Source organism: Lepidothrix coronata, unplaced genomic scaffold, assembly GCF_001604755.1.
Source record: "Lepidothrix coronata isolate B3197 unplaced genomic scaffold, Lepidothrix_coronata-1.0 Scaffold79, whole genome shotgun sequence".
NCBI lineage: Eukaryota > Metazoa > Chordata > Aves > Passeriformes > Pipridae > Lepidothrix > Lepidothrix coronata.
Genome location: NW_016690259.1, coordinates 3,400,068 through 3,544,246, shown reverse-complemented (window position 1 = coordinate 3,544,246; position 144,179 = coordinate 3,400,068). Strand labels below are relative to the sequence as shown.

General features: G+C 38.6%; 1 protein-coding gene and 2 long non-coding RNA genes across 3 annotated transcripts in view; 1 reads left to right on the top strand and 2 right to left on the bottom strand.

Moving 5' to 3' along the window:
- The window catches only part of AFF1 (AF4/FMR2 family member 1), a 75,230-nt gene extending 67,917 nt beyond the window's left edge, over positions 1 to 7,313 (top strand). The window contains exons 18-21 of the mRNA XM_017820160.1: positions 66 to 159; positions 262 to 305; positions 1,110 to 1,354; positions 3,842 to 7,313. Of these exons, the coding sequence (XP_017675649.1) occupies positions 66 to 159; positions 262 to 305; positions 1,110 to 1,354; positions 3,842 to 3,963 (505 nt within the window). The 3' untranslated portion in view covers positions 3,964 to 7,313. The remainder of the gene's footprint in view (positions 1 to 65; positions 160 to 261; positions 306 to 1,109; positions 1,355 to 3,841) is intronic.
- A 6,345-nt stretch (positions 7,314 to 13,658) lies between these two features.
- Positions 13,659 to 19,646, bottom strand: LOC108499836. The gene is made up of 3 exons (XR_001875660.1): positions 19,490 to 19,646; positions 14,185 to 14,294; positions 13,659 to 13,822 (listed from the first exon to the last, which is right to left on the bottom strand). It is a non-coding gene; the product is annotated as an uncharacterized LOC108499836 (long non-coding RNA).
- A 30,253-nt stretch (positions 19,647 to 49,899) lies between these two features.
- On the bottom strand, positions 49,900 to 90,156 carry LOC108499879. The gene is made up of 4 exons (XR_001875681.1): positions 90,029 to 90,156; positions 89,851 to 89,929; positions 63,395 to 63,514; positions 49,900 to 50,002 (listed from the first exon to the last, which is right to left on the bottom strand). It is a non-coding gene; the product is annotated as an uncharacterized LOC108499879 (long non-coding RNA).
- Between the last annotated feature and the right edge of the window lie 54,023 nt (positions 90,157 to 144,179).

The following is a 144,179-nucleotide window of genomic DNA, read 5'->3' as shown; positions in this document are numbered from 1 at the left end:
CTGTCTCACAAGGCTGATGACTGCTGAGCACAAGCAGTGACACTTGGGTGTGTTTCTGTTCACAGCATGCGCTGCCAGTCCATTCTGCACATGGCAATGTTTGGTTACAAAAAAGACACTGCAATGAGATATTCCAGACTCCTGAACGACCACTTCAAGGTAGGGCACAGGTATTACTAAGCTGCCAGATGGATGGCTGTGGTAGTTCCTGATGTCAGCTGAACAGCCCCAAACTAACAAGACTTTTATTCCTTGCTGCAGAGTAATTTCAGAGTAATACAAGCACCTTCTCCGGGTTTTGCAAGGTAAGATTTAAAAACTTATGTGGTGTCATGTGTCTGTGTTTTAATGATAATGAGTAAGAAAAAACTTTTCTGTGTCCTGTGGTAATTGCATTTGGCAGAAAGCTACCAGGCTCCACATCTGTCCCCTCTATGCTCTGTGGCTGAGAGAGGGATGTTTGGACTTAAATAGTGGTGCTGATTCCAGTTACGTTTTTTGGCCACCTTGTGCAGTACAGTTCATAGGAAAGTAAATGTCCTCTTGAGAGCAGTGGTGGAAGCCCTGTCATACCAGTGACTAAAATTAGATTGGTTGAAGTGGTGGGGTGAAGTGATGTGATGAAGCCAGTCTGTGTCTGGAAGGCGAGAGGTTGACCACATTTAGCTTCCCTAGGCCTATAAATAAGTGTGTGTAGGCTGACCTGGCTGCTTTGAGTAGGTGTCAGAAAGCTCCAGCCTCCATGGACGGGGAGCTTCAGCATGCCTGAAATGGAAAGCATTAGTTAAAAAGGCTTGGATAATCTGGTGAAGACTTTCAAAAGCAGGTGTAGATTTTGGAAGGTGGATGAGTGGCCCTTTCTAATGGCTGGTCCCACATTTTCTTTTGTTGCGAGGAGTCCTTGGAGTCACAAATCACTTCCAAAAACTTGGCCTTGCACTCAAAGGACAGTTACTTGTGCTATAGCTGAACGCATCTCACTTTTCAACAGTCCACTCCATACTGCAGGCCTGGATGATACTGGATAGCTCCTGGCATGAGACAACCTTGTGGAAAGACTTTTAGCTCTGAAGTTGAATGTTCATGATGGTGTTTCTTTTCTGCTGCAGAAGCACAGGCTTGCCTTCTCCTCTTTCTCCAATACCCTCTCCTGCTGGTTCTGCGAGTTCTCAGCTGGGATCAAATGATAGCAACAGCACTGGCCACAACGGCATTGGCAGCGGCGTTGGCTCTACAGTCACTGTCTCCTCTCATATCTCAAGTGTCACCTCTTCCTATGTCAACATCACTTCCTATATTCTCCATGCATATGAAATTTGGGAAAAGGCTGATACACTGGCCAGAAAGAATAAGGGTAAGGTTTTTTTCCCTCTGTCTTTCCTGTCTCATGTGTTGTGGTTATGTGTACTTGCTTAAATCCTATCACTCAGTGCAGCAAGCATTAAATATGTTGAGTTAGACAGCCGCAGCATATTGGCAGGTTATTGGCAGAGATACTTGATGGTGATATATTGGTGAGTGTTCCAATTAAAAGGTTGTTTTGGCATCCTCAAATGTCCAAGAGCTAAGGGATGAGGGTATCAAGTGCAGGAAACCAGCCAATTTGCTTCATGGTAACAGAAGAAACATAACAAAAAGTTGCCCTTCGGGCACTGAGCTTTTCTGAGTTGGTTCACTTTGTTTAAAAACATCTTTTTGGCCTATAGCCTTGTGTTTTAGTTTTTGTCAAACTTCCAGGTCGTTTTCTCTTGAAAATGGTTAAGCTGGCTTCTCTGCCTAGCAGAGAAGCTGAGCAGCACTTAAATTTGAGTCCTTGCTGGGCACGTGCCCAGTATTTGCCAGTAGCAATTCCTAGAATTGCTGCTACTTTTTTTGTCTTACGGGATTTTTTTGTTAAAAATGTTGTATTGTCCTGTGGTGCAAGCCACAGGATGGGTGCAATTCAGCCTGTAACCTGCCATCCCATGTGGCCTTTGCAGTGTCATTTTTCATAAAACACAAAGTTTTGTGAGCCACTGTGGGCGAAGAGATGCATTGCCATGACCTGTTGGGAGACTTGCAAAAGAAAATAAGCAGTGCCTAGCTGAATTGTTGTAAGGCTGTAAAAACCCCCCAAAACACTAATGAGGCAGTTGCTGAAATTCAAAAGGCACTGCAAGTCACCTTTAAATAAAGTAACCAGTTGTTGGCTGTCCTCTGAGCAAATCTATGCTCACAGCAGCAGTTCATGTGTAGTATGTTGGATTCTGTCATCAAAAGGCTGATAAAAGACTGTCACACAGAAGCAGCAGGGGATGCTGCTAGTAAGCCAGAGCAGTGAGTCACAGAGGAAAATGTGTGGGAGGGCAGCCTGAGCACAATGTTGCATTAATCAAGATTAAATTCAAAAGCTGCTCTGTGTGGCCAGTTCCAATGTAGGGGAATGATGACTGGAGTAGTGAATACGCTCAAGGGAGTGGATCTGTGCAGGAGACCAGTAAATACTGATGTGGGCTTGGTGGTTGTTGTCACTGTTCAGGAGGCATTTGAGAAGTGGAACTTGTTGATATTCAGTGTAGTGTAGAGACATGAAGAGGTACAGAGAGTAAGAACATAAAACAAAAAAAAAGGCCACATCCTTGCTTCTTTTGTGCAATTCTTAGGGCATAAGAAGAGGAAGAAAGAGCAGTGACCTTCTGCTACCAAGATCTTTTAAACAGGGAAATCCTAAGTTAGTGAAAAACAGTTAGTTGTAACTGATGTCCGAGTCACTTGTGCAGAGCTGAAGTGCTTTCTGGTGGGTCCACAACCAGGACCCAGCTCCTTGCTGTAATTCAGAGCAGTGCTATGAATCATGAGGCTGTAACTGGTTGTTTAGTAAACAAATTTTTTTAAAACACGGATTTAGTAAACAGAAGCTTCTGTTCTCTGCTTCTGAATTGGCAAGTATTAAAATGAAAGTGTTGTGCACTCTGCTTCTGAAGAGTTGCTTGCACAGCCAAGCAGCCTCAATCTTTGTGTGTCAAAAAGCAGAGCTGGGAATGACTGGTTTCTGAAAAGGCAACACAATTGAGGCTGGAGAGACTGAGGGACTGGGGTAAGCCATGTCACTGGAAGGCTGGTCATACAGGAGTGTCTTGGAAGAGTGACTGTAAAAGAATAGGTGTGAGAATTTTCCCTAACTTGTGGTCACCTGCACAGATGATCGCCAGCACAGAGCAGGGCTTGCAGCTGGCCAGCACCTCATGGCAGGCTCAGATGTGCTGCAAGAACCTCCTCCTGCCTGTGCTAGAGGAGGAGCATGATGCCTGAAGTCAGTGACGGGATAGGAGGACTGTGGGATCTGCCTGGCATGCTCAGCTATAAGCAGTCCAAATCAGATGTATAGCCTGGCAAGCTACACAAATTGTTAAATCTGTTCAGTGGAGAAATCATGGTGTCTCCAAAGTTTGAGGATGAATGCAGAAAAGGGACCAGTCTGATGGCAGCTGGGTGTCACTCAGAAAGACACTCAAATTTGGCCTGTTTAAAATTTGGGGAAAGCCCGAAGCAGGGACTGTGGTGTGAACACCCAAACTTTTGTCCACCTACCATAGAGTCTCGATGTCCTTCAAAGATAGCACATGAGGAGGTGGGTCAGTGTGTTTATGTGTGTGCAAGTGTGTTTTCCTCTTGTGTGCCCTTGTTACACTTCTCAGCCCTCTTTAACAGTGCTGAGTTGTCTGCATTAACACTGTTTAACTGGACTGGCCAACTGACCGTGTGCTGCTGCTGTTGCTCCTCACTGCTCTCCTCTCCTGTCAGATGTGCCTGTTGTATGAAACCAACCAAATGTTTTCTTTCTCCCTTCCTTTTTTTCCAGAGTTTTTTGCTGAACTCAGCAGAGCGACCTGTGCTCTGGCATTGACCAGTAGTCTGACTGACCTGGTACACTACATCAGACAGGGATTACAGTGGCTGAGACTGGAAGCAAATATGCCTTAACTGGTTCTCCAGGTGGTTAAATACCTTGAAGTTTTTTGCACTTTTGAAGCCTCAGAAACAGCCTCAGTTTAATTTTTTTTTTATTATTATTCAATACAAGCACCCGCAAGGGAAATATTTTAAATAAAGTTGGAAGTTATCTGGTTACACTGGAAAACCTTTGAACTGTGTTATTTTAGGGTAGCACTTTGCTGCCTTGAAAAAGAAGAGATGGAGGATGGCACCTTCCTTTAAAATGATGAAGTGCAATGAATTGTCTGAATGGCCCAATGTATTGATGGTCTTTAAACATTTCTATTACAAATAACCAGCAGGACAAGAGTTGCACATGATGCTGACAAGAAGGAAATCTGCCTCCCGAGGTGGTTATGCAACATCCCACAGCCTACAGCAGTTGTGTGCCCAGAAAACGTGCCAGAGAAGTTGTTTTTGCAAGCACGGATGCAATCTTTGGTGTCTTTGTTCCCCAGAGAGCAAGTAGCAACCTCATCAGCACCAGACAGCATTATGTTACAGTAAAAACAGCAGAAGGATCAGCTTTTCCTGCTTTCCAGCCTCACCCTCTTGCTTTTGTCAGCCAGCTGATGGAACTGGGAAACCCACTGCCTTCAGTGCTGCAAGTTTACTTTTTAAGTCATCGCTTCTTTGGTCCTCTTTGTCGTGCTCTCATGCACATCCATGCCCGTGGCACTCGAACTGTGTTACTACAGGTCTTGCTCAGTTTCAACCTTGTAAGCCAAACATAGCTGGGGTGGCAAAATGACATGGTGTGGTTGGAACAGCTCTGCCTCTCTTCTGAGGAGTGTCACAATGAGGATTCATTGTTGGGTTGCTTTTTGTCATTTTGGGGGGTAGGGGTGCAAAGCTGCACTGGGTCAGTGTGATTGCTTGGACATTGTTCTGAGTCTGAGAGCTTCCATGGGGAGGAATCGCCTCTGATTAACGAGGGACTAAGAGGCTGAATGTGGAACATAAGACAAATTTTGCATGTGGATATTTACCTGCAACCATTGGGGGTCTCGATGAATATCTAAGAGCCGGATTTGGTACCAAAGCGAGTCTCCTTTGTGTGGGACAGAACTCACATGATCTTTCTCAGCCACGCTGTACGATGGGCCCAGTGACTTAGAAACCTGTCAAAGGAACACGAAAGGGAATAATTAGTGTTTGCAAGCATTTTTTCCTTGTCACGGTATCAGTGAAGGCAACATCCATGGCATTTGCGTGTTTAGTCAGGTGACACCCTTCTCTATCCAAAGATTTCTTGTTTTGTGACAGCAGCATCCTGCCATCCTCATATATGAGTGTGCCTTAGCCCTCTGGTGCCCTTTCACATCCCTCACCCTATCTCTGACAGACCTGTGAGAGTGGTGAAGAGAAAGATAGTATCTTAAAATAATTGTGTTTACAAGAAAAAATTCTCCTTTTCCACATAATTTCACGATGGACAAACATTTCTGCACACGTGCAGCAGTATGCCCTTTGTAAAATACCTGCTCATGTGTTTGAGGCTCATCAAAATGGGCAGTAAATAAATATCAGCAAAAGGTCTGCATTTCTAAAAGTAGTTTCTGTAGAAATGGCCCATGCCACAGTGAAGCCTGGAGTCATCCCAGCTCTGGGAGCGGGTGGCTGCAGCTCTGCCCTGGTCTCGAGCACAAGAGAGCTCTCTGGCAGCACAGGACTGCTGGGATCATGGCTGGGTCTTCCCACACCCTGAAGGGACTGTCCTTTCATGTTCACTTTGTTAAAAGCCTTAGTACATTTCAGGGATGAGCTGTCCTAACAAATTGAAGGAAGGTCCGTGTCCCTCCTCCCCATTTTATCTATCGAACTTCGTTTGCACTCCTCCTCCCTGGAGCAGCAACTGCTTGGAGTGAGCCAGGGACAGAGAGAGGCTCAGCATTAACCATTTTGTTCTCAGGAAGCATGGGGATGGGCAGACAGCCTGAAGGCTAATGTGCACTTTGGAGCTCGATCCTAGACTAGTGGATCGATGCCGCCTTCTGACTTTGTCTTTAGACAAAGCTATTTCTAGGATCACCAGCTGAGGAGGAGGAAAGAAGAAAGAAAGCTTTATTGAACCTGAAAACCACTGTGGGAGCCTGCAAGAACTGTAGCAGAGTGTTAAGGGTAAGCATAAGGTGTAGCAGGGACACGGGTCTTCTGGTACTTTCATTTTGTGTGTACCCATGTCTCTCCCTGCTGTCAGGTCAAGTTCCCATTGGAGAGCCACTGGCTCACAACTTTCCCCCAGCCAGGAGAACCACCTGCCAGGACCCACTAGACAGGCGTGTGGCTGCCCCTGTCCTGCATCCAGCTCAGCGTGTGGTGCTCCAGGTCCTGTCCTCGCCTGTCCTGAGCTGCCCAGATAGGGATTATCTGTTGCCCTGCTCTTTGCAAAGCTCATGCGAGGGTGTCGGGCGAACAAAGCCAGTAAGAAGATGCCCAGAGAAGGTAGATGAATTCCTGATAATTGCTTCTTTCCAGCTGGGAAAAGACAGCACATGCTGTGCTGCTCTGCAGAAGCGGTGGTACAAGGGCTACTCCCATTCCTAGGGCAAACTCCCCTGGGCTTTGCAGGAAATGAGGTCATGGGCAGTTCATGTCACGGGTTTGTGGGGGGGCTACTCGGGGGCTCTTACTTCAAAAGCAATCTGTGGAAGCATCAGTACCAAGCTCCATAGCAGGGAGCTATGTTTTGTTTCAGGACACAGAGAAGACTGTTTAAATAATAGGTAATTTTTAGAAAGCCATCATATTTCAACCTTGAGCCAGGTCAGAGGCCTGCAAAGGGTTAGGAAAGATAATCATCATTTTCATCTGGGCCTATTCAGGCCTTTACAGAAAACAAACAAAAGCCAAACAAGAATAAATAAAAACACAAACCAAAACATAAGAGTGGAGGAAATAGCATTTGCCATTAAGAAGCAAACCATTAATCCAAGGAAAACCAGAGGTGATGGTTGAGTTGCAGAAGGAAAGGAGGCAGCTATGGTGGCAAAGAAGCATCATTTCCATGCAATATTTATTTAAAGGAAATAATAATACATGTGTTGGAATTGTCAAATGTTCTATTTTTAAGATGCCATTTATTTAATAGTTGAAAACCCCACTTACATGGAGATAGAGATCTCTTGAAAGTCAAAGTCTGACTGCAATGTCCTTGTTTTTGGTTTTGTCCTCTCCCCTCCCTCTTGGTTCCCATGATAAATCTGTACATCTTATTTTGGGGATGTGTGTCCCACTTGTATATAACCTTTTTCTGCCCTGTGTGTGATGGAGTTTCCAAGATGGTTGATGGTTGATTCATTCATATGGGGAAATAAACAATAAATGAATGTTTGTTATGAGGTGTTGCAAGACTCCTTGTGTTCTTCTTAGCTTCTTGTAGAGAAATTTGTCTCTGAATGGCCTTAGTGTTTCCTTTCTGAATGAGGTTTAGGTATGAATCTCTATTTCCAGTGCTGCCCTGTTTATTGCCCCTTGCCCTTTCCTTAATGACCAAAAATGAGTGCTCAGAGTAGCAGGAGGGTCACAACTCAGGACATCTGCCTCCTATCCTCCCAAAACTGATTCAGGGATGACTTTGCTGGGATGAGCTGCTGACAGCCAGCAGAGCGTGGCTCTGAGCACTCCCTGACAGGAAGATCCCATAAGTTAGTTTCAGACAATCAAACAAGTTAAATAAGAAAACCAGGGGACAAGGCACAAAAGTGGTCCCTGAAGCATCCTGCTCTGTGTTTGCCACAGAGGTGTTGGAGGGCTTGGTGCTGGGAGAAGGGTCGGCTCAGGTCTTATTCATGGATTAGTTCCTGAAGTGCCGTGAGGAGGATTTCCCTCAAGGAACCCCACAGGATTTCATGCCCTGTGGTGCACTGTATCTCGTTGGGTGTACAAGGGGGGTCTCTTTGCCATGGCCTTACACTTCTTGTTTGAGGCTTTTTCCACTTTTTTTTTGTGTTGGGCAATGTAACTGTTCCCTGGAAGAATAATTTTTTCATCTCTCTGCACTATTGGGATATAATTTGTGTGTGTAATTCAGGTCCATTCTGCGACAGGCATTGGACCCAAGGTGTCTATGGATGTGGGTTTCTAATGTACAGTGTAAATTGTAGAGGATACTGAAACCAGTTTTAATACCCACTAGATTTTTTGTTGTTACATATGCTGTGTCTAGAAACACACTCTTTTATTAAGGTCAGTGAAGGTTTTCACTTTATGCTTAAAATCCTCATAGCACAACTGGATTGAAGTAAGAGTAAAAAGAAAATGTATCTAGTTAGTAAAATAAATGAAGCGTGAAATGTCCCTAGATGAGCATTGGGTGGGATTTTTAGCTATAGACTAGATAGGAGGAGCTTGGTGGTGCTTTTGCTCAGGCGAGGTGGGTCTGCAACTCAGTTCACTGCCTTCAATTAGTTTCAAATGGCCTGAAACCAGGTCGGCCCCAGACTGGTTGCAAGATGGGTGGAGGGTAGGAAAAGAGCATGGGAAGAGAGCTCATGGTTGTGGCCATCCTTATGTGGATTAAATGTCTGTGCATTCTGTTCTGCTTTGAGTGGGGTGCAAGGGGTGTTTGGACACGAGCTGTCCTGTCTGCTGGCTGGAGACAGCTACTTTTCCTGGGTCACTCACATCCTCTGTCTCAGCATTTCCTTCCGCCTCACACCCCAAAAGGTGTGTTTCCCGCACTCCTTGCTCGTGGCAAAGGCAAGGAGGGTTAGTTTTGGGGGTGGGATGGAGATGAGGAGAGGTGGGAGGGATGCAGAGGAAGGATGTGCAATGTGCCAACAGGGAGGTCATCCAAAAGCCAGGCAGGGAGAGGGGGAGTGGGGCTTTAGCAAGTGTCGACAGCCCTGCTTGGCTTTCTGCCCAGGGCAGCGGGCCCCTCCCCCCAGGCTAGCACAGCCAAAAATAGTTTGGGGTTGTTTTCCAATAATATTTTGTTGTTTGTTTATTTAGTGAGCCTTTAGTGACCAAACCTGATTTTGAAGTGTGTTTAATTTATTTTGAGATTTGTTATTGATTGTAGATGAGCTTGCATTCTCTCTTTGGCTTGGCTTGGCTTGGCTTACCCTTTCCAAAGACAAATGTCATTTTTGGCAAAACGGCTGAATTGAAGTTGATTGCAGTTTCTCAGCCCTGTGCTGCTCTCCAAACACTAAAATAGCCCCTTGGCAGCCTGTGCTTTCTTTTAATTGCACTTTCTGTAACCTCTGTCACTACTCTAAAACAGTACCATCATCAGCATTTCTGAATGTGTTTCTGTAAACTTTGTGTTCCTGAAACAAGGACTTGTGCATGTTATGCTCACTGCTGCCTTGTGATGTGTTTTGTCAAGGTACAGGGTTCCTGGAGTTCCCGCTGGGTTTTTCTCTGCTCCTGCTCAGTATTGCTGAGGTTTTCTTTGGGTCCAGCATTTCATATCACAGCATTAAGGCCATGTTGTGCACTGCCCAAAGGCGTTTGCAAAACTTCTAGGTTGTTTAGTGAAGTCTTAATTCTACTGCTGGCCACTCGCATTTGAACAAATGCTTGTAAATGGAAAAACTAGTTCAGGGGTTTTTTTCAGATTCCAAATAATAAAATGTATCTGTTTTTCACTTGTTTCGTGTGGATTTTTCCCCCAGATACTTTGCTGTACCTTTCACTTGGAAACTATAGGTATGGTAAATTCAAGTCTTTATTCAATTTAATTTGAAAAACTCAGAAAACTTTAAATTAAACTGTTGATTTAATGATTATAAAGGAGCCATTACTTAGACTATACAGTGCCTTGGTAGTATTTGCAATCTGTTGGACTGGAGAGAGGTTGTGGGCAAAAAGTAGTTGTACTCCAGATTAGTACGTGAAATACAGTGTGTGATGATCAGAACTGGAGGTGCATTATAGGGGTACACATCTTGAAGTCATTGCACAAAATCTTTGTTAACCCTCACAGCTGGGAGAAATGAGCCTTTTACTTTGAATGCATTCAGTGCTAATTGGAATAATAAGCTAAGTGCAGGTAGTAGGTTAGAGTAAATAGTCTGGCTCAGTTAAAAGGTGAATAGAAATCTGCAGATCACGGGCACAGTGTTTATTTTAGGACATTAAACATGCTTCTTGACACCCGGTGGGTTTTCTATCATGATTGCTAAACGAGGCAAACAGTTCGTTGTATTCATGTAGCTAGTGGAGGAGAAGAATCGCTCCAAACAGAGGCTTTACTTCCCCCTGCTGTTACTTTGTGTAAGGGCAAGACTTGCCCTGGAAAAAAGAAAATCCTGCACTGCAATTTAGTAGCTAGAACTGACGTGGTGCAGTGCAGATGTTTTGCTGGTGCATCAGCTGCATGTTGTTTCTCTTCAGTGATTCCTTGGGACTGTGTGAACAGGAAAGGCCACAAGTGCACAATGACTGATGATAACTGGAAAATGGCAGACTTGTTTGCAAGAACACTGGTAAAGAAATAAATGTGGATTTTTTTCTTTAATTCTCCTTGTAACTCCAGCATTAAGTATGAGAACACGGGACACAGAAGATTATCTCATTTAAAACAAAAATGTACATTTAAAGTTGAGGGAGTAGAAAATTTTGTAATAAAGCTAAAAGAGTGTGAAGTGAAATTAAACCTCTGATTTATTTCCAGTGACTGTAGATGTTCAGGCTGGGAAACTGAGTTAAGTGAAAAGAGGCTGGGCAATAACTACTGTGTCTCTGATCAGGGCTACCCTAAAGAGGAATTTCGTAGGGGATTTCTTCTTTTCACAGAAAAATTTCTGACTTAGAGTTGCAGTGTAGCAATCAAATGTGGAAAAAGATTGTGCAGCTGGCAATCTCAGAGCAACTGAGCTGCAGGAATTGGCTCTCACGAAAAAATCATCTGGTAATTATTTGGAATTCTTGGAATTGGTGATGTGTACCTTATCAGTGATGTCTTGATTTTAATTTTTTTTATATTAATTGTGACTATTTGACTGAGATGACTTAATACCACATTCACCATCTGATGAGATTACTCAGTGTGCAGAAGCCTTTTCTCACATGAAGTCTTTCAAGAATCAGCTGTACTTGAAGGAAACATGAAGAATCTGTGAATCATAGAGATTAGTTGGGCTGCTGTTGTTTTGCTGGCTACAGAATTCCAGTGCCATTTTGCTTTTCTTATCCCATTAACCAGCAAGTCACATGTGAAATTCTTGTTGCGGAGGCCCTGGTCCAGGAGTTTGCCTGTCTAGAGTGGTAAAAGGCCTCCTTGCATTTCCATCAGTACATGGGCCCCATAAAACATGACAGAAGTCACATAATTTGATCTCTTCCGCTTGTTTTCCTTGAATGCCTCTGATCCCACAGCCTTTGGGCAAAGCAGCTGCATGTCTGGCACTGGTAGCTGAGGGTTCCCTCGGTGGCTGTGTCAGCTACTGGGCAGGGGCTGAGGGGCTCAGTGGCACAGGTCTGTGCTGTGCCCCCGCCCTGGGGACATGCTGTGTCCTGATGTCGGGAAGTGCCAGTTCCCCCTCTCCAGCAGGGTCTGTGAGCTGGGGCAGCCGCTGCCATATGGCTCTTGCCCTCTGATCCCCCCGTGACACCTGGTCACCCGCTAAAAGCAGAGCCTGTCCTTTGGTAAGGCTGTGAGGTGCAGGGCAGCTGAAATCACATTGGGGCTGTCATTGTGTGAGGCATTCCTTGTCTGGAAGGCCTGTTTGTGCAAGGTCTGAAAACGGGGGTAATGGGCAGGCACTGATGTCTGCTGTCCCTTCCATCACTGTAGATCGACAGGAACAGCTTTAAATACCGATTCTTACCACTGCTTCTGCAAGCTGAGAACTGTTTTCTCTTAAAGAAATCATCCCACGTGGTAAATTGCAGGTAAGGCTGGAGCTGCTGTGAGAGGCCAGGCTGGAGAGAGCTGTGTCTATGCAGGGGAGCAAAGCAAGAGCTGCTGGGACTGGGAGCTCAGCCTGGATGGTGTTACTCAAGTGAGGGACACCACTGTTCTCACCAGGGCGTGGGTATTAGTTTTACAGCTGAGCTGTTGCAGCCACTGACTCCAGAGGAAGATGGTAAAGCCTGTGTGGAAAAACCCAAATTGCAGAACTGAAGCCAAAGCTACTTTTTTTTTTTTTTTCAGTTTTAATAATCCAAAGCTGCCTGTGACTGTACATTGATATATCCTTTCAAATAATTTATTGTATGCAAAGACATCAAGTTTTTCCCATGGTAATGTCATTTCTGTATTAGTAATAGCAGCGTTGAAGGGAAGGGAAACTCTTGAGATGTGTACCTAAGGTTTAGCTTTCCAAGCAGCTTCCATGTGCCATTAGAGCAGCTGTTTGCCTCTGGCTTGATGGAGAAAGGCAAAAAGAAGAGGAATCAATGTATTCAGCTAAGGGATATAGAAATCAGTTTGGCTAAACACAGAACTGTAAAAAAACTTATAAAAATTCTGATTGGGACCATTTGGGTGCCTGCTTTCATCTCCATCGTGTCCTTTGGCCACATAAGACAGTAGCTTTAAAAAATGAGAAACAGTGAGTATGAAGAGTTCAGCTTCATTACCAACATCTATCCATGCCCTTCCTTTTAGGAGAAATGTGAAGGAGAAATGAATGACTGGCAGCAATAGAAAACTGCCAGCTGCTAGTAGCCTATCGACAGGGAAAACCAGTGAAACAACTGACTCCTGCCCCTCATTATGATAGTTTTTGCAATTTCTGGGATGGAGAGTAAGAGCTTTCCAGACTAAGGCTCTAATTCTTTTTTTCTGTTCGTGAATACCAGTTGCAGTATCGATTTTGAGTGATAAGCTAGGTACACATGCATCTCATCTGGCTTTTCATTATTAATAAAATTTAAGCTATGGTACTGAACTATATGTTTTACTTGCTTCCAGACAGTTTGATGAGAAATAAAAAATAACAGTAAATTTCAATACATTTTCTGGTAGATTGGTGGAAAAATCTGCTTTAGGCAGGTACTCATCCAGCTGCAGCTGTTTGGAATCCTGAAGAGCTCAGCAGAGATGCTGGCTTAGGCAGCTGCTAGTCCTTGGAAAAACCTGCCCTGTCACATGGCGGCTCCTGCTGCCTTGCAGTTCCAGACACATGATTACTAAATATATTTTGTTGTTCTGAGACAGTTATAATATTAATGTATAATATTAGAGCAAGAGATTCCCTTGTTCTGCAATGGTATTTCACAGATGAGGTGTAGTTTAAAGGATCTGGTTTTCCATTAAATCATCCTGCTGTGCACTTGACACAGCTTTATTGGTGTTTTGATGCAGGGTTGATGGAAATTGGTGCATGCAGATGTGGGCGAGGAGGAACAGAGAGATTTGACCTGGTGTAGACACTTGTTGATAACACTGGTGTACAGTGTTAGTCACCCTTTCTTTCTTTCCTTCCTAAAGCTTGTGCAACGAGGACAGAAACTTGCTGCGTATTTGCACGAGAGAGAGACAGAGCGAGCAGTTTCTAGAGAAGAAAGACCAGTTCTCAAAGACTCCCCTCTTAGCAGAACCCTATGAGGTAATAGTAGGGGTTGGAAGGAGAGGAGGAAGAAGGGTTGGGGGAAAAGAGGAGAGCTGTGGTTTCTGCATGGGGTGTAGCAGACTTGAGCATGGTACATGCAAACACAGCAGCAAAAGTCATGGGCCAACCTACAGTCAAACCAAATAATTTCAGGACCTAGTGACATGATGACAGGAAAAGGAAAGTCGGGACAGCTCAGCCGTTACCTTGACCAGCACTGTTCAGCCTTCCTCTCAGACTTTTCCCCCATCTTTGACATCAAAAGCCAGTGCAGTGCAGCAGAAACCAACTGCCTATGGATGGCCAAGATCAGGTGCCTTTTGAATTCCTGGAGCTCAACACTGAGATATAAAGAACAAGTCACATGAAAAAAATGCAGTATTGAACATTTCAACAGCACTTCACAATGTGATCATTATTTGTTTTAACGGCTTAGCAACTATGGAAATTGTCATCTGTGGTCTCTTTAGGCAGACAAACCATTACAGGCCAGGTCCAGCAAATGTCAGCTATTGCAGATCAAGAACCAGTGTGGTAGGGCAAAGGGTCAATTGTTCTTCTATTTAGATTCTACTGGGCTTAACAGGGAGAGGAAGGTAACAATCTTATTAATGGGTCAGGCTAGAGTATGGAGGTTCCTCAGTTCTGCATTGTCCCTTCTTAATATATCACAAAACTCTAAAGACGAATGAGATGTTCTCACCTGGAGATGCCAAGAAGCCTTTGCCACGTTCTCAGCCATATTGCACTGGGAGAGACAAACCCTGAAGTAGTGATACCAAGCTGTTTTCTTCCATATCAGCTCACCTGTTCCTACAAAGGTAAAAATCTTACTAAAAGCTAGAGGATTTTTTAAAAAAAATATTTTCTATTGGCTTTGAGTTCAAGTTGGTTTGTATAAGGAATTACTTCTAGGCCCTGACTGAACCAAAGGGTTCCTGTCCTTCAAAAAGGAGTTACATAAATCAAGATGCTGCCTACTCCCATGCTGATTTTCCTTCTTTTCTTCTTGATTCTGCAAAACATATGTTCTCCAGTTTATCTAAAGGAGAGTTATTGCATTTTCTTTTAGTTGTACAAGTCTGCAAGGCAGTGCTCTACATCTTCCCCTGACCACCATGAAAGAAGAAAGATTTCTGGCACCCCATTAGGAACACCCAGAATGATGATGTTCCCAGTGGTTCCTGCAGCAGTATACATGGCAGGGTTTCATTTGTTACTTTTCTGGCATACACTCGCTCTGTGTTGGCTGGCTCAGCAGTATTTAGCAATTGTTCCTTGCTTACATGGAAATATTTCTTGGATTAGAATTCAGTGTCTCTGTGCAGCTGATTTGTTGAACTATGTGGTAAAAGAAATGTTATTTTGCCCTTAATCATTGTTAACAGAAACATAACTATGACCAAACTATCTTGGATGTACATACAATATTCAATATAATGTATAACAAAAGGCATTGTATTAAAAATTTCTATTGAGTGTCAATGGTTTTAGCTACAACCTATAAAATTACACTTAATGAATCCCATAATGTTTCACTTATGAGCGTTTCTCTCTATAACAAATACTGAACTGGGAACTGCAAAAGTAGTACTGCACTGATTCTTATAATAAAAGAGTTCATTGCAATCATTTTACAATAATCCTACATAACTTGCAGTTTCCAAGTTTGTGATCCTTTGATGCTTATTTGGCTGGAAAAAGAAAGCCTTGACTCCAGATAATGAGGGAAAGGAAGGTTGTTCTGGACCATTTGAAGTCTGAGAATATTTGATTCTTTCATTGTTTCCAACTAGACTCGAAAAGGATCAAAAAGATTTTTGCAGGACTAGCTTAGTGTAAAGGCTTATTTCTGACTTGTAGCACAAGCAGTGACCATAAAGAAGGTATTATCTTTAAGAAGTAATTACACACAGTGATTAAAGCAAACTACAGATCGCTTCATACAACAGGGAGAGAGAGTGGAGAGCTTTTTCAATATGGAAACAACTATCATATGTATAAAGCAGAAAGACTGAGTTCACCTAGAAACTAAGATTTGTGTTTACTGAAAACTTCAATTTCTTCTTAATCTTTTTCACTTGTTCTGGAAATCAGCAGGCACCTAGATTGCCATTAATGACTGCACCTGATTTCCTTCACGAAGCCATACCTAATTATCCAAATGGAGCACTAAGACACAACAGACTAAAATAGATTAAGAAAAGTTTGCAGCTTAGTTCTGCATTTGAATTTATCTCCACTGGAATGAAATTTTCCTCCTCTTAGGATCTGAAGCAAGTGCTTTAGTATATAGAAATGGAGAAGAACTCCACTAAAGAATCTTCTAACAATCCTTACTACATTTTATTATTTTCAAAGGCAGGGTTAGCACAAAGCAGCAGGATGCACAGGGAGCTAAGCCCAGAACATCAATAACTGTTGAAAGTAGGGCATTTGGATCTCATAGGAAAGAACATGAGACAGTGGTAGACTAGGAATGCATGGTGAGTCCTGTTTATGATGGATTCGTGTCTGTTCAGATGAACTAAAACCAAGATTGGAACAAATACAAAGATGAGGCACCTGATGCATACTGCTTCAAAGGAATTCAGACCTATTTTGAGACTCATTTAGTGAAAGAAGCTTCTATTTCCTGATCAGACCCCAGGATCAGGGGTATGTTATACCTGTGTCAGTGGCCTTGGAAAGAGAAACAAGATGTCAGCAGACTTGGGATTACTCCAAGACCAAGAGAACCTGTCCCTTCTGACCCAGGGAAGGGAACAGGGCTTGTGGTGAGCTAAGGGTAAAGTAAACTTTGTAAGGAAATTAACTTGTGGGATTCTGTTGTAAACACAGTTTTCTTTTGGTAGGGAGATTCATCTTCATTCAGAATGTGATCTCTTTGAATCACAATTAAAAGTGGGCTTTCCAATGATGAAAACATTAAACTTATGGGATCATGATGAGAGAAATCAGAGATCCAGTCCAAGACTAGGACCAGAGTCTATGTGAAGAGAACAGAAAGGATTTTCAAAGGAGCATGAGCAACCACCTGAAATGCAGTTTTATATATGAAGAACAGAGAACACCTCTTTCATACTGGGGGAACAGAGAACCTCCATCTAAACCAGTGAATAATCTACCAGTGCACTCTGCTGCTTTGGCTCTTACATCTCCTAGGCATTATGCCTACACATACTATTTTCTGGTCAAGCACTCAGCTAAAAAAAGAGGAAAGGTGGACATCAGCACTGTCATTTTTACTTTTGTTTTAGAAGAAGGTCTCCATGCACATATTCTGTGGGGAACCTCATCCTACATGAAACTACTGAGCATACACTCAAGTATATCTACTAGGCTGGGACAGATAAAAAGTTTTAAAGTATCAGTCCTAGGTGGCAGATAATTCTTGCCCACCCCCTGCAGCCCCATCCACACAATGTGGAGTGCTGCCTAGAAAATCTTCACTATAGTTTTTTCACTGCTCACTTGATAGGTCTCAAAACACTGTGACTTGGCAAAGGGTAGAAAAATCGCAATCATGCAAATTGTTTCTAAAAAAAAAACAAAACAAAAGACTAATTTATGACAGATTCCAGTTGAATCTATTTACAGAGAACTCTGTTGCTGAGGGAAATTGATCTTGGCACTGACACCTTAACAAAACGCAGTGAAAATGAACCATCAACATCAAGGTTATGAGAGTAGTACTGGCTGCTAGGTAGGTATGTAGATGTGTGTATTACTATATCACAACTACTCACAAAATGTTTGTAGGAAGAATTAGTATTGCTATTGAGAATACTCTTCTAACCTCTTCACGTAAATAATAAAAACTCCTTGCTTTTTGCAACTATTTCTTCTTGCTAATTACTCTGTTAATACATGTTGACTTTAGGATATTTTAAAACCTGAAGAAGGCAGACTTGAACTTCTTATTAAGAACAAATATTCTGCTTTTTAAGGTGCTTTAAGGTATAAGATGACTATGGATTTCAGAGTTTATGCACGTATTGGTCTACTGCTACTCTGCTACATACAGAGGACAGGCACAATGAGATGAGTTTATCCATCTCTCTGGCCTGGGCTTATTATTTAGTAAGACTATAAAAGGGGAGATAGAGAAAGTGCTTAGCCCTACAGCAGTCAGCAGATTTTGTTTGATCTCTGAACCATTTTGAGTGGTTACTAAAATCCACCAACATTCTTCATGCATTAATTCCTCCTATGTTGCAGAGCTGCTTGTGATACAGTATTGCACCCCAAACTTACCCTTGGTTGTTGTGGTTTTTCCTTGTTTCCTGTTCTGTAACCATGGGCTGTAGAAGAGAACTATCTGACTCTTTCCTACGTGAGATGTTTTTGTTTTCACGTGCCCAGGTACAAATCATAATCCTGCAAAAGCTACACTAGAACTTTACCTGGAAATATCACTTTCTGTTGGAAATATCACCCTCTGTTTGTCAGTAGAGACATGTAAGAGAGCTTCTGACATCTAAATACAACAAGTTTCAGAGGAGACATTCACCTGCCTCTAATTTGAAGACTGAGAAGTACAAATCATGTGTGATATGTCTAGGGAGGAGGAAGTCAACCACTGATAAAGCCACAGAACAAGATGTTTACTCCAATCTTGTTTTTCTTTGGTTTCTGGTTTATTTTTTTAGTAGGAGAGTTACAAAAGTAGTTACAATAATGTTTGTTAAATAAGGCATCGTGCTGCTTAGCTGCACAGTTTTCTCTAATGAAGACATTTATTTTCTTGAATTTTTATTTCCTCTTCTCCTAAACACTGGCATTCCCATTTAAACATAAGCTTACATACAAAGACACTTATCTTAATAAATATATACATATTTATATTATATATTTGTACCATTCTAGCTTACATATAAGGCTAAAATTTTTTAAATGTTGTTACTAAGCCAGAAGTTACTTGCTTTGGGAACATAATGATACAAGGCATTAAGACTGTTAAGTGTGATCATGATACATGTTACAATTTGATTTCAGAAGGAAATATGAGAAGGGGGAACACTGAGCTGATAAAGTTCTCTTATTAATATTAGTCTTTCATTTCAGCTGTTTCGCAGACATTTGATGTTTAGCAAAACAACATATTTGAACTGGGACAAATAATGGCTTTCCCTTTTACCCAGGATTGTATTATTACAATCTGTCTAGTTCCTCGTATGTGGTGAAATGCTCCTCCAAATAATGTGCATATGGAAGCTGTTTATGCCCTACATGAACTGTGTTAAAAATATGTTGAACTGCATGACTGAAACTATGAGATATGCCATATTTCACAAAAATCCTTCAGGTACTGCCATGAATAAAGACACAACCCCCACCAAGTTTCTCCTGAAGAGGAAAAAAAAGTCTTATATATGAGGTCTAAGCATGTGAGGTGTATGTCTGTATACTTAACTTTCCAAAAGACACTCAACCTTTCCAAAAGCAGGTTGCACGAAGCCTCCTGAACTAACAAAAGCTGACAGTAATTCTGGCAGCCAACACTGCCCCCGTGTGTGAGTTGTTTTAATTTCATTCTACAATGGCTTCTTTCTTCGGGGTTAATAAATGCATTTCATGTGCATTGCTGAATATGTCGACCCATGCCTCAATTTATTTTAAGTTCTATAGACCGACTGGATTTGCTTTCTGCGATTATACTTCTATATATTTTGTCTGTGTGCAAATTTGATAGTACTTACAGAGATGTCTATCAAAAAACTGGCAGAACATACTCATTTAAGCACATATCTGTCTCTTCAGTGAATGTCAAGGGCTTGTGCAGGAGAATACCATGTAAGGACCTAACCCAAACCTCACTGACATCAACAAGAGTCTCTTCTGTGAACTTTGTGAGACAAAGGACTTCATACTTTCATATGCTGAGCACTCAAACTACAATCTAACACAAATACATCCAGAAAGTGTCAAAACTCTACAGCAGCAGTGCTGCCAAAATTAAGTGTCTTCAGAAAGCAGCATTATGGGTCTGTGAGGATCTGCCCTACCTGCTACTCCAAACTGTCTTGCCACACCAGCATGCCTGTGCAGACAGGTCATGGATCACCACACAACCAAGCCAGCCAGCGTTATCCCAACCAGGCAAGCAAACTATACCGAGGTGAGAACAGACTCAAACATTTTGCAAGAAGCTTGGCAGACCTTGAAAAGACAATAAAGAGAATCAACGTTATTACACTACTATCCCAGCAGATTTCTGATAGTATTAAAAAAAAAAAAAAAGGATAAAGGATAAAACTCTTTCAAATAAAAAAAAATCCCTTCCAGCATCTTCAAAGCATTGGCAGCTGTTAATCTCTAACTGTACAATTCATCTCAGATTCAATACACTGCTTGTATACATGGAAACTCTTCACTCTAATTTAGAAATAACTGGAGGTGGTATAGGCATAGCTATGTTAATTTATTATTGAATTATCTTTTTTTCTATCATTCATCTGAATTTCAATCCAAAATTGAATTAAAAGGTAGCTTAAATGCTAACTCTAATTTAGTATGCTCAAGTCCTCTCAATCAATAAGTCACAGAAAGGTTAATTTAACCTCTCTGTATTTATATTAACATATTGAACAACTACTGGAGTACGCCTTTCATAAGGAAAAGAAGGGGAGGGGGAGGGTGTGTCTGTCTGTGTTCCACAGAGAATAATTTCCAGTCCAAAATGTATACAGCTTTTGGTCAAAACTGTCCCCCTCAGGGACTGATTTTTGCAGAGTTTGTGCAAATACTTCACTACATTTCTGTGTGAATGCTGTGTCACAGGGGACATTATTTTAATATAAAGAAGTACCTACTTTCCCAAATTAGGATGCTTTCCAGAATTATTCAAAGAAACGATAATATCAAGGTGCTGTAATTGTTTATCAAAAGGTACCACAGAGAAGGTGGCTGGAAAGCCCATTACAGTCAAGAGGAAAAGTAAGTAAGCTGAGTTTGCACCTTCAGTTGTCCTGAGAACAAAGAATGATCCCATTGGTTCCAACCACTACAAAATAGCTGTTTTGTGATGCTGGTGTTTATGATGCTGTACTTGCCCCCAAGGCTGTGGAGCAGCCATGATCTCAAACACCCTCCTTTTCTACATTAAGTGGTGCAAACCCGTCAGTTCTGGTGCGCACACTGTTACGCTGAACTCCGTGGTTTGGTTTGTATTTCATCTGATCTTTGAGTAAATAAATTCTGATGGAAGTGCAGCTCGGCTTGGCTTCTCCTCAACCCCCTGCTGGCACCAGCAGTTGTTCCTGGTCTTTCTGTTGCAGCAATAGGAGAGGTTTTGTGCCAGGCAACTGCAACTGCTAGTGTCAAGGGTCAGCTCCACAGCCTCTTGTCTTTGTCACCAGCTCTCACAGCTGGCTGGCATCAATTTATTCTATTCTTTCAGTTTACAATCAGCTTGAGACTTTCTGCCACACAAATTTTGCTTCCCCCTATGACCTGAGTAACCTTTACTTGAAATATCCTATACTGTTAAATCCTGGGGTAGTTTGGCTGTGCCCATGGGTGTTGATTTGGTTTCAGTGTCCTTTCACCAACCTTGTGTATGTGCACACAGCTGTCAGATGCCATCAGGTGGCAGAACACGTTTCACATTTCCTATTTTGCACAAACAGGGCCCCAGTAGTGAACCCTGGGGTACCCCACTAATGACTGGTCTCCAGCTGGACTCTGTGCTGCTGATCACAACCCTCTGGGGCCAGTGGCTCAGCTGGTTTTCAATCTCCCTCAGTGTGCCCTTAGTCTGTACTTCATCAGCTCATCCATGAGGATGTTCCAGGAGACAGTGTCGATAGCTTTGCTAAAGTCAAGGTAGATGCTCTCATTTCCTCCACCAAGCCAGACTTTATATTGGAGAAGGCTAACATGTTGGTGGAGGATGTTCTCTTCATAAATCCTACCAGTCCTCAGGATTTACCATGACCACTCAGAGATTACTGAGAACTGTCCCCTAGTCACTCTTCACACACTATTAGGAGCATCTCTGTTCTGGATTTATTAGCTCTGGGCTCCTCATTCCTCATTTTTAAGAAGGCTATAATAGCAGTGTAGAAGGCAATCCTCATTTTTAATTTTTCACAAATAGACCTTTTCATTGGAGCACCAATGGAATAAATTCTAATTTACAGATTACTAGTCCTGAGGTGCTAATGACAAGCCACTAAAGAGCATAAGACAATCACACTCCATCTAGTAGAGGCAAAAGCTGAATGTCTACTTCAACAATGACCATGACTCAGAAACATTTTGCCATTGTCTTCCATGCTCCCTAAGAAAAAGACCTGAAGGAAAAAATGCTGGTTTTGTTCTTGACCATTCTCCAGAGGCATTTTTTGACTTGAAATCTGAGACCAGTTCTCTGATCAGTATCTTCCAACATGATCTCATTGCTCCAGGTCATTCCAGTGGATAGCTAGAAACTTCTGGAAAAATAAAAATCCAAATACACTCAGCAGTGATGATAAAAGTACCTCACAGGACAATGTTATAAGAATTCTAGTGAAACTGGGGTTATACTATTGTATGGTTTTGTATCTCTTACATAAATGAGTTCCCCCTAGTAAAAAAAAAAAAATAAAAATTAATTCATAAGACTTCTGTCCCTCTGTTCTTCCCCAGGAAATTCTAAATCTCCATGATAAATCACTTGGCCCTTCAGTTCTTTTTAAATAAAAATGCTAAAGTCCTATTACGCTTTTCTAGGCCTCAAGCTACATAGAAAAAAGCCTGGGAGAGCAACAAGCCTGCAGTGAGCCTCTGGGGAGGCAGTTTAAGGCCAAAGTAGGAAAACATTGTACTACAGATCCAGTCAGAGAGCCCTGAAGTAGGCTGTTCTTCTCTTTGAAATATTTTTTCTTTCCTCCCACTCCCACTTTAGTCTATCTTTGCATAATCTCTTTTATTTTGTTCAAAATCTCTTTTATTTTGTTCAAGTGAAGCAGCAGCAAGAAATTCCCCCCTCTCTCTCTCTTTTTTTTTTTTTTTAATTGAGAAGAACTGCTGGTACTCAGCCTCTGGTGGGAAAAAGCACAGGCCGAGGCAGAGTCCTGGCTCACTTCTCCCACATTATTCACTCTGATGCAGTTAGAAGCCAATGCACACTAATTGCTGTGATCTCCCCATTTGGCTTTTAACTTAAATAGCCATCTGTAGGAGAATCTCAGCTGCTTTCAGCAGCCAGAAGCACTTGAAAACAGCAGCCCCTAACATTGTTTAATTTTTACTTTGAGGTCATGAAAGAGACCACTAACTGTTTCAATGAAACTCCATAGGATGGGCTTTGGCTGGATGATTTGTTTCTGCTTTAGGATTTAATTTGAACAATATGGACTTTTCCCCATTAGCATAAAATAAATCAGCACTTTGCACTAGTTTCCCACGCATCACTTTCCACAAGCTGCCAGCATTAGGATCACATGGACAGATGACAAGCACTCAAAATACTTACATTTATTACAGCCCACTGGTCACATCAGCTCCTGGTTTTGATCATTCTTTAAGTTGTATATCACTGTTACTTGCTTCCCACAGTCACCAGGTTTAATATGCACACATGCCTTGTAATTCAGCCACACAGCACATTTAGACAGTCATAAATTCAAATCAGGTAGCAAGAGTCTGAATAGTAGAAGATATTTTTCCTCAGTAATTGAAATACACCATAGCTATACTTCCAGGATTTCAAGGAGATCAAGTATCAGAATTCATATTTTCCTTCTCCAGCTTTCCACATTCATGTTAGCACATAAAATTCTATTTTATATTGAAATCATTTTGTTCCACTACCTTTCAGGTAGTTGTAGAGAGCAATAAGGGCTTTCCTGAGCCTCCTTTTCTCCAGGCTAAACAATTCCAGCTCCCTTAGCTGCCCCTCATCAGACTTGTGCTCCAGACCCTTCACCAACTCTACTGCCCTTCTCTGGACACACTCCACCACCTCAATGTCTCTCTTGTAGAGAGGGGCCCAAAACTGAACACAGGATTCCAGGTGCAGCCTTGCCAGTGTCAAATGCAGGATACATGAGTATATGTCCAGGTTGTCTCAAACAACTCTCACTTTCTCCCCTGACCTGGGTGCATCAGGTACAATCCTTCTGGCAGTCACCCTTCCCACAGTCTGCTTCAAATACACAAGCCCCCTGGATTCTGCCATCCAGTCTCACATCAAAGGAGCCAACATAGAAAGGGAGTCTATGCTGAAGCAGCAGGATGGGATCCAGTAGCATCCCTGCAGTCAGTCCCACACTTACTGCTTCATACATTTCCTCCCATGCAAAACAAAGCTAAGTAAGGTGCACTTGGGTTTTAGTTGTGTAACCATAAGTTCTACACACCAAGAAACCACTTAAAAATAACTTCATTTTCTAGATTTTTTTGTGAAGCAGGTATGTTCTAAACTATTGATGAGTGAAGACATAAGGTACAAAGGTTTGGGGAGGTTTACAATTAAAAAAAAAAAGTTAAAGTTAAAACTAAACAGAAACTGAACTGGGACACAGGCAGGAAAAGCATGTGATTCCTGGCTCTGGGTCCAACAGACAGGGTTGGTGATCTTCTGGGTGTGTCTGTTGTGGAGAGTTTCTACAAACAGTTTTGCAAACTACAGCAGAGGTCCCAAATATTTACAAAACATTCAGCTTTCTGCACCAAATGAAAATATGTATCCTATCCATGGTCAGGGGCTTTACCTAGACATTTCTATGATCATCTTTTCAGATCCAGTTATCTCCAGTCCAAATTAATCTGTAAATGCTTCTTGTCCAGACCAGCATGTATATTGTAAACTCATGTAAACTCCTGTGCCAGTTTTAGTTATGAAAGATTGGACTTGCTGAAGAAAGAAATTGAATATGTATCTAAGTACCACAATAAAACAAACTACAGATGCTTCTCTGAAAACCATGTCAGATTAGAGATGCACATTTTTTTCTAAACATTTCATGTTTAGATTGGCAGCTCTAAGCCAAATTACTCTGCCTAACCCCAAAACAACACTTATAAAGAAGCACCAAAATTTCATGCAGAAAAGCTTTCTGAAAATGAGGGAATTATTTTCTTAAGACTCTACATGGATAGACTAAACATTACTAGATTTTTTTAAATATACAAAAGTCAGATGTTGTCCACCTGCTAATCACTGATGTCAGATAGAAAACAAACCCAAATTGCTCCACACTCATATATGAATTTTTGTGTGTGTATAAAAACTTCATTTTGTACAACTGTTAGAGGACTTTAGATTGAACCAAATATTGAAAAAAAGAAGTGGCTTCACATTTTGTATTAACAAGTTATTGTTTTCCCCGTCTTGCTGGACAATTCCAGCACAGCTGCAACCAGCCTCCTTGGATGCAGTTTTCCTTTTTGCATTCACCTCAGATTCTAGTGCTGCAACAGCTCAAAGATGGGGTTTGTTAAACCTTGGTAGGAGTTCAATGAGCATGTGCATTTGCTTGTATTTGCAGAGTAGGTTACAGCTGGATCTAGAAAAAGGGTAATTTTGTTGTTTTGTAGGAGGAAATGAGAAAGACCAGTGCCATAGACAAGGATTTCATTAAAATGAAGAAATTCCAGTTCTCCAAAGGGAAAAAATAAAATTAAGCTTTGCTTGAAGATCTTTCATGAAACGATTTGTGTGGTCTTTATCATTTCAGACTGTTCATGCGTGATAGCTGCAGATTTGCATGATTTTATGAACTTGCCTTGGAATTGGAGTTCTTCTTTAGCCTGTTTAAGCCCTAAATTCCATTCCAACCAAGACAATTTTTGATCAAAAAGCTGTTGCACCAGCATGTAATCTTCCAATGAAATCTATCAAAACTGTAACAATAGGCCTAAAATGAGACACTAAAACTTGACAAGCAAAATAATTAGCTGCAATGATAGATCATTGTCTTATCCTCACTGCATCTTCTAAAGCAGTCAGCCTCTAGAGCATGTATAGAGCATGTTTTTGCATGTCTGCAAATGCTTTCATTATCCTAAAGTACTACCAAAAAGTCTCACAGTAGTGTTAAAATGTTGAGAGCAGCAAAAGAAAGACAGACATTTTTCACATCAGAAAGTGAAACAACCTGAATTAGTAAAATTAAATTAAAAATTTGTTAGGATGGAACAAACCCAACTTATTTACCTATTATTTTCCGTAATTTTAAAACTTCTTTTTGTGTAGTTGGTTTATGACACTTTTCACCCTCTTTTTACAGACCACAAGTGAAAAAGTTCAGTTAAAGATGAAACCTTCTGTAACATTTACAAAGCATCTGTTTCATGCAAAAGATGAAATGTTTTGTTGTCTTTCAAAATTTCCTACTGTGACTGAATCTATGTGCCAAAATAGATCCCTGTTTTATAGAGGTATTCTTTATGCTTACTGATAAGGCTATGAAGCAGTACAGGAGAGCAGGAGCCACTGTCTCACAACATGTATAGCTGGGTTATTTTTGAGGGCAACATTCTTATACATAAAGCCTGATGATTGGAAAAATTACTATGAACAAAGAAATAATGTTTTGACCAAACATCTACTCAGGTTCTTCTGAATTCTTCCTCTTAGCAGCATGTCACCTTGATGTAATTCTCACCACTGTCGTCACACATCCCATAAATAATATAAAATTAGATTTCCCTGGAATTTCTAGCTGTCCATTAGTTTCACTTTGGTTTTCTGAAGTGACATGCTCATCTTCCTAACTATGATCTGAAGAGACTATGGTGCTTCAGTTGCTGACGAAAATGCACATGTGCCATAATCATAGCATTCAAGAACATTTTTCTTTGGGTATTTCTATTATGGAATTTCCAACAGGGGAAAACCAAGTTTCTATTAAAAGATAATTTTTCATTTTTAGAGAACTGTATCAGTCATTTCAAGCACCATGCCTATTGGAATTGTTTAGGACACTGCTTCCAAAAATTTGAGCCTGTTCTAGATTTCAATTTTTTTCATTGGAAGGGATTTTTTCTAGGTTAACAGAGAAATGAGTGATGAAGCAGAAACTGACTCCTGATGAAAAAAGAAAAAAACCATCACAAAAACCCCCCAACAATAAAAAAAACCCCTCTCCCATCAAAACCTCAAATACTGAAGAGAAGAAATGAAATTACTAACCTTTCACTTAGGAATATAGTGTGCATAATTAACTTGCATTGCATTTAGTTATTGAAAACCCACAGATGTGTCCACACAACCAGACAGCAAGTCTGTTGTGTAGGACTCAACATAAGAGGACTTCTATAATTAGGAAAAAAAAAATGAAAAAAAATAATTGAAACCTGTGCCTAACAACAATGCAAAGCTTCTGTAAAAAGTAGGTAAAAACCACTACTTTTTTTTTTTTAAGGAGGATGCATACATCATCAATATTTGGACCAAAATACTCTGAGTTCAGGATTACTTCAAACTGCAGTTTTCCCCATTATAAGGACAGTCCTTGGTTACAGTACTCAAGTCACACATAAGCCCTTATTCTGAGACATGCCGATCCTTTCTAACATTTTGACACTTCAAATCAATACTTATTTGGTTTATATTCATCTTTAGTTTTCCAAGGTTATACATTGAGTTACTTGATTTCACTCTCTAAATCTCAGCATTTCCTTTCCACTTCCTCCTATCTGATGTCTTCAGCCTTCCAAGGTGCCACCCTGGTTGTCTTCCCTCACTTCAGAGATCTCTGTTTCTCAGACTTCATCGTTGTTGGTTGCTTATTATCTTGGCTGCTTTCAGCCTTCAGATCTCAATTCCTCATCTGTTTTTTCAGCTATTGGTCTTTTTATACTTTTTTTTGATATTTTAGCTTTTATAATCATCTGGAATTCTTAGATGTATTACTTCCATTTATGTAAACTATTTCTCACCCTGATCTCTGTCCTTGTATCATTCCTGTCCCCCAGGCATCTGACATTGTCACTAAAGCCTTATATTCTTGCTTAATCTCTCCATTTCATTTATTCTTCACAAGTTCCCAGCTCTTGCTCCAAATTGAAAACACAGCTTTTTGCTGTAGTATTTCAGAACTGCACTTTTGATTTCTTACATCTTAGCAAAGGGGGCATCTGTATCTGTATTATTTATATGCAGAAGGCATTTTGGTCATGCACGTTGTGTGACTACATAAAAATTGCATTGTTCTATGTCTCCACACCACCTCTGAGGGTTCCAGGATTCTGTGTGGTGGAAAAGCACAAGGGAATTTTAGAAGATTGTATTTTCCCCTAACATCTCATTCTGAGTTGAAGTGAGTGCACACAGCAGTGACACTTTTAGCTCCAAGTCCTAATGAATTTTTTTTTTTTGTGGTAAAAGCCAACCTAACCCTAGTATTCAAAGGCCTGCTGCTATATCCACTTTCTTTGGTTAAAACTTGGCCCAACCACATCTACCTCTAACCTGACATTCAGCTTCAGACTCGTGGTTTCTTTGATTTTGGCATAATCTGCAAAATACTTAGTGCCAGCCTCCACTAGTCTGGAGTTGTCATTAAAACATACCTAATATATCTCACAGACAGGAAATTGAAGATTCTGTGAAAAGCAGATATGTTCTCATGGGGAGAGATCCTGCCATCAGACTGCTCTGTAGTGCCTCAGTCATACAGCACATGATCTCACACCCATGTTCACTGCATCCCTCAGAGGGGCAGAGGAAGGCCTGTTGCCCCATTTCTTGCTTAAGAAAACCGGCAGGAGAAAGTTCCTAATGTTTTTCTCACACTTGTATCAATGGGCAGAGAATGAAGTGCCTTAGTAGGAGAAGATATAAAGTGTATTCCTTGGTGATTACAGATGAAATCTCTGATGTGATTTTTTTTTTCCTAATTGGTTGGATTTTTTCCAGAACAGAGGATGTCTGAAAGCAAGCTCTTAAAAAATTTCAGTCACAATGAATCACAGAAGCTGACTCAGCTTCCTAAACAAAGCATTACAAATATGTTTTAAATAGAAATTTAAAGAGTTTAACAAAATCTAAAAATAGGCAGCTTCCCCTTCCTCCCCACTTTACATCTTGCCTGACTGTATAACAAATGCAAATCCTGAAGGGAATATATTTTTAATCTTGTTTGAAAATCTTAAATATGCTATGCCCTAATTCCAGTTGTGTATGGTCCCTGCTTCCATCTTAGTTCCTAAATTAAAGCTAGACATCAGGATATCAGATCAGATGGATATCAGTAAAAGGTTTTTCACTCAGAGGGTGGTTGGCACTGGAACAGGCTCTCCAGGGAAGTGGTCACAGCACCAAGACTGTGTGGGTTCAAGAAGCATTTGGACAACACTCTCAGGCACATGGTGTGACTCCTGAGTATCCTGTGCAGGGCCAGGAGTTGGACTCAATGGTCCTGATGGGTTCCTTCCAACTTAGGATATTCTGTGACTGCATGAATCGATAACCTCTTCTGTCTAGTACTGAATTCATGCACTTCAAAGAAGTTGATACTTCCTTTTTTGCTCTTAAAGAATTTTTTGCAATGTCACTATTTTAATGAGAATCTTTCTGATGATTACAGACTATTTTTCTATCATCAGGGCCTATCATTGGTCTTGGAATTCAATATGCAGTTATGAAAGCAAATCCAGCCTTCTGAGTCACTAGAATATCTCAAGGTGTTAAGATTCAAAATGCAGTGGTGATGAACTCATTCTTCTTCTGATTGCAGTAGGATTACAATTTGGGATGCCATGTTAATTGTCCTCACAATAATCCCATTTTAAAATGTACTTATTTAATGCCAGGATTATACATCTTGATCAAAATGTATTCTGGGGTTACAATAGGGTGCCTGTAAGAGGGCACAGGCAGACTGCCTAGGTGTAATGAGGCTGGAGGATGAATAACAATGTCCCTATTCATATACCCAGACCCTGAGCCATCTGCTGCTGAAACTGCAAATCTGTACTGAAGAATGGTAGATTATTTTCCTCTTCTATTATTCAGACAGCACTTCTCATTTGATGTAACTTGCAGGCACTAGGTCGGTGCTTATTTGTTCTCTGTTAAGAGCCTGAGACCAACTTTTCACTGTCAGAAGGCAATTTGCAAAGTCAGAATAACATGCAACTGTGAAATTATAGTCCTTAAAAGACTACTCCTAACTGGATGAAACTGTAAAAGCAATTCCTATATTAACAGAAATGAGATCTGCATCTAGAGTTTTAGTTATAAAGAAGTTGTATGGGATCTGCATCTAGAGTTTTAGTTATAAAGAAGTTGTATGGGAGAAGAGAATAGCAGCAAAATATTGCATTTGATACCTCTGCATATTTTTGGTCTCTGCTAACAGCAGCAATTATTCTATGTTCTGTAGAGAAGAGAGGGAGCTGGAATTAGCTTTGTTTCATAGAGTTGACTTTGCTGCCTTTAGTAATGAAAAACCAAAATGTTTGCACAACCTCAGTCTCCCTTCCAACATCAACCATTCCATGATTCCATGTGCGTGTGTTTGTGTTCAAAACTTCCTGATCCTAACAGTGCATTGTGACTGTAACCTCGTGGGGAATCTTTTACTGAATAAGCAGCAAGTTCCATTGCCCCAAACTGCTCTGCAACAGCAACAAGAGAAAACACCAAAGCATTCCTCAGACATGTACATGCCTTGCCAGGACACACACTTTTGTAGGCACTCACCGTCTTCCCTGATGATCCTTCTCAGAACCCAGGATTTTCCAGACTTTGGTTACAACACAGCCTCTACTGCTCATATACTCTTTATACTGCTCATATACTCTATACACCTTTGTTGGTGTCATCTGCATCCATGGGTCCTGAGGGAAGTGGTGGAGGAAATGGCTAAGCCACTATCCATCCAGACGTTGTGGCAGTCCAAGGAAGTTCTCACTGACTGGAAAAAGGGAAGCAACTCCCATTATCAAAAAGAGAAAAAAGGAAGACTTGAGGGAATCCAGGCCAGTCAGTCTTATCCTGGTGCCCCGCTCAACAAGATCATGGAGTAGATCCTTCTGGAAACTATACTAAGGCACACGGGAAACAGATGATTTGTGACAACCAACATGGCTTCTCCTAGGGACACATCACGCCTGACAAATTTGGTGGCCTTCTGTGATGGGGCTACAGAGATGGTGCATAGGGAAGAGTGACTGACATCATTTACCCGGACTTGTGCCAAGTATTTGACACCATCCCACCCAACATCCTTGTCTCTAAACAGGAGAGACATGGATTTGATGAATGGACTGCTCAGTGGATAAAGAATTGGCTGGATGGTCGCACTCAAAGAGTAGCAGTCAGTGGCTCAGTGTCCAGCTGCAGGTTGGTGACAAGTGGTGTTCCTCAGGGGTCAGTAAAGCTGTTTAACAGCTGTTTAACAGCTTTATCAGCCAACACGGACAGTGGGATCGAGCGCACCCCCTGAAAGTTCACTGACAACACAAAGCTGTGTGGTGAGGTCAACATGCTGGAAGGAAGGGTTGCTGTCCAGAGGGACCCTGACAGGCTTGAGAGGTGGGTCTGTGCAAACCTCATGAAGCTCAGCAAGGCCAAGTGCAAGCACAAATAAAGGCTGGATTGAAAATGGATGAAGAGCAGGCCTAAGGAGAAGGACTAGGGCTGTTGGTGGATGAAAAGCTCAAAATGACCCAGCAATTTCCACTTGCACCTCAGAAAGCCAACTCTGTCCTAGGCTGCATCCAAAGCAGCGTGGCCAGCAGGGTGAGGGAGGCGATTTTGCACCTCTGTTCCTTTCTTGTGAGGCCCCTCGTGGAGTACTGTGTGCAGCTCCAGGGCCTCCAACATAGGAAGGACATGGACATGTTGGAGCAAGTGCAGAGGAGGCCACAAAGAGGAACAGAGGGCTGCAGCACTTCTGTGGAGGCAGACTGAGAGAGTTGGGGTTGTTCAGCCTGGAGAAGAAAAGGCTCCAGGGAGACCTTATAGCACCTTTCAGTACCTAAAGGGGGGCCTGCCAGAGAACTGGAGAGAATTACATGTCCCTGTGCAGTGATGGGACAAGGAGGAATGCCTTTAAATTGAAAGAGGCTTTAGATTAGATATTAGGAAGAAATTCTTTACTGTAAGAGTGGTGAGGCACTGGCACAGGTTGTCCAGAGAAGTTGCGGATGCCCCCTCCCTGGAAGTGTTCAAGGCCAGGTTGGATGGGACTGTGAGTAACCTGGTCTAGCGAAAGGTGTCCCTGCCCATGGGAATTCTGCTTCTTGTTCCAAACACCCTTTTTATACAAAAAAACCCCAAACCCCAAAAAATAAAGGTAAAAAAAATTACGTCCGGCAAGAAGTGAAAACCAGGGTGTTCCTGGGTTATCTGAGGCAAGGGAGGGGCACAAGGGAACATATCTCTGCAGGGGCACCTCACCCAAGCCCTATCACTGGCACACATTAGAATACACCCCTTCCCACTCTTGTACGCAGGCTGGAGTCCCTAAAATCAGACAGCACAGATGTCTCATTCTGGCATGTCTCTCTACTGTACTTGAGTGCACGTAGGAGGGAACAGAAAGCCACAGTCAACTATTTGAATACTATTAAAACATGATTATAAAGTGAGGTCTGACAGCAAAACATAATGCTTTGAAATCAACTGGTTGGAAATTCTCTGACAATGGACCCACGTCTTTCTATCAAAAGTGCTATCAACAAAAAGCATCCAGTTTGTCTCCAACACCACTGCTTCCAGCCATCCAGCCTGTTTGAAGCTCACTAGCAGGAATGTTTGTGAGACAGAAAAGTATTTCATATGTTTGTCTGTGTGTCTACTGAATGCTTTGCTTCTTGTCAAGGACTGCTGAAGAACAGAAACAGTCCTGCCAGTTCCTGACGATTCACTGCAAGGTGCTTGCACATTCTTGTTTGAGGTGGTGTGAAATGGCCTGGCAGTGGTGATTGCACCTACTGCCTGTCTAAATAAAGACACATACTGTTAATAACACTCCTGGGCCCTTCAGTCCTTTCTCACCCTGTAGTGCATTTACCATTTACAATACTATTTCTGGTTTCTTTTATAGGTTAAACCTCTAGAGACAGGAAAACATGCTGGCTGCTGCTGGGTTTGTTTCTAGCATATACAAGCAGAAGAGGAATGGAAAACAAGTTGATACAAATAAAATTTTAAAGGCCTGAAGGATGACTTTGCATAAGAAAGGTTTGAAGGGTTAAAAATGCCTGAGTTTTTGCTGCCAGGCTTTTGATTTTGATCATATTGAAAATGGTTTTTTTTCCTGTTTCTCTCCATTAACATTGGTTAATGCAACTTGGGAGTGAACCCTTCAATTTATATCCATCTTCATGGTAAGCAAGAGTAAGTAATTCAGTTTGACCAAGATGGCTAATGTGTATAAATCCAGGGATGACACATAACTACTATGACTGACTATACAGAATAATGCCAATGTTCTTTAGCCAAACACACACGAACTGAAGACACATGCTTTTTGCTTTTAACTTGTGTTCCACACCATTAGTGCAGACACCAGCTTTAAATAATTTTGTAGAAACTGTAAAAATTGCAATTATTACCCCAGAAAGTACAGTAAGCTTTTGATTTTTTGCCTCCAGTTATTAAAAGCAGATGTTTTTTCACGTTTTTTAACTGCTAAAATCTAAATCAATAAGTAACACTGCTACTTTGGAGGACAAAGTTGTTCTAGTGGTCTATAACATCACAAATGACAGGGGAAAGGATAAGAGTAACTGGTCCACTGGTTTTGTATATAGTAAAAAGATAAGAGGACAATGAATAACCCTATTAGACAGCAGATTTTAAAACAGAGAGAAGAAAAGAGATATTGAGCTACAGAGCTCATATGTTCAGAGTATTGTACAGGTCAAGTCTGCACTGCTACCGTACATACACAACCATCTAGCTGTGGTATTTGTTAGCAAGTGGAAATTCAGAGCTTGAAGGGATCTGCAGAGACTATTCAGTGCAACCTTCTTCACTTTGTGGAGGTAATAAGGGTATTTTGGATAATCTGTTTTCAAAAGTAATCTCCACTGAGCAAGGTTCCGACACCACTTTGGGTAGTTTGCTTTTCTCTTCTTGTACTCAGAAAAATTTATTTCTATCTAATCTAAAACTTCTTTCCTTCAAATTGAGGCAATTCTTTCTCATCTCTCCTACAGTGGAAAAAATGTGTGAATAAAACTAACTAAAAATGTGCTTACCTTTCAAATGAATATAAGGGCCATCAAACGACAGGTAGCATGTACTGCTGCTCTGACTTCCACATCCACAGCTTCTGCAGATCAGGGCTTTCCTGATTTCCACACACTTCTCCCTTTCCATTTGTGTTTTTTCCCCCTCATTTTCAAATCAGAGCCACAGGACATGGTTCTTTCAAGTTTTCTGTTGCCTTATTGTATGAACATGCTTCTTCAATACCATTTCCCCTCTGCTTCCCAGAAAGCTGCTACTGCCATCTCCCCCATCGGTCTGTAATGCCTGGGAGCCACTCTCCTGCTCAGCACACACGGAACTACAGTGCAACAAGCTACACAAACCACTTTGTGAGCACATGTGTCAGCCCACATGTTCCACAGGCTTCACTGACACAGATAATTGCAAGCTCACAGGTGGTTTAACTGCTAAGCAGTCAGCATCCACTCTTCTGGGACTGGCCACCCAAGGCAGAGGAAGTTTTCGATGACTTCAGCAATCACAAACATCTTAAACAGCCCAATAACAAAACACGAACACCAAATAACAAATATTAAATATTATTTCTACGACACGAATTCTGTAAAAAGTTCCAAAAAAAATACAAACACCCTAAAAGCCTTTTTCGAAAGCACACAGTGATTTACATGGAGGCTTGCAAACATCAATTTAAAAGTACTGTAAACAGAGTTTATATGAATTATTGCTCACAAATGTTTGTTAATTTTGCTTCCTCTGCATTCAACTAACACTGTTTGTTGCTCAGGGCACTTAGTCTAGTACTTAAAAAAAGCATGTAAGCATTCACTGAATTTCTATTGAATGCAAGGAAAACAGAAGATGCACATTAAACAAAACCCCAAAAGCAAAACCAAAAAAACACCATATAGGAAGCAGATATAGCACAACTCTCCCACCCTAAATAATAACGCTGCACATAAAATTCATACAATTGCCTCATTCTTAAACTCAGAATAAACAAACAAATGAAAAAGGTATCATTATTTATGGAGCAGATGGAAAATATTCCTTTGCATTTTGTTTCACGGAAGTTATCTGAAAATCTCTTTTGGGCTTTCATAAAGTGCAGACCCTGACAAGAAATTGCCTTTATTTGTAGAGAATGTCAATTGGTACCTGAAATTGAAAGCTGACACAGCATTCTTTACTGTTACTGGGAAAAATAATAATGCTTTGAGAAGACTTACATACGAACTGAATGTGCAATTTCTTGCAAATTTACAGCTCTCAGGACAGCTTCATTGCTGTAGAACTTACACACTGCAAATATATTTATCTTCACAGATATATATGAGGTAGGGACATACCACTGGTTTTGTCCTACAGATCAGGAGCTCAGTCTCAGAAATAAAGGTCACTTGCCCAAGCTCACAGAGGAATATTTTGTTAAAGCCATCTCAGACAATCCCCTTACCTCTCTGGTCCTCTTGCCTGTACCACATTACTGTAGGGCAGCTCTTTACCTGTGTCTCCTGGCCCCTGCTCAGTCAGAGCCCCACAGCACCTGACACCAGTTAGTAACTGCTACTCATTTAGGGGAAGAAGTAGTGGAATAATGACAGTATCATCCAATAAAATTCAGGTTTCCAGCCTTAAATGACTCTTGATTATTATTAAACCTGTTTTGAAGTCAAGGGTAGCACAATGAGTAAATGTAATCTTTTGATTAATCGCTGATCATGAGAGAGTGGGTGTATCAAGTATTATTAAAAGCTCATTTTAAATTACATAACTAACAAGATCTCCACTACTAAAAAAAATAAACAATGCCTAGGAGACTCCCAGGCAGTGGAATAGTGCTGTTTATGCTGGTAAGCTAGTTGTGGCCCAAGCCAGATTTTGGAAACTAGAGCCATCCAGGAGCCATTTCCAATAGGTAGTTCACATGTACACAAATATAAATAGTGGCTATTCCAGCTAGTCTCAACTGTAGTGGTGTTCCTGTGTAGGTTTAATTTATTAGAACAGACATAGTCTAAGTGTGGCATTTTCTCTAATTAGGATCTTCATAATTTCAAGAATATAACTTTTTTGAAGATACAGCTTTTCTGAGAGTGCTGTTAAAATAGCTACAATAGGGAGGATTTTTCTTTCTTATTTTCTCCTGAAAAGAACGTAAAAAAAGTAAAACATGAAAAATATTAAATAAGAGAAAAAGAGATAAAACATGACAAACATGAAATAAAATGGAAAAGCACCTCACTACAATATATAACAGATAAATATACAGCAAAGGCCATAAATACCAGTTATTGAGTTTGACCTTTCTCTTGTTACACTACGGGCAATGCATGCCACTTCTTAATAGCTTTGACTGAGATTCTTTGGGTAACAGGATTTTCTTGTTAACTCAGATTCCAAATTACTGGGGAATGATTTGAAATGCTCACTGAAAAGGGGAAAATGACTGGCTCAAAGTGTCATGGTATACAGCTCTGCCATCCAGGTGCACAGTCCGAAGGGTCATCCAAGCTCTCCTGCTGTCAGTGTAATGCTCTTTCAAAAGGCCACTCGGGATGGTTCTCATTCATTGAAATATTTTTTAAAGACACTCCAGGCTCAGTGTAGAGGACAGAATTAATTTCAGCCGAACTTTCCTGTGCAAGAAATACAAATATATTATTACCACTGCAGTATGAACTTTTGCAACACAAATACAAAACCAATGATGTCAATATTAGTTCTCCTGATATTTTTTCTTGTATTAAGTTGTGTCATTAATAGATTATTTTTGGGTATCTGAATCTATAGTGTTTTTGCATTTATTCTTATTATAAGTTACCTAATATTTTATTTTTTTAGTAATATTATCTTATCACAGATAAGACTGTCTGTGATAAGTTATTATAGCATAAATGATGATACATAATTATAGCATCTAAAGTAACTCAGACATAAAGCTCACTTGAACACTTCAATCGCTGTCATTGATGAAGGATCCTTTATGACTGTCACTGCAATAGTGAGAATAAAACTGCAAACCAGAAAGCATCCCTACAAAAATGTGAGCAGGTCCTACCCAGGAAGGGAGGTCAGCTGAGGTAAATTAAAACTTGATTATGAGCTGGTAAAAAAAGAAAAACCCAGTGGAAAAGCAAATACAGTGCAAAGAAACCCCAGAAATCTGAGTGAAAAGTGGGAAGCTGAAGTTTCATGTTCTAAAATACATACAGATAAAGATGCACACAGTAACAAATAACCAAAGAAAAGGCTTGGACTTACCTTTGATTTTTTCCGTGCATACCAGAAAACAGTAATTATAATAATAAAAAGGAGCACAAGGGAAATGCTGACTCCTGCCACTAGAAGAGCAAAAAGAAAGGCAATCATGACTCTAAACCATTAGGAAAAGGAAAAAATTAATATCTACATTTGTGGTGGATAATTATGCAGCATAGACAAAGGAAAATAGGTCTTCATTTTTCCTACAAACAAAAATCTCATTCAAGTCTGCATTTGTATAGAAATAAGCCAAGTATGTCACAGATCATTATAGCAAATTTTTTTTAGCAATTCAAATGTGTATTATATTAATCTCCAGTGAGCAACAGTTACTGCTGATCACAACAATAATATCGGTGTTACAGATTTTATTAAAATTAAAAGCTCCAAATACTAACTACAGTAATAAGAATGTAAATTACTATGGTTTAGTCTAGGAGAGCAATATTCTTACTACTTGAATCACCAGAGAAATACCGACTTGCAATTAAGGAGTGTCTTAAATACTATGCTATGAAAACAGAGTTTTTCAGGCCAATGTAGGCAACTCCCTGCATAGCTTTTGTATTCTATAACCAACTGCAGTAAAAGAAGTTAAAAATTCAAAACTCAGCTAAAGAAAAAACATATTTAAGCAGCAGTACTTATATTGAAGTTGTCAACTTACCTACCACACTTGACAGGTGTCTTGCTGCTGAAAGGAAAATAATAAAAATTAGAAACTTGACAAAACTGTACAGCTATATGTAATGAAGCTAAAGCTGGTTTTCCTACCATTTTTTTTTCCTTGGTGATTACATGGCACTGAATTTACAGTCAGGTATTAGAAGGAAACTAACCAAGTATTTCTGTCAAAATCATAGATGAAAGCTATGAACTACTCTGTACCTAAATTCACCATACTTGCACGCTCTGTTGACCCTCCTTTGTACCTGCCTTGTCTGTTTGGCAGATATGGCTTTGTGCAGCAGAGTGCTCTCATATATTTAGAGAGTTGGGCATTTACATGTATTTATAACTAGCAAAACTAAATCCATGCCAGAACAGCAGCTTTCCCCAGATCCTGCCACGCTGAATGAGGAAGGAGGAAGTAAGCAGGTAAGACTGTTGCTCCCAAGTTTCCTCCTTCTTTTTGCCTTTCTTCTGCGTTCACCACTGAGCCTTGAGTTGTACCTTGGTATAAGAAGCAGAGAGAATACAAGAGGAAGAAACAGGGAAGGCAGGTGAAATCCCTGATGCTTCAGCTATTATACTGCCCTAGCAGCTGCTTTGTCGACCACCACCACACAGAGCCACGCAAATATTGGAATTAAGAAAGCCACGGTGTTCTGAGCCTGTACCTAGAAAGTTTCATGCAGCTCACAGATGTGATGATAAGAGCAAAGGAAGGGCTTAAGAAAGCAGTCACTTCATAAAGCCTCCAGAAAGATCAGCACAAGCAGGGTATCACTTGAGACACACACGGCGGTAGGTGCTGGTGATCCTGCACAGAGAGGCGTCACAGAAAGAATCAGGACACTTTGCAGGTCTAGGGGACATTTTTCTGCTGCTATCTTCCTCGTTAGTTGTCCTCTTTCAGCCCAGAATACCAAGCTATCATGAGAAGCACCTGACATTTTATACTAAATGATGTATTTTCTGCCTCTCAATAGACAATTATTTAGGCTGTGTTATTTGAGATGGCTTGAAATATTCTTTTTGCTTCAGTCCCCACCTCTGCAGGTGGAAACCTGTTTAAATCAATCACAGTGTTATATTGCTTCTAAATTGGTTTGTGCTCGCAATTCTTTCAAGGAGAGTCAGTGCGTGGAAAACACAACAGTGGGAAAAATGAAACAATGTATTCACAAGACTGGGGTGCGCACACTGAGGGAAGACCTGACCCAGGGTTTAGATAAAGCAACAAATTAAAAAACAGACCTGGAGGAGAATCCTGGTAATCGTGGTCAGGTTTTGTTTCCCATTCATAATCGTGTTTGGAAGCTTCATCATGATCTTCTAAAGGAGGTGATAAACCTTTTGTGGGCACCATCTCCGACGTTGTGAGTTCATCCTCACCGTTACAAAGATATCCTAAAATTAAAAAGAAAAAAAAAATTACTGCTGGAGTAGTATGCCATACCATGTATTTTTAAGGTTGTTTGATAATTTCACTTATAAGATTCAAATGCTCATAATTTGGACAATCTTGCTTGCTGTTTTACATTTGGAATGTTTCTCTCCATCCCTTTTCTATGTGAACATTTCAGTTGAAATTGTTAGGATTTCTCAGAAAAAGTTTTGAAAAAAAATACCCCATGGTCATTTACTCAGACTTTTAAAAAAAAATCATAGTTATTCTTCTCAGATATTGTTTTCTTGCTCTGGAGTAAGAAAACGAAATCCATAATGGAACAGTAGCAGAGCCTACTACATAATGGAGATGATGCCACTCATTAGCTTGCTTTAATTAACAAATGAAAACATGCTTTCTTTCACATTACTTCTCAACTTCAACTGCAAATAAATGAAAAAGATTTGGGGAGGATGAAAGATATTTTCCTGGAACTTTTTGCTAATGACAGGAAGAGAGGTAAACTATACCCTTTGTTAAGTTATTGGAGCATTAAGCAGATGCTTTCTTACATTCTCAGTTGTAACTCAAAAAAACAAAACCAAAACTCTTCTATGGAGGCAGGTTTAGCCAGGGAAGTTCTAAGAGATTCCACACAGGCTCTAAAACATCACAGGGGGACAAAGCTGTGCTCCGTGAGCTTCTTGGACACACAACTTAAAAAAAAAATTAGCATCATCAAACATCTTAATTCTGATCTTCCCTAAGATTTCTTTACCTACATTTCTTTACCTACAAAGTTTTTTTCTAGAATTATGCCATCATCTCCAGATATAACATCCATAGTTTCTCTGCAAGAGAGCAAACAGACACACCCATGAAGCTGCAATAAAAATGTCCTTATGGGCAGATGCTGCCTCTCTCAGAGAACACACTGTACTTTTTAGCAGTACATTTAAGTTACTCTGGGGTTAGGAGAAAAACTTGCATTGTCACTTTAAAGTTTTCATAGGACTCCGCCAAGCCGAGCACAGCTCAACAGAGGGGGGCTGATGATACACGTATCTCCAAGAACTCCTCTGAGGAGGGATGGCATAAATTCTCAGCCAGGCTTGTGCTCCTGAGAGCACATGTACATTCATGATAAGACGGTCCATCAACCTCCTCCACCTCTTTGCATTTTCTTAAATTCTCCCTCTGTTGCTGCCTTTAGAGGGACAGAGATGTAAAGAAGAAACTGCCTTATCTCTTCACACCAACCTATGAAACTGATACGATTAGTCACAAATTCTAACTGACAAATATAAACCCCTTTCATTGTTGTCTAATATTAGACTCAAATTTTGTAAGTGGTCTCTGGTATATAACATTCAGTCACAAATTCTGAGTATTAAACATAAACATTTCCATTAGATAGAACTGATACAAGGGACTGGGGTCCCGCCAGTCCTAATCATCATCATGCAAATGGTGCAGTTGGGAAGTTCATGAAACTTGCAGGGGGAGATACCATCCCTTCTCACTCCTGCTCTGTAAATTTACAAAGTCTTTGTGGGACAACTAGGAAAACCCCTGCTTATTGTTAAATGGCCTGAAATAATTCAATTTTTTTTGTTTTCTTTGCAGCACCACTGAGACACTGCCACTGTAGCCATAACCAGCAGTGCAGACAAAAAAACCCGGATGAACTGTATTTGTTATTTCTTTAGTTCTACTGCTGACTGTTAGAATATTGACCATTAGAGATAGAAAGATTTATTTTTGTCATTCATTAATGAATGACTAATGTTGCAAGGAGTCTTACTTTTTACTGACCTTTTGTTGTCTTTCTGTACCTGCAGGGGATTTCTTTAAAATACAACCTAATTATTCTCAAAGTTTTGTTATTAGGAGTGCTACAGATGTTTGTATGGCAAAAAAATTGTGTGCTTTTCAAGAATTAATTTACTAATTAAGATTAAATTACTGATAGAGATGTAACTAAAGTAATCATTCATGTGGTATAATATAATAATGCATGGATAAAACACCGTGCATAGGTCAAGTCATATGAATTAACATTCAGAATATACTTAGGAATATCTTCAAAAAGTAATTAGCAGTATTGAAGAGAAAGTATTAGCTGGGAAAAATATTAAGAAATGTTCACTCACCTGTAAACATCAGAATGAAAACAGATATTGTCTTACACATCTTCATTTTTTCTTTTCGTGTCTGGAAAAGGTCAAAACCAACAGAAAACAACCCTGAAATATCTCCAGGTCACGGTCCCTACAGCAGTGAAGCTGTGGCTGTTACCCCCAAAGGCAACAGACCTCAAAAGCCTGCCCCTGCTGCACTTATCATTTGCTGGGCTGCTTATTGGCTGAATCAGACTGTTCCCTAAAGGGCTGAGATGCCAAATGGGCTCTGTAACTCCAGGAGTTTTGGATCTACTGAACAGGATTTACTACCAAGTGAAGTGTGCAGGGAGCACAAAAATTGCAAAACCAACAGGTAAATGACAAGTTCTATTCATATGTAAAACAAGTTCTGAACTGCACATTTAATAAAATACTCTAGTTGTGATGAGGATGTTCTTGTATGTCACACCTACAGAGGGACTGTGTAGATCTCAAAGCTCTTTTTAAGCACTGAAAATATATCCAGATGGAAAAGCCTGGACACATGGAAATGAAATGCCTGTTGATCACAAACCCCAAGTGTTTTCTTTTGCACTGGTCACCGTTCATAATATATATTTAGTGCGCCATAAAATTAAGTATTTAACATGAAAACACTGCCAGCCTGTAAAGAGTAATGACTGTTCACATATCTAGATATTTAGGATCGTATAAAGAAGCAGTATTACACCTTCCATAGCTGCTTGCCAGGCCCATTGATGGTCCGTGTTCCAGAGGGGTTGACACAGGTATGTACTTCACCAGAGGCTATACCACAGAGTGTGCTGAGTTAACCACTGGTAATTTGAATTCAAAGAAATAAATCCATCAAGCAAAAGGAATGTGCTCGGCAGACTATCATCCTGCTGTCAAACTTCACCTTCCTTCGCCGCCGAGACAATTTCCTTCAAGGTATTCAGCAGTACAACCCGAAATACTTGCATCTCTGTGGACCCACGCGCTGTACCACAACTCACACTTGGTAGGCCTGTCCCGGATGTTCCTCAGTCATCGACCTCCACAGATGAAAGAGATACCAGTTCGACTTTCAAGAGTGACAAGGTGCTGTCTCACCAAATATTACCAAAAACCCCCACAACTATTTACAGTCTGTCTACATGAATAAATTGTGAAATGGCACTAAATGCAAAGCAAACAGGAATAACGAGCGTTTGGACAGACATCTCCATTCCACAGGACAGCATAATGCTTGCAATGATGTTACATTAATAGTTTTTTTTCAGTACACACATCCATATCTTTTTTATTCTGAACGTTTCTTTATCAGGCCATAGCAGACCTTTGCAGTAAGAAATGCTGGCACAGTGTTTTCTGCCTTCCAAATCCATTGCTAATCAGCATGAGATGAGATGCATCCTTTTTCTTTCAAAGACTTTCTCCCAGGACTGTTTGTATAACAGATATTTTCTTCTCAGACTTTGTTTGAAGACTACCTCCAATAACAATTACGTTTTTTCTCCCTTCTTATGAACCTTTTTACTGGAGTAAGAAATTAATATCTTCATGCATCTCCTGTGTACACAAAAAAAGTATTCATGCAAGAGACAAGTTTAGAAGTTCCCAGATTTCCATCCTTTTGCCATCTGGAGGCTGGAGTGAGCCTTGAAATCTGTACAGCTGCACTTGTGACACTCCACATTTAAAAACCAAAGTAAGGTGCTTAAACTGAAGTCATGTAATCTCTGAAATCAAACACAATACAAAAACTATGGTAAATCAAATAGAATTGCTTTGTTTTGTAGAAGCTGTTTATATACAAATTTAGCCATGTATGGTAAATTTTATTTATTCTCGGTAGACACCACAGAAACAATAATTAATCTAATGGACAAAGTTTGTGGGGTTTGGTTCATTTTTTTTTTCTTTTTTTTAAAAGTAAAATTGGGCAGTAGTTATTTATATGTTGTTTGTCTAAAAAAAATTGATGGACACCATGTGATTCTACGTGGTCTATCAGAATGTTCACTGCCACACTGTGGGCACTGCTCAGATGCTTGACCAGGAAATACTTGAGAAATGCTTGAGCCCCAAATCTCTAACTCTATACATCAGAAACACAGTCTACAGACATCTGGATTCAAGCACAGCTACCTGAATGAGTGTTTAGGACTCATCTGACCTGTTCCCAAAGCAGTGAGCTCAGATTCAACTGTGATTCTGTTCTCAAGTGCAGAGCTGAAGTACTGAGACAGGCTGTTGACATATTTTCCTTTCTCCCTTGTGAGTCTCCCCTGAAGAAGCCATCACATACAAATCTTCCCTACAGAAAATCAACAGCCAAGATGTCAGTAGAACTGTCATTATTGACCATGGAAGAACAGATGCATTTTTCCTGTAGTGTGACTTTATGATCCTGATCCTTCTTTTCATTCCTCCATCTCTCTTAGAGCCCATATTCTCAATGGAATGCACTTAAACTTTACTTTGGTTGTCATATCTTGCATTTCTGAAATCTTCTGCCACTGCCATTGATAGCACAAATGTCAGACTGAATCCAAACTTACAATTTTACGAAGTGCCACTGCAGCAATAGATGCACTGTATGACAAAAGCCAGTGATTTATGAAACAAAGTGGAAGTGGGAGAGAAAATTCAGAAAGACACCTATAAACAACTTTGCTGAAACTGCAAAATTCAGAAGGATTTTGTCAGCCCAGGTCTGCCTAGGAAGCTGTCATTTGGAACCCTTCTCCAATCCTTCTCAACTCCATATGCTCATTTGCAGTCATACTCTTATCCTCAGACACATTCAAATATAGGTTCCTGAAATAACAGAAAATATAGACACGGGCAACAGAGAAATAATTAGCCAACGAAATACATCACATTCATGGTGGCAGCAAAGTCTCAGCACCCTGCGGTGCAGGTGAATGCAGGCCACTAGGTGAATGTGCACATGAGCTAAGGTAATAATGCAAGAAGGAACTTAAATTGGTACATTCTTCATCTAAGTACGTTAATCATCAGTAACAAAGAGTTCTCTGCAGTGGTTGACATGCTGCCAGCATATGCAAACCTGTCCTGGAGGAAATGATCAGCCACTAACACCAGGGGAGTTACACTGGCTACTGAGGAACTGATTGTAAAAGGTGAGAGTACTAATGTCCAAATCTGTTCACAAAGAAGCTGGCTTCTATGTGTGTGAAAAATCAATTGACTTTGGTAACAAATGTTCCTGGCAACAAGTATTGGAGAATAGTTTGAAATTATTCGTTTGGAGTAACTTGCAAAAGGTATGAAGAGTTAAATATTTTTCCAGTGACTTCAGTGTCCTGTGATCATTGAGGGGCTTGTTACAGCATTTAAAAGACATATGGCCTGAACATGTAAAATTTAGGATTTCTGCAGGCTTATATTGCCAACAGGAAAATCCAAGTTGTAAGCTCAAAAAAAAAAAAAATCTCTCTTATTTGCCCTCATGGTAATGCTATATTATGTCAAAACAAATCAATGTGTGATTCCTTCTATCTTCTAAAGAGACCTCTTAATTTAAAAAAGAGTTCACTAGGAAGCCCTCACTGACTCAGTGTTACCAGCACTGCTTGGCATCATACACAGCAGGTTAGGTTCTACTTAGAGAATTTGATTGTTACTATTTTTGACAGTGCAGAACCCTCCATACATTCAGAAACTTCTCAACTATATTCTAAACTGCTATTGCAAATAGCAGTTTTTGCATCATGTGTCACTGTAGAAGCCTCTGTTCACTCTTTTTTTTTTATTCTTTTATTTCTCTTACTACTAGAAGGGACCAACTTATACCAGTTTTCAGTTTATGATTTAATAATATAACCTTGTAAGTATTTTCAGACCCTCTGACATTTGTCTTTGCTTTTTGACCATGGGTATCTATGATTGTTGGGTGCTCCTTTCCTCTCAGGAGTGGGATGTGACAGTCACAGACACTGATTTTCACGTCTATGCTACTGTACATGGTTGGGAGCTGTGGTATGAATAGAAAACTATGATTGGGAAAAATAATAACCATTAAATTAAAACTGTATTACATTAAATGACCTACTTGCAAGATAGCTTCTATTTACTTATGAAATAGTAAGTGGCATGTCTCCTAACCCAGAAGATCTTTGTAACAAGATATTTACTATAAGTTGGCTTGAAATCATTGCTGCTGCAGATTAAGTCATACACTTACCAATCTTGTTTTCTGGTCCTCGTACATATATACATGTGCACCCACACTTACAGTTCTTTGTCCAGGCAAGGCTAGAAAGGTGCTCAAAATCATTCCACTGAGGAAGCAGAGCTTATCCCTCTGAGGAATGAGCTGCCAGGATCCCTCTTTGGCAGGTTTTACCAGGACTAGTTGCCATTTGTTGCTGACTTACTACACAATGCCATCAGCCACAACTGAGATAACTGAACGGAGAAGATTTCTTGAATCTCAGTGGTTAACGAGCAACATGGTTGTCACATGTGGAAGTAATTTTGTCTAGTCTGATTTACAGCCTTGCTCACTGGCAGGTTCTCTCTCAAAAATTTATGCAGTGCCTAGCTGATATAGGAAGTGGAGGTAAGTAGTTCATTCCTCCTCCTGCTTACCTTGGCAGAACTACTGACACCACACAAGAAGTTTCAGTATTGTGGACAGCAAGCAATCCCTGCTGTCTTCCACCTCATATTCGGAGAACTTCAAAATTAATCTTACTATCTTTGCCTTTTGAATAAAAACTAACATGTTGGCCCTTTACATTAACTCATTGTCCCAGCTGTCTGTACTGGTGATGTTGTTTAATTTGAAGAAACTGTCCTCTTTCTATTGGAAACTGTAGACATGTATAACACAAAATTTCTGTCTCAAAGCAGCTTTAGTTTCACTTAAATTCCCTCCAAGTTATTCCGCAAAATAATCTCATTTATTGAGGAAGGACCTTTCACAGGCCTGGTGAAATTTTAACCCCTAAACCAGATGAAAGTTTGCCCCCTATAGCAACAGCTCTCATTTTCATGCTTCCATATTTGTGTTACACTGGCCAAGTCCTTCCTTCATAGAGTGCAGGTAGTAGTTTGCATTCAGCACCATATACAAGTTGCTGAAGTGAGAGACTGTCAGCTATTTATTTTTTCACATATGAGCATTTCACTCAGGAACCATAAAATGCTTCATCCTCTCCGCATTTTGTAACGGAGAATAACATTGAGCCCCTTGTGTTTTAGTTCCCTTGATCTATTGACCACACATTTTAAGGAGAGGCTGACAGCTAGCATGTCAGTTATTTTCAGATATCTGTCTCTGTCAAATTCAGAAATCCCAAGAAAATAAACGAAGTACAGGATTATAAATACATGTGAAATCAGAGCTGTCATCACTCTCAAGGATTTTCCATTGTGCCTGCTGCACTATTTTTAAGCTAAGATTTCCCAGATGTTTAGTAGGAATGTTTAGAGAGTAAAGCATTTCATTTTCCTAATGGCTGCAACATTCCTAAATTTAACCTATTCAAAATTGGCACTCTGTGCTTAATTTGTTTTGCTTTTCTTTTTCCAATTGTATAAGTGGAGTAGAATAATAAAAACAAAGTTTAGCAAGCCTAAATAGCTCTTGATGGCCTGAAAGTTGTTATTTCAAAATTTCACATACACTTATTGATTCAGATGAATAAAATATGACAGATCCCCGAAAGGATGATGTTCACGTGTGCCCACCCTCGTCTTTAGAGGCCAGCACTGGGTCTGTATTGCTCTGAGCCATACAGGAGCAGAGCAGGAGCTGTATTTCACATCATGCTCCTTCTGCAAACCAGTGGTTTATTAAAAGCAGTTCTGACCAGACTGAGTTAAACTACACAATTATGATTTAAAATAGAAAGAAGGAAATTTATCTGAAATGTTTATCTTATCTTACCTTGTTAATGGATATAACTGAATAACTCCATCCTTGTAGTCAAGCAGGAAGATAGCTATAGATTTTAATATAAGTAAACATAGTTTGAACATACTTATTTGGAAAGCCAGTTTTTATGCTGGTTCAGAATTTTTGATGTCTCCTACAATCGTTCCTTTTCAGTTGACTTTTTTTGTCAAGCTGCACTTGAAAGAAAATCGGATTCCAGCTGAAAATATATAAAAGTTCTAGAACTAGTAGATCTTATATTCTTACACTCATAATGAGTCATCTTATGATTTTTACTCTCTTTTTGGCTCAGGCTATGGAGCATCCAGTCACTAAACCGATCTTAGAGACGGGAAATATCCCCTCTGATTCTTCAGAAGGGGCTGCTATTGTCAGAAAGGTACTCGCAGCCTCCAGGTGTCTGAAGAGTGAAATCTCCACCAGGGCAGTGCTTTGGCTTTCTTTAAAGCACAGGTGCACTTTTACTACCCCAGTACTCCTTCTCTCTAGTCTTTGGTTGTTTGGTTTTTTCTTTAATTTATAAAAGTAACTTATTTATGCAATTAAGTTCCTGAGCTTTCAATTCAGTTGTATATGACTACAAGGTATGACATGGGACACATGGCAGATGTGTGTAATCTAAACTATTAGAGTACTGTAAGACATGCCAAGTGGCACTACACATGTTGGGCAGCTGAATTAAAGCCCCTACAGCAGTAATAAACTGCTGTAAGAATAAGCAGGAGAAGCTACTATGATATATCAATTACCTCCAAACTTGTATTTCGTAGACTCTGCTGGAAAATGGAGACTGATGCAGGTTTCATCTTCATTGGTTTATGTCAGGCATGACAGGTAAAATTGTGTGTTACAAGCAGGGATGATGAAGAGGTTCTCACGGGCAAAGGGGCTAATTACAGCAAGGCACTTCCTGTGCTGTGACACATAAATCAATACACACTGGAAGTAAGTTGTAGCCCTGTACTGCTTCCAAAAATTCTGTCTCTTGTGTTCTTCAGGTAGTGTGGGCAGCACTCTGCATCGCTATCACCTTACAGATCACAGTCAGAGGACCACTGCTGGGCAGCCAACATGATAACAGGGTAAAAATGTTTACCTTAAGAATGTTCTGCTCATGTTTGAATTAAGAGGAGAGTTGTTTCCTATGCCTTTATTAAAATAAAAAAAGTTTCCCCATCCCAAAGTTTTGCTGTGCTTTGTATACAGTCAGCTACTATAATTTACCCTCCTGTTAAGTTCTTATATAAGCTGAAGAAAGCTTAAAAGTTTGTAGCTAGGTGGCTTGTGTTCACTGCCCACAGTCATCAAATTACGTCAGAAATGAAGTCATGTAATTGGCTTTGCCACCCAACACACAGATTTTAAGATTTCACTTATGTCTCCCTATGTGTAAGTGGATTTGGCATCGTTTATATTACAGGGAGGACTTGCTTCTGTACACACCTCCTCTCCTTCCCATTCCCACACTCTCTTTTTCTCTCACACACATACATACACATGCTTTTACTCAAGAGATGTTCAATAACTATAATGCTAAATTTCTTTGACCCCAGGCCATTAGCCCTCCTCAGGACAGACCCAATAAACAATTAAAGCAGTTAAGAGTTTTAGGCATCTGATCTCTGGAGAATACTGCAGAAGAATACTGCAGGAGAACCCTGCAGAAGACGTCTGTGCAGTGAGCAGTAAGATGAAGGCAAGTTGGAGTGGCAACTTCCAGAGCCTGCAGGCTGACCTGAGTGCTACTGTATCATAGGCAATGTTCACTCTGCAATGGCAAGGGCACTGCAACTGCCTCCCTGTGACACAGACTCTTGACACAGACTCTTGACACATCATCTTGGCACAGGATGATGCCTTTGTTCTTCTGGGATATTAATTATGAATCCATCGCGGCATCCTTCTGTCTTAAAACGTGATCGGAGAAGAGGGCAACTGCCCACCTCTCCTGTAACAGATCACGTTTCAGAGCACTCAGAGATACAACTGCTTTATCAACATGATGTTGAGGAATGCATTCAGTGCCAGCTGCCCGTTGAGCTCTGGGTGGCGGGAGCCCCAGGCAAGAGGCCCTGAGCTGGTGCTGACCTCTGCATAACAAAGGGCACTGGGACCCGTGGCCCAGCCAGGTGAGCAGACACTCAGAGACACAGCAGGGGCCGACAACCCCCAGACTTTCAAGCTCTGTTCAAGCTCTGGGCAGGACGTGGTAGCAAAACTCTTATTGTTGGTTAGGGTCCAATCTTGGAAAGAGAGATCTGAGATTCCAGCCCTGCTGTGAGCATGATTTCTGTACTTTATCTTGTTAAAATATATATCTACAAAGTATTAATGCATACGTTCAATTATTAATTCCTTGATATATATATCATTTTCTAGTACTTCTCTCTAGTATGCTTCTTTCAGAGCACAATGTAATACACTTCTGTTAACGCTGTTAGGCATGACTTACCTATTATTTTCACACCTCCGAGTTAACATTAGCCAAAGAAAATTTCACTTAAAGTCCGAGTCACAGACAGAAATCCAAGGGAGATACCCATATATTCTTTGGAAGTCAGAACTACCAGGGCACTTTGCCCAAGTGACATGGAATGCCTGGCCTTTTGTAACTGCCCATCACTTCCATAGCTGACAGGATAGCTGTGAAGTTCGGTACTGCTTTGCAGTTTGATCTCCCTTAAAGAATAATGTCCCAAAGGAAATGCATAACATACATTTTCCTATCTTTATGCCTTCATATAGGAAAGAGCCTACTCTCATATCACACTGCTCTACATTAAAAGAAATACCATAATCTAAAAAGAAATACCATAATCTAAAATCTCAAACTCTGAACCACTGCAGTCTTTAAGAGGCTAGTTAGGCATCCCGTTTTCTCATCTAAATTCCAACTGGTTGATAACAGTGTTACCTACCTCAGCCTCATGCTTGAAGGTCATCTCCGCTGTTGTATGTGCTGGCTGAAGCATGACATTTGCAATGTAGGTTTGATACCTTTTCACAGATTAAGGAATTGACAAGTGCCTGAAACAGATAGTCCAAATGTGAATAATCTTGCATAGTATTCATTTTTACAAATAAGTAATTTTCTATAGTCTTACAACTAGCATAAATATTTTGCTTCCCCTAATACACTGAGTTTCCGTATTATTACTTTGCATTTAAAATATTGTGAACTGAAAGACCATGTCAAAATTTTTAATATTTTTTTAAAAAGGAGGCTATTTTATTTCATTTTCTCGAAAAGAAATGCTTTGGAGAAACTTTGTATACCTGTTCTTGTCCTTGGGCACTAGAGGTCACCAGTGGTACAGACACGAGGAAAGGAATTTATAGTCCCCGGTAGTACAGAGGCCGCAATCCCTCTCCTGTGACTTTCATTTAAGTTGTTACTGGAAGTCCTTTGGCATCTCGAATTTTGGAAGAGTGAGATTAAACCATTGCTTTCAAGCACGTTATGTCTCAGATGTATGTATAGCTGTGTATCTATTTGAAAGGGATGGGTGTTTCTTGAAAATATGATTTATTCATCCCTCTGATACTTGAGAGTTCCTTGGCCAATACCTGCTGTATTTGAGCTCTGAGTAATGTTGTTGAGACAGAACCACAGAACACCCAGCAGCAACACATGTTGTTTCAAACGAAATAGCATGGCCCATTTCAAGAAAGAAACAGTGCTCCTTTACTGGTTCCATGTGTGGCGTGTGAAGGGTTCACTGAAGCAGAACGTTCAAGAACATCAGTTGCGTTTTTTTGACTAAGAGACCACACCATCTTTTAATACATTCAGGACTTTCCACTTCTGTGAGTGATGCTTATGACAAAAAACCCCAAGTCCTCTTGCATATGAAGAGGCTTAGAAATGCTTAGAAATCTATGCTAGAGCACAGCTGCTCCTTAGAGAAAATACATCCAGATTTTAACCACTAAAAGATGGAAATTTGCTTAAAATATTTTTATCAGATCAGTAGTTAAATTTAACAACCACCAAGTTTATATACTCTATCAGCTATTTATATAATGCATAATACTAACATAATCCTAAATAAGAAGCAGGGTTTTTTTTAGCAATGATTCATTTTGTAAAAGAGTTGGACTGGTACAGTGTAATAACATATAATGTGTAATAAACATACCTCTGCAGTTATGGAGACTGACTGTAATCAAACAATTCTACCTAACAGAAAGTCTTCTTGGTGCATTGAAAGTTATAACCGTGCTAATATCAACTCAAAGATTGTTTTGTCAAAAGATTTCATAAGATTTTGGGTATTAGACCTATTTCAGATTGAAAAGTTGGTGAAAAGTCTACTGAAAATCTATAAATCCTGAAACCTGCAGTAAGTAGCAATACCACACAGGCTTTTTTCATGATTGCTTTCTTCACCCAGGTTTCATCAGACTTTGAACTCCTTTTACTTTGAGGTGCAGCACATAAAGAGGTCTTAAATTATGCAAAGTTAAAAATTAGGCAGGCAGGAGGAATCTTATCCTAGAAAGAAATAAAAACAACTGGACACTATATGCTCCGTATTTTTACTACTTTGTTTAAAATAGCATATTGATGTACTTAAAACACTTCAGATCTGTGTTATTTATGATGCTGTAAATATACAGAAAAGCATGAAAGTCAAATTTTCCACTGCATCCAAGCAGAGAAATCTAAAATTACAGCTATTGGAAATCTGTTTTATGAGCTGTGTGAAAGGTGTAGTTAAATGCAGTGCTATAAACTTTGGCCTACAATGCCCTACCTATAGCAACTCCTTGATAGTGTTAATGCAAAGAAAAATCAAACTAGATGGAGATTTCTGGCTACATTCTGATTTTTCTACATTCTTCTGAAAGGAATGTGAGAGCATACGTGAATCTAGCCCACATCTTATAGATCCTTATATTAGCAAGACACAAAATCAGAGTACTGCAGTATATAAGTTAATGCACTACTTATGATCAAAGGTAAGCAGGGAAGACAGCTCAGCTCAGCAGGGAGGAGTATCAAGGGGTTTCGTGAAGCTTTGTGAGTCAGGCATCAGATCTGGGACACTCTGTGGAGTGTCTTTTCTTGTGAGCTCCTGCAGCTTCTGCTCATGGGCTTTTTTCCCTTCTCTCCTCCTCCCACTTCTCTCACCAGCCCACAGCAAATGTCAGCTGAGTGTAAGCAGAGCATAATGTGGAATAGCCACAGTACTGCCATGCCTGTGCCCGACCCAAGGTATCTCTTACACCACGACCAACACACACAGGAAAAATGAAGCGCCAGCAATAGCTGAGAACTGTGTTTGCATAGGGAATTCACCATGGGACAAATCTGACTGCTTTCAGCTTTTTTTGGGCAACTCATCTGTGCAACACAGCATCAGTACACATTGGATATGGTCTCTGCTGCCCACTGTATTTATCCAGTAAGTCTGAACTGGTCTTGTATAAAGAAATGTTATTTTTTTACTCAGTGCACTCATAAAAAGGCTGGTACCAGATAAGAAAGGGAGTTAGATACTGGATTATGAGATACAGCTCTGAAATCACTCTGTGATTACAACAAGTTAATTTTCACCTGGATCAGTTCTCTGTTGCCTGTACCCTGTATTCAGGGAAATGTGTGCTCTATAGACACAAATGCTGGTGCTGGCACAAGATAGCACACACAGGAAGGGACGGATGGGACCAACCCTTTTGGCAAAAGACTGAACAAGCTTGACTGAAAAGTCATCACTGAACTGCAGAATGTATTTTATGAATATGCACATGAAAGACAGAAGCTGGCATGAGAGTGGGCCTTAAATTTCCCCTTTAATATAAAACATCCAGAGGTATTGATACTCAGAATATGCTACTAAGTTCATCCCATGCCTTTGTGGATGTGGGTCTGAGCAGAGACTAAGGGTATTAGAATACGAGACGGGGCTATGTAGCTTGGGTTTGAAAAACCAAGTTTTTCTTTGCTGATCTCAGGGAAGCTTCTGACATTTTTATGTAATAATTTACTACAGTTTTCATATTTGGTGAATATATGTAGGTCCTGGAAAAGCTCTTCTGTATTTACATAAATCTACTATAAACAAGGCTCATTTACCTTCATCCACCCATCATATAGTTCTGGAACTAGAGAAAATAAATATTGGAACTGGCAAATATAGTATTTTATCCCTCTGGTCCCTTCCCTTTTTCTTAACTTTCATCATCTTCCAAAATTATGTTTCTATTTCAATTATTCAGTTGTTTTGTTGTTTTGCCTTTTTTTTTTATTCCCTAAAAATGTCTTCTTGGTGAGAAAGCTCTGTTCAGCTAGAAAACGGCATTCTGCTTAGTAGAATATATGTTCAGGTTGGTGAACTCAAAAGATGGGCCAAGTACATCAGTTTTCTGACTCTTTCCTCTAAGCAGCTGAAACCTTCACTGAAGGATCCATGTGTTTCTCAAGTCCTTATAGCCTTTCTCTACCTGCTTTGCACTGACTCTGAAGAGTAAGGTAGTTTATTTGGGCATTTGTGGCTCTTTTCATAGCTTGCAAGAAGCTCTCCTCACTCAGGTCTGGGTCTATGCTCAAAGAAAAGAGGCTGCACACCTTGCTGGCCCAGAGGAACCGCGCTGCTCGTGTTTCATAAGAGCTCTGGCTTGCTGAGTGAGTCAGGGTAAATAAATAAATTGCACAAATAAATAACTGGCACAAATAAATTGCTTAGTCTTGAGATCTGAGCACACAGCCATGCAGCGTCAGGGAGGTGACAGAGGCGCTTTAGAACTCCCTGTGTGCTTTGTCCATGAACCTCAGCGCGCATTTCCAAAGTTGTTACGGTTTTCCACCAGACTTGTGCCATACCAGGAGTGAAGTTAACCATCACGGTTACCTTTGCTGTCAGAGCCCCTGCAGTCCAGGCAGGAATGCAAGTACAGGCTGATAGCCAGCTATCCTCAGACTGTGTAGTTGCTGGACTTCAACAGAAATCAACTTGTAACACAGAGACTATGTTGGTGGGGGAAGGGACAGCACTCTATCCGTGGCCACCCACTGCCTAGAAAAAGTCTGGCAACAGGGGTGTTATTCTTGTTCCATTGGCAATCGTGGGACTTCTGCTAGACTTGATCCTAAATGAATGCATTTTTCTGACCCAGAGTCCTTTTATGTGGTTCGGTATGGAAAAGTGCCACGGTATTTGTCACAAAAAGTCCTTGCCGGCTAATCTGTTTTTAGGATTGTTGATGGTTTATAAATTAGAATTATTAGTCAAACACTGCTCTGTGTGTGCAAACTCCTAGTACAGACTGGGCTATAGGGCCAGCATGGAACCACCTTTTTATCTATGGCAAATTGTTTTGACAAAAGGGAAAGGCAGTCAGAGCAAAACCAGAAGGATACGTAAGCAATTTACCCCTGACATGTACTCTAACAAATCTTAGTAATTGTATTGGCCACTCAACATTTATACATCTCGAATAAAAGTGAACTTCTTACATAACAAAGGTCCATTTTGGAAGGTCCCATTTAAATATGCCATATGCTCTGTGGCACTAACTGCCTTGTTATTTCTCTTCGTGTTAACCAGAAGAGGGACACGTTAAACATTAGAGAGGTAAAACTAGATGAGTCTGCTGGTTCTCTCCAATCAAAGCAGAAGTCCTTCAGTAGTGCACCAGCCTACCTTTCCCAGGCATTCAGAATGTCCATCCTAGAGATGAGCTGAAAGAGGCATCTAGAGGTGAAGAACCCTTCGTGGGAGCATGACCATAAATCCCAAGTCAGGAAAGTTTTGTTGCTGACAGCAGACTGAAATAATGAGAAAATGAAAGTTGGCAGGCACTTCTGTACATCCATGTGTTGCTGTGCTAACCCGACTTCGAGATGTCGCACTGCCAGATTCTCTTACTCCCTTTGTATTCCAAATTCCTTGTTCATCCAACTAGCATGAGTAAAATTATCTATAAATATACATACAGTGCTAAATTCTGAGACAGATGTAGATCTGAGTCCTGAACTGCACGAATGGCTCAAATCACATAGACCCTGAAATTTTTTGTCATTCCACACCTGGCTGAGTTTTAGAGCCTCTCTGCCCATTCTCTGAATGCACACTCTTACATTGGAATGTTCTTGTGGAAATATAGAGTTGATGATAAATATAAACCCAATATGGATTAATTTTAAAAAATTTGGGAATTTTTTGCCAGTATTCCTCTCTATCCCTAAAATTCAAAGCTTGAAACTCAGAATGGGCAATGCCATCATATGAAAAAGAAGAAGATTGTGTTAGCTGCTCATGATACCCCAAAAGTAGGCCATTTTCAGCTTGGTGACGTTTCAACTGGAACACATATCTTTTGTACTAGTGCCATGTGAAAATCTGTCCCTGCAGTTTTGGTAACTATTTTTTTGCATCAGATTTGTTCTGATAAACTCTCTTTTTTTCTTTCTTTTTTTTTTTTTTCATATCCACAGGAACAAGTATCCACAACTTTGGGAGAATGACTTCCTTGACCCAGGGTTTTTATGGTGATGGATTTCAAATACTGCACATTCTCCTCTTTTCCCGGGAACACTAACTACAAAATTAATACAATATGCAAAACAACAGACAAATCTGAAGATCAAATGGGGTTGGAAAAATCCACCAAACCCAAACTCTTATTTCCACTAATACAGAGTTAAACACCACAGAGAACTATACCTGCTATTACCCCAAGTTAATTTCATTTAGGAACCTACTAAATATATTTGCTTTGATATGTCTTTCAGTCAAAAGATTTCACTCTCTTTTCTTTAACACAGCAACCTGAAATACGTTATTTGTTTTGTGTTTGGCAAAAGATATTAGAAAGATTAGAAGTGTTTATGTTATTCACAGTCACATTAGAATGAGAGTGCATGACAGCTGCTAACTGCCTATAATTTATGCAAAAGTTTTCCATTTAGCTTTCTATATACATATGTACTTGTGTTTATAAAAAAATAAATACCACAGAATCACAGAATATGCTGAGTTGGAAGGGACCCACAAGGACCATCAAACCCAACCCTCAGACCTGTACAGGACCATTCCCAAGATTCACACCACATACCTGAGAGTATCATCCAAATGCTTCTTGAACTCTGTCAGGCTTGGTGCTGTGACCACTCCCCTGGAAAGCACTCAGCCACTCTCTGGGTGAAGAACCTTTTTTAATATCCAACCTAAGCCTCTACTGACACAACTTCAGGCCATTCCCTTAGGTCCTGTCACCGGCCACTACAGAGAAGACATCAGATCCCTGTGGAACCCCACTAGTGACAGGTCGGCAGTCTGATGTCACCCCATTCACTATCACCCTCTGTGTCAACCTGTGAGCCAAGTGCTCACCCATCCCATAATGTGTTTATCCAGCTGTGTACTGGACATTTTGTCCAGGATACTGTGAGAGACAGTACTGAAAGCTTTACTGAAATCCAAAAAGATTACATCAACTGGCTTCCCCTGATCAACTAGGTGGTTACCTTGTCATACAAGCAGGACTTTCCTCTCATGAAGCCATGCTGGCTGTGACCAATGACAGTGTTGTGTTTCAGGTGTTTTTCAATACTTCCCAGAATAATAATTTCCATAACTTTACCAGGCCCTGAAGTGAGATTGACAGGTCTGTAGTTTCCAGGGTCCTCCTTGTTCTTCTTGAAAACTGGGACAACGTTCGCCAGCTTCCAGTCAGCTGGGACCTCTCTGGATTCCCAAGACCACTGAAAAATCATCAAGAGAGGTTTTGCAATGACATCAGCAGCTCTTTGAGGATTCTGGGATGAATCTCATCAGGCCTCATAGATTTGTAGGGATCCAGCCTGAGCAGCAGATTGCTCATAGTTTCAGGGTCAGTTGGGAGTTTATCATTCTCGCTGTCACGGTCGTCCAGCTGAGGGCACTGAGACCCCCTTGGTCCATCTGTTGAAGACAGAGGCAAAGAAAGCATTAAACACCTCTGCCTTGTCTCTGTGCCTGTTTGTGAGGTGTTATATATATGCACACAAATAGTATATATAAATATACAAGGTCAGCTTCCAGACAATTCCACTAGAGCATTTGCTACAGAGACTGATAAAAACAAGGCAATAGATCTATATGAACAAGTGGTAAATTTATAGTGGCAACTTTTCCTTGCCAAACTGTATTGGGTAACTTTTCATGCAGAGGAGGGTGCTAAAGCAGTGATTTGAATGGTCTGAACCTTCGCCTTGCAATGCAGCCAGAACTCCACACCATTTTTAATCCTTTTGACCTCTCAGGGGCGAAAGGATCCTCAGAACTGTGTTACCTCTCTAAAAGATGCACATATGTCTGAATGGAGATCAACCTTCCTTGGATTTCTGGGCAACGGAAGGATTAATGGCACAATGTGAAAAGATGGAAACGCTGTCTTTCCCTACTAGTACTTGATGATGTTTCCTCATCTAGCACTATCAAAAGCCAAGTTATGACACACAATTAAGAGAATTAACTTCATTTGAAGTCTGACAATGGAGATGTGCTCAGCTTCTCAAAGAAAAACATAAAACTCCCCTAGAAGCATAATCTGCAACAGCGCTATTGAATGTCTTCTAATTAACATTCTCGTTTCTTTGATATCGAACATTGTAAAAGACACACCTGTGCAGATGAGAATAAAACCTGCTGTGTCAATAAGACACAACAATGTTTGAAACTGAGCCTGTGCCCTACATGTGTAAAGTAATATAATATGCACAGAGGACTAAACGACCACCTATTCTACCATGTTAAGTGAATGTGTTTTTTCCTTGTCTGCAACTACATCTAGTTGAGGCTAAGCAACCATTCTTTTGCATCTTTGATGCACATTGTCAACAACACATGATTTTCAAAGTGTTAACAATATTAAGACATTTGCAGTCATGAAGCATTACTTAATTTTTTTTTTTAAAAAAGTGAACAGGAAAGAAAAACCTAACTTGTTGAAAAATGCAAACTCATAGACTGCAGACTTTGGACCATAAGATAGACTGCCATTTACAATAATAGGATGTATCTACCACATGAATCTACAGAAGAACTGAAAAAAGAGTCTATAAAGTGATCAGGGCTGAGCTTGAGATGTTAATTTGGTTGAGATATTTCCCATTTTGTTTGGTCTTGGTTGTTGGGTTTTTTTGTTGTTTTCATGGTTTAGTTCACTTCAGTCAGTCAGCCCAAGTGAAGACTGTGTTTTTTTTGCAGCAATGGACACAGCTCAAGTGTCAAGGTGATGAATACACTCACATTTTTCCAAGTCTGGCTAAGCCTATATGATCTTTCTTTTCTTTGTTTTTGTCAACCTTTTTGTGTCTCCTCTCTTCATTTAGAATATGCTCTAAAACATAAGTTAGATCCTGAAAAAGGGAATTTCATGACTGGACAAAGGTACACTGGATTTAAAATACAAAAATTACTATATTTGACTTTAGCTGCAGTTGCTTACAAGCCACTGCCTCACTCGTGGTTTAATACCGTTTACAAGAAAAGGAAAGGAATGGTCAACATATGTTATGGAAAGAATGAGTGACCCCAGTGGAGTGGGTATCAGACATCATGCATATTGCTTACCAGTAAGACATCTGTTTTCAACTATGGGGCTTTTATTCAAGAACTGATGAATAAAGTCTCATGATATCTAAATACCATTTTTAACTCTCAGGACAGTCACAGAATTTCTCTAAATGTCAGTCCTGCACTGGTGATGTTGCCCAAGGCAGCCTGTTTGCAAACTACACAGCAATCAGTATATGTACATGCTTGATTAACTTTTAACTTGAGTTGCTACATTTCAGTCATCAGGCCAGGCTAGGCCATAATGGACATAAGTCCAATTAATTTCAATACTGAAATTAGAGTGGGACATATAAGCAGTTTTACATCTCTAAAAGAAACTAACCTGTAGAAATTTCTTCTCCATTTTGCTAAGAACTTTCCTTCAAAAATACTTAAATGTCTGAAAGTTGCCTGTGTATTGCCACTGATCTTGTTTGCTTATATACAGGAACCAACAATCAGACAGATGCAATGCAGACAAAATGCAAATAAACTTGAAGAGTCAGATTTTTTAAACAATAACTCACTGTTATTGGGAGGTAGGAGATGTTTATGGTAGTCTTGTCCCAAAGGCCACCACATACAATATTCCCACTGACTTTATTAGTTATAGTAGGTGCAGATTTATGGTTGGGTATAAGGATGTTTCAGTCTTCACCTCTTCACCTCTTATTAGCACTTGTCTTTTGCTTCCTTGCCACAGTTTAAGCAGTCCCAGATGCTGTGCAGTTCCAAAGCTCCCCTCTAGCTCCCATAAAATCAGAAAAAAAAGTATCTTGTGGAGTACATTGTGAGTGGTAGAGATGGGGCAGGAGGGCAAAGAGGAAGGATTCTCTGTGGAATATGACCTGATGAGCAAAGGATGGTCTTAGCTCACTGCTAGGTAGAGTTAAATATAACCTTGCCTTGAGTTTTACAAACATTTTCGGGCCTTAATACTCTTACAAGTATCTTCAGCAACACTCAATCCATTTCATTTAATTTCTTAGTGAGAAAACATAGCAGTGAGGGGTTTCATTCATATTAATAACCTAAATATCAGAAACACGAAAAAACCAAACCTGTAGAAATTTAAAACAATTACAATCTTTTCACTACCTTCATGAATGAATCTGCTAAGGCATTTCAAAATTATAGTAATTTGGCCAGATATAATTTCAGTGATAAAGATAAATGAAACTATGAAATCTTCACATGGAATAAAAGAATTGATGCTAATGCCATTTTATTTGAATAAGAATGCATGGAACTGACTTTATCCTAAAGTTGCTATTTAAAAATATCAGTTACATTGCTCTAAATCTGGAAGAGGTTCCTACAAAATGTCTTGGGCTGTAGACTAATGTGGATAAATGGATATAATTATCTCTGAAGAGGAATATATTCTTCTCAGAGTATTACAAGTCCTGCAGTTATGAATGATACTTTCTACAATGCTGTGGTAAACAGAAATTTTTGCTTACCATACCCTAGCTATAATTAAAAAAGATGGTTTAGTCACTTTGTCTCTTTCTATCCCTGCCAGAAGGTCAAGATTCATATAAAGATACACAACCACCTCTCCAGTATTCTTTTTCTTAGTAGCCAAATGCCTCTCCCTTTTCTGGCAATCACACTCAGACCTCATTATTGTGCAGTCAGAGATTCTGCCTTTAGTATTACCATTAAAATGGCATGCAGGGGGCAATTTGACAATGATATATACGCATCGAATGCCATTGGCATTCTGCTTTGAAACTCCTTCAATTTTTTTCTAAGCCATTCTCTACATCAACAAATAAAAGCCACAACAAAAAGAAAATACCTTTTTTCTTATTAGACTGCCAGAGATCCCAAAATCTAGTTGATATCTGGTTCCAATTTGTCTTTGTGGAAAGGAAGCCAAAGACTTGCTTTTCTTCCTCCTTGCAGAATGCAGCCAAAATGTAGTCTAACCTGGGTGCACCCACCCACACTCACCAGTGGATGCATTCTAGTCATGACTCCAGTTAATAAATTCGATTAGCTCGTACAGTACTCCAAGCCAGCAGCCCACAAGGCAGGTTCAACCAATACCTTTGCTTCACTCGCTGCTCTCAGCAGACCACCAAGGCTCTAGTTTGTATTTTTAAACCTGGGTTAAATTGTGGCATAACCACAAACCATTGTATGCGATTAACAGTGGGGTTCCAATGACTGACTGACAAACAAAATCTTAGCACACTGAGTCTGCTTCTCCCAGTAGTAAACACATGTTATTAATGAAATGATTCTAACAGGCTACACAATTGGAAGCTTTTTTCCTTGATTGACAGACTGCGCTTTTCTTAACAGGCCAAATAAAGAGGGCATGAAGAGTACACTTGTATTTTTTACTTTGTGAAGCAAAGACATGAAACTATTGCAATATTTTCTCCATCTAGTCACAGCCTACTGGGATGTTTCTCTGTCCACTCACTGAGTGATGCATTACCTTGATACACAAGCTCTGTTTCTATGAACAGAAGGGATGGCATCTTAAAAAAACGCCACCCTCTGATCTCTATTGCTCCCTTTTCACTGTGGACCCATTCCTCTGTCATCACTGATATAGCTTAACAGGAGAACAGCTGATTGGGGAAAAAAAAGGATGTCAACATGCATGTGACATGAAATTATGACACCATCACTCAAAACTACTGCAGACTGGTACAGTTTAATTGCCAAGCTGCTCGAAACAACACTCGCTAAGCTAGACTGGGTATTAAGCAGCAGGATGAAACAGATGGGCTTGCTCATTCATAGGCACTGTAAGTTCATACTCTTCAGAAGGAACAGCAAGGGCCAAAAAACAGGATGAGAAGTGTTGCACAATTTCTCAAGGAGCGGTTGAAACACATATCTAACACATCTTTAATGAAACAATTCATACCAAAATTGTCATCACAACTGTCAAGGCCTCTAAATTGGACCTACAATATTCAGGCATGGGGTTTAGTTAGACATTCAGTAGCTGTGTTCTTCAGGCTATGAAGCAGCCTTCCCTACTTTAGTCTCTCCCTTGACTGTTCATATATGCTGCTACGGTGTCATTTGCCAGGCTGGAAGACAGAAAGAGGAAGCAGGGGTTTCTGTCAGTGCTGCTGCCAAAAGATAAAAAAATGCAAGTTGAACTTTAGCCTCACTCTGATCAAACGGCTCCAATTTATGGGTAGTTCACCCATCTGGATTATCATTGCATCCAACAACACTACTAGCCAGTAAACAGTAACACACATGTATACTCTCATGGTACACTTGCTCCTGTGCTCAAAAAGAAGATCTGTAATATTTGGCTTACACAGTTCATCATGCCACTCTGTACAGCAAAACTGCCATCCTTACACCACATTCTTGGCCTTGAGTGTTGCAAAGAGAGGATGAGATTAAGTACTTGACTTTCAGGGAAGGTTCTTACTCAGGAACAGAAAAGCAGTATTTTATACTGAGAACATTCAGCACTCCACTGTCATCACTCTCTCATTTCTTTTTTTTTCCATATGAAATACACTCAAAGAAAAGATACACTTAATATTGCTATTTTGAAGTTATTACAAGAAATTGTTCTGTTGCATCACCTACATGTGAATGGAAATTTTGTTGGAGTAAACAGTCAGTTTTCATGGGATTCACTGTTTCATTTCAAAGACACAAGCTGTGAATGCTGAAGGGAGATTTCTTCCATGCAAAAGGTCAGAGTTCATGTTAGAGCAATCCATCACAGATGAGTCAGTGATATTTCCATGCTGCACTGTTCTCCCTGTACAGCATGCTGAACTTCCTGAATTGGTATGGTCAGGCTAGAAAAGGGTTTGCTTGGTCACTTTTTATAATTTATTATTGACCTCCCTCTTGGAGACAGGTCTCACATCTCCCAACTTTGCAGCCTTCTTGGGCAGAAGAGTAAATTTATGTGTTGGAGGGAACAGAAACTTAGAAAAGGAAGACTGGAAGGAATGAAACTGTACTGGTGCAGTCAGGCAGGATTATCTGTCAGGCTGTGATGCTGCCTTCTTCTAAAGGTCCATGAGGGATGGTATGGATTTTCTTCAAACAACTAATGCAGGTTTTCCTGGCTGGTTCCTGTACTCTGATATCTACTGCGTGTTTATGCACCCACTCTTGTCCTTACTGTTTTCTGCTCATGTGGGAATAAAATGCTTCTTCCTTTGCTGAAGTGACAAAAACCAGAAAGCCAGTTGTTACTACAGTTCCTTTTTGTGGCTACTAAGTAGCTGCAGGCTTAACCTATAAGTTCTCTTTAGATTCTGCTCCTGAGGGTCATCCTTCCCAAAAGAGAATAATTTTTCTTCAAATGGAACTTCAAGGAAGGAGATAAATTGCGTTTTGCCTGCTTAGTTAGTGTTGCATTATCTTCTGTTTCCCTCATTAATAATAGAATGGCAAACAAGACACACCCGCCTTCCACAAAGAGGAGGAATGGCAAAACAATAGAAAATGATCCAGCACAGTCTAGTGCTTTAAACACTAGACTTAAGCAAGGATTTCAGTCAGGGCACTTTTGAATCACTCACAGCATGGAATATTTCAAAATAAGGTGACACCCTCACATTAAGCCTTAGAAATTAATAAGCAACTGTCTTAATCATTAAACTTCTTGAAAATAGGTACAATGGCATTAATAACTTAAATGAACCATATAACATTAGTATAAATGTTGATACTAATTCGCATTATTATACAATAGGAATCATGTTAAAGGTAATCTGAGATATTGATAACCAGGGATTCCTGACTCTCAAGGACCAAGGAGTGAGAACATGAAGTCAGAGTTTTATTGCTCCAGCTGGCTGTGATGAGAGCTTGGTTCTCCTATCATAAAGCACAGGCACATCCTGTTGTCAATTAGACTCACCGGTATTCCGTGGCAGCAGCATTGGGCCCCTGGGATGTTATATAGTTTGTTTTGCTATGTAAACATCATGAAGTAATCCCGGCAGTGAAGGACACAGATGAGCAGGCAATTTGCAGCATACTAAGTAAAAGAATAAAGGTCTGTGAGTGAGAGACAGAGAATAAATAGTAACAACATCCCTGGGATATAATATCCACTGGTCTGGAGTCATTAAAAACATATACAAAAGAAAGTTAAGGGACTAATTAAAATAAAATACATCTGTGTTTTTCTTCTGTGAATAGACAAAAGAAGGACTTACTGTAGGGGGAAAAAATCACTGTAGTTATTCACAGCTTCCAGGTGGAATTTTTCTTTATACAGCACCTATGCTAGGACCTTTTAATTGGGCTCTGAATCAGGTTGTAAAACCAAACATTCATTCTGTACCTGTATACTTGTCTATTTTGTGAAAGTAAAATGTAAGATATTGTCCTTAGACACATTTTAACTGTAGCAACTTAGGTCCTCTTTGTTTAAAAATGCAGTCCCATACTGTACTTGAAAACTCTCTCTATTTGTGATACTAGCATAAACTTGTACAAAAATGGGACTGCAACAGATTTAAGAATGTGGTCCTGAGGGTTTTTTCCCTCTTCTTTTGGACACACAGAAATGAGATACGCAGGATGTTTAAAACCTATCAGAGTTCATTGATCAAAGAAAACATATAAATCCATGTTTATTAACAGTGGTTGTGTTTAAATAAAACTCACCACAGCACACCGACATCAAAATATTTCCCTTGGTCCCTTGGTGCTCATTGTTTATGGCATTCAGCATAGAGAGCGCCTTCCCAGCCTCTCATTTATAAATAGTGCTTCACTGATGGTAGTTTGCTATTATCAGTTTTACAACAGCATGTCATTCTGCCTTTGAAATTTCTAGATAACACTGTGAAAAAATTGCATGGTTTACTGTTTTGAACACAGGCTTGAAAACTAGCATTTCTGCTTTCTATTCCTCTCTCTGTCAGCACTTTTGTAATCTGACTGTGGCCAAGTTGCTCATCTTCTTTACTCTATGTTCTGCTACATCTGCCATTTTCCAGACCCTTCATCCATCCTAATTTTGGATAGGTGCAAGCAGTTTTCTAGAGTTTTGTCTCACAACTTACAACATAATAGAAACTACTGAAGGCAAGGATAGAAAAGATATACTCTGTTGCAGTGGATTTTCTTTGCAGTGGAAACACCAGATATTGCACAGAAAATAAAACCCAGGCAGCAATGTGATCAACCCTATGCACTATCCAGTGTACCCAGGAAGGAGCAGCTGAGCACTTACAAAAAAACTATGGGAAGAGGGGATGTGGACACGCATGGTAAAAAAAGAAGTCTAGTAAAAATAGAGAAGAAAAGTTTAAGACCAAAAAAGGAACAGAAGAAGCTTCTGTTCTCACATAGAAAAATAAAATTACTCATTCCCTATCCTTCACATTCCTTCAAACAAAAGTATAGACAATGGGGGTGAAGAAACAGAGTAGAAAGGAAGAAAAACAGTAATGAGCAAGGATGTTAACAGGCAAGTCAAAACCCATGTATTGCTAAGGTGTGGAAATAAAAGCCACAAATAGCAGCCAGGGAGTGGGGGCTGAGGAGAAATGCTCTGTACATTACAGGAAAATTTCCTTTAAAATTTACAGGCAATGTTCTCAATTTACAAGCCATGTCTTCGCATACCAAGGGCTAAAAGGCACATGCCTCAAAGAGGGAGCTTACAGAAAGGTCACAGCCAGGAGATGACGATGTCCCACAGACTGCCCTGGGACTCTGGGGACTTGTCTGGCCATGACACAGGACCCCAGGACAGCCTGGCAGTGCTGGCCCTGCTGGCTCCTGCTGCTGTGCTTCCTCCCATAGCCAGGGAGTCAAAAATCAGCTGCCTGTGATTACCCAGTCGTTGCTGATCAGTTGACACTATCTGGAATGGAAAATTTGCTTGAGTTGCTTGATAAGTGGAGGTAGCTCTATAGCAAGAGCTTGGACATCCCTCTCACCGACAGCATTAAAATCACTTGATAGGAATTATCATCATTCTTTAAGTTTTCTCTCTCTCCCGCTCCTTCCTTCCTATGAGAATGAAAATGTCAGCTCTTCATTTGAGAAGGCCAGTGCAAAAACATGACACAGAGCAGGCATCTGTCAAGGGGTTTTTGTAGTCCTTTAGTAGGGAAACTTCTGAGGCCTCAATAAGCAATAAAATTGGAAAAGACCTGGAATCTCCTCTTTTGCCAAAAGCATCCCACATTTTATATAGGAGTGGAGGTTTAGCCTGCTAGAAAAGATTGAAAGGTGGGTCACTATTCTAGAGGCAGTGAATTAATGGGGAGGTAGTACACACACAGATTCAAACTGAACTTTTTTTTAGTTCACACAATGACAGCATAAAAATAGATTGTTGTATGACAGTGTGAGCAATGGATCTGCCAAGCTGAATTTAAACTCAGCTCCATAACAGAATTATAGCCCATCAAGTGGCATGACATGCAATATTTCATTTGCTGGCTCACTGCTACACTGTCTGTGAGAAAACATAAAACCAGTATCTTTGCAGACTCTATTATTCATATATTCTGAAACTGTGTGGTACTAGTTAATGAGAAAGAAAGGCAGAATTCTTATATGAAATATTTTGTTCCATTTCAATCCTAATTAAAACAAGCTGAGCCCAAAAATTGTAAGAACTGGTCATGATCACTAATTGGAAAAGAGGAAATGGGAAATATACTTACCCAAAAGATTTCCACTGATTCACCTTTAATGTTTCTTCTTTTTTTTTCCTGAATAAATAATGGAATGACTTTTTTTTTCTCAAATAATTAATCTTCGATTCATAAAATTGAAAAATTGAAATTTTTTACCATCTCTATTTACTATTGCACTGGAGAATAAATTTCAGAGTATGACAGGTAGTATAAACTAGACATATTATTGCATTACTTTAAAGCTATATAGAACCACACCTTCCTGTGCTGGCACTATATAGCTCTTGGGATTTCCAAAAGACAAGTAATGCTAGCAAAGATGTCCTCGTATCAGTATATATTCCATATTTTTCACTAATGTGTGTATATATTTATACTCCTCAGCTGGTGGATTTTGATAAGGTAATTGTTCATATTGTTCAAATCTTTATATAGCTGAACTAAATCACAGAAACACAGAATCATAGTATGACCAGGGTTGGAAGGGACCTTAAAGCTCCTTAGTTCCAACCTCCTTGCAATAGGCAGGGAAAGCTTTCACTAGACCAGGTTGCTCAGAGCTCCATCCAGTCTGGCCTTGAATATTTCCAGGGATGGAAAATCCACAACTTCCCTGAAAGGACCATCCTGATCCATAAGGTGTGTTGGAACAGAAAACAAGGATGACATTTGCAGTTTTGAAGGTGGGCAGTGTCAGATCTGAAATGGTTACGTAGTTTACTGTATTATATCAACATTCAAAATTGAAAGGATTCATCAACAATTATTGCCTAGTCAAGGAACATATTTTTAAGGTACAAAAATATAAACTATGTCAAAACCATGTGCTGAGCAAGATCTATGTTTGTGAAACTCAAGCCAACTAAAAGCATAGTAGCAGAGTGTCAGAGAAATATTATAGTTGGCACCTATGATATGTACCTTCATTTTTTATTATTATTTTTCTATTAGCACAGGAAATAAAAGCTGATGACAAATCTATCAGCCAACTGACTGCTAACTCAGTTTAGATATCCAGTAAACAACAGTGCTCAGGAGCAGGGGAGGATGGCCTTCTTTGGAAACACATTATGTCTATTTTAATTTCTATGTTAGATATCTACTAGACATATCTCATATTGGTTTGGGGCACAAAACTCTTGGCAAACCAGAGGAGATTTGCTTGGTGGTAGAGACAATGAAGAAGTGGTGTTTTCCCCAGTCTTGTTCTGCTGCTATCCTGCACTCCTTCACATCTCTAACTTTCCTAAATAAGCACCCCAGGTCCCTGCTGAGGACATTCACATGACATGCTCCCCTTCTATGTCCATATAACATTCCATCCTTTCTTCCAGCTCTTTCTCAGAAGATCCAGTGATTAGGACAGAGAGAATAGTGAAGGAGAAACAATCCAGCAATATCTGGGGGAGGATACCAGAACAGAAAGAGAAAAAACATGAGTCACTGCATTCCCTGTGCCATCTGGCAAAACTCCTCTGTTCCTAGGGTGGGACCTGGTGAAGACCTATTTGCAGATGAGTTCCGGGAAATAACAGCTTTTCCTTAATTTCCTTTCAGTGTTGAGTTTCTTCATTCCTTCATAGGCTGTATTTTAGCCCACCAGATGAACTAGTTCTGCCAGAGCTCTCTGAATACCTCTTGGGCTCAGGGGATGCAGTTACAAACTGTCTTATCATTTACTATGTACTCCAGAGGAATCCAACTGTGCAGAGAGATGCTTGGTTTGCTTTGCTTTCTCCAGAGCATTTCTCCAAGAATTAAGGCCTTAGGGGACTTCTGTTCATTCATATAGGAAACCAATGTTTCCAGATTTTCATTGTTGCCTTTCTCCTTCATTTATATAATAATATCATACTTAGATATTAATACTCATTTGAGTTGCTGTGAATATGGCACCACAGAACTCCTGAAAATACAATGATAACTAGATGAGGCAATTTTTTCAGACAAAATCTGCAGTAATTAAGACTTAAAGAGTGATAATAAAGCCATTGAACTTAAAACGCTGACCACAGAGGAAGATAAAACCAAACGTGTTGAAAGACTATTATTTTACTTCTGAATCTATCAAAAAAATTTGAATCTGTCAAAAAGCATGGTTCTAGAAAAAGAGAGCACAGAAAAGTGAAGGATGCTGATATTAATAAGTTGCTGGAAGTCTTAAAAAAATAAATCACTTGGCCACAATTTTTTTATCACTGAAAAACCTTGCAGAAAATATTTCTCATCATCTGGCACTTCAAGACTATTCTAAAGAAGTTTTAAGTTGTCACAGATACTGCACTCTTCTTTGACCAAAATAAAGACGGAAAAACAGATATGTCTCCCGTAGAAATGTGTCCAAAACCTGAAAATAATTGTGGATCATCACAAGCCCACCCACAGACTCAAAAGTAGAGCAGGTAAAAATATTTCTTCCTAGACTACAGTAACTTTTGCACATCTTTGATGCAATAAATATCAGTGTAGCATCCTGCTAATGTAATACAGGCTGTTCATAACAACAAATTATTCTTAAGAGGTGATAGAGTTCACTGAGTGCTAGTCTGGGTCTGTGGTGATTCTGTTGCTGGATGCCCTAATGGTCTACTATAATCTTATAAAATTACCCCACACCTTTGTGCCTCAAAGGAGGGTTTGCAATAATACTTTCCTGCCTTCTCAGAGTATTTAGTGATCTCCACATCAAAAGATATTCTTCTATGTATTCCATAGTATGTACATTTTATACCACAAATTCTGGAATTCGGTAGATTTTCATACAGTAATAGAAATCTGCATCTCTTTCTCTGCCAGTATTCCTATCTGACTATTACACCACAAATACTTTTGTATTGTTACCACTGCTATTATCATTTCCACTGCTATTCTCTGTAGGATTAGAATCACAAGAAGTACATGTGAATCAACAAGAATATCTGGGGTCTGAGTTTTCAAATGGTACATACTGTTCAAGGAAAGCAAATGAAACATATCCTAGCTGAGAAACTTTGAGTCTACTTGTGGGTACCGAGGATGTCTAAACCCACAGTGATGTACATGCAATCAAGAGTCAGGTTTGCAATGTGAGTCTGGCTGGTAGAGCTGTACAGACACCTTGTCAGGAGCTTGTTATGCAATACAGGAGTTTACACCACACTTTGCAATGGTAAAACCCACTGTGCTCTCTCCTACAGTAAATTTGTCCCTGAAATTCTCCAGGTTTTCTGTATGTTTTCAAGACATTAGGTAAAACAGCAGTCTCAGTCTTTTGGACATGTGGGGTAGAATCTCAGACTACTGAGATAATGTCAGTATTTCCTGTGAATTTAATGGGTTCCTAGTATCTCTTAGGGATAAAAGTTTCTTTCTTAAAATTTATTTTGGACACCAGTACTTTAAAAACACTCACTGGAAGCTCATCAAACTAAAGCTTAATTATTAAGACAAGTGACAGATTTAAGGAATGTCTTTTCACCCTACAGACTTTTAAAATAGAAAGTGTCTTCCTGTGTGAAACATCAAGAACCAGAGTTGCAATGAATTTTTGAAGAGGTATGGCCATTTTGTTATTTGGAATCTGTGTTCCATAACAAGGACTATAGACTTGTAGAACTGGGGATGGAAAGAAAGAACTGACTGCAAGGGGACACTAGTAAAACTTCAGCCCTTCATACATTTGAAATTGCATCAAGTATCCCTTCCTTGGCCTTTGTTGGTTACTTTTAAATACTGGCTGGGTTTTGGCACTTATTTTGAAAGTAAGAGGTTGCTCTAGTCTCTGGGTTTCTTCTTCACTTGTGTCTTGCCAGTTGTGCTCATTGTGCTACATGGTGTAATAGAGAAAACAGAGTCAGTCCAGGCTGTTAAACTCATTTTCACTTTTCAGTGAAAAAAGTTTGAACCTAATTTTTAAAAGGTGAAAAGCCAGTGCATTAACACAGTAATACAGACAGAGAGGTTTGAAGTCTAGAATTTAAAGTCCTCCATTGTAAAACCAAGTAATATATTAGATGCCATACAGATTAAGCTGCTGCATAAGACACGTTTGTTCCAGAGACTGTCACCCTCCATGGAATGGAATTCTCAAATCTCTATAGAGAAAAGTTCTTTTTACAGAGGAAGAAAGTATTTCCTAACGAGAGTATTTACTGGAAATACTGAAAATTCATGGCACATAAAGATGACTGGTAACTCCTTTAGTATCTTCAGGAAGGATAAAATCCAAATGCAAAGGGGTGTCAAATTACTTTAAGGCTTTCCTTTGCCTGATCTGGATGAGAACTTGAGGTTTCCTCATAAAGGGAGAAAACTGGAAACTGAACGGACTGGCTTGCAATCGGTGAGAAAAGGCATCAATATCTGTTTCTGGTCTTTTGCTGCAGAATCCCTTCAGCTGATCATTTGGATTGAAAGCAAACTGGTTTGTTTTCATAGGTCCATTTCTTCCACGTTCAGATAAAACAAACCTCTCCTGTGGGCCTGAAGGTTTGTGTTCTGAATTCTTGGTTCGCACGGCAGAGATTCTCTGTATTGTATTGCTACCGTATTATCCATCCTGAAGAACAAAAAGGAGGCAATGCCTTGGCATGTTTCTGTACATTTTCTTGTCCAGTGTTAAAAGATCTAATGCAAAGCATGAAAATGGGATCCCGATATGTCCCCCATGGTCAAGATGCATTAGATTTGTTAGACAAATCCAGCGACAGTTGTGCTGAAAAACGTTTGCCTTCTGAAATTACTTCAGGTAAATGAAAGAATGCTATTTGTAACCAAATTCTGAATGCTGTGAGCCATAGAGGTACAATAAAACACAAATGTATAACAAAAATACTATATTTTTCTTATTTACTTTCAGCTATACAGTCTTTTAAGTGCCAACTGAAGAAGACTCAAAGCTTTAGTCTGAGTTCTAGTCAAATTACAAACACAGACTTCTCTGTACATAATGATCATAGTTTTATTTCTGTTGAGTAAAATAGTTTTGTTTGGAACCTAATCTTAATTTCATTGCACCAAATATAAAAAACTTACTGAGAGGTAGTCCCTTCCTTTGCCAGGGAGCAAACGAAGAAGGACTTCATTTGATTAGTTGAAATGAATAATTTAGAAATGCTAGGAAAATGCTTACAGATATTTCCAAAAGCTCAGTGAAATCTGGTCTGAGAAAAAAACCCCTTAAACATAGGCTTCCAAAAACTTAAAGAAACTTTCTGTATTTCACTGAAACCCCAACTTTTACATTAGAAAATAATAGTTCTCAAAAATAATCTGAAAATTAGTTAAATGAAAATATGCTACAAATATGTTAGATCACTCATGATCTGCAATTAGAAATCTTCATTCTTGACCCCATATAGCTGTCTGCTAAATTGTGATTCTTCAGCTGCTGGAAGTAAGGAACCAACATTTCCAGGGAGTTTTCTTACACCTGATTATGATTGGTGTTCTCTCATTGCCAGAATGTCTCCTGAAAGTAGCTGAAATTTCCAGATGTTCCTTCAGTGAAGAGAGCTACATCTGCTTTCCAATATCAAATCTTTCCTAAACTTGACAACTTTCTTTTCACAAGATATTATCAAATGTCACAGCTATCACTATCCTTCCAGCTATGCAGTTTGTATTTATATTGTTGAGTTAATTTAGCAAAACCCATGAAGTAATTCAAACATGGCAAGTTCTGCTTGAATTGTGTGTTCTGGGTAATCTTGCCATTCCTGAACTAATGACAGCTTCTTTCAGCACTCCTCATGAAAGCACCAAGTATGTCTCTTTGGTTTTGTCATCTAACTTACATCATAACATTATGGGGTACTGAGACTTGCTTCAAAGTACTTAAAAGTTTTGATCATTAAGAATCCTCCAATTTGCATCATCATTCCAGTAAATTTTTAAGTGTCTGCTGGCTTGCTTTTGAGCATATTACCTCCAAAAAGTAACAGTGCAAATCCTGCTATTAAGAAAAAAATGCCTTCTAGTTGATCAGGCAAAAATCTCCATCTATGTAATTAGTAAAGCATATAAGGCATCAATGTCTGATATAAGGAATATCTGAATAAACAAAACAGTGTCTTTCTTTAGACATCTGCCAAAACCAGAAACGCAACAAGGTTTGGCAATTTATTTTCTTACACTGAATGACATAGGACATGGAGCAGTTAGAATGGAAAAGAATAAAAATTATAAATATCATTAAATATTAATTAGAACATCATGAAAAAAATTGTTCTAGAAGCAATGTCAAATTTCAAATTCCTTGCCTGCTATTGATCATCACCACAATAATGCTAGTAACTTCAAGGCAAAATTAGAGAAACTCAGCTGTTGGGCTGCTGAACATGAGAGTATAGAGAGACAGACAGTAGATCAGTGGGACCTAGACTGTCACACCTGAGACAGTTCAAGAGTCCCTACATAGCCTCTTTAGAAAAATCAGTAATTATAAGGCACAAGACATCTCATTTCAAGGTTACGCAGGTTTGATGAAATCACACTCAAGAAATGCCTATTTTTTTTCCAGGAAGTTTAGTGACTAGTTCATATAGTGGTCCCAAACCACTGATGTCTAGTTAAAACAAGGAGAATCCTGCACAGGATACCTGAACTGGAACTACTGGAGGACAAAAAGGAATGTGATGATTTGAGCCTCTAATGCTTGGTGAAGCAGGAACAGAGCCTGGATTTGAGAAGTTTTATGAACATTCTTAAATTTCTTAGTGCTTAAATGAACCAAACCACAGAAATTTGAGGTTTGCCATTCATGAGCTGGCAGATTACTATTTTTGGCAGTCCATTTTTGTGATGATGTCAGAATGATTATTTTATTGTAATCAAAATTTGAATGTATATGACATTTTGTTTATGCCAGTCCTCTTTTTGTTCTCCATGTGTATAAACAGATATACCAGTGCTAAACAACCGTGATTTTGTGTCACAGACACAGATGTGGAGCAGTATGGAGGCTTTCAGAAAGTTCAGAGTTGCCAAAAATAATCTTCCACCTATCATCTTGTGCAACAGCATTTCAGAAGACTGTGTACACCACATACAGAGCACCTACTACTTATGCAGTAGAGAAAAACTAGTGTTTTGCAGGATTTGACTGCACAACAAAGATGTAGGCACACCTACAAGTTCTAGAATTAATATGTATCTAAGCATATTTTAAGAAAGTTTCAGATTCATTCTAAATGGCTGAATTTCATCACAATTTCATAATGTTGAGGAACACCATTTGAACGAGTTCAGTTCTTACTGTTTCACACAGCAAGACCAAAATGTATCCTAATGGGTTTAGCACTGTTACAGTAACTGTACTTTGCAACAAAGTGGGGATGTTTTCCCACAAGTACATGGGCTATTTATATTTAAAGCTATTTATTTCATAAATAGTTTTAAAAAAAAAAAACCAAAAAAACCACAAACAAACCAAACAACACAGAGTTCTCAGCCTAAAAAGGTGAATCAAACAGGACAGCAGCTTCCTTCCCCATCGGTTCTTTGGTGTGTCTTCAACAACAGCCAGAGGTGTGACAGTGGCACTTCAGGCCCTCCTGAGCTGGCCCTCATCTTGTCAATAGGGCTGTGAGTGTAGCAGCAGAGATTTCAACACAGGTTCTGTGACCCCATGGGACTGTGGTCCTCATGCCAGCTGCACGGAGGCTGGCTGGGCTCTGACTCTGCTGCAGGCACACTTCTGATTGCTCTGCAGACAGAAGTCACCCTGCTTGGTTTTGTGTATCTATGACTGAGTCAAACTTTCCTCGTGCTACCAAGCCTTATGCTGGCACGCTTTCTTTCTGTGTACAGTGAGTCAATACACTCTGACTCTGTTTTCAAGATTCTAGAAAGACAAGGCTGGAAAAGCAGTATAAATCATTCCATGTTGGAAATAATTACTTACATTTGAATACTGTAATCCTTATTTGAACAAAACTCACATAGACCTTAGTGGGAGTTCAGCTCAGTTAATGACTGGAGTACTTGGCCCTTAATTCCTTTTTCTGCCCTGCTATCAGATGTATTATTATTATGAGAAACATCTGTAATAATACTTTACACTTCCATAGCCCCTGACATCTGGAGGCTTCAACAAACTCTCTCTGAAATTACTATTAGGTATTCTTATGTTACTAAGGATGTCAAGTAATTTGCCTAAGTCAGAGATACTATGTTTATGCTTCATGCAGCTTTAAAAAAGTTAAATGAGCTTGCACTGATAAATACCATCCATTATACAACCCATGTATTTATTAACTAACTGGAGAGAAAGACAACTAAAAAAATGACTGATTCTGAAGATTAAAAGAACCGTAGATGCCTAATATGAAATAATGTCAAATTCAGCTACCCCTACTTGAAAATTCTTGTTTTGCTTTACAGACTCTAGAGATCACTTAACAAACATGAGGCCAGAAGTCTGAGTGGGACAATAATGTGGTTTCTGTTTATGCTTGCTAGCTTGTCTGTCTGTGTTTATCTGTGGGCTGCAGCTAACTGATCACATACCGTATCTGTTCCACTGTGGCAAACCAGCACTATTTGCTTTGTTTTTCTTCCTTGAGGTACTTTTTAAAATGCTTCCAGATATCAAGCAACCAATTATTTTAGGAGAACCTGGACCTGATCACATTCCATCAGACAAAATGCAGCACATGGCAAGCAAATGCTCAAAAATGCACCTGAAATGAGGTATGTTACGTACAGGTGGTTGTTTTAAAAGATAAACCAACAAATCTATATACTGAAAGGAAAGAAATTACAGACTCACCTCATTATATGAGAGCAAAAACCCAGAAAAGGTGTAATGTCATGAAGAAAGTGGCTGCCAAACTGATCATAAACAGCAACATCTTCATGACAATGAAAGGGAAGGGTCTATTTTCAGTTCACAGCTAGCTACAATTCATCCCTCATTGTAAGACACTCAGTTATCAAGACTCAAGAATAATAGTTCATTGTTCTCTTAGCTCTTTCAGACACTCAGAACCACAGGATTGCGATTCTCCCCTGAGTATCCCTGTCACCGAAAAAATATAGAATACTTTACAGCTCTGTATGTCAGCTGTTACATGCCCTTGTACCTTCTCTATGTGGGTTGTCAGAGTGATAAGACAATACAGTACCTCACTTTCTGGACACTTCTAGCTGTAATTTGCCCTTTATCATATGAAGAAATACTGAATAAAATCTGAGATGGCTGTTATGCTGAACCACGAATGGGCCCAGAGCCAAAACAAGTACTTCTGCTTTAAAATATAATGTATGATTTACCTCTATTAACTTAAACACAAAACAATCTCCAGAGGGAAACAGATTCTGTTTCAGCCTTAAAAATCTGCTAGGATGTAGTGCCTTACTGAAGCATTTGAATGGCTTAGAAGTGTAAAATTCATGGTTCACAACCCTAAGTCTTTACATGCATGTTCTTTTAAGGGTAGAGGGCTAACTGAAAGCATTGCCTTAGAGGAGGGGGAGTGAAAGAAAGTGAGACCAAGTGTTCTGCCTAGCTGCCTACAACTTTTGGCAGTGGATCAGACAAATAAGTTCAGCAGAAAGTCGATGTAATTTTATTGGACCACACTGTCTCAAGCAATTAGAAAAATATTTGTAAAACATCAGATGAGAAGGGGAAACGTGGAGCCCAATAGTGCAAAACAATGTTTATAAGACAGAAATTGTGAAACTGGAAGAATAAACACAATTACTCTATCAGCACCTCCAGTCCTGAAGATTACTTAGCTTAAAAGCAAAATGTTTTCTTGTTTCATTTAAAAGAATTCATAGTTTAAAAAGTTTTAAAAATGTACATGTACATTAAAAAAAATGTTATATGGATTTTTACTGTGAAATCATCAGTGCTCATCAACAGAAAATTACATGCTACATGAATGCACTTTATGTACTGACATTCACATGCATATTTGGGCAAGGAATTCAAATCCATGGTTGAGCAAGAAGGATCATTTTTAGAACCACAGATTCTTTTTAGAAGAACTACAGATCATCCAATGTATGTGTAAGCTGCTCAGATAAATTAATACTGTGTGAGGTAAAAATCTTTCTTTGTAACTATTATTTCCCCCTTTTAAATACTATGCTGAGAAAAACAGTTTTGACAACTTGCATAGGGCAAGCTTAGACACACACAACAGTAAAGATGACCATTTGAGTTCCTTTTTAAGTTGCTGGCGAGTCAGAAATTTGTCTGCATCTGCAGTTGGGACATTTGTTCTTTTCTACCAAGTAGAAATATTTCATTTTCTGCCCCAATTAACATCATAAGACTTGTCACATTAACTATTCTGTTAAAACCCCAGCTACTTAGGCATTAGCGCATGGAGAAGATTTATCTGTTAATTCTAGGATAACATAGTACTGTCTGACTGTTGGCAGCTATCTGAGTAATAGGATTGGACAAAATGCAAGTATTACCATGTCCATTAGAGGTTCTATCAAGATTAATGTTGGTTGTTAATGAATCCGAAGAAGATTCTGAGCTCCCTGGAATTCAGGTGTATTGGGCACATCAATTCAAAACTATCTTCAGCCAAGATGGAAACCTGCTGTCCGTGTTTACCCTCTGTGTAAAAAGTCAAAGAATTCTAGCAGTTGAAAGGACTGTTTTGACCTGGGTCTCAGTGAAAAAAAGAGAGAGATTCAGGTGAGGGAAGGGCGTTCGGACCAAAGGTTCGTGATGTTGAGTGACAAAGACAGGACTTCCACAAATACAGGCTCCTTCAAGCTAACAAGATGGCAGCCCAGGCCCTTGAAGAATGTTGCTGTTGCAACACTGGGAAGAATTCTTAATGTAGCAAATACAGGGATCCAGGAGCTGGAACTGTCAAAAATTTCAGCAGTTTACAGACTACTACAGTTACTCAGCTGCAATCTCAGCAAAAGCAGGAACAGGCCTTTATAACACCAACCATCAAGTTTACCTTCCAGGCTCGAATCCAGTGCCAGCATACTCAAATAAAAACCAGAGAGAAGAGCCTGTGTTGCCCAAACTACCTACTTGTACCTGACTATACAGCAATAATTTCTGGGCAATGGTGAAAATTATCTACACTATAACAGCCTTTTCCCACAAGCACATTCACAATGAAAACAAGCTGCGAATTTCAGGATAAACCTAAGTCTAGAGAAAGCATCTCTGTTTGAACTTGTGTTTACAGAGAAACTTTGGCAGTCCCAAAAAACAGCTAAGCCCTGATTTCCGTACTTCTATATACTCCACAATATATCTTGTGTGGACTAGAAGTGAATCCTTTGCATTCCAGAAGCACCAAAGAACGACTGCTGAAGAAGACTAAAAGTTTTGTGAGTGATTGCTGGCGAGATGTGTGTGTGTGTCTGTGTGTGTGTGACACAGCTGCAGCCAGACAGGACATTAAATGTCCCAGCAGAGCTGTTGCTTTAGCATACTGTCAACATTGGAAAAGAATCTGTGCTGGAAAATACTGAGAAAATACGTTTTTCAATACATGGTACATAGTCAGCTGAGCTAAGAAGCAGCAAAAGCACATGAATTAGCTGACATCCTAAGTTCAACCAGCAGTATGGACAAAATCATGAAGACAGAAGTGGTCAGAGAAAAGGAACTAGACAGGTGAAATAAGAGCATAGAAGACAGAGAGTTGAATGAACAGATTACATATGGGGTTTGCATGACTTTAAGAAAAAAAGTTTAAAGCACCATGTCATATAAGCACATTTCATTCTGAGAGAAGTACTTCAGCAGATCAATTTTCTACTGAATGTCTTCATTGACCACACAAGATTTTTTTTTCAAGGATTAATGCTGAGCAAATACAGCGTAAAGAAACCCTTTTCAAGAAGTATTTACAAACAGCCATTTGAATGAAACCACAAAGTGCTTTAGGTGGTATTTGGTTTACCTCATCATTCACACTCTAAATAATGAAAATTACTCGTATTTGCAGAGAGAGAAAAATTTCTCCATTAATATTTTTGAGAACATTAAGTAGAAATAAACACAGGATAATACCTTTCAAGTTTGTGTCTGGAAGTTACGGTCGTATAAAGGGTAAGATGCAATGACTATGTTTATAAAGCCTGTCAGGAAAGACTGCAACATTATGTATATTGTTGACTTTCTCACCTTCCATATATATCCTCTTCACCTCTTCAGCTAGCTTGCAAACATAATTACCTGTATGGCATACCAAACTACCAATAGCAGAGAGAGACATCATATATGCCACACTTGCTGGCTCCCACACTTACAGGCTTACTATCTGTCTGGAAAGAAAATGTGACCTCATTGGAGCATTCAAAGAACAGTTTAATAGGTAACCAGTGCTTTATTGTTTTAGTGAGGATTACCTCATTCCCAAAATCAAGGCCCATTAACAGAGCTATCAAAACACACCTGGCAAGGCATGCTCTGGGTATGGGATCCTGAATCTTACTGGCCTGATTCCTTGAACTGTGTGGTCCAGAAATGTAACTTTTCTATACAGACATATTTTAAAATTAAGGATTCACAAATTTGGCATTTTCAACATTTCCTACGTTGATTATCTACTACTCTCCTTTAGAGCACCCATCCCAGCCTTGAAAGAAAAAGAGCTTGCTGGAGTGTTTCAAGACGTCCTCCTTACAAAGCAATGTTGCTTAATTAGAAATAAGTACATTCTCAGGGAATTCAAGAAAGAGAAAGATTAGATGGATAATGAAAATATCAAAAGCTACATTAAATCTTACTTTTTTTAGAACAGTATAAACTCATATGCTTTAGGAAATATGCTAACAACATAAATATTTGAGGATAGAAAGTTGCTTCTCAAATACATTAGGTCTGCTCTTGTGCACTCCTTTGCTGTGTCCATGCACCGTATCAAATACTTGCCATGTATACCTTACCAATGATTTAAACTGTACTTCATGTATTCCTCTACTGGAAAACTCTAGTAGAAAAGCAAGGTTGGGGCCCTTACATATTGGATGACTGAGATTTTAGTATTAGAATCTCATCCCAAGCTGAATTCAGAAAGATCACCTCTGAAACATGTAGGTTAAGCCAGAAAACTAGTGTTCTTCAATATGGCAGTGAGCTGTAAGACAGTATGGAAAATGTCTTAAAAAATGAGTATCATTTTGCCCCTTCACATTAATCTGCTTTCCTCTCCTGGTAAAGAGGTGAGAACTAACTGAAACAATACTTTGACTGGGATACTCTCTAAATTATTAAAAAATTAGGATGTTACACATGGAGTTCTTTCATTCAAAGGGCATTGTTTCAGTTGTCTTCAAATACAAATCAGTGCTTTTCAACAGTTTTTCTTGTATGTATCCCAAGAGATACCACATACTAAGTCTACAGCTATCCCAACGTAGAACATAAAGGGGAATGATACAGGGTGATCTTTCTCCTGATGTGGTCACCTAACCTGGCAGAGTATATGCCATGGCAAGACTGCAAACATCAAAATATAAGTTATTCAAGTATGAGATGAAAATACCATTTCTGAAAACAAATCCAGGACACATTTGTGAGAAAGTGTTTACTCTTTTCCTCCTTTTCCATCTTAATTATCCCCACAAAGAACATCGACTACAACTAGCAATAGATGAAAAGTAGAAATCTACAATACAGCCAAAAAAACTGAACTAGGAAAATGCTGTTTCAAGGGAAACTAGTCCAAATTACTGTAAAGACTTGCATGTAACCAAGAATAAGTTACTAATCCAGAATGCCGGTTCATTCTGGCTGTTTAGGTATGAGGCAGTGAAACAACCCATGAACAAGAAAAATACACACAGTGGTTCTGCAGTGTTGCACTACATAATCTGAAGCAGTAGGCAGCAATAGAAGTTTTGTCTTGCAAGTTCCCACAGTCATTCCTTAAAGACAGTAGGATAGAAAGGAAAATGTACAGATCATACTTTCACATTGAAAAAAAGTAAATGGAGGAGGTTTTCAGTTGGCCACATACAGACACATTAGCTTAAGCTTCTCAAAGAAAAAAAGGAAAGCGAACAAAGCCATCTTTGTCTTGCTTCCTTGCATCAGTTGACAATCATGGTCCATCACAATCAGCTTACACTCAGGTATAATAAACAGTACTGAGGAGGTTATATTTTAATGTGAGAGATGTAATTTGCTGCTGGTGACAGGTTCAAACCATGCCTGTAAACCCATCATATAACACATCCTCTTTTCGTCCTACTTAGATTTAAAATAATAATACTGAAGGATAGGTTTTGGCTTTGGTACACACTGCAGGCACTTCAAAAGGGCATACAGGGAAACGTGATGCATTTTGATTGACTCATCCAGAGGACTTCTTGGGTGCATCCAAAAAACAACTTAAAGAAAGCGTGCACATGCTCCCATCACATAATGGTGCTCCATCACATTAGTGCATGTGTGGATGTGCATGGCTGTGCAGGAGAAAGGGAAAAAGACACAGAAGGAGGAAACTTCTCACCCCATTAGGCACTGAGTGCTTCCAGAAGCTCTGCAAACCATAACAGCAATTTCCCTCCCTGCCCTGCCCCCAGGGTTCATCTAGTCCTTGCACCATCATAAAAGCAGGAAAGCTGTAGAATCACAAAACTCTTGCCCTATTTCTTACACTTAGCATCATCTTGTTGACATCTTGGGTTAAACAGACCTCTGGATGGCTCCAGTGCAAGCATTGTTACAGTTTGATTTTATGTTTCTTCTCTTTTCCTTTGTGGAGAAAAAAACCTGTAGAGCCAAGCTGAAAAAATTGTCGCTTTGATGTATTCTCTTACAGTAAAGGACATAGCATTAGAAATTAACTGTCCCAAACCAATAAACTTAGCAGACTTAGTAAATCTGAATAATAATTTATCTCAAATAAGTCTGAGGAAACCAGTTTGCCTCTGAATATCTGCCCCCAAACTAAAACAAGGCAAGTCTTCGTAAAATTTAGTTTTTCATTATTATTTTCCATTTCCTACCCCTGCCAATAACCAGACCAGATCTGAAAGGCTGGCACTTTTGCAAGTTTGCCTTCTCAGATGGCCTAGTCCCCCACCTCAGATTCTGAATGTCAGGGTAGTTTAGATTGGTTAATTTAGGCACCTATCCAAGACTATCGCTGCTTGTTTATTAGAATATAAGAAGGTAATTGGAAGGACACACTTTTCCTTAGTGGTAGAAGCAACTGATTGATTACATTATGTGTAATCTCCTATTCATAGAAACAGCAGAACATAGCATTCTACAGGCTGAGATAAAGAGTGTTTGTGTGTGTGTGGCTGAGGGGAAGGGGCACAGCAGGGGAGTAAAATACTAAGAATATCGGTGCACCAGATGAGATGTCAGTGGAATAGAAAGTCATCACAGGATAATGGTCTCCTGCTGCTAAATGAAGGCCAAGGCAAAACAGATGTTGACTCAGAGCAAAGAAGTTTATTTTTAAAGCACAAGACACTGATCCTGTCCTAGTAGTTACTCAGCTAAACTGCCGGTAAAGTATCACTCATTTCACTTGACAGACATTTTAAAGAAAAGCATTACTTATTCCAGGATATTATTGACTTGTTTTATTAGTTTGCTTAAAAAAATCCCAATAAACTCCACCCCCACCCCAGACTTACTGTTTAAGTTCCATCAAGCAGAAATGGAACTAGCAGTGAAAGTATAACCTTTCTGGAAAATTGCACTGAACTTTCATGATTCTGCAACTTTCTGACTGAGGTTGGTTTACTCATAGGCTTCAGGCCATTAAAAACTAAGTTACCTACCAGTGCAACTGGCTGTGTTCAGTCACCTCCACTGTAAAAATCAAACAGTCGTCCTAACGTGAAAATGCAGGAAGGAAAATGGTATGTTTGAGTAAGGAACCCAATCTTTTTGTTAAAGCAGACACTTCTATTTTTGAAGCTTGGACAAGACTAACAATTCTAGATAGAAATCTTGGTTCCACTTACATGAGTGGCAATATACCCACTGATCCACAGGGACTAATGATTTCATCACATGTTAGTCTGCAAAATGGATGTAGATGAAAAATGGTCAGTGCTGGAAATTCTTCTGTCTGCTTCCCACTGAGGCACTTGGACTCCTCTGTCAGAAAACCACCTCTGTGAGGAGTATAATATGTTCTCTCACTTGTTTACAGCCTTCAGAAAATCTTTTAATCCCCAGTTTCTCCTTTGTACATTATATGATCCCATGATCCCTTCTCTCTTTTTTTTTTTTAATTTAATTTTATTTTATTTATTTATTTATTTCAGGGTAGGGACTGTACTGAACAGAAAATGCATGGAGAGAGGGTAAAATTCTCAGGCACTGATCTCAGCTACTGTCACTGAAACTACTATGCCAGAAGATAATAAAAACTGACACCTCACTCAGTGTGCATCTCTGTTCACTAGTTTTCTGTTGAATGCAAAGACAAATGAAAGGCCTTGACAGTCCCACCCAAGATACTTTACAGATTTGGTTATGATTATTTGAAGAATTATTTCAACTTGAGTTACGACTTTTCATCAAAAGTACATTTGGAAGAAGACAACTCCTAAACCAAGAGAACAAGAAACTTTCCTAGCAAGTTCTGAATAGCTGTGTTTTGGAAGAATTCTGTTCTGGAAAAAAAACATCACAACTACAACTTAGTGTCTTCTTCTGGGAGCCATTATTAAATCCTTCCTTAGAGTCTACATTTTAAAAAATCATGGACATTTATGAGCAGAGGTCTCCCTAAAAAACAACAGAAACCAGGCTCCCAAGTCTTTCTGTTCTGGAGAATCACAGTTATATTTTCAAGTCACTCAGGTGCTTCAGAATTGTACAGCTGTTCATCTCTCAATAATCTCTTGGGTATATTAGACAGCATTCCTAAAAAATTTAGTTCATCTGTTAAGCTCCTCTAACCAATGCAAGAAAAGTATCACACAAATCCATTTAATCTGGTTTTCTTGATGTATATTGACCATCTCTCTACTAAATTAAACATACTCTCCTAAACTGAGCAGCTGTACTATAATTTTCATACTTTTCCTAGCACATTCCCATTAGTCAAAGGATAGTAGTTCAAATGTAGACACTAACAAAAATCTCAGTTCCAAAAATCAGTATTACATATAACTAACAATACAAACAATTATGTCAGTACTAGTTGGAAACATACACATACTGCAGTGACATTAAATTGCAGCTCCAAGAAAATAAGAAGTCACTACTTCTCACAAAATAATAACTATAACATTGACCACAGTCTGTTTTTAAATACTAATCTGTTCATGCATTCTGGTCATCAAAAGATGACTAAAACTAGATTTATTAAAATGTGCTAGCTAATGAACCTGCTAAACTCATCCCGGTTTCTCATTCTAGACAGAGCTTTAACATGTTTGAATTTAAGTTTGCTGTAAAATGGGGATAATTTTACTTTCATTGCTCTTTATAACTTGTCTATATAGACTGTTAACTCTGTTGGGCAGGAAGAATCTTGCTTGGCAGTTTACACCTCACAGCAGGAATGAAAAAGTACTTTAAAATTGGACTGATTTTTCCAAAGAAATAAATTAAGAACGGTATTATTATTGGTAGTAGACTTCAGATGATATTTAAAACATACTATTTAAATGCTACTTAATTTAGTTTCTAGTTAAGCACCATTTTCTACTGTAATCAACTATCAGTGCATAGCTAAAAGCTGGTTGTTCTCTGGAACATCCTTTTTAGAAGTGGTTCTGAATCCCCTTTGCTCTATCCACTTTTGTCATATTTCCCTGTCCTCATGGATATGTGGGGCTCTGCCGAACAACAGCAAATCCATAATCCACTACTCATTTATTCCCTGGTTATTCCACACGTGATTCTACAGGTAACCTCTGCAGATGTTTAAGAATTAATGACTAGAAAAAGTAAGAGGGGTTAAAAAAGACTCCTAGAACTAGATGTCACTGTCCAGTGTCATCACGTGCATAATGTGACAGGCAAAACGTGACACAAGGTGACAGTCAATAGGTTCACATTTCAGTTATAGCTGACTGCAAGTTAAAAACTCCTTTGAACAGACACAAAAGGGTGCATGAGCAGGAAAGTGATAGAGCAAGCACACACAGAGCCTCATTCAGGTGAATCTGAGGGGCTGGTGGAAAGCCTGGTGAATATGGATTTCACCATCTGGAAATGAAGCTGCTATATGTTTACTAGAGTTCTCACACAGAAGATTGATCATTTCCAGATTTCCCATTTTGTTGGGCTGGATTAACATCTGGAGGAAAGAAAAGCTGTGTTTGCTCTTGCAGAAATTTCTACTACTTGTATGCATTTATTGAAGCCCGTGAAATCTTGGGATATCAGAGATTCCAACTGCTAACCAAACCTTTACACTTCCTAGATAGTGGAATTGAGCTAAGAAGGTTTTTGCCTCTTCTTGGTAGAATAGTTACTGCTGCTATACAGAATGACAGGAGAAGTTTCTGTTAGATCCTTGCTCAAGGAAAACTTGTAACATCAGTGCTTTTGTCAGAAATCTGTTCTGCTGAAAGCTCCCTTTTTCATAAGGGAGGCAGTCAAGTCTAACTGCTCTCAGTCTGCCAGGTTTTGATGTTATCTCTTCTGAGTAATTGTCCAGAGTTCTGCATGATAACTGTTCATGAAATATAAATATTAAAGAATCAAATACATACTTAATATCATTCATCCCATGGATTAATGACTCAGGTATCAAAGTATTTTTGGACAGAAGAGTTAGAGCTAATAAAAATTATAGATTTGCATTTTTATTTAACCATTAATGAAACTATTTATTTTGTAGACTATTTTATTTAAAGGCCCATCACTTTGAGTATTAGTTACAAAAAGGCACTTTTCCAAACATCTCTCTTTCATTTATTTTACATATATTTTTCATGATCTGAAATACCTCCTTGCACACAAATGACAATCTGTGATGGTTTTGGACAAGTTTTATGACACTCTTTTTTTAAAAGGTATTTATAATTTTTTTTTTAAAAGAGGGAAGACATTTCCTATAAGAAAACATAGGCATTAAAGCTAACGTATTGATGGAAATAAATGAAAGCTATTTTAAAAATAAAATGGAACATTACTTCTAGAAAAAAAGAGAGAGTTTCTTATCTTCAGTCTGATTAGGAATTGCCTCTATAGAATTCAGGGGAAAAAAGATAGCTTTTATAAGCTCTAAATCAGCAGTTTGTTTGTACTCAGAAAAGTGATTTAGTACAGGTTTAACTTTAGGCACATGGTTAAATTCCATTGATTCCTATGGAAATAAAGCAGATGTGCTTGGAGTTGATCACATGCTTAAAGAGTGTTGAATTAAGGCCTTTATACTTTACAAGTTCAATATACCAAATGGTAATTAATCCTCACTGCACTTCTCAAGGAATGTCTCATTACCAAATGCAACTAGTGGGACTGGAGATTGCCTAATAACTCATGTAGTAACTAATTAATTTGGGCTACAAAATGCAGTTGCAGACCTCCTAAGCTGTCTCATTTTTCTTGCACTGCAGAATTGTGGATAGGAAGGAGGTGCTAATGGTAAAAAAAAGAGTTTCTTGTCAATAGGAGAACTTCAGTTAATGCTTCAGTGTTTGAGTGTGCATTCATGGTAAGCAGCCTATATTTCAATCATTGTTGGTGATATATTGAGAATGAGAAAATAAATACATGCAGTATGTAGGCAGAATGTATTCTTTGTGGTCAAAACAATATAAACAGGAGGTGAGGAAGAATGATAGGGAAGAGAAGCAAATTTGATAGCACATTAAAAAAAACTAAAGCTTCCTTGCTGTGGAAACATCTAAAACAACTAAACCCTGGCAAGCAAAATCTCTCAAACCTTTTAAAACAAATAGTTATAAACAACAGCTTGTGAAGCATTTAAATGAAACTTGCCATTACTTCTCAAGCGTAGCCCGTATAAGAAAGTAGGAGGGCACTTCCATCAGCTCAAACTGCCAAACAGCCAATATTTTTTAACATCAGAAAAGGCCAGAGTAAAAAGGAGGCTTTTTATAGTTTAGGCAGCTTGTGGTAAGCATGGTTAAAAACTCCAAACCAAAGACAACCAGGCTTTCACCAATCCCACAACAAGTTTTCAGGGTTGACTTCATTAACAAATATACATACGCCTCCAACTAGATATTTCAGTTAGTGGACTTAATCAAGAACAGATTAAGCTTTATAGTTGTAGTACAAGACATATCCAGACTTAAATCAGTTCTGTAAGATCATTTTCTACAATGATCTAATAATATATCAGTTTATTACTAGATCTACATATTTTACCTTCATCTAAACTCTGTCCTTTACATCAGAGTTTGTCAGTCATCGATACTGCCATAGGTAAGAGCCTTTCATTATTCATCAGTACTAGAGAAAACCAATATTCTCTTTGTAGAAACGAGAATCTGCCTGAAAATGCTGGGACATGTGACTTCCCCCTCTCTCCCTAGTAATTTCAAGAATAGATTTGAAAAAATTTAATGGAGAATATTTTAAAATTAATAACTCAGTTCCATTATAATTTTTCTTCCCACTCCCTCCTCCTCCAAACAGTCTTAACAGTCATGAGGTTTCTGAAGAAAATACCAGCATCCAGCTTTATTTACTTTGAAAAGCAAGAATCTGACGTGGAACAAAGCATTCATTAGAAACTGTCTATCATGAGGAGCTAGGCTGTTTTCACCTCATACTCTAGAAGTTTCTTTAAAGATGTGCTGCCTAAATTCCTTTTTCCATAGTGACTGTGCTACGTCCTTCTGGCAAAACAGCCTCCATGACATCTCCTTTTAACAGGTAGCACATGGGGGGAAAAAAAAAAAAGAAAAGCCTTCCCTAGGAATTTCCAGGGCCAATATTGGAAAATGTGACTATAGACAAGAAATCTGTTGTCTGACTTTTACGTTCTGGTGTAAGCTGGGGTAAAAGATTTCCCAATGCCAACGGGTTGGCTCATTGGAATAAACACAGTGGTCAGTGGCTTGAACCTCCTGTGGCCAAGTGTGTCATTAAAACCTGGTGGTCCGTGTGTAAGGTGAAACCACGGCCATATAAACACACACGCCATTTCCCACACGTCCCAAGGAATGCTAGAACCTCCTACTTCCCCACTGAGTGATGCTGTTTTGTGGGCAATGGAACCTGGGAAGCAAACGTAACAGGCTGCTTTTTGCTCCTTTCAGTTTAAAATTCAATGGCTCCCCAGAAATACTTCTGTGGTTGAGCCAATGACCAAATAAAGCATCAAAGATGATCTCCACAACAAAAATGACTGATTAAACTGGATCATACAGAATTAAAAAATTTCTCTCCAATCCGTGTTTCTGGATAAACACTTTTCCCTCAAACAAACAGAATATTTAACATGAGACTCATATCATTAACTCACAGAAACTCTTTATTTTCCTAATGTTAACTGTTACTTGGGACCAAGGCCAGGACACTTGATCCTTGTCATAGGATCAAGACCAGGTTTAATCTAAGAGTAGTACACATCCTTGTAAAACACTCTGTAAAACACAAAACCAACAATGCTCTATGCAACAAAATAGAAAGTTGATGCAGCAGTAACTAATCATTTCAAAAGTAAAGCTAACATGAAGTTTTTAACTGTGCTTGGTTATCACTTTCCTCAACTCTAATATGTCACTCAATAGGCATTATCAAATCAAGTATCATAGTCAAGAACCCTTATGTGATAGGGGTAGGGTTGAAGTCTAGAAAAAGGAGATCAGTCTTGGTCTAGTTATTACTGATAGTAAGAGTCGTTCCCTCTTGTGCCAGAAATGGACAGAATACTAAAAAAGGCAAAAAATAACCAAGGGGAAAAAATCAAAACAGAAGAAAAAGAGCAACACGGAAATAAAGATAAAGCTACATTGGCAGAGGTGTAGGAAAAGAGTTCAGCATGCACTTTATCAGTTCTTGGCCACACAGGCCTGCTCCCAACACATCCAAAGAAACCCATCCCCAGTGGCAACTTTCAGGTGACTTTCCTAGTGCTTATAGGGGCTGGGATTCCCCTGGCTGGGAATCAGTTTTGCTCAGAAGGGCCTTTAATTGCACTATGAATTCTGCCATGCAGTACCTCAAACCTGATCTGATACGCTGCCTGCAGGATTATCCAGGCAGTAGCTATGCAGCTTATTTAGGATAATCATTTTGTATGAGGTCCATTTAGAGGCATTAATTGCAGCAAAAGTGTGCTTTCCTTTGGCTCTCCAGCAAGCCAAAAAGAAACAACATAGAGGCAGAATTATCCGGGGAGTATTTACATGCTGATATATTTTAAGAATACTAATTATTTATTTTCGAATGGCTCTTTGTTCTGATTCTCCTAATTTGGAATGGTCTTTTTGTAATGCTTTAAAGCCATATGCTGTCATAAGGCCCAAAATAACGTTTAATATGTATCTTAAAAGCTACAGTGAGTGGTGCAAAGTACACACTTATGTTTTGATTAGCTCCATTTCGTGCTATATGTCAGAACAAAAACTCTCACAAACATTGGCCTTACTGTATTGTAGGACCTATGCATAATTATTTCAAAACACAGAAAGGGGCACACAGCAAAGCAATGAATAAAATGTGAAAAAAAAAATTCAAGAGAAGTTTTAGATACTACCAACAGAGCACTTTCTGTAGGACTAGCTTCTTTTAAATCCAACATATTTATAAGGGTACCCTGCTCAAAAAAAAAAAAAAAGCTGTATATAAACTAGATAGCATACATAGCTGCTCTGTTTAGAAAACAGCAAAGTACCATGTAAAAAAGTCTCTGTTTAGTCAGCCCACCCACTATGAAAGAAAAAAAAAAAAAAAGAAAAAAGCTGACATTTAGAAAACAGGATATACTGAACAGTTTTCACAATTGTGCCCAGCAAATCTCATAGAGCTTTTTGTGTAAATTCTACAGTATGAGCCCAATCCTGCAAGTTACCAAGTATTGGGAAATGTAAGCTGTTCAGGATAAAAGTTGAAACAGCATTATAAGTCCAGCTTTCCTTTACAGTATGGCATTTAAAGAAACCACTAGTTAGCAGGGAAATAGGAAATCAAACAGTAAGTGTGAGGCAAATATCAAAACAACCCCACCTTTTGTAAAAGTGGTCTTCTCAGTCCTACAATGGACATGACAAAGTATTGTTACTGACCGACCAAATAAGGGGTTAAAAAAACCTGCAACCCCAAAATAAGTACATATAAACACGAGAAGAAAATCCAAATACTGTTAAATAAAATTTTCAGAGCACAGATTTTTCCCTACGTGTTTGGAAAATGCTTGGCACAATGAGGTCCAGATGCTAATTGGAGCCAACAAGCCTATTGCAGAGCAAATACTGCACAGAACTATCATGCAGGTCACTTGGGACACGCCGCTGGCTGCCTGGTGCAGAGGCAGCCTGTGTGTGACACTGCTTGGGGCAGTCTCGGTCTGGGGGTGACGTCAGCTGTCAAATGATGCAGTGAATTCTGAGTGTTATGGTGTGGCAGGTATGTGTGGATGGTGACATGCAACCTCGGAAACCACATCAATAATTTCAGTCCTGCAAGTTTTAGACTTTCAACAGGCACGAAGCCTGTATTTACACACACATGCATGTGCATATATATATATATATATATGTATCCATCCATCCATTTCTGGTTAAAAATACTGCAATAGGGGAAATATTTATTGTGGAAAAACAGGTTAATAAAGAAATGCCACTCTTTATTGTGTTACTTGTTCTTAAGCACTGGGCCTACCTTTGTCTCTGCTCCTGGCTTGTTTGCCTCCCTCCCTTCACCCCTGCCCACAGTACTCGCAGTTTGAGCAGAAAGGCTACTAGAAATACAAATGAACAACTAATATGAACAACTAATGCTGAAGTTATGTATACAGAGCCCTTACAAGTCTCCACTGAGCCAGCTGAGGAGTTCTCACCTCTTCATCACTGCCCCCTGAAGAAGTCTAATTAGACCCTAAGATCAGCTGGCAGAGATGCTCTCTAAGCCCTCCAAGCTGTTCCCCTCGATGTGAGATGTGTTCATTTAAACAGCAGGTCTTTTCCATCTCCCTCAGACCTATGAATGATAAAGAGCATAGGCAACAGATAAGGAACAACTCTAAACACTGTAGAAGCATAAACAAAACTTTAATTGCAAGCTGAGTGATTTTTTTTTTTTTTAAAGTGCAAATAGTCCAACAGAGGCATCCTATACTAAAAATTCCAACACAGAATTCCTGCAAAAAGCAAAATCCATTGCCAAGGAGTCTCCCCTTGAGTATTCACTGAACCTTACTAACTAGACAGCGGTTGAAGGGGATTCCATTGGGGCACTCACAGAATCGGCCCTTGTACAGATTTGTGTCAGCCTTGCATCTCAGAAACAGAGTAGTCTAAGAAACAGCAGCACACTGTCAACCCGATGGCAGGCCAAGCAATTCAGCTCCTGACAGGTTAAAAAAGTGCTCATTGTCTGAGCAGCAAGTCAATACAAGCCAGGAAAAACTTTCAGAGATTAGACCAGTGGCTAAACTTCAAGGAGCAGAGGAAGTTATGCTGAGGAATCCACAGCTTTTTTTCTTCTTTTCTCCTTCCTGCCAGGGAAAGGAGGTTGGAGCTGCTGTGCAGGCTGGTAGGCAAAGCAAGAAGATGAAGGAAGCTTCCCTTTAGCTCCTTTTTTCCAAAATTATAATATGTTCTCTCACCCAGTTTCCTTGAATACTGCAGAAAGATAAGGAATTACTCTAAAATCAAATGTTTTCCCTTTGTCTTCTGAACAGAGGTAAAGGGTTTAACTCTTTCAAAAACTACTAACTGCAGGATCATCCCTAGGAATAACTCCTGAAGGGTACTTTGAGAAGGAATGTGTTTGCTAAGCTTTAAATCACCCTATTTGGGGAAATCCTAATTTCAAATTATAATTACAATGAAGATAAAAGGACTACATCCACAATTTTCATTAGTGTCTCTCCAAGCTTAAAAGATACTTCATATTTCTCTTGTTCGGTGAATGAACACTTAGATCCTGCGTGTCCCACCAAGCAGATATACATCAGTGAGATGCATTACAAGCGACTGAGTTCTGTTAAAAGGCCTTAAGCTGTAAAATGCTGTTAAATTATATAAACATTTTAGATGCATAGGCTATTGTTTACACAACAAAATGCTACAGACTTTTTTTAGAACCAGACATCCAACAGTCAAAAACTGTAATTCGTTAATATAGGGTTCAGACAGCAAGTCTGACCACCACTTTTTGCATCCACTTGCCCTGGAAGAAGTACATCCATTAAAAATTGTTATTGAAAATATTCAGACGTTTCACTATTCATTTTATGCTCCTTCAACTGAATTTTTATCATACTTGAGGACATGCACATTTGGAGTTGGTCTAAATGTGGCAGAACTGAGAGCAAACAAAACTAATCCATGTGTCATTGAATAATGATATACAGGAAGCGAAGATAAGCAGATAAATAAATCCTTGTTTTTTTCCTGGAGTCTCAAAGACTGCACACTCTAGGAAAACTTCTGTTGTTTTTTAGTTGTTGGACAACCCCAGGTATGGAAAAGTGCTAAATTCATGTCCCTGTCCAGATCATCCACATCTTTTTAGACTCATGAAGCATTCCTTGGCAATGCCAGAAGAGAGATAAGTTCTTTGCCTATACCATATTTAGGACTACTATAGAAAGTGCTAAAAAAATGACATGTTTCTCTTGCCTACTCTCCCAAATTTTATGCCTCTCTCTAAGCTCCATTGGGGCATTGCTATCTGCTGTCATATGTTTGCCAAATTGAAAGGAATATGCAACCGTACTCGTATACATTGAATTAAACAACTGGCATAGTAAAAAACTTGCAGTCTGGCAATTGGACTGAACAGGGTGGCTAATAGCAGGGGATATGTATCAGAAACCCTATATCAACCTAAAATGGTGCCTCCAAAATGCCTTGCACAAAACCAGGTAAAGGTGTGATAACATTATCAACGAAAAGTGAAGTAGAATCTATGCACTCTGGAACCTGATAAAGTCTCAGTAAATGTAAGGACTATCATTCTGTATCTTAGTTAAATGTGGTCTTAAAAATATTTACTAAATTGCTAACCACGAGACTAAACAAAAGCATTACCACCATTATAAATCAAGATCAAGGCAGTTTCATGCCAGGCAGGGAGGCAGCTGATAATTTAAGAAGAGTGCTACAGATATTATGAGAGGTGAGAGATGATGACGATCCCATTGCTGCTTTTTCTTGGGATGCAGAAAATGTATTTAATAGGGTAGGATCAAATGCTGATATCTACAATATGCCTCTTGCAAGTTTTGGTTTGGATTAAAACTCAGAAACCTAATTAAAACAATTTACTTTCACCCATTAGCCTTAATCCTTATGAATGGCTTACTGTCTTCTCTGGTTATTTTACCAAGAGGCACTTGAAAATGATGTCTTCCCTCTCCTGTCCTACTTTGCACTTGACCTTGAACCTTTGGCCATCTCCTGCCTTTTTATTCTGAAAGAGTATTTGACATCCAGAAACTATTGGTATGAGTAGGTGAAATTCAGACAGTTATTAAAAGGCATTTTCAAAGAACAACAAAGACTTTCAATGCACTGGTGTACCAGAGGCATAATACCAGAATATCTAAAATTTTCTCTATTGCCTAATTCCCACTGAGATCAACTAGTGTTATGAAGTTTACTTGTTTAGGGATATTTTAAAAAAAGCAGTAGATTTCCAAAATTTTAAAAACATGGGTTACTTCTCGAAATAAGAATAAGGCCTATTATAATTTAATAGTTCAAAAAACACAAAGCTCTGCCAACTGTAGAATGAAGTTGCTAGTTCTAAGCACTTATTTTTTAATCCTTGATAATTTTTCCAAAGTGTAAAATGCTTCCAAGTAAATCTGAAGCTCAAACAAAAGTAAGAGACATACAGTGAACGATTAAAGCACAGAAAATAATTTAATAGGTTTCAAAACTGAGATAGTCTGAACTGTAGCCTTTCAAAAACACTTGCTAACATTAGCAAGCTTATATAGAGACAGTTAAAGTTCCTCTCCATTTGCAAGCAATACACAGTTCCATCCAGTTGCTCTAAAGAAACAAAATATACTAATAGGAGAAGAAATTCAAACCCCTGGGAAATATATGAACTGTTGTTTCTGTAACTGAATTACCCAAGTTCCTACTCCACCATGAAAGAAAACACCCATATTTAAAAGCATCCATCTTTATGTTTCCAACTAAATCCCTAACAGCACAGTTACACACATAAAAAGGAGAAGAGGCTTCAGGCTGTGTGATATACCTCCATCTAGGGTGACCCATAGATTTCTTAAGGGAGGGTTATAAGTTTTCTCCCAACTCCCTTCTTAAGGGAGGGTTATAAGTCTTCCAATCATTCTAAAAAACAAAAAATTGAAGGCTTTGTCATGCCACTACATTGCTATTCCAAAAGACAATCTTCTATCCGTTACAGATCTCACCATATACTAGTGAAAGGGCTTTCCTGACAACATAATTTCACCTACTTGCAGCAAAAAATTTTAGATTATAAAGTCTTTTTCAGTCTTGCTTCGTTTTTAGTTTTTTAGCAGCAACATTCAGGTTGCTTTTTGTCAAAGCTCTTGGCCAGCTTTCAAAATCTACAGAGCGAGTACATATTAAAGCTCACCTATGAACAAGCACAAGATACAGCTGACTGGGCTTTATGACTCACTCAACGGATGAGCATGTCAGAGACTGTCAGCAGCTTTGGAAATATCAGTAATCCATGGACAGTAAGTAGCATTTCCAGCTTTTAAGAAAAACAAGACTCACTCTTTGGTAAAACTGAGAAAACTAGATGCTGTTGAAAGAAATGTCCTTGAAAAATCTTAAAACACAGAGAACGCTAAATAAAAACTAACCAAGGATATTATTGCTTCATACTTTCTTTATTATGAATAGCTTTCAAACCTTTTCACCATGCTGGAAAGACCAGCTTTGTCAGTGTGTGCTTTTGCCCTTCCAAGCTCTTACTGCTCCTCTGCCCATCAACCATCAGCTTAGCAGGATGCATATTATTCACTTATATTTCTTTCTGCCATTTTTCAATTTTTAGACCTCTACCTGCTTGATTTATTTTTCTCTCTGTGCTAGAAAAAACACCCAGCTAAAAAAAAAAAAAATACAAATAAGCCTCCAGCTAAAAGCCACAGAATTCCTGAGGTTGGAAGGGATCTCCAGAGGACTTCCTGCTCAAGCAGGATCATCTAGAGCAGGTTGCCCAGGACCTTGTCTAGAGGGATTTTTAAGTATCTCCAAGGGCAGAGACTCCACAACCTCTCTGGGCAACCTATGCCAGTGTTTGAGCATCCCTCAGTAAAAAAAAAAAAGCAAGCACAAAAACACCCAACCTGCTCAATCTCAAACAATTAAATCCCCCCAAACAAACAAACAAAAAAAATCACACCACTATTTCAAAAGCCTGATGACATATTATAATCTTTCTTCCACTCAAAAAAAGGAGTTAATTTACAAACTCTGAGTGACTAGGCCTATGCAAATCTGAGTACCTAGGCACCTGTATATATGCAAGTCTCTTCTATGTTTATTAAAGTATTTCAATAGGAAATGGTCTATTCAGATAAAATCATTTATCCCCAGTGCTGTCCTAGGGCAGAACAAAAACAAGATAAGAATATATATCATTATACATTTCAACATACAAAGCATGTTAAAAACAGCTGCACATTGTATTTTCTTGAGAATATAAATTGTAAATTCTACCCAGATGAAATATAATATATTTAGTTTAATGATTTTTTCTATTCAATATATAAACTTGTATTACCATACATATTAACTTTCAAATATTTCTGTTATGATTGGGGACAGAGATTATTTGATAACATATGAAGTGCAGGGCATACAATACTGTATCTAGAAACTGAATTGATATGTTACATTTTGAAGAAAAGGATGGGCAGAACCATGGTTTATGCTTGACATTTCACTTCAGCATAGGAAAAGAACAGATTTCAACATAGAAAAATTGGTGAAATCCTGCTCTTAGAAAATATGCCATTGTATTCTCAGGTTTTTAGATGGAGTAAGAGAAAATGTCATTTTAGAGTCTCAGCTGACAGTTCACCATCAGTGTTTTAAACCCAAGGTTCATCTTTATTGAGCACAACAGCAATTTCTCTCTTCCTTAACATCTTTACTGCTTTGGTAGTTGTCCTCCTCCACCTCCCTTAAGGCCTTGAAATATATGACTTTCCTGTGCTTTGAACAGGTTTGCATTTAGATCTGAGAAAGATCATATTTCCTCAGTAGTGTCATTTCAGTGAGTTTGGCTGGAGGCTTTTCAAAAGAGTAAAGGCGGCACTCAATTCCCACTGAATTCCTGTGACACATATTCTTAGGAAAACCTCACTTTTTCCCTGCACTTTCTAGTAATGACTATTTTATATACTCTGATTCTCTTCTTTACCTATTGTGGCAGATAGCCCTCATTATTTGAACACCTACACTGATTTTCTGTGACTATTTGTGTCTAAAGGTTATGATAAATTTCACCTACTCAAATCCAATTCTCTGACATTTGTTGTTGCCAAAAAGTTCCAATCTCTTTTCAGCCAGTAATAATATTGGTGTCAGCTGCCAGGTCCCTTCCTTTGTGAACTTTTGCCCATTTAAACTAATGGTGTCTTATTTGTTTTATGATTGTTTTTCTTCTAGTAGCCGCTCTTCTGTGAAGCATTCTCTTGGCTATGTAAGTCATACACCAATCTGGAGGACACCTGCTTTTTAGTACTTGCTGCCAGACCTATTTGAAAAGTCAAATCTCCACTAAGCACATCAAACACTCTGGTCTCACTAGATCAGAAACACTGTGAGTTGTTTAAGAATGTGCCTTGACATTATACATAATCTGGTCTAGCTGCAGGTGGCTGCCAAAAGGGGAAATCCTGCTCCCCCTATCCCCCAGCCCATGAGCTGAATGCTCTCTCCCTCTCCTCGCTTCCACTTGGATGCAAAGATCCAGAGGCCCCTGGCTGAATCAGTTCTGTGAGCTGCTCCAGTGGAGAAATCGTGTTTTGCCCCATCGAGAAATGAGTGATGTTTGCTGAACTGACACCCTGGCAGCAGCACGACGTGCTAGACCTAATGTAAGGGAGAACATACTCCTGTACAGGAGTGAAAGGAAGATACCAGAAAACCCAGAGATGACGTGAGAGAAAACCTCAAGCAGCAAGTACATGGGCCACAGGTGAGATCAGTCAGGATATAGAGCTGAAGATAAATATGAGAATCAGCTGATATGTAGCATCATGCAATTTCTTGTGAAATATTTTGGCAAAGAAAGATGGTATTGATTAGAGAGATTAATGCAACAGAGGATGTTCTGAGCTTCGAACTTCCATCCAACTGCAGTTTTTTTAGATAGTCAACACATTCTTAGTACACTTTTTTTCCCAAGACTATTCATAATCTGCTTTTCACAGACAGAGTTTTACTCTTATGTATCACAGAATACAGTCTCAAAAGGGCAGATAGGGGAAATGAAGTGGTCATCCTATTTTGAGACTGTAGAATACACTTGGCAAATTGCCCTAGGGAAGATAAATGTCTACATTAAAAAAAAAAAAAAGATGAAGATGAAGGCGATGAAGAGAAAATATATTAAAAAAGCAAAGCAAAAAAGAATCAGTAAGCTATGTGTGGAAATTATAGTGATACGGTCTGCATCTAGCATTTGCCAATGTTAACAATTGTTTCTAAATTTGGAAACAACTAATTCTAAATTAGGTGGAAAATCCATAGCATAGTTTTCATAGTGACTTTCATTGGAGGATCTGAAATTGTTTGGCAAGTAGTAATGAATTAAGATGCACAGACCAGTTGTCTGTTTAGGGAATATTCATACACATGTTTCTATGAGAAGAAATTAAATAACATTAAATAATACTAAATAAAGCATCTGACATGCCCAAGAATATTCTATTAGAGAACCAAAAATATAACCCAAACCACTTGCCTCCTGAAGACCTATATAAATTCAAGCAATTATATGATACACAATAATGTCCACACAATTAAATATGTCAGCATATTGATTGGCAAAGGGTGAAATTCCCAGTTGTTTAGAAGACATTCTCCTGGACAACGACATTACTGACTCACATATTACTTATTATTAACTATAGTTTGGTCCAAGAAGATACATATAATAATCTGTGCTACACCAAACATGTTCAATTACTGTATGATATTAATAGAGCAGCTCCCTGGACAAGGAAAGTAAGCCTCAAGGATGAAGAAACAGGCTAGAGCCTGACTTTGGCTCTGTTATTATAATAATTTAACCATAATAGCTGCTCTAAGACTGTTTCAGAAATTCCAACAAGTAAAGGCATCTTAGCTTAGCTTTCAGTGACATGGAAGTCAAAGACAATGTTCCCATAAACTAACAGATCAAAATCTTCCAGATCTTATGACTAGCTAACAGAGAATCATGAGAAAACTCTGCCCTTTGACTCAGGAGCAAAACCAAGCTGTATGGGAAATGATGCTGACAGAATGGGAACCAAAGGGGAACAAACTGAGGAAGCATGCTATGATTTTCTTTATTTTAAGTGATAGATATCACTGCACAAACAGCAAAAGCAAACTGAGCATTTCATGAGACTGGCACTAAGGGCTGGCAGGTAGTTAAATGAACCACCAAGCTACAGTCAAGCCAGAGTACTGATTACATGAAGTGACACGAAAAAACCAATAGCTGATTAAAGGGACCAGATCTCCTTGTCTTACCCTGTGAACTCTGTGTGCAATGAACATGCACACCAGTCCTATAGCCTCCACGAGCAAGCACTGGGGGATTATAGTTCCAACACAGCCTTGACAAAAGTAAAAAACCAGTTGATAAGATTTCAGTGTAATGCGTATCCCAAATGAGGATTGATGCAACCCCCAAGTGGCATCTGGTAGTAATACTGTACTATAGCGAATAAAATAAGAGTAATAATAATTTACATTGCTATATACTGCCCTTTAAGGCATCTGAAACTGGCTACTGTCAGAGAACAGATGTAGGACTAAATGGCATGTGTCCAATACAGATGAAAAACCTGATTCCTGACTGTTACATTTACATGAGGAGGAAAAAAAAAAAAAAGCCTACAAAGAAGAAATGAGGAAAACCAGCTTTTAACTGTAATATTTATGTGGGTACAGGCAGACCCCAGTAATTTATGCTAGGACCTCATTATCGAAAGCCTAAATTGCACAGAACAGTGAAGTTAAGCCCACAGAGGAGAGAACACAACTACCTACAACTTTGCTGAGTTGGTCTTTATCTTGACTTAGGTGAGAATATCCCAAGAGCAACTCTAGCTTTTACCAGCTGTCAATCACTACTAAGAATTTCAGAAATTCAAATAACTTCTCCATGCCCTACACACTTTAGTCACAGAAGGCAGGTGCTGTCATGATAATCTGGAAAATATTATCTTCAGAAAGAAGATCCTTCCCAAGGAAGGATCTAAAGCTACTGAATGTGTAGCCACTTTATGTCCCCGAAGCAGTTCTTAGTGACACAAGTCACTATGTGACTTCCCAGGGAAAAAGAAACCTACTGAAGAGAAAGTCGAGCTTTTCAGTCAAGAAAGCCCAGAGTCAAGTTTACAACTTGCAACGCAGAACTCCTGGAGTACTAACACAATCCTCATAAGTCAAAAAACGAAGAGGCTGTCTTCACAGGAGAGAGAAAAACATCCCAAGTCTGTACCACTTGATTTATACTTGCAAAGGAAAGTTGAGCGAGTTATATGTGTAAACAGGGGGTTGAGCTGATGTGTTGCTTTTCTCCTCTTCCATTCTGGGAAATGACTGTGGGTGATCCCTCTTCTTTCTTTTACCTCCCACTGTCTCTTCCTCCTCCACCAGAAAAAGAAATTAAAAAAAAAAAAAAAGAAAAACCCAACTGTTTGCCAGTAGACAGTGTGAGTGAATACCAGCTGAAACACCTGCAGGCCAGACACATCCAGCTGTCCTCTCCCTTGCCTCTTGCTGACAAGGCATCTGTGCTGCACACCACACACACCAGTCTGCTCGCTGTAGGTAAGGAGACTTTTAATATTATTATTCCCACTGCTCTTGTACAGTTCTCTTTACCCTCCCCCATAGCCTGCAGAGGGGAACTTCTCCACGATGTATAGCAGCCCAGCAAATATGCTCTGTATAACCCAAAGCTATGGCTTTTCAAATTCTCTTATGGTACAATCACCACATCATTCTAGTGTTGGGTTACAGGGCAGCATGAAGTCAGAGCCCTCCTCTAAGCAGGAAATACAAACATTTATAAGGTTAAAACCAGGCCTAATCCTCTACTACAGAACCCCCTCTCTCCACTTTCACAAATTGCTGTGCTTAGATAACAGCATTACTGCTCATTTCTTCACATTTTTTCTTCCTGGTTGTGCAAGAATCAAGAATAAACTAAGCACAGCAGGAAGTCTTCCACCTTGAAGATTCTAACCTTATTTCAGACATCCCAGAAAACTGGACAGGAAGGATAAACTTCAAACCAGAGTCAAGCAAAAATTTCAAACCTTAAGATTATAAAATAGAGCTGTATGAATAACTGTATGAATAACTTCTTTCAGATCCTATCTAAAAAGAAAAAAGATTTTTAAAAACTGTTTCAGTTTAACAACTTATTTTCAGGGGTTTCGTTTGACAAGATACAAACGAAGTTTTGGAACTCACTAAAACAAAAGAAGTACTACATATAGGCAAGACTGTTTCAAAAGGTAAAATTGAAACATATTCTTTTCAAAGTGAAAAAAATATCTGGCCTTTTTTAACTAAGTGTTTTTCACCAAATAATTCACCATATTTACTATAGACATAATCTTTTCAGTGATGCCCATATTTTACTTTTGGCAAAACCAAATGTTGCATGACTTTTTTTCCTAATAATATTTGTACCTGAAAATGGCCTGAATTTCAAAACTGCAAAACACTTGCAGTACTCTTTCACTTCAGTGACTTCAGTTTTGTGGGTTCTCAGCCTTTATAGAAACTGATGCCTGTGTGCAGAAATACAATTTAGGATCTTACCATTTGTCATCTAGATTTTAAAACTTTGGCTGCAAGACAAAAATCTACAAGACTGCAAGGCAAAATGAAAAGACATACACATAAAGAAAGCATTGTTATTTACATAAAATTAGTTAATTTTAATTTTTCCCATTTTCCAAAACTTAGTGACAAAAATGGCCACTTTTACCTTGTCAGATATTTGATACTAAAGGGACCTAATACATTTTATACTTGACTTTTTTTTTTTTCCTCTACATACATTCAAGAACCTAAACTAAACACTAGTATGAAATCTTGTTTTTAGTTATACTGGATTGCCTTATAGTTGCTAGAGCTGACCAAGATCTAACTGTGGAAGAAAAGAAGGAATCTGTAATGTCAGTTCCTAGAGCTTTGCATCATCTTTTCCCCTCATTCTCTTGTATATTTGTTTCTAAAACGTGTCCTCACCATTTTCAGATAACAAAGAACATTTTTCAGAACACAAACAAACAAAACCACTAGCAAAGTGTTTGTGATTAATTTTTAATGCTCCACTGGGTTCCATATGTAACATGAAGAAAGATGTTAGTGCTGGGAAAACAGAATTTCTAAATGCTTTTTAAAGACTACAAAACACTTTACACTTTTTTCTCTCAATATAGGTAGTGGTGGTGGTTTTGGTTTTGATATATCCATAAGAAGACGGTCACTTATCAGTAGGAAAATAGACATAGAACACCTTAACATGCCCTTAAAAGTCAATAAAATCAAGTAAAACTAGTGGCAGTGTGGCCATAAAAAAACAGATGATTTCAATTTCTCCCAATGAAGAATATGTGGGTTTGCCATTCTCTTGAGCAAGGACAGGGGCAGACTCCTAAATCTAGCCAACAGTTTTATCCTTTTAATCAGAGTAGTGTAACTAGTCTCAAGCAATGATGCTTAAATATTGTCCAAACCTGTTTCCCCTTACAGTTCTAAGCAATATATGAAGACAAATATAGTTAGAAAGTCATGTGAACATGAAGAAAAGTAGGAGATGGGAAAATGTAAACAATAAGCCCCGTAAAACCCACGAACAAACCAGTACATTTTGAATTGCTCTTTGGTAACTGATGAAAAAAAGTGTTATGAGGCAAATCCTTCACTGGGTCACTCACTGGGGAGACTGGTAAAAATAAATTGCACAGCTCTAATTTTCCTAGCAGCTTCCATGCTATTCTTTGAAACTGAGTAAGAAACCCTTGGCCTAATCCCAAGAGCCAATCTATAGTAAATAGTGCACACTTAATGCCTAAGTTCCTTTTTAGCACCATTCAGACAGTGACTTCAGCCACACAGCTTAGTCATAGCAGACATTTTTGTGGTGAAAGCATTAAACCCACATGCAGCTCTCTTTCTGTGGCCACTGGGGGTCATGCTCCTTTCCCATTAGCTGAATAAATCATAAAGTCTGCACAGACCACACAAGAAGCAAGGCTAGCAAGCCACAGGCAGTGCCTACAGCCTGCTATTTCTTTTCAGAATTAAAAAAAAAAAAAGAAGAAAAGAAAAACAGGAGTGAAATACAGCAAAACAGCCTAGCTTTAAGAAATAATTTGCTTTTTTTTTTTTAAATTTGATCTCTTTGAAGTCCTCAGAGATTTGTTTGTTTGTTTGTCTTTTAACCCAAGCAGCTACAGCGAAGAAGAAAAGCAGAGAAAAATAAAAAGAGCGGCGTGCAATTCCTTTGTCCTGTGCTGCAACAGCAGAAGGTAAAAAATCCTGCTAGTCTGTTAAATAAGAGAGGCTGTCACACAGTATAGAACCTCATCAGATACCCACAGAAAACAAAATAGATGTTGATAAATAACATATAATATACGACTGCGCAAGGAATCAAAATAGTGCACAATACTTTTCACATCAAATGATTTATTCTGCCAATGAAAATGACAGTAACTGAGCAAGGTCTGGAAGTCTAGAGGTTGGTTCAAGTTCCCATCAATCAGGAAACAAGATAAGAAGGAATTTTAAACATAACCATTAGCATGCAACTAATGAACATGGAGAAGATATGCACAGCTCATTATGCTAAGGAGAGTTCCTTTAAAATGTACCAAACCCTGAAATACTTTAAAAAGTGCACTGAACTTCAGCGAGACTTTACATAACAGCTTGATTGGCAACTAGAACAGGCCCCATTTCTCAAAGCACCCCGATGGGGCTTGGGGCGGGGGGAGCGTGTGGGAGAGCAGCTTTTCAAACTATGTCCTGTTCCATGATCCCGTCTAGATCACTTGGACATGCAGTGTTTAGAAAATAACATTTACATGCTTCACTGTCTACATGCTGAAAAACTGTTTTGAGCAGGGAGGACAGCTGAATCAAGGATTGCTGGGTCTATTTACGCACTGTCAGCTGAACCTTTGTTTGCTACCCTATTTCGGGTTGGCATTTTTGGTGCAATCTAGGGTATTTTTTAGCCCAACAAAAAAAAACCAGCAGAAAAGAAAAATATAAAAACAAACCAAAAAAGCCCAAAGGACAACAGTACCAAAAAAAAAAAAAAAAAAAAAAAAAAGAAAGTAAGCTAGGGCCAGATAGGCTTAGACCAGAGTTCAGAAAGTTCTTTCAGTCAGCTCTACCAGTAATCCTATATCCTCACCTGCAATATAACTTACTCTTTAGCTATTATAGTCCTCCTGAGCAAAGACAGATAATCATGTTGAATTGTGACAAATTATACGGTGGTTTTGAGATGTGAGCAAGCACTCACAAGGGAGTAGGGCAAGACCACTTAAATCCATTTCATTTGTGACTTAATATTGTGGGTTAAAACTTATGTGACCTTTGCCAAAGACATCTCATATGTGTGCAGGAGAAAAATCAAATCCCAAGTCTCAAAAGATTCCTAGCAATAAGATATACAGTTTCTGACAGGTCACCCAAGGCACAGTCTGAATTTTATCATGGAATTCTTACTGATGGATTAAGTACCACTTTAACCAGAATAACAATAAATAAAAATCCCCCAATGGAAAAATGTAAAACTGTGTAAAATTTAAGATTTCACTCACTCCAGTGGAACAGCTAACTTTTAACATCTTCATACGTATGCTTTCCCTACCAGCAAAAAACACAGACAGCTCATATAGAGTATACTTCCTGAAACTGCAGCACGCAAAAAGATCTCTAATACTTGAGATTTCAAACCGATGCAGTTAACAGAAAAAGCTGCATGAAGCACAGCTCCTTTCTGGCCATTATAAGCCAGACTTTTAACCTTTTCCTTAGGCAGAATTTGTGCTGATCCCACTGGGAGATTTGTTCAAGTGAGGACAGCAATATTAAACTCCACTAGCAGGAAGAACCAAGGATACCACTTCAATGATTTTAAAATTAAAACCATGTAAGTATACTTGTTTGGTCCAAATGCGTATGAACATTAGCAACATAGAACATTTCACAGGCCTGCATGACACAAGGATAGCTGCAGATTCAAACGGGGCTACTTTCAAAGCACCCTTACTTGTAATGAACAAGCACAATGCAAACATTGTGAGACCAAATTCTCTCTCCAGAATCTGGCAGGGATACATGCTCTCCAGAATCTGGCAGGAGCCCAGGAAAGGGTAATGGAGTATGTGTAAGGGAAGGGAAGAAAGGCTTTATCGAGGCAAGCAGAAGGGAACCTAAAAGGTTCAGGTGAGGGAGGAAAGGCCAATCTTCCCCTTTCAATTACACCCTCTGCCTGCTGTCCTAAGGAAAGAGTAAGCATACCTCGATCAAAGTTTTCAATTGCTTAGCTCTCTCATTCCCAGAATACAGAAATTGCCTATATTTTTACCCTTCTAAAAAAAAAAAAAAGAAAAAAAAAAAAAGAGAAAGATGGAGAAATCATGTAATCCTTAAATAATATGTGGTATCAGCAACATGGTGTCAGGCCTCTGTCCTCAGATGTACTGGTGAGAAAATATCTGAGGGTTACAATATACACTAACCAGAACAATCACATTGATTTCCACTGTACACCATTACTTCTACCTTTGCAAATGAACTGAAGATTCAGGATGTTTAAACAAAAGTACAGCATCTGACATCTTATTCTCCATTGGTTTCTTTTGTACCAGTGAGAACCATCAACAGCCATACACAAACGACAGAAATCTTAAGAGAAAGAAGCTTTCCTGAGTAAATATGGGGATCTTCCATCTTCAGGGATCAAATGCCATGAACAGCATAAAAGCATAAGTCACATCTTTATGCAATGTAAACCAACCAACATAAGACAATCTATAAAAAATATGAGCATCTCCTGTGGCAATAAACAGTGAGAGAGCTGGGGCTGCTCAGCTTAGAGAAGTCTCAGGGGGTGGGTGGGTGTGTTTTATCAATGTATATAAATACCTGGTGGGAGGGTGCATAGAAGATGAAGCAAGCCTCTTCATATTAGTGCCCAGTGAAGGGACAGTGCAAGAAGTTCCCTCCGAACGTCAGGTTTTACTGTGAGGGCGACCGAGCACGGGCACAGGTTGAGAGGCTGTGAGGTCTCCGTCCCTGGGGATATTCAGAAGCTGTGTCAACGGGCTCCAGGTGCCCCTGCTTGAGCCCTGGGTTGGACCAGGTGCCCTCCAGAGGTCCCTTCCAGCCTCAACCATTCTGTGATTATGTTGATTTTTAAAAACCTGAAAGTTTCCAATTTCAAGGCTGAATTTCTGATATTAAATACTCTTCCACCTTCAGGCCACAAATTTTAGACAAAACCATAGTATTAATAATTGTAGTGAAGAAATATGAAAGAGTGCACTTCCACATGTTGCATGAATTGGGTAAATCAGTCATTAAAGGTTCATGTTTTCTGTATTTATAAATAAAAATTTAACAGAGTGAGTATTTATTACAACACAATATGAAAAACAGTTGACTCTGCAACAACACTCCAAAATAAGAAAAATGTTGCTCACTCTATAACTCTGTATTGTGTGACTAGGTGTACACTAAATTTCAGGTCCTCTGGACTACTATCTCATCACTATTTTCCAACATGCATGAGAACACGCACGTAAAACATAGCCCCACTTTCCAGAACAGATCTTACAAAAACAAAGGGGTAAAGCTAAGAGTGTGGTTATGATGAGATAGTACCAGCCACTCCTTTTTTAAAGATATCTCTTCCATGTTGGCCTTGTGATATCCAAGATAAGGAGTATCTCATGCTAACCAGCTTCTCTGTTGTGCCTAATTGTGTAATTACTCTTCTGCTACCTTCCTCTGCATCTTCACTGCCCCTTAATATTACAACATTCATCTTACTATTGTTGATCTCAGAATTTTGCTAACTGGTGAGCTGATAAATTTAGGAAAACTGTTAGGAGTATGCTACTCACAATAGTAAAATTCAAAAATTATAAGTGTATCCTTTTATTATTGCATAACTATTTAGAACTGATGGGCAATATCCACGGATCATGTGCACAGTGCTTCCATTAATTTAACAGGAAATTACTGAGGACATAAGGAGCACATAGAGCTGTGAAGTGCCATTTGCCTACATCCCATCAGTTAAGATTAAACCTTAAAATTTATCATCACAATGAGCGATTATTTTAAATTCTTGAATCCAAATGCTACTGAAGCTATACAAAGAGGCTCATACCTTGGTATGCCAGAGTAGATTAAGACTTGTTAAAATGAGATTAAATTTGGTTATGTTAGACACTTTTCAAAAGGTAGAAAGTGTTAAGTTTTTTTAAAATGTTTCTTCAAAAATGCATTACAACTGGATTCATTCTGTTTCCAAGAATACTGCTGTAGTCCAGATTCAGACACTGTTCAAGAATAAAAGGTATTTATACAAATATTCCTAATTTGGAAAATGCTGATATAAGAACTGCTTATTGATAGGACAACAGATTGTTCTTTTTAAATGCCAAAATAAAATACTGTACCATTTGGTCAAACACTTCGCTAGGGGAAAAAAACATTAAATAAGCCACCTCCCTGAAATGATCATAAGAAATGCTATTGGTGTAAAACATACTTACCTAACACTTTATTTATCAATAGGGGTAATTCCACAAACTTAAGAGAATGTTTCTGCTTTGTCTTATTATGAATTGTTGCTGCTGCATCCCCTCTCCCATCTAAAATCACTTTACTTAGAGTGATATATATTTTGGGCATTGGAATATATTTGTAAAACTGGTAGTTGCGGTAACAAGATGAGGTTTACATGTCTGTCCACATCAGCACCATGTACTCATGATGAATTTCAGCTGCCAAAAAGGTCAATCCAAACTGCTTGCACAAACCTGTCTTTATGCTCCTGTTTATTATGCTCCCATGTAGTAGATGTCTCGTGCACTAAAACAGTGCAGCCATATGTCAACATCTCTCTGGTGGTTCCCAATGTTCTAAACAAGAGCAAGGGTGCACTGAACCTCCCATGTAAACTTTATACAACAGATTCAGCAGAACTGTAATTATTTACAAAATGATGGCATGAGAAATCTCTGGATTTATATCTCACTTTAAAGTAACGGGGATTGTGTCCACATAATTCTTGAGTTCATGGTAGGTTTCTAATTTACTTTCTTATTTTTGGTATGATAAGATACAACTCAGCACTCTTTAAAAATCAATGTCATTACTTTTTAAAGTTATTAATCTCTTTCTAAAAAGCACTTCTCTCTCTCTCTCTCTTTTTCCTCTAGTTTTTTCTTTTAATAAAGGCACTGTATTTAATTACAGATGAACCTGTACATTGAGTTATTGGCACTACATGATATTGTGTCTTGGATTCCAGTTATTCCCTGGATAGAAAGGAGTCAGTAAATGAGAGAACAAAATTCACTCAACTGCAGAGGGTAACTACAAAACATGGTTGGTAGGTAAATTCCACTGAACTCCATTTTCAAGCTGCTCTCAAAGCCTGACATATTTGTCATTATGTCAGGTCCTCACCTGACAAACAAATGACTGTGCCTTTTCCATTGTTCTTTGCAGCCAAATTAAACAGGACAGCACACAGAGTCAGGCCTACCTGAAACAAAGTGCACTCAGGGATTCTGACCCCAGCTGATACCATTTTTGCAGGACTGTACTTCACCAGTCCTCCCATGCTCTGAACTTAAAATGTGTCCCTCTCTCAGTCTTCTTCCTTCTTAATTTTACCGTTAAATATTTTTTCTCTCCCTTCAAACAGTACATGTACAATGAATCAAGCTGCTTCTGGAATATCAGATGAAGTGACTAAGTAAATACAACACCATGGTTTTTAACTTAATAGCCACAATGTTTATGAACATTTGCATCGACTGCTTTCCAGTTGCTTTAACATTTTAATATGCAATTAATATACATTAAGGTCTCCCTACATAGTGCATATTGAATTACCTTTACTCCATGTACAAAAGTGTTCAGTTGTTTTTGTTGCAGAGCTAATATATAATGAAATAATAATGATTATTTTTAATACAGTGTTGCTTGTCTTAGGATCTCCAATGATTGAGTATAATGAAGTATTTATTATTTCTAGTTCAGGACAAGCAAACAGTGTTAAATGGCTTCTCCAGAATCCAGGGCTTATGGTCCTCTGCTCCAGCCACTCTTACTACAGTTTGTTATTTCTCTATGCTGGTGGGCCTCTTGCCTGACTTTAAGACAGTTAAATAATGTAATTAAACAATTAAGATGATTGTCCTTAAATGATCAATTAAGACAGAATTCTAAACATGCTTTCTCATTTGGAATTTAGCCTACTTTTTATCTCCTTCTGTGTATCAAAGACAAGGCAGCTAGGCTAAATTCTGAAATCACTGCACTTCTTATATTATATGGTTTATTCTAAGCTTATATGAGTGCTATGTGGTGAGTGCTCCTTTTTTAGGGAAAACTTACATCTATACAGCCAATTAATGCAGGCAACAGCTGCATGGATTTAACATGAAGAGAAGACAATTTTTATTTCTTGCTGTACCACATATATGTGTTACTTTCTTCAGTATCTGGCAGATCTAACAAGCAATTTCTAGAGTTGCAATGAATATCCATATTAAGCATCTGAAGTTTGCTTAAGTAACCTTTACGTGCTTACTTACAACACTTTTTGTTAATCACCTAGGAGCTGGGGCAATAAAAACCAAAGCCAGTGATAGCACAGTTCCCATACCCCTATTCAAATAATTACCAGGCAGAACTGAGCTGATAGAAATAGAGAGGCTACAGGGATTTTGTGATATGTAAATAAAACTGGCATGCCTAAAACATGCTTCATCTCTAATTGCAGATATTGTAATTTCATTTAAAAGGAATAATATTTAAATAAAAGATTACCCACTTAAGCAAGTTTTCTCTCCAAGCCTCCCTCTCTCAGTTTTAAGTCACTGTTTAGATCCTTTGCAGAACTGGTGTCTTTCTTTACTACTTTCATTCTGTATCATAAACATTCAGTGTTATTACAGACATCATGGTATCAAACTCCAGATAGTCTGATGTTTTAGGGGAAAAAATTGGACTATTTAAAGCGATTATAACTTTCCACTTGATAGTTTAACATTCTACAATCATTACTGAGTCTGCAGGCACTGTTAACCTGTTCTGGTGAGACAAACATGTCTTTTCTAATGTTTACTGAGATATTGTAAATTACTTAACGTACAGCAGAGTACGTTTTTCTCAGTTAATCTAGATCTGATCCCTGAGGGGCTATTTATTACATATGTATACAACCTGTCTGTAGAAGTGAAGTTAATGTAATATGACACAAGTAGCACACATTGTTTAAATGTGTTCCAGAAAGTTAGCAAATTTAGTTAAAAGAACACTTACATGCTCTTCTGCCTGGAAAACAATGAGGAAAAGGGTTCTAAATATTAAACACTGCTGTTCACTGTAGGTGGCCAATTAATACACTGTATCCAAGCTGGAACAAATCCTTCAAATATATACATAAAGCATATAATCTCTTATCTGCTTAGGCATTATCAAATTTTTAACAAATCCTAGTAACTTCAAACACAGCTTTAATGGGATGTAGTACTAAAACATGCAAAGTAAAGAACAGAGTTTTTAAGAACATAATCTGTTTTAGAATGTTTCAAGAGAACTGCTTTGAAATGCAATTATAATCTTAACCCATGAGTAAATGTGTGCCATCTTGCAGCATTAAGTTACATGAATTAATATATATAGAAAGAGATACCTTCTTGTTCCTAACACCTATCACAAATTGAAAATGGGAGTTTACATCTCAAGATACAGAAGTATCTTCAGACAATTCTAAAGGGTAGCTATGTTTGAGCACAGGAGCACATTTATGGCTACAAGCTTGGTCCCTGTAAATGTTTTATTTGATGATGAGAGAGAAAGTTTACTTGAGAGAGAATTCTGGCAGGATTTTACAACTATTCTATGCCCTGACAAATAGTCGGAACATATTTTAATAGAATCTATCTGACTTCTGCATCTTTATCTCACTAACATAAAATTCACACAAGGCATCTTTTTCTCAGGGTGCAAAAAGCTCAGTGTGTGAGTTGCTGGCCCTCAGACTGTCTCAGCTTTCCCTTACACATATAGTGAAAACATTTATTCCAAAGGCTATGATTCCAGTTTCCTTCTTGTATGCAGAAAATGAGTTTTTCACACTGGTTTGGTCTCAATTTGTTCTAGTTTACAGTTCACTTGTCTGCACGACTGGCAAATGAGACATATTTTGAAAACAACAATATGGGTTTAAAATTGGTTCTATTACTTCGAAGACAAAGTGCAAACTGTTTCAGGTCATAGAATCATAGAATCATTTAGGTTAGAGCCGACCCTTAAGAAGGGCACTATATTCTGTACATATACAGAATATTCAGATCACCGCTTTTCATTCTGAGACAAAAGCTATCACCTGATAATCTAAATTTTCCTTCTTTTCCCAAAATAGGTTGCAATTCCCAATTAAGAAAAGAAACAGACTGTATGCATGTGATGCAAGGCTTGTACTTTAATACAGTAAGCAAACCTTTGGACTATTTACAGACCACCCTGTTAAAGAACGTCAGTGAACTCTGTGAAGATGCTCTTTCTAGGGCTTTGATGTTAAAAGGAAAACCAAAAGCAGTGGATTTTTGCCATATATGGTAACTGTGCAAGGTGTGATTTTGATCTGTATTCAGTGAACAGCCAGGGTCAGATGCAAAAAAAAAAAAAAAAGATGCAGAAATGTAATTGAAAATCAGGTAGAATTTAGGCAATCATGGAAAGGCTATTCAGCTGCCACCAAATATAATCAAACTGTAAAAGCACCCCAGGTTTCATTTTTAAGAATAAGAATCCTGAGTGTCTTCATTGCTGCTTTCATGCCTGCCTTTAAACATATCAGTTACCACAGAGCAGAGCAGATCAGAGCCTGACCAGTGGCATCCTGAAGATCTCTGACAAGGCAGTTTGTAGACATCCTACATCAGGTTCCAAGACTAATGCAATAGTAACTACAGCTTCTGGTTTTTTAAGATATGGCAAAGGGTTAGACTACCACTGTTTTTTATTAATAGTTCAGCACTTGCAGAATCCTCTATCCTCTGCCTAAAAAGGATTCAAATCCTTTGCAAAGGAAGTTACTACTGAAGGATGGAAAAGAAATGGATCTGTATGTCTGGAGAGTAACAACAATCATTGTGCTGAAGCTGTTTTGGAAAAATCAAGGTCTGAAGGTTTCTGTTCTAAGACCAGAACACAACAGAAAAAGGCATGGAAATGGAGTTTTGTCTCATGCTTCAAGAACAGTATATATAATTTACAGGGAAAAAAACCCTAGTAAGTCCATAACCAGATGATTCTAGCACTAGTAAACTCCTAGGTCTCTTGCTGCTAGAATGAAGGCTTCATCACCAACTCTGACAACAGTGTTCATATTTGCTTCAAGGAGTTCATCTACAATAGCCAACATTCAAAGGAAGAGTTAGTGTCCCTTTGTCCCCCTGAGACAGGTATGGCATATACTAATTATAGCAGAGGATAGGTTTGAGTCCTCTAAAGTGGAAGAAGGACTCTGTACATCCCATTACAGGTTGTCATGGCCACTGGAAGATTTTAAAAACAGTAAGAGAAAAAAACCCAAACAAACAAAAATACTCCAACAAAACCAACTAAAACACAACAAACCAAACACCAAAAAAATCTCCTGAAACTTACTTTATTCTTGAAGATTCAGTAAGTTATACTGGGAGAGGAACTTCTGTTGCTCTAACAGAGCCAAGTGCTTACCTCTCAAACATCTTATGGCAGGATTCAACATTCACCTCTGCCTTCACCACTCTCTACTGAATAACTAGATGCTCAGTGGCTCTGGAGCCTTCTAAGGCCTTCTTCTCTCTATATTACTCCTTATATTACAGTTTTATGTCTACTGTGCTGGCCACAGGAAGAACATAAGAATGGCAGTATGGATGGAGAAGTGAGCTCTGCCCCCTTTTTAGACCTGGCTCTTAGTGTGGAATGACATTGTTTGTACCTTAGTATCTGTGTGTTTTTTTGAAACATGTGCCAAGTGCCAAGCTATCATTCACTATATTTCCTGGTTTTAGCACTACTTGAGGGTCTTTTCTAATGAATAGCATCCTGAGTAGGAGAGGAATTATAACTTAAATTGAAGCTAGTTGTTTCCGCTTCAAATTAATAAGTGAGCTGCTTTCATTTTTTAATTATTTTTGCTAGAAAGATTATACTATTTCTTCCACGTTTTACTACACAACGTACTGATTTAAACTATATTTATTACAAACCCGGTTTATGTAGTTTTTTACATCTACAACAGCCCTTGTTCTAAAAGGAATAATGGGGATGTCAAGTCTCCAAACAGAACTAATTCCTTTTGTAGTCAGTATAAAGAAAGGAAAACAAAGAACTCTGCTGTAATCTGTACTAGTTTGGAAGTGCCTCTAAAATGCATACAAGACTGCAGATTCCAAAACAGGATCTTGATACAAATCCCAGTGAGTTTAACTGAAAGACCTCCCCCCCCACCAAACAGGGCAAATTCCGTAGGCTTTGAATCAAGTCCTGAATATCTTTACAGTGATTTGAACGTTCTTTTCCATGCTAACAGAAGAAGACAACTTTATTCAGGTACGATATTATAAACATTTATTCCTGTTCCCAGTAAACTCGCTGTAAATTCCACTAACCTGAAGAATATATTTATGTGAAAACCTTTCTCCATAGCTTCAGCACTATAATCACTGAAGCTTATGAGTTAATGTTTTCTTAGCAGTGTTTGACTAATGGCTAAATCTTTGTATCAATGACATATATAACAAAGGTCATTTTATCAAAATATTCCTAAGTTATATGCCTCATTGCCTTTGAAGAATTTCAAATAAAATATAAGTATCTATATGATATTTTTTTTTTAGAAATGGAGAGACTAAATAATAGGGAGAAAGCAATTTTCTCTGTATTGCACAACAAGCTAGGAGCAGGTTATTAGGCCACAACAAACCACTGCAATCATCCTATCTGATCTCATGAGTAACACTGGTCAAGGACTCTCCAGAGTTTAAAATAAATAAATCTTGTTTAAAACAAATGGATAGAAGTAAGAAATAAATTATAATTCTAAAATGTTCCCTGACAACCTATCCCAGCTGTCCTGTTCTTGTGCTGTTCCAAAGGTTACTTACCTTCTCTCCCCAGTATAACACTTTAGGTGAAGTCAAAATTTTTCTAGCTAAGCTATCTGTTGTGGTGACTTCTAACTTTGCCTGCTAGAATAAAGAGCTCTTTATTGAAAGATGTCTGTTCCACATATACATACTTATATGGATGAAAATGCAAGAAGAGAATTTTGATTTTCCGTCTGATTGGCAGTAAGCCAGTCACTATAGTCCCCTAGGACATCCTCCCACAACTATAGCTAAGTATAGTTTTACATTCACTTTTGAAAATAATCATACACATTACTTTGATATAAAATTAATGGCTTATGGAAAGCACAACATATCTTTACAACAAATTAATTTGGATTGTATTGTAGCTTACAAGGAAATTTTTAAAAAATGTATTTTGCCTCAAATTCTCTGTGGACCCTTATCAATTTGTTTTCCTTAAATGGATGCCAAACTCTTAAGATTCACCTATACAGAGATTTTTATTTGTAAATCAGCTATTTGTTTTTAACTATATGGCCTACATAAATCTGCCTTTTAATAAAACAGGAAAAAAAACCTCCCAGTCTTCAGCTGTGCTATATCATATCTCCACAAAAAAATTGAAAATTGTATAGCAAATCTCCGGCCTATATAAGTTATTATATGGCATGAAACTAAGTTGCCTCATTGCAATTTCTTTCCCAGCCTCTCTCCTCCCATTAAAGGTGGGCAGAGGTAGACCATTAAGACTGCTCAGTCCCAAATTGTATAAGTTCCCCAGATCCACCAATGCTACAAGCAATTGAACCATCTAATCCTAATGACAGAATAGTCTAGAAAGCAAAATCTGTCAATTAACAAATTAAGTTTGTGTTTTATGTTAACACTGGATCATTTTATTTAATGAATAAATATCACTGCAGTATATGTATCAATGGTTTGAATCTGAAATGTTTGCTTCTGAAAAAAAAAAGGTTTATGTATTTCCTAAAGGGTGTAAAGCAGAGGTTATCCTGCTTCATATTAGAAAAGAGAATACATTCCTATTTGAAGAGCAGCCATCTTTTTTTTAAATTTTCTGAAGTGCTCTTCAGATCAGAAAAATACAGAGGAAACAACAAACATCCATGAACTTAGCCTACAATTTACCTCAAGAAATCCACTTTCTAAATTATATTTCTTTCATTAATTTTTCACATTTACAACTATTTTTGCTTATAAAGATATAGATGGTCCATTGCTCCCAAAATCAGAAAGGGAAGGGTTTAAATATAACAGTAACAGTGCCTAGATCTGGTTGGTGTTCTGCCAGCACTTACTGTAAATTCTTAACACAATACAGACTATTTAAAGATACTTACTTAAAGTACACACTTGCCCTACTTAAATCACATTCAATGTAAGTTGCATTCCATACTGAGAAAAAGATTAATAAAGGTGAACATGTTTCTCCAGTTTGCCTCTGTAGGTCTAGATGACACCAAGGTGCTTTAGAGAGAACCAAGCACTCCAGTTAAATAACTGCTAAGGTACTTGTGTTATCAAAATCTGCATACACAAAATGATCTGAAACTTCACCAGCCACAAGGAATACCTATGTCCTTACGGGTTTGTTTGTCTTCATTTTCATTTTCTAAGAGTAATAAAGATCTTGGGGCAGGGCATTTCCTTCGGATTAATGACTGGCTGGGGTTAATGGCCAGGATGTTCCTTGGGCCATGAGCTCCTCTCAGACGGTCATTAATCCCCAGGAAATGCTCTGTGCCTCAATCATTATTGCTTAATTTCAGTGCAAACAAACTACTGTGGCAGACAGCATGCTGTATGCTATCCCTTAAACACAAGCAACACAGATTCAGTTCATTTTATCAATTGTTTACTGTATGGGCTATTTTCTGTAGCAAGAGGAAATCACAGATCTTTTGACTGTTCTATGAAATCTGTTGGTTGGCCTCATGATCACTTGATGGACTGGGCTATTTCTGCATGAGCTGTTCTGTTTGTCACACTGTCATTGTTATTAACTATATGCTAGATGGCCACTGCTCACTTTACTTCCTGGCAAAATTCAAATAAATGCCCTAAATATTACTTGCAGAACGTATTTTCCAATGACAGTGTTACCTACCCATGCACACACCTCATCTTAAGTATGAGGTTATTAAATTTTACAGGATACCTCATTTGACACATCCTGACATTTACTGTACAATTTCAGGCGTGCCACAGAGTTATTAAATTATCAACAGTAAAATATAACATGGACTTTCTCCAGGCTTGTGCTATACAAATATTTACTAGAGCACCGAACTTTGTTATATTTCTCTAGTCTACTTGATAATCCCCTGATTAGACATCCACATGCTTGGTGGAGCCAAAGAAAAACTGTAAATGGTCAAAGGCGATGCAGCATATTTGTTTTTAAAGGCTAACTTTACAATAGTTTGACTTAAAAAAACTATTTAATCAAGCTGGCCAACCTCATTGATTTCTCAGCTTTGGGATTAAAGCAAAAGGATTCAAAGAAGCTATTAGTGGTAGCTCAAAGCCACTTTTACTACAGCTTCAAAAGCTGAAAACTTCAGGAATTTAGATATTGCTAACTAATTGGGGCACTTATCCTCTGCTTTTTATGTTAAAAACTGAGTTAAAACTTGAAAATATAGACAATAGGTAGGTGCTTATGGTCAAAAGCATTTATTCTTTTCCAAACCTTTATTCTTAACTCAAATACCGGTATAAGGACAATACTATGCTAAAATAAGTGGAATGGAATAAGCGGAATTTAAATTACCATTTTCAAGGACCTGGTGTATTCTTCATAGTTAAATGCATTTGCCATGCATTAAACTTCTCTGTGGTATAAAAAGTGTCCACTACATCTTTCCTGTGATTATTCCCAGCCTTACATTGTTCTGCTAGGGACCTCAGTGACTCTCTTTGAATCCGAGAGAGGATTAAGCTGTGAAGACAGCGAGAGAGGAAGTGGTTGGATTTTAAAAAGTCTTCATCATCATCATCAGCATCTTGACTGGGCAGAACTCAAAGTTCAAAACCTAAACAGATATCTCAGCTGCATTTCCAGACATGTTCACCCACCTCACATAAGCAAGGTGAGTTCCTAGAAAAGATGCAGGAAGCTGTATTAGTACATTTTATTACTACCACTCCAACAGAAGGCATTCAAACCCTTATGGCATGCAGCATGTCCATGAAAAGCCTGGGCTGAAATGCTGCTAATGAACTTGAGTTGAAGGTAGAGAGGCAGGAAGGTCTCTTGCAGAATCTGTTTTGACAATGCCCTGACAATTTCCCCTGAAAAAACTGGCTTTAATATGGGCCTGCAGTTCAGGAAGTTGTTTCAGGCAATTCTGTTCCTTCAGATGTTAATAAATATAGGAGAAAAATATCTCCACAAAGGGTTGCCTTGTCTGTTTAGACTACAATGTAGTAACAGGACACACACTTGTAAATAAAAATAGTTTGATATGTACTATATTGAAGAAGGTCAACAAGTTGAAAAAGTATGACAGAGCTCAAAGCAATGAGCTTTGATAAGATTGCAGGAGTGGAAAGAAGTACACAACAGGCTGAAAAAAATAAAAAGAAAAAGCACCAAATATATTTCAGATCTAAATATGGCATTTTAATCTAAAAAACATGAACAATTGGCTGAGTGAAGTCACCCAGGTCATTCTAAGCATACAGATGTCAGGTATTGAAAAACACTGTTGCACTTTGATTCTCCGAACAAGAATTTCCAGTCTTTTCCTGCATGGTTTTGCTTTCAAGTATAAGCAGACCATGTTCATTAAAACCAGATGCTACTGTCTCTTTGCTTCATTTCAGTTATCAATATCATGTTTGAAAGATTCAAAACATTTTAATAAAAATTTAACTGTGTTTGTGATCACATCAGGCAAGGTTGGGTTAAGATGCCAAATTCCATAGGCTTTCTTGCAAAGAGAAAAGAAAAATCCAGCTAATTCAAACTGTACTTCCCCTTCTTCTTTAAAACAGTTTTAAAATTACTTGTGCATTCCAGAACAAAAAGCAAACAAATAAAAATATCATCAAACCCAAACAAAAGCTAAAACCCTAGGTAATAAGAAAACATATGTCATCTGATGGCACGCCCTGAGGACTTTCTGTCAGCTGGATGGAGAACCAGCCATGCTTATTCCCTGTTTTCTTCTACTGTGGGAGGCCTTAGAGGAGGAAAATGTAGAATACATCTACTTTGACTTTGCTTTTGCTTCAGTGGTGAATGTTATTCTAAGGGGATCTATTCTCTTGCTTCTTGCATGTTACTCCAATAGCTGAAAAGGAGGTGGTCCAGAAAAATCACATCTTCAAAGCCTGGGTGCTCAGTTTGCGGCTCAAACCCATTCTCATACTGTGAGATCTACTAGGCTCCAGGGTTTATGCCAAAGTTCAGAAAACATTGCTCTAATTTAGGTTATTATCATTATGGGAGCTTTTAATGGATTAGTGTTCCACATTTTCCTTGTTTAGGCAGATACACACAGTTTGGTGCTTGGCTTTGCTCTGAGCTGCTACATTTTGATCTTTGCATTTCTCGGATTTCTTACGATTTACCCGGTAACAGCTACAATATCATCCTCAAACATTCCATTGCTGGCAGTTGTTAGATATGACTCCATAGCCTTTTCAGATCCCATTACCTTTTGATTTATTGATTTTTCCTCTCTTCGTTGCTGTTTCTCTACCGAGCAGATTTTCTTCCTTCTAATTATGTCATAGATTCCTGAATTTCTTTCACATAGAATGTTCCTTTTTATTAAGAAGTATATTTGCAAGAAGCTACTGTCCTACACTAGAGCTTTGTAATGAATCACTGCATCTGTCTTACTCCATTGTGAACACTCACTTCCATCACAGAACAGCTCTGGAGGAAGACAGTTTTGGTACAAGCTGAGTCTTGACACCAGTGAATTAAGCAGTAAAAATACTTGTTTTATCCAGGCCAGAATTTCATTCCAGAACTGGAATAAAAACAGGGTGAGGATGGTATTGAGGCATATTTATGCGAGGTGACTTGTCAATATGTCCTCCAAGTTCTAATTTTCCAGTGGAATGTCTATTTCACTTCCCACTCCTAAAATAACACAGAATGGATCTTCTGGTGAGATTATGAGTAGCTAGATATTTCAATAACAGACAATGACTGTTGTTCTTTTCATTTTATTTTATTTTATTTTTTGCTTATTTTTGAAACAAAGCAATTTGATTAGCAAGAATAAATAGGCAGTGACATGAGTAACTTTACTGATCTTTTCTACGAGAAAGGCATAATTGCCTTAAAATGACCTTACTTTGTAAAGGTACATTACTTTCAAAGCATAAGTTAGGAAACCTCCCTTTGAAAGATCCAAAGATACTTTATATTTATATGCTTCAGATTTCAAGATATTTAAGTGTACATACATCAGAATGAGTGGGAATACAACACATGCCTTAAATAAGTAATACATTCGACAGGCCTCATTTTAGACAATTAATTTCGAACTCGTCAAGTGTCCCCTTGTTCTCAAAAAAAAAATATTGCGAAAGGTATAACTCTGATAGATTCCAAAACTTGGCTCATGAGCACTGTTAATTCATGGATCTTTATTTCACAGGTCACAAAAATTCTGCTTAGTAATGCAGTTCTACTCCCTCATCATTTCTATTTACTACACCACAGCTAAATGCTGTTAAAACAGCAGACTCTGTCTGCACAGCTGCAAATTGTAGAGTCCCACTGTGATCGGGAATCAGATGAAACACACCTTGTGTCATCACAAAAATGTAAAGAATTACTGTGTAGTACCATCTCTATATTTTGTTCTGATCCACACTAAAAATGGCTGGTAGGAGAATGTACCTACCTTAAAGTAGGAGAATGTACCATGACTTGCAAGCACTTTCAGGAAGGCTGAATTATATTTTGTAAAGAAAGAGAGTTCGAAAGGAACAGACCTTTTGGAAGAAAAACAGAATGTCTTCCTGTTCATTCACTGTTGAGTGGTACAATGGCCACTCTAGTGCCTACAAAAAAATTGGTGCTGATTTCTGCTTCATTTTCCTATGTTGAAACTAACTCTGAGATACTGTACATTTTAGTTCTGCCAGCCATGACATCCTTTCTCCATGTCTAACTCATGTCTGGGCATAAAAAGTGGACTCTGATGATATGGCAGAGATTTACAGACAGCCAGAAGAGGAAGGAAGGTCCGTCAGTGGACCTGGTCTGCATCTGCACAAACTCTCTGGGCAGTACACACACAATTGATCCAATACAAACTGGCTTTGTTGGGCTCTCCACACATGCACTACCCAATACCTGTGCAAAGATTTCTCTTCAAAAAGAGTCAGACAGATGTATTAGTAATCCTGAAAATCTTGTTTAGCAAAACCACAGTGATCATAAAAAAAAGTGTTCCGTGAGTGGGAATTTTAACCTTAGTTTACTATATTGCTCCTTTTTTACTGTGAGAGGTTTCCATTCTCTCGCAGTGTAAAAATAAATAAACACTATTAAACCTCCCTCATTCAAAAGGAGCAAATAAGAAACGAGCACAGATGTTCCCCTCTGGATAAAGGCTTTCCATAGCTACTGGCTGGTAGTCAAATGTATTAGTCCACCCTGAACACCAAGGATCACTGGACACTTCATAACCACAGTGAGAATGGAGATCAGTATTTTTCAGTGTCAAGATGACACAAAAAATTCTCACTTATCCAGGGGGTCCTGATGGCTAGGCATGACTTTTTGAGGGATTTTCTTTGGATGAAAGGAAGAATTCCTAAAATAGAAGGCATTCTGTCTCACATGCCATGCCTTCAGGGTGTGGCTGCTCCCACTTGGAAACCTTCACTTCTCAGATTAACTCAGATAATTTATGTAGCACTGAAGACAGTTGTCTAAATAAGAGAGAGGAAGGAAAATAACAAGGTCGGGCCACCATGATATTGAGAATGGCTAAATACAAACAAATTGTCATATGAATTTTCCTGTTTAGCAAGTAAAACCTGAGATAGTTTTATGCTGCCTACCCAGCGAATTTCACTTTAAGGTCTTCCTTTCTGTTAGGGTTTTTGGTGGGTTTAAAACTTTACCTACAACGTTCTCAGGCAATCTGTGCCGGAGTCTGCATTTCCCCAGATCGCATGCAATGTGTATTTAAAACACAAGGCATCACAAAAGACTACAGCTGCAAAGGAACATTCTTTGTAACAGGTATCCCAGGTACTACTCCCTATATCCTTCTATTCCTGAGATGCCACGCATGTTATCTTTGAGGAAGAGTCCTAGAACTTTGAGTAGGTCACGTATGATACTTGTGGATCACAACACAGTAGTCACTACAGTGCTTAAAGGAAGCTCATAATTATCCTGCTCCTTGAAATTCTTGGGTATTTAAAAAAACAAATGGCTGGCTGGCTTGTCTGTACTGACAATTATCAAGCCAAATGGAATTTTAAAAGCTCGAGGAATTTACATTCCCGGGTTTACTTCCTGTCTAAGGACCAATTCACTGTACCTAGAAGGATGAATTACTAAAAACAGAAGTGAAATATGCAATGTCACCAGCAGTGCTTCTTTAATTTCCTACTACTGTCATCGCTGGCACATACAAGTAAAAACTCGGCTATCAATAAAATGGCAACTCATTGCTAGACAGCAACAGATTAGTAAAAAAATTAAGTGATGAGGCTGGGATTTCTTGACACACCATTAAAGCCTTTCCTTGTCACATGTCAGGAAGCATCTGCTACACTGCATGGTGCTAAGTGGAGGCTAATGACCCTTTAGGTCCCCTGGCAAGTTCTCCTTGACAACAAAGTGTAAATGGCTCTTTAATACAGCCAACCTCTATTGAAATGAACCTTGTAAAGCCAACAAGCAGTACTGGGGTCTTCTTTGGCATGCCATCTTATCTCTTTGGGGCTGCAGTGAAGGAGAGGACCTAAGTTAGTAGAAAAACAGTTCCTGTAAGCTTTACAGGTGAGCAGTAACTCATATTTCCTAAGTTCCGTGGGTCGCTGTAAGACTGCTTGTGGGGGCAGCACATCTTGAATGCTGTACACAGGAAAGTGAACCAGGAGAACATTTTTACAAATTAAAAAGCAGAGAAGGTATACCTAAAAGAAAATAATCTGAATGCCACGAAAGGAAGTAAAAGTTAGCCTCTTTTCAGTTGTATTAAGAGAAGTCAAATGCCAAAATAGAAAATAACAGAGATATAAAAACCTAGAAGCTATATAGATGCATTTGAATTTCCTTGACTATAAACACAAGGTCAGTTTTTCAGGGACCAAAAAAGAAAATAAATAATTTTATTTAATCACTAGATGAAAAAATTTCAGATCTGCCATTAGCCTGATTAGCAACCTTTAAATATTATTTGCTTAAATGGGAATAAAAAATAAACCCATAGAGGAAATTTTACAACTTCTTTTTTGGATAGTAAATTAAAGATGAAAAGTCCTATTTTAAAGGCTGTTAGTGCAGAAGGTATTTTCTTCTATGGAACAGTTTACAGAGACTTCACACAGTCCATGGCCCCCCTGAAAAAGTGAGACTGATAAACTGGAGTGAGTGCAGAAGAGGACCACTAAACTTGTCTGGAGCACATGACACAAGAGAAGAGGCTGAGAGTTGGATCTGGGAAGATGAGTCTTAGGGTTTCTATTGCTCAGTTACATGGTGGGCACCGATCTACAAGACAGTCAGTATCTTTGCAGAAATTCAGAGTAAAAGAAAATATCATGAAATTCTAATTGCACGTTAGTCAAAAAAATATCGAAAAGAAGGTGGCTAGGCAGGGAACAAGCTGCTTGGAGAGGCTCTGAAATGGTCATCCTTGGATGTATTGAAAGCTCTACTAGGCAAATCATGAGGCAAACTGATACAACATAGAGCTGGCCCTGTTTAGAGGAGGGGACTGGACCAGACAACATTCAGATCTAAAATATTGTACAATTCTATATACATATCCATTGATGTTAAATTTTGATGCATAGGTTTCAACAAAATTTTACTGGTCAAAAACACCCCTCAAACCATCAAACAAACCCCATATTAAGTGATTCAGCATAATATACATGACTGTTATGACCAGTGATCAAACCATTTCATTGTCATTAACTACCATGAAAAACAAGCCAGCCATCATTACTTTGTTCTCTTTCCTAAGGCCCTTGAAGTGTCCTTTAAAGTATTACAGTTATTACCATATACAGTTAAATTATAAGCAGACAGGACCTTAAATTAGAACTTCAGAGACCCCTCTGAACTGGTGCAAACACAAAATACATAGCCAAACTTTGAAATCCTGAGCTTTTAACACTCTTAACTTAGGAAGGGCTTATTCTGACACTGTCCTAAAAGAAGTGATTTGCCCAGCTGCTCTAGGAAGCATAAGAGAATGAAATCTTGGCACCACTAAATGATAGGAATTTCGTTGTAGTGAAATTATGATTTCCTAAGTTTGTAAATTTTATAGCCTCGAGGTCTGTTCACTTCATTCCATCATCTTTTTGATGCAAGTGAGCAAGGCATACGGAAGTTGGAGCTATCTTAGGAAAATGTCCCACGGGCTCTTCAAGAACTCTCAAAAAAGACTCTGCTTTGAATCTCTGGGTACATTTATAAAATAGGTTTATGAAAATATGTATGTAATCACAAATTATTTTAATCTTGACAAGAGCATATGAATTTAAAGAACATGAGTCATAAAGACTAAACTTCAATCAGAGACAAGAATCCAATTTAGGAATCCCATTAGTTTGCATTTACTCTATTTCACTTTCTTGAGCAGTACATTATTGCAGTATTTCCATCAGAACAATAGTAAACATTAATTATTTCAGTATTTCCATCAGAACAATAGTAAACATTATTAGAAAAGTGTTCTCCATGTTAAAGTAACAAAATCTTCATTAGAATGCTGAGGGTTACTTAAAGTAAAAAGGATTGTAGCTTGCTGTTCAACCAAACTGTGATGCGCAGGCAAAGCTTCTGGAAAGTGTTTATATCAAGTAGACATGGGAGAATAAGTACAAAGAGAAAGATGGATCACCTGTTGATAAATTTCTCCTTCTTCAACAAACAATTGATGTCAAGTAGGATACTGCACAGAACTATTAATTCAACTTCAGATCAACGGTTTGTTGCAATGGTTCAGCCTCTAAAAGACTATATAAAATGCAAATAAGAGGATCACTCTCCTGAGAAAAATTTGTATTATCTTTGTGACGTTCATGCAACTAGTGAAAAACATAAATATGCATATGTTTGGGTATCGATGTCACCACATACCTCTGTATTTACTGACCGTTTGGCTCAAATTTAATGTGGAATTTTACACTATTCCAGCAAGTGCCATACCTACTACAGCAGCTTGCTTAGTATTTTTGTGAAAGGGGCTCTAAACAGAAAGGCATGATAATGATACTGCACTCTCACTGCCTTCTAGAGTTGCATAGGTCCTAGAGATGTATGCAGCCACACCACATATCTCCTGAAAACCTGTCTAAAAGTAATACTTTCAAAGCAGTGAAAGTCATTCCTCCATGTACTTGTGCAAGAAAGGTAGTGTGGAAGTCTGCTCCACTGCTAAACATTTTTGATTAACCTAAAAAGACTAATAGCTTTGTTACATCAGGAAAGGAAGACACTCAAACATTTAACAAGTTTATACCTCAACGGTGCAATTTGATTCCTTCAAGGAAAACCAGACTGAGGCTAAAGGCAAACCTATATGCACAGAGTGCCTCTTTGCAGTGTAAGCTCTGTTTGCTAGGAGTGAAAGGTAACTTGTCATGTATAAGAAAATTTATACTCCAAAGAATTAAAGGAACTCAGATTTTGGCAGATGATACCCACCCTCAGACCTGTATAGAGCTTTTGCATATGCTGCACCACGTGTTTTTTTCACTATCATGTTCAGCGTACAAGGCAGTGTAGTTTTTTATATTTGAAAGAGATCTCTTCACTTATTTAAATTGAGATTAGCACTACTTGGGGTTTTTTTCTGGATAAGATGGCAAGGTAGGTGGAACCTAATCTTTTCTGAAAATTCATATAAATATTTTGGATTTATTGCTTTATTACAGCCTATGACTTAATTCCTTAGTTTCTACATGATTAGAAAATAATTGAAAGTGGCTTGAAAGTGGTAGATATCTGCACCTGTTGCTAAAATTGTTTTCAATGAGTTCGTATTTTTGAATCTGCCAACAGATAGGATTGGAAAAGATCCAATCCTCTGTTCCTTGAAGATGAGGCATTGGGAAACAACCTAAGATTTGTCACTTTATCACTATAAATTACTCTCATAATTTATATGGAAAATACTTTCTCTGAAATTAAAGACCAGCAAAAAACTCCCCAAAAATGCCCATTAAAAGATCATTAACATCCAAAAAGATTAAATGCATACTGAATGTTTGTGCTGTCTCACCAGTTTGAACCAGATAATTATGTGCCAGCATTTCCCTTGGTTCACAGCTGATAGAAAACAACTAGCCTCTTAAAAATGGCAGGGCAGACTGGTGGAGATTCAGCATATGAGATGACAAAACTGTCTGAAGCAGAATCAGCAGTCAGCCTTCTAAATGATTGCTGATGACCCTCTGGTATAATAAGCTCCCTTTCCACAAATGCCAGTCAGGGGTGGTATCTTGATCATATTCCTGAAGCTAGAATCTTGCTGCTATTTTGCACAGCAACATCAAAATAGATCCAGAAGTCTAAAAAGATGCCACTGGTAAGTCCTACTGACTTCAGCATTATTTGAGTTAACCAGGAAAAACAGAACACAGATGTAGAGACAAATACCAGCGATAGCTAATGTGATACGTGGCATGGCAGGGGTGAGTCCTGTTGCTGTGAATCTTTTTTCTTTCCTGTTGAATCAATATTAGCTTGTTAATTAAAAAAACACCCACAAACCACCAATAAGGGGGTGGGTTTGTGTATTTATCTCTTAACTGTAGGAATTATCAGTATACTCCCTTTTAACTGAACAACTCCATGCTCACACTGGAACCTGCAGTCTGACATCACAGAACTTTTTAAAACAAGGGCCAAAATACAAATGCCTATTTTTTAAAATCTATGGGATCTCTCATACCTCACCTGCAACTTCCTAAGTGTATTTTACATAGTTACCTTGGACTGTTACCTTTGGAAGTGAGAGGAACTCAGGTGCTAAGATCTAAAAGAATTCAGGACTACCGTGGCCTTTCCAGAGTTTTTTACTGCACTGTTTAAAAAAAGCTTAAATACCTTTTATGTCTGATTAATATGATCAGGACACAACATAAGAACCTGGACCACACTTCTAAGGGCCAAGTAAAAGTATTTATTGGTGAGATTATTGTAACAGCTATATGTTTGCTAAGAAAGTACATCCCTTTGCTTTATAATGTTTTGGGCTTATTTTTTTTTAAGTTTTCATTCCCCAAAGTTTCATAATTGGGCTATTTTCTTGAGCTCCTTGATATCTTGTATTGAGACATAGAGAAAAACTGAGGGAGTCCACTCAGTGAAGTTAAGCTACACTGACTGACAGCAGCAGAAGGTGCACTGACCCATCATTTATCTCTGTGTTGCACAACACCCATTGTGACCTGGCTTCAACATGGCAAAAGACTAAAGGTGAGTTAGTTGAGTTTTCAGCTGCTGGTTCTCTGGGGTGCTCTCTTGGAATACTGCATGAAAAACACCTATGACATTTTTGACTTGTCATGGTATTAGCAATTTTCATGGTCTTTAACACTAAAGGCTTCAGTGGAAACCATTATGGTGGCTTTGAAGAGTAATAAATTCTGATGAAATACCTCCCACCCCTGCAGACTACTTTAACCTCTTTCAAGCATGTACTGGATAAGCTCTTGGAAGATCAGCACTCTGCTGGAGTACTGGAAAAAGGGGAGAAAACCTGTGGATGATAGTCCAGATGAGAGATAAAACTCACCAACCTTCTTCAAAAATGATCTTAATATACAACTAAAAATAAAAATATTTTGAACACTGTCTTGTACTATGTAAAACAAATTTCCACTTTCTGTGCCAAAGCATGAAAAGGTTGTAATCAAGAATTACCCCTCATTTGAATGGGCAACTTAATGCCATGCTCCATCAGAAGAAGGAAATCACAATTTCTTATAATTGGAGGGAAAAAGGGAAATAGTTTCTTTTAGAAGGAAATAAAAGAATCATACGGCTTTTCATTACTTTAATGTTACTAAATAACTACTCTTCTTTGAATGCTTTCAAATTATTTCTTCCCACAAATGCCCCAACTTTTTTTTTTTTTTTTTAAATTAGTACAGTAGCAAAGCTGAAATGCTTCTTGTTGGGAACTACTTCTCTAGAAGAAACCTCAAACAAAAAATTTAGATACAGAAGGGCATTAAATTAGAAACTGTTTCCTTGTATACACCGAAGAGATCCTATAACTTATAAAATTTGCAGAGTCAGCAACTAGACTGCCAGAAATAGCTCCTACTCTTCATCTTGTCCCCTTTGCTTCTCATGAATAAACACCTCAATAAATTATAAAATAGGACAATGAAGCTCAACATTAGAAAATATATGCCTTCTAGTAATGAAGTCACATCAGGTATTTGCATGTCATTCTCAGAAAATATCAGCAGTACTATTGGGCAAACAGTGCAATAAGGCAATGTGCAAGATGATCAATGGCAATATTGCATTTCATTATTTCCACAGTACATTCTTTTTGAAATTATATTCACATCACAGTGCATACTTTTTAGAAAGATATTCAGAAGATACTGAGCAATAATGATTGGATAATATCATAATGTCCACATTTTACCATCCCCAAACTCTGACTGGGATATTCAGTTCATAACCCAGGTGAAGTAATCTAGTCTTTATCAACCAAAGATACAGATTCCATGATGGTAATTAATGGCTGAATTGTACAAATATCTTTCAAATTACTCTCTAACACAAATTCCACAAACCATTTACAAATATAGAGGTCATCAGATGTGTTTTGCTGCTGTTTAAGTAGAGGCTGTTGTAGGTCTCCGTTACTAGAGAATAACAAGTTAGTTTGGATAAAAGAAAAATGCTAAACCCCTGGCAATACCTGGACTGGGACTTTAAAATATGTATAATGCTGATTATTCTTTCCCCACAAAGCTGAGTGAAAAGCAGGCTTTGTTTCCAAATTTTCAAAGAGTTTGGTCAGCTGAAATGAACAAGCAAAAAAATCACACTTCTCCACATTTTCTGGTCTCAGCTGGAAGTGGAAGTATCAAATATCTGCAAAAGAGACTATCTCAGTGATATTTCTGACATGTCTGAAGGCAGAATACTCATGAAACGCTCTGATACAAGAATTCCAGAGCAAAAGGTTAGAAGTTCAAACAAGCAAGCTTTTTTTCCCCCTCCAACTCTGGAATTACAGGAACAGCCAAAACTATTCTGTTATTCTGAGAGCATTTTTCTTCTCTGTACTTGAGAGTAATACAACCATAATAATAAAAAAGGAGTTAAAAGTGGCACGTGGATGAAATGAAAGTGACTTCTTGGCTGCAAAACCCCAATGTTGTATAGCAAATATAAACATAATATCAATAATAGACAGTTATTTTATATATAAGGAGCATTCTGGTTAGCAAACTAATGTCTTTGTTAAATTAATTTGGGATATATGTCATTTAACCACAGTTAGTGCCTACAACTTGTAATGCATTGTTGCAAGTCTGCCATCATTGCTTATTAACATTTATATTTAGAAATAAAACAATGTGGTGAGTGTCATACTAGGTCAGACCTATGACCATCCTATGACCTATGTCCACCTTAGCCTGGAATCCTGAACAATAGCAACAGGAGATGCTCACTAGGGAGAGTACACAAGCCTGGTCTTTATCCAGAATCATTCCCCTGCTATCCAACAATCAAAATTTCCAGTTTAGGGATGTTAAAGAGTAGGTCCTCGTCTATTTTGTTTAGTGTCTGTTTACGGATCAGATGTTCATGGGTCCTTTTAAACCCTTTTGAACCCACTGATACCGTCTCCACAGTCTTCTGTGAAAATGCAAGCAAAAATCAGTTATCTGCCTTGTAAAAAAGGATTATCCATTTTAAATGGATCTCCTGTTAGTTTCAACAAGTGACTTCCAATTCTTACAGTCCCATGTTAGGAGCACCTTACCTACCACCTTCATGTCTTTGCAAACCTTGATGATAACCCTTTCCAGCTCTGTTTCAAACTGAACAGTTTCAGTTGCCCTTCATCAGGCAGATGTTCCACCCACACTATCATTTAAGTTGTCCTACTGTGAACATTCTTTACCTCCACTAGCTCCTTTTAAAATGCAGAAATCAGAAGCACACACAGTGGTCCCTTCTGTGCCCCCTTTGCAAGACAGGTGGGTCACACTCAGTTGCCTCTGTGTTGTCATTTTCACGGGCTACTTGAGACAGAGATAGGAGTGCAGCCCTGCACAAAGCAGAAATAATGGAGTGTTTTGAGCCAAAAGGAAATGTGGGATCAGAACTATAAAAAGACTGAAAGGGTAAGCAAAGAGTTTGCGGTTTAAAGCAGTGCAGTGTGTCAGAGAGAGAGACCAGAAGCCTTGCTGGCACCACCACTGGCCAGAGCCTTAATCTGGAAATCACTGTTCAGCCAACACAGCAAAAAAGTTTGGCCACCCTGGCGGACAGGCACCAGGCAAAAAAATACCCTACTGTGCCCGAGCTCCAGCACACAACCCCTGCAAGTGTGCAAAACACCTGGCAGTCCAAGAAAGGGGAAATGCAAAATTGCAAAAGTCCAACTACTTTTAATCAAGAGGTCACAAGTGAAGAGAGCCTGTTCTATAATCTTAAACGAGAAAAAAGTCTCAAGAAGTGTAGTCTGCAAATTTCCTCATCTCCACACGGGAAAGCACTCCAGAATTTTTGGCACTAAGATGAGAAGTCAGTAGCAATTTAACTGAAATATCAACTGTTAGTGCCAAGTGTTGGTAGCTACTTCAAGATATAAACCCAGGTTGCCCTGAAAGCCTAAACAGCTACCTTCCTCCTCACTATCATCACTAGTATTTTATGGAAATCATTTAATCACGCCAAAGAGGTTCAGATTTTTAATCAAAACTAGAGATCTGCAAATTTAGGAGTTCTTTCTTCCACTCCTGTGGGGGTAGTGAGGCCAAGTTACATTCCCTGAATCCTCACACCTGGAAGCAGCACACAGGGTGGGGTGCAACCTGCTGTGAGGATTAATGAATTGCCCTTGTGAAGAACTCAGCATGCCTCACTAGGGCAAATGTCCTAAAGAATCACACCAAGACATAAGCACTGCATAGAACCAGTCAAGATTCCTTCTTTTCTCTTCTCCTTTCTCCTCTTCTTACATAAATTTTGGTTTTATAATTCCGAATGTCCACGCACTTAAGAAACGACTGGTCACGGAAACGTACTGAGCTTTCAACAGGACATTCAATCCTGGCCTGGCAGAATTTTTCCAGTCAAATCTAAGGTCAGAAACTTCAAACTTGCACCTATCCTGGGGGTTATGGCACTAAGACAGGGTATGGGAGACACAGATTCAAACTGTTGTTTTCTTTAATTTGAAACAAGAACATAACTTGGATGTCCCAGAAGAACATTCTAACTACCAGGACATCAGATCAGCCCTTCCTGACAAAATTTTTTTGAGGAAAAAAAAGAAATGCTCACTATGACACAGAAAAAAAGAAACAAACTCTATAGTCAAGTAGCACAGGAACTCTCTTTGGTAGAAAGCACACCAAAATGATGCTCATGTTTTAATCAAGAAAATGTCTCAAACTTACTGTCTGAGGCTACTCAATAACTGGCTTGGTGTGGATCACTCCCTGTCTTCCTTCAAAATACATACTGAAAGTTTCTGTTTCTGTTACATACTACGAAAAACCCTATGAAATTATTAATAGCAATGTTTTTGGAAAATTTTAATAGTGGATTGCTGAACCTGTCTACCAGCAACAGCAGTAGTAACTTGCAAGCCTGCTAAAGAAAACAATCTTTGCAACTGGTTCACAAAGAAGGAAATAGAAAAAACAAACTGGGAAAATAGCAACACAAAATGCCAACCAATTTCCCACTTGCTTCTCATGGGTCATCTTTCTGAAACTTGAATTTAGTTCTGACAGTCTCTTCTCTGACATATACTTGCTAATCTTTATTAATATAACTCCACTAAGCTCAAGAGACAACAAATTTAAGAAATCTAGAAAGATGGCTTTTCATTACATCATTTGCAAACAAAAAAATTACATCTCCTTCTATGACTTAAGCAGAATTATATTTTTTTGTTCCTAGACATGTATTGGTTTAATTTGTGCCATTTACAGAAGTAAATGCAAACCTTCAAGAGTAAGGGTAGAAAAATGAAACCTTAAGTATTGAGGTTACAGTAGTGCTGATTTGATTACTGTTCTTAAAATAACCACTTAATAGCACTTACTGAGAGACTGTTTTCTGGATATTTACAAGTAAATCCCTTAATTGGCTGCTAAAGTAAAAGTTCTAAAATTTGACCTTTTAAGAAACAAAGTAATCCTGTAGCCTGAGATCAAATAATAGGAAGAAACCTGCATTAGCAGCTCCATTTTATAAAGCTTCAATATAAATGCAAATGTGTAGTTAAAAGAATTATCTTTCAGCATCACCAACCTCCAAATCTGTCCTTGTTACAAGCTTTTATTATGTTCCTTCCCACGGGTGACCTCTGTTTTCTTTTCTAACAGACGACTGCCTAGGGAAACAGCAAGGACAAATCCAGTTCCACTTTTCACAGCAGTTCAGGAAAAGGTAAACACCATTACAGCAGCCTAATGGGCATCCAGTGCTAATTTGTAAATGAGATGAGAACCTCAGACACTCACTAAAAGCCAGATGGTCAAGCAGCAACATTTTAATAGTCAGATTTTAGGCTTTCTAAAATGTTTGTGTCATCAAGGTCACATCAAGCACACACCTGTCTCACAGTGCTAGCATCCCAATAAATACTTTTAGAACTTTCTTTAAAAAAAAGTGAAGAGTTCTGCTATTCAAAGCTAGCACATATGAATAATATTAAGTGAATGTAATAGATAGAACAGCTTTTTCCATGCCAGCTGGCAAACATTTATTAAGTTGAGTTCACACTGGCATAAAAATTGCTCTAAAAATAAAAAAAAAATATTCTTTGAAAACTTTTAAACACTCCACCATTTTGTCTAGCATGCAAGTACACATAAATGAGTCAGACCCTGCTTTCTCCCTTAGGAGATACTGCTTTAACTTAATTGAAAACTGTAGCAGAAATTCCATGGGGATATGTCATTTTGCTCAATCTAAATTTCGAGAAAGTGATATTTTAAATTAAGGAGTTTAGTTTTCAAATAATTTATCATCTAGTGTTCTTATAAGCACTGAAGTTGCATCAGAATTCAGCCTCATTTTTACTAGCTTGAACCAACAGATTCCATCATCACTAGGCTTTATTTGTCTATAGTATCAGCTACCTCTACTTGGAGAAGGCTCCATTTGCATTTACCACCTGTTCCTAACACCTTTGTGCCTGTATATGTCTACTATTTCCCAAAGGACTTTAATGATATTAATGATATTAATGAAAGGGACTCTACTACATCATAATAAATATTCTAGTAGACAACTGGGGCCTTTTGTGGACAGTACAATGGGGCATTTAAAAGATTACCTTGTAATGAGAATCTGGCCTCTTCATCCTTAGCCAGAATGCCACAGACAGCAACATCAGTGGGTAGCAATTTGCATTGGACTCAATATGCACATCCTCCTTCTGGAAACCGTCACACAAGACAGTTCATGGCTAAACAAGAGTAACTCCCATGGGCTCTTTAAGTTTCTAGTTCCTACAAAGTGGTCATATGGCTTTTGGATTGTTAGAGGAGAAATGGAAAAGAGCAATAGTTGCACACCTGGGCACTGGTGTCTGAAATACTGTATGCATTCTCACAGCCTGTTTCATGTTCCCGGAGCACACTAGGCCATTTCACCAAAACTAGTAGTAGTAGTAAAGATTCCTAGGGACATTCCCCATGTAGTCCAATACCACTGGAGGCAGTGCTCTACCTGCAAAGGAAGTGCAGTCTATAAGGCTGAATTTGTCTACAGTGACCCAAATAACTGCTACAAGTACCTACATAGAAAACACTGGTATTGCTCCCTGCCAATCTTGAATAATTTCTTTTTCTCTCTGCCTCAGTCATTCACCTCTGACATTCCTTCCTTCTCTTCCAGATGCCCTAAGCAGTCGTCTTTTTTCCTCTAGTTTGTCTTGAAAAAGGCTGTTGCTTTCACCAAAGCTGAAGAATGGAACTGCCTCTTGGTCATCTGGGAAGGCTGAACTGCACCTACTATGACTCAGTAGGTATTCATGGTAGTGTGAGTGAAGACCAACCTTCTTCTTCAGAGCTGTTGATCTTGCTTAGTAATCTTTAGAAAATAAGATAAGGCAGTTAATGATGACAATTAGGTGTTGGTTATTTCCATACTGTTGCTAAGAGCAGAGTTTGGACTAGTCCCCCATTAGTGTGTGCATTTTTCTCAATTTTTATGAGAGTCAGAGTATGGTCCAACATGAAATCATTTGTACTTCAGACTAAATGACAGACACTGTCTTTTAATGGTGATCATCTTCCACAGTTAACACTTCTCTTCCTTCCACAGAGACTACTACAAATGAATCATTCAGCCTCCTTATACACAAACCTAAAGTTTCTATACCTTCCATTATTTATTGTGGTACTTATTTGATGTGTTGTGGGGTTTTTTTTAATGAACTTTCCGGTTAAAACTTTCTCTTGAATGCCTACTGCTTGAAAAGTCAAAAAACATTGACTGCACTGCAGATATAAGCTGACCTTAAAACAAGGTAATGTGCGAACATATAGCACTCCAAAAATGGCAGTAAAGGAACCATTGCAGGTTAATTTAGACGTAAGTCCAAGTATAGCATCATATTCAAGTTTGTCAGACATTCTATTCAGAAGGGCCATGTGAACTTTCATAGTGTAAGAAGCTGTTATTAGAACATGATTATTATACAATGCACAAGCTTTGAAAATAAATTTTTGATCAAAATGAATGTCTTGCTGGCTCTCAAGTCAGCTGGCTGTCTGAAAAATGGTATATTTGGAGGCTACATTAGTTGCATGGAAGCTTAGCTAAGAGACTGCAACTAATTTCTATCCTGCTTTAATAATGTTTTAACAAAAGAAGTGCTTAGTTCCCACACTGTTTCTACAGTGATTATAGTCCAAACATTTCCCTCCCTGAGCCCTCTCTTTTTTAGTGAACACACAGCAGTGGCTACAAAGCATAAATCAAAGTGTAAGTTCTCTTTTGAGTTTGGCTGCTCCATGTGTTCATTGCTAGACCAGCCACCTTTGTCCTTTCTCCCCTTATTTAGGGTTTCCCCTACCTACCTTGACAAGATATGAACACAGGAGTTCTTTTGTGGTCCTGTATTAAAACAGTAGTCCTCGTTGGTCTAATGGCAGCATGAGTTCTCAAAACCACTTTCGTCTCTGTGTAGGCTCCTAGGAACACTTAGCATTCCTCAAATAATAATCTCTTTGTATTATTAAGCCAGTTTGATTGATTGCCCAGTGTTGATACTCAGTATTTTATGGTATATTGTGTGGCCTGTCACAAAATCTGTTACTTGTCAACAAGTAGGCCACCAGCAGCAGCATGCCAAATGTTGTGGAATGACAAACATAATTATGCATGGTATTCTGAAATGCATCTCACAGTTCCAACGCGGAGCAGGATTACTAGTTTATTCAGTGTTCTTGGAAAAGTGTAGCAATAGAAAAGCAAGGAAAGAATCTGGGAACATCTGAGTTCAACTCAGAATGTGAAAGGGAAGCCCATTACAGTTTATAATATTTAGAATCACACTAAGATAATTCCAGAATCAGCTGGCACCTGTGTGGGAAGGCATTTAATATAAAAGCCCTGCATAGCTATCCATTAACATACAAACATGCTGAAATTCTGCAGAGGGAACAGCAGAGACCAAGGGGAAAGGATGAAGGGTATATGAACAGTGGATGGAAAGCACATTGCTTTCAACTAGTAGAAACACATTACAGAAACAAATTGTGTGGGCAGACAGAGACATGATGAAGAGAAGGAACATCAAAAGCAAAAAAGGAGGGGCAATAAGAGGTCATAAAACCAAGCAAGTCAGATGCAGAGGTTCAAGTTATTGGGGAAACCCAGAGGAGCGACTGGAATGTGCTTAATATATTCCATGTGAATATATGTCTGCCAGCTCCCTTTCACCATCCTCTGTTTCCCACAGCCCACCACACTTCTCCTGTGAAGAACCTGCTTTGAAAGGCCTCAGATGGAGGACTTCCCACACACCCTATGTGGCTCTTCCAACATACCCTATGCATAACTCACTTCACATATCCAGGGCCTCTTTACAGAATCTGGGATGAAGAAACAAAAATCTTTATTAAAAAAGAGAGAAAGTTGAACACATGTTTCAGTGAAGTCCAATAACTCCTGTAAACAAGTACTGTGTGTACTATTCCAAAACTATTGTCCTATGAAAACCCTTAAATTAGAAATATCTGGAACGTAACAGTAATGGGATCTGTTCCCTCTGGCCCATATAATCCTTCCTAGCTTACACCACCCACTCAATTTAATGTTGCTCTGTCATAAAATTGGCAAAAGCATATGCAGAGGTCAAGATGATATATTGCTAGAAGATTGTTTGAATCACATTTCTTATTCAAGAGTCTCATTTCCTAATAAATATCCTAGTGATCTGTGGTTTTGACTCTTGCATGTGGTTCTAGGAACACTAAAAAGAAATTGTCAAGTGCACAGTGAAGACTGGGTGGGCAGTAATGAGTGATAATAGATCTAATGGCAATCGGGAACTAGCTGGAACACTCTCTTCATTCCTGGGTTTTCCTCATATTTGAGGTTTTAGACATGTAGATATTTTCAGTATGTACAATGCTCTGGGTTGTTGGTAGGGGTCCATTAAAAAACTTTTGGTTTTTTTCTGGTTACCACCAGCCACTGTTGTTCTCAGCGTTCTCCTGGCTGAGAGATGTGGGACCAAGAAGGGGAGCGCACAGCGCTCTTGGGGTGGTCAGTCAGAGAGATGACAGAAGGCACTCCTAGAACAGCAGAAGGACATCACGTGGGATTGTTTCTGTTCACTGTAGATGAACAAATCCAGCACTTGAATTTGAATAACTCTTGATAACTTCAACCTAATTTTTTTATCCTCTTTGAGTTGTTTCATTGCATCTACCTTAGTTTTGACAATTCCCGTGCAACGCTTGGTGGCAGTCACTGTTACTTCATACACGTGAACATAACCTGTACGTTGACAATATCTGCCATCCCCAGTGAAGAAGTAAGCTGTCATGATACACCATGGCTTTTCAACTACATGACCTGGGACAGCATCCAGACAGCACAGAATCAGTGTTTAACAGGTACATCAGAATAATTAGGAAAAGCAGGAGATCACCATGGTGTTATCTGAAAGCAAAACCAACCCATCAATCTCTTGCTAAGGGATAATTTAACCCCTTGTCTCCAGCCAAATTTATGAGTGATGATTGTGGTCAACCTCATGATTATTTTTTTTTCCCACACAGAAATGGTGCAGTATATAAGCCATTATTTCTGGTAAACAGTACCTTACTGATACATTATTTTGTTTGCATTGCCCTTTCAATCACAGCTAACTTGCTTTCTTTCTTAAGTGCTGTTTTTGATCAGATATCTCTTCAAAATTATGTGACAAAAATCAGAGTTCTTGTTCAATTAGTCATTTTTGAAGACTGAGCGCTAAAGATTGTATTCAGTGATGGTGTGAAATTATTCTTTTAGATTGCTGAGGCATAGATCCAGACATCTCCTTTTTTTCCCAGTAGATTGAGATAGAAGTCAAGACTACAAAATATTTCCATCAAAACTTAATAAACACACTATCAATTACACAACTAGACTTCAAGTAGATGACTGGAGGAAATCAGCATGTTCCTGAGAAAAATCAAGGAAGACTGTAATTTGAATATTTTTCCTGTTACATCACAGGTCTTGCATCACAAACATACTGGAATTAGTTGCAGTGAACTGAACAAGCATGTAAAGAAAAGCATGGTGCCTGCTCTTGCTCCTTTTTAATCACAGCCACTTCTGAAAACCGATGGGTTGCACAAACGTGACAGTAAACTGAAAACAGATTACTGAGTCTGTCATGCTCCCTTGCAACATGCTGCAACTAAGGACAGCAGTATATGCAAGGACATGCACAGTATTTTGAAGTAAGTATTCTGGCAAGCTTTCAGCTTTTCCCTCTGAAAATCTCACCACTGCATGGTATTTCTTATTGTGTGCTTTTTTTGGCAACCTAGACTCAGTGTGTTGTAAGACTGCTGTCATGTCACTGATTTTAAATTGTTGTGTCAGCTCTATTTTTTTGCATCATAGCAAATAATCTCGCAAAATAAGCACGAGTGAGGTGCAAAATATCTTGTCCTAGAACGAAGAATTATAAGCACATGACAAATAAACACTGAACTCCTCATATCAGTATTTTTCATTATAAAATTATTTACATTACATTGCAGTTCTGCAGAGACAATAGTGGGAGACAGTGGTTCCATCTCAGTTATCTCTAAAACTGGGATTTAAGGGCGAGCTATTTGTACGAGCTGTATGCTTTGAATAGTTGTATTGAAAAAGGCTGTTTGGTACTATCACAGTACAAATACCTCAAAACTAGACTACATCTAAATTGTCCAATTCCAAATCTAAGTACACCAGCATTGCCTAAGAAGCTTGTTCTGTTAAGCAAGTAAATACAGGCTGGATTGAAATCCATATAGTCCAGTGCCTGATGGATGAAACAGTAGAAATAAAAGTATTATGGGCTTCGTAAGTCATGCATTTCTTTCCTTTTTCATTCATCAAAACATGCATCCCTGATTTATATTTGATTGTAAACATTTCAGGTAAAGAATATGTCTAATTGTTTGGAAAAAAATTAGAATCCTACACTAAGAAGCAGATTCTATAATTCTTTTAAATAAATACTTTGAAATCTTATTATTTTGCTAAGTATTCAGTGATGCAAACCTCATAGTTTTTAATGTGAATTTTGCTGAAGTTGAGAATTTTAAAAACAAACAAACTGAGAAGTACTTTAAGATTTAGTTAAAAAGAAATCATTATTGATGAAACAGTAAAGTCTAAATCCTATAAAGCCAAGAAAAATTTCCATTACAGTCGCTAGTGGTATAAAAATTAGATGAGCAGGCTTTGTTTATACCTTAAGAATCAATATTTTAAAATATATTTTCCTAGAGAAACACTATAGGGTATTGCAGTGATACAGGAACTTATGATTTATGAGAATATTTTTGCTTTACCTCTCAATTGGCCTGGATATAGAATTGCATCAATGCTACTGCTGTTTTGTAAATGTTTTATAGCCTTTTTTTCAAAGAATTGTTTTATAGCCACGGAATATTACCTTAGAGCTGACAGTTTGTAAAGCCCATTAGAGTGTCTTACACTATGCCTGTCATATCCTACTGCCTATTTTTTTCCCCAAAACAATTACTTCTCACATGCTGAATGTATCTTTAAATGTTTCTTGGAAACTAATAAACCTGAACTCCATCTGGGCAAACTCCAGAATTAGAACCCTTCAAGACGCTTACTGTTTCCACTTCATGAAAGGCTAGATCCTGCTCTTTTTTTCAGCTCAAGTTATTTGATAAAAAACAAATGGACATTGAAATACTTCTGTCTGGAGAAAGTCAGCAAAAGATAAGAGGTGCAGGAACAGCAAACATGGCCTTTATAAAACAAACCCAATATATTACTTTCTTCTTTGAAACCCAGTGGTGTATTGCTTACTTTTTTCTTAAATTAAAGAGATGTACGGGCATTAGTTTGAGTGAAAGTATTCCCCAGTACAAGATAAATTTGCATAATCCAGACATATGACATAATCTACATTATGGCTACAGAATGGCATTCTGCTTTTCTCTTTTATACTTAAAATCAGTGGTAGAGCTACAGGCAAAGAAAAAGGTGATCACCGGACTCAGTAGCTGTGATTTAGGTGAGTCTGTAGGATTTTGTTCCACATCTGTCTTCTGAGATGGAAAAACAGAAACAAGATGGAAATGAGAAACAAGACTAATATGATGACTGTGACTTCCTAAAGGATGAAAAGACACTACAAAGGCTAGAAAAGGTGCATAGCCACATGGGCAAAGACTGCAGATCCAAGAATACGAAGATGGAAATTTGAAAAAAGACTATGTTTATTTTCCTGGAAAGTCTAAACAATCAATTTTTTGACAAATATTCATTCTCCAAATAAGTCAGGTTGTGCAAAATTAAACTGTAACCCTGATTCAGCAACATTGTTAACTTTGAACATGTGTGCAAGTTATTCAGCAAAATTTACTAAGTATGTGATTAACCTAATCTAAGAAGATTAGAATTAAACCTCATGTAAGTTAATGGGGGACACTACAATTCTTGACAAAGGCAAACTGATTAAATTGGCAACATACCAATATGCAGAAACAAAAACAAAAACCCCACCTCTGATTATGTCACTCATAGAAAATTTTGCCCAGCAATGACACCTTAATTAGTACCACTGTCAGCTGCAAAAGGTCACCTATTTTCAACTGCAATAGCAGCATTGTACAAATTATGGTTGGCAGACTGGTATCTCCTCAATCAAAATAAAACATAAAGTGATCCTTAGTGGACCAACTGCAGCTGTCCAATCATAATAAACAAAATTCCTTAGCTGATTTCTTTTTCTCAATCTATGGTTTTTTCACCTTTCCAAAAAATTAAACGAATATAACAGAGATGAAGGCAAAGACATTTTCGGCTGATTTGTGTATGTGTTGGATTATCTGGGTGTTAGCCTGAAAACTGTGCAGTGGCAATTTCAAAATAAATAATGGCAATGGTATTTTCAGGATCAGCTTTTCTTGTTTTTTCTTTCATGTTCATTGCCAAAGCATTTAGAGTACCCTGTTATAAGGTGGGTGGTGAAAAGAGTTGCCTCTACACATCTGTTGTTTCTAGAGAACCTATTGCATGTTGCTGTGGAGCACTGAATGCAAAAATTAACATAATTAACCTTGATGCTGCTATGATGTGAAAAAGCACATTAAGCAAGGCTCTTAGAATAATGGCATTAGTAATTAAACACTGAGTTTGGCATGTTTACAGTAATTGGCCCTGGGAAATGCTATAGAAAGAGCAAATAAAGCATTTGTTTTTTCCAATCCAAATTTGTCTAGACTAAAATCTGAAGCCCTTAGTAATACAATAGCAGTTCACACAATGTGAGGTATCAGACTCAGACAGTATTTACTAAATACCACATATACATTCAGTACCAACCACACAACAAAATACAAAAAATCCTGCCTCTAAGGTCTGAGATCAGCAGAACATGATCTGGTCTACTGTAATCCAGTAAGTGATAACAATAAATCTTTGACAGCCATTAAAAATGTGTTATCACATTATGAATGGCATTCATCTCACCTAACTCCAATAACTGCATCTAGACTAAATTTACAAGAAAAGCTCCATTTGTAGTAAATTCAGAGAGACAGGCACTTACACAGTATGATTTATCCTACCTCAGTTTGAAATCCTAGATAAGACTATGATTAAACTTAAAGTACAGGCCAAATTTTGCTTCCATCTGACCCCAACTTAAGCATAATGAAATCAGTGTAACTGAGAATAGAAAGAATGCCTATGGAATATTTGCTGGTTTTAAGACTTCTTAAATTACTCTATATCTTATTTCAAGACACAGTCTTCAGCCACAGTTTGTCACTTTAGAGGGATTTAATAAACTTTTAGTTCTTATTCAAAGCTAAGAAACAATGCCTAAATTAATACCATAGCAGATCTCCCTTTAAACCTCTCAGACAGAGAAAACTTTTGTTGCAGATCTCAGTTTAATCCTCCTTCTCAGAAGCTACTAGGTTTTAGGCTCTTTGATCTTTTCCTCAGCACCATCTTCTCAGTAGTCCTGTGTCTAGCATCCTTAATGGATGAGCATCAGGTGCTCTTAAAATCCTTTCCTGCAGCCCCCAATACAGATCAGTAAAATTTTCCTGTGGGTACCAACTCTGTGCAGCCATTCCTCAACCAAATGTTGTCAGTCAGAGAACTATTCATTCCATGTTGATTCCTAGCAACCAGCTGGGCCTTCATGGAAGCTTTTGATGATAAATACCAACTACAAGTTTCATTTTCCACAATCCTATACATAAAATATGATTAACTCACCACTTTATCTAACAGTTTTCTCACCTTACCTTCTCATGTACTTTCGTTCAATTGCCAGATGCTCAGCAACGTATTGGCCAAGGAGCTGCATGTCAGCAACAAGGTTTGATGAAGGTTAGACAGAACTCAGTAAAGAAGCATGATATAAGAACCTTAAGAACTTAAAATCATGATTCAGCAGACTTACATTCTAATTCCAGCTCTATACCTCATTTTCTAGATGGCCTTTGTTTCTTGGCTCCCTCTTCCACGATTTGCCTAGAGCGTGAGTTCTATGCCATGCCTTAAACACCAACTTAGCTGGCTCTTCAACTTCTCCACTGTTTTCAAGATTGTATCCAAAGTGGCACAGCGTAAGCAGGTCACAAAAATGACCTGGTAGCTTGTAGGTACAAGCTACAAAATGAGGCAGCAGTCATTGGAAGAGACTGGTACTGTCACAATTGACCTATTGCCTGAAAGCAAGAAAATTTCTGAGAGGGAAGCTACTAGAGGAAGAATCATCAAGGTGAGGTAATTCCACAGGACTGATTAAGCCAGTGGAAAGAGTGCTGCACTAAATGTATTTCTCCATATATTCATCAAATTCCACAAACACAGACTTCTCAGGGTTAGGTAATGTCTGTTTAAGCCAATGGTTCTCAGTCATTTTAGATGTGCAACATACTTCAAATAAGTATTTTCCTGATTTAACAGTCTTCTATCAGAAAGAATCTTATTTAAAAGCAAATGTCTTCTCTAGTTTTCATAACGGCTGTAGGAACAGCTGCCCACATATGAAGTTAATGGGTTTATGTGTCAGTCTGATATGTCTGATAATCTTCTCCATGTAAAAGGATCTTTTCATGGTAGTGACACAGAAACCGTTCCCAATAAATCCACAATTTCTTCTACATGGAGATGTTCCAGAAGCTTCTGCTATTTGTTTTGCAGTATTTTAGTAATTTATTTTCTTGATTACATTTTTCCAATTAAAATTTTTATTTACACTGCAAGTGTAAAAATGAACATTTTTATCTGTTTTCAGAGACAATGCTCTTCATTAAGTATTATTTAATTTTTGTCTTAAATATACTCTTCAAAAAATGATCTAAGATTGAAGATAGTTAGTGATCTGTTGATGAAAGTGCACAAAGAAAGACAAAGAATCTTATATTTCAATTGCTGTTGTCTTCATGAAGGGGAAAATACTGGTGATACAATCCCTTAGGTGGTTTCAGAAAAGCTGAATCTTAGGAGGCCTTTAATGTTATTGCTTAATTCCACCATGATAAAGTAAGCAATTATAAAAATGTGAAAGAAGCTTTAAGAGAAAAAAAAAAGACAAATTCCACAATTACCTCTACCTCCCGCTCCTGTAAATGCTTGTAGTTTTAATTAACTTCAATCTACAAAAACTTTCTTTATACCGACCACATTCAGAGTATTTGCAAAACTCCTTCATTGGCCTCACAGAAGCTGAAGTCACGGTGGAGGTGATGCTAAATGTTTGGGAGGGAAAAACAAGATTCCATTGCACTTGAGCATGACCTAGTGGCTGGTTCATTGAGTGGCATTTATGGTAGAAACAGAAAGGCTACTTGTCTGCTCTCCAAGCATCAGGGCAATTAATGTATGTGCAGCAGCTCACTGAGGATTGGATAAAGGGAAAAAATAGTGGCCAGGAATGAGGTGCGTAGATGGAAGACCCCACACAAGTTAGCCAGTTGGGACTCAGGTGCTTGGTACTTGGACCAACCAAATGCACTCTATTTTGTGACTAAACAAAATGTGCTAATAGGTTTGCACGGAGGATCAAAATCTGTAAACTTCCTCATTCTTTCCAAAGTATTTAGTATAAAGCCTATTCAAACTATATAAAGGCTTACTGGGCTAAAAGAATAGATTTAGCAGTTCACAGTATCACCATTAAACCAGAGGTTGGTATTTTTAATATTCTGTATTTAAATTGTATAGGATTCCAGCTAGACAAGTGAAAACTCTATTAGTAAAATAAATGGTAAAAGAGTATATAATCTACATGGTTTACATGTTCAAATCATATCTATAATTTCTCCAGAAAGGATGTATACTTGTTATTTAGACCTATAAAACAGTGTCCTCAGAGTTAGCCAAATTGATATTTGAGTACCCTGGATAAACTCTCTGGTATATGAAGCACCAGACAATTGTGCCTATTCAAGAGTTATTGATGTAACTTGTATCATAAAAATTTAATGTGATTGCCTTCAATTTGAAAAATATTAGTTTGTTTTAACCACAAAATATCCCACCATAGGATACTCTACACATTCAATGCAATAAAATACAAAGCTGTTTGTCCTCTACCAGTCAAACCAAAACGGTAAATGGAAACATGCATTATGTTTTCATTACCAATTTTTAGCTAAATCCCTTGAAATGTAAAAGAAACTCTTTTTACTGAAGCTGAAACAACTTTAATGCTGCTGTGTCAACAGAATTGGAATACTTGTTGATGATGACTGACAGATAATGATAAATATATATAAAATGTTCTGAGCCCCCCATCCTCTTTATCCATATCCTATGATATCAAATAGGCTTCTGCACCTCTTCATGTTAGTTGTCAAAACACTATGACTTCAAATCATTAAAAAAATTACTTGCATGTGCATTACACTGATCTACTTAATCACCCCACCTACTCCTTGACAGTCATTCAACCACAAAACATTCACCTTGCTACCCAGATCTGATCCGCCTTGAAGATGAAAGTCTTGGCTCTGATCTACACTTTCATTCATTCTGCTGTCTTCTCCCTTAATAAATCAAGAGGATTCAAAAAAAAAAAAAAAGGTATAAATTTAATGGTTCAGTCACACTTGTCTATGTTTCAGCAAGATATAGCCTGCCCTCATGTTGACCCTTAGTTTGAAAACTCAAAAGCAAAGGGAGTAGGTATATAATTCTGCTTGTAAATCATTAAAGCCAGGACCTACTACTTGGACTATGGGATCAGATTTTAGTCTCACAATTTTCTTTCAGGCTGCCAAAAACCAGTTCACATAAAAGCAGAAAATATACAATTATAGTGATTGGTATAGTCCTTTCTGAGTAAACATGTATCACTTTAAGGAGGACAGAACACACTGGGAGTGAGTAAATATATTCCAAAAAGAACTAAAATAACATTGTCTTTGGTCCTGATTCCTGAATGGGACATACTGAAAAGTGTAGGGGAAAAAAAATCAGGGACTATGTCATCTCCTGTTTACCTAATAAAAAATTATTCTTAGTTGAGATAATTCTTCATAACCACCCTATAGAGTTCATAAGTCAAATTTATATGCAGCCTTTCTGGATGAGCAAACTGCACAAGGCTACTTAGTGTACACAGGCTGCAAATACGTCAAGCAAGGGAAAGGCAAGCCTACTGCACAAAGACACATATGAAAGAGGAGAAACCTCCACAACAGGAAGTTGTGGAGCTGCCTGTGGGGTGGAAAGCACATGGAACTAAGCTCCTTGCCACCCACACACTCAAATGTTACTGGAGCCAGGTACAATATCTTGTATGATTTCCTTCTGTGTCAGTGCTTCAGTAACTTTCCTGTACAGGCCTGCATGCAAAAAGGACCCACTCTGTTAATTTGTTTAGGGGATGAAGAGAGGAACATTTTGTGGTAAGGAATAATGCCTTCCTTTCCCTTCCCTCCTTCCCTCCTTCCCTAACTATCATTTTGTTTTAGTTGGATTTGCTATAATGAAATGGCCAATATTCTCCTGCAGAGAACATCCACAGCTATGTAATTGTCAGGCGCCTCCAGGTTTCATATGAACAGAATTAGGTAGAACCAGTAAATCCATCTCAGAAAAGGAAGCCCCAGGTACCTGTAGTGACAGACCAAAATTTTCATAATCCAAATGACATTTAATCATTACATAACAGTTTTTAAGAGAGAGACACCTACACCTGTGTTACCCACATAGCCCTCCATATTTTTGCCCGGTACCTCC